At 39.9% G+C, this 144179-nt stretch overlaps 2 protein-coding genes, 1 long non-coding RNA gene and 1 other non-coding gene across 12 annotated transcripts; 1 reads left to right on the top strand and 3 right to left on the bottom strand.

Moving 5' to 3' along the window:
- Window positions 1-3706: 3706 nt before the first annotated feature.
- On the bottom strand, window positions 3707-3813 carry LOC112204532 (U6 spliceosomal RNA). Its single transcript, XR_002938164.1, has one exon. It is a non-coding gene; the product is annotated as a U6 spliceosomal RNA (small nuclear RNA).
- Window positions 3814-47378: 43565 nt separating this feature from the next.
- Window positions 47379-49905, bottom strand: LOC134807663 (uncharacterized). The gene is made up of 2 exons (XR_010148684.1): window positions 49816-49905; window positions 47379-47569 (listed from the first exon to the last, which is right to left on the bottom strand). It is a non-coding gene; the product is annotated as an uncharacterized LOC134807663 (long non-coding RNA).
- Window positions 49906-55305: 5400 nt separating this feature from the next.
- OSTF1 (osteoclast stimulating factor 1) lies at window positions 55306-113813 on the bottom strand. 4 transcript variants are annotated; one of them, XM_009456741.5, is made up of 10 exons: window positions 113632-113808; window positions 84835-84881; window positions 74767-74817; window positions 71890-71953; window positions 70708-70761; window positions 69125-69232; window positions 68046-68095; window positions 64826-64904; window positions 61524-61622; window positions 55306-55835 (listed from the first exon to the last, which is right to left on the bottom strand). In XM_009456741.5, exons 1-10 carry the CDS (start codon window positions 113672-113674, stop codon window positions 55777-55779), a joined length of 654 nt encoding a protein of 217 aa, XP_009455016.1. In that variant the 5' UTR covers window positions 113675-113808; the 3' UTR covers window positions 55306-55776. The 4 variants fall into 4 exon arrangements, with proteins under 4 accessions (XP_009455016.1, XP_520078.2, XP_009455017.1 ...); XM_520078.8 differs by having other exon boundaries at window positions 113641-113805; XM_009456742.5 differs by lacking the exon at window positions 61524-61622 and having other exon boundaries at window positions 113632-113813.
- A 295-nt stretch (window positions 113814-114108) lies between these two features.
- NMRK1 (nicotinamide riboside kinase 1) lies at window positions 114109-141216 on the top strand. Of its 6 annotated transcripts, XM_063787779.1 has the most exons (11): window positions 114109-114359; window positions 114499-114716; window positions 115680-115774; window positions 119243-119306; window positions 124845-124935; window positions 125218-125266; window positions 132378-132525; window positions 132607-132678; window positions 133318-133424; window positions 135576-135659; window positions 140849-141216. In XM_063787779.1, exons 4-11 carry the CDS (start codon window positions 119278-119280, stop codon window positions 140866-140868), a joined length of 600 nt encoding a protein of 199 aa, XP_063643849.1. In that variant the 5' UTR covers window positions 114109-114359; window positions 114499-114716; window positions 115680-115774; window positions 119243-119277; the 3' UTR covers window positions 140869-141216. The 6 variants fall into 6 exon arrangements, with proteins under 6 accessions (XP_063643849.1, XP_009455014.1, XP_001145656.1 ...); XM_009456739.5 differs by lacking the exon at window positions 114499-114716 and having other exon boundaries at window positions 114154-114359; XM_001145656.7 differs by lacking the exons at window positions 114499-114716; window positions 115680-115774 and having other exon boundaries at window positions 114221-114359.
- The last annotated feature ends 2963 nt before the right edge of the window (window positions 141217-144179 follow it).

Genomic DNA, 144179 nt, shown 5'->3' with positions numbered 1-144179 from the left:
GAGGTATTTTTTTGTGCCAAAATCAGAGTCAAATAAAAACAAATTACTAAAACTCCAAAATTATCTTAGATTCCAAAAATACCCTTAACGGTAAACAGATGAAGACCTGTGAGCTCCTCTTGAACCAAGTTCCTAGAGTGCTTGGCATATATCTCAGCACACCAACTTAGCCTAAGTATCACAAGGATCTACTTCTGCCACTCTTTCCTGTTCTCAAGTAGTTGTTCATGAAAGGTGAGCACTGTGATTCATCTGAGTCTCTGTGTCCCTTTGTGCCACCACAGTATTTGTCATATGGTAGACAATATATGCTTGTGAAATCCTTGAACAAATGAGATAATGAATGAACAAGTGAATTAACAAATAAATAAGCCAACCTCCCCTGTATTAGCTTGCAAATGAGAGGATCTCTCTTTCTACATGATGTCCAGCTTCCTAAGTCTCTGATTTTAATGTTGAAAGAAGGCCAGAATGAAAAGGAAATCAGCCACTAATTGCTGCCTCCAAAAATTGACCCCCTCAAAAATTACAGAATGCTCTTCGCTACATGGCTTCATGGTTTGTAAGTCCTGGAATTGGCTACATTTCAAATCATGTCTGTAAAAATACATCTACTAAAAAGAAAGCTTGTTGTATGGCAGTTTATAAGAGTTTCCTGGTCCTCTAACACCAGAGTTACATAAAGTTTCCACAGCATACCCTATTTCCATTGCAAAAACCTTTAACCTTTAAGTTAATCCCTCCCCAAATTTGATGATGATGATTGATGAAAATGACAGCAAAAGCCTCCAACTGTTTATTTAGGCATCACTGCCCTCTGCTGGATAAAATTAGAAGTTTCCATGTAAGTGTACTTAGTTTTCCAGATTCTCTGGATATAAAAGGACTTTTAAGGTTATTCTTACCTAGTCAAACCCAGGGCTAAAACTAAGGATCAGTATTTGATTTTCTCCTTTTGCCTAAGGCTCCAATATGATTCAATACAACATTGTTACTGATCCTGTCTTTATCCAAAATTGTGATGTTTTGTTCATTGGGAACTTTTTTGCGTTAAATTTTATTTTTAATATCGCATTAAAATATTGTTTATCTTGATCACTGAATCTTTTGAGGCTCCCTTAAATTTTGTCCCTATAGCAAGTGCCTCACTTGCCTTACCCTAATCCCAGCACTGGTCAAACTGCCCTAAACTACTTTCTCCAGGAAGTTGACAGCCACATTTGAACACTTCAGGAACATCTTCCTTGACCTCTCTCACTAGGTCTAGGCTCCCTAAACTAGGGTCCTGCAGAACCATGTATCTGTCCTTGCATAATTGCTGAATAAATATCTGACTCCACTCTAGACTGAGCTCCATGAAAACAGGAGACTTGTCTGGAATTTTTTCTAAGCATAGGATTTTCAGTACCAGTAGTTAGAGAATAAATATAAGTTGAATGAAAGAATTACCAAATACCAGTGAAAGAAGGAAAATCTTCCTTCTATTAGAGCAAAGTAATAATAACAGCAAAAACAACTGCTATTTCCTGATCACTTACTGCATGGCGGACTTTGTGCTGAGTAACATATGGTCTCATTTAATCCACACAACAGTCTTGCATGGCATGGACCATTAATACCCACATTTCAGCAGAGGAAGAATCTAAGGCTTAGAGAAACGCAGAAACCAGAAGCATTTCTTTCTGTAGAAAGAAATGTAGAAACATTGGTTCTAGAACTTTCCCTTCATAACACTTTTACATATCACACAAAAATAATTCCATCAAACAAGACTATAAGAGACAATAACTAAAAAAAGAAAAAAGTAGGAATTCCAAATCCCACCCAAAAAGGATTATATGCCTGTTATGTGAAAGGCTCTAGACTAAGATCTTCAGGGAATGAAAAGGAAAAGCAGAGCAAATTTCTCTCTGGGATCATCAGTTTAGGAAAATATAGAATATTTTAAAAATTAACTATGCAAATACTAATGTAAAAATATAAGATCTAGTAGGGTCAATGTCATAAGAGAAGGAATAAATGTGAGAGAAAGATTATAATCTGGTTGGAGGGATCAAGAATCCCTTCATAGTAGGTGGCAGCATGTCAGCCAAGCTCTGAAGGAGAGAAGAAATATTAACAGGTAGAATTGAGGATAGGAGGAGGGAGAACAATTGAGAAAGAGGCAACAGTCCAAGGTAAACCACCTTTACAAAAATCGTAACAGCGGGAATGACGACAGTGAGAGAGATCTGGTCTAACCAACTCTATCTTGCCTTTAATGTCCTAACTGCCCATGGTCATGCCTGAGTGTGGGCCAAGATAATTTAGGGAGAAATTTAGTTTATAGCTTAATTGATAATAGCCCATCCCCAAAACTACCACCTCTGTAAAACTAACTAAAGGACACCAGGTTAGGAGGATGAGAGGGGCCTCAATTCATAGTTAAATGACTACCAGCCATTATTCTGGAAGACATAAGATTTGCAACTTCCCCAAGTACTCCTGTAAATAGCATCACTGTTGTAGAATCTGAGATTGGCCTTTTGAGATGTCTTTTCAGACTTTTGCATTTCTGATGATGAGATGGTCATACGGGGCCCAGCGACTCCTCTGTGGCCCCCACCCAGAAGCAGACTCAGTGCTGGAGGACGGTTTTCCACACCCCTGTGATTGCATTCCCAACCAATCAGCAGCACCCATACCCTAGCCCCTGCCCACCAAACTATGGTTGAAAAATCCTAGCCTCCAAATTTTCAGGGAGGCTGATTTTAATAATAATCAAACACCAGTCTGCCGTTTAGCGGGCTCTGCACGTATTAAACTCTTTCTTTATTGCAATTCCCCTGTCTTGATAAATCGGCTCTATCTTAGCAGTGGGCAAAAAGAACACACTGAATGGTTACACAAGCACAAGGAAAGAGGCAGGAGCATGTGTGTGTGTGTGTGTGTACAGGAATGTTGCAGTTTGTCTGCAACACAAGGCACACATAGAAAGTAAAGGGACATGGGGCAGGAATGCAGACTGGAACATAGCACCAAGGCACCCCCATGCCAGGCCAAGGGACCCTTACATAAGTATTTCCTACTAGAAAGAAAGAACATTCCTGAGCAGGGAAATGCTGTGAAGCTCAAACCCTCCTCCTCCACCAAAATCCATTGCCTCGGGCTGCTGGTAGTTCCCCTGGCTAATAAGGATACCTCATCCGAGCCATTTCCACTTCCAGGCTTTGTCACCTGCTGAGGCCAGAAAGGCAGTGAAAGGGTCTGGAAGCATTGGTGGCCTAGGGAGGGTGGCCCCTGGTGGCCACTCAGCTAACCAACATGGTGGCAGAGGCGGCAGCAGAGGCCCCAGTGCGCTACGTGGGTCTGGGTTGGAATAACAGAGTAAATGGTGGGCAGCAACTTAGCACTGGCATTATTGGTGAGGCTGGGACACAGGCTCTCCAAGTCCCGCTGTGGAGGAGGTGCTGGCATCTACATGCACACCGTTCCTAATAGTAAAATCCTTGGAAGACCTTGATGTAGTTCTGTGTTCAATCACGGCTCAGAAAGGAGCACTATTTAGTCAGTGAAAACCACAAAAACATTTTTTCTAAAATCAATAAACAAGTTGGAAATTATTAGAATAATTTGGTGAGTGATATGCACCAGAATTAGTTATATCACTTGTTTTGTGACATACAGTTTAGTTTAGAGAATAAGAAACCCATTTCTGATTTTCTTTTTTTTTTTTTAACACTTCACAAACTTGTGTGTCATCCTTGTACAGGGACTGTGCTAATGTTCTCTGTATCATTCCAGTTTTGGTATGTGTGCCACCAAAGCGAGCACTGTCATTTTCTTATTCACTTATTTATCTATGCAGCCATAGCAGTTGTTGGATGTTTTAAATACCTCTCAGGTTTGCAGTCATTCATTCACATAGAGACAGAAAGCTGTCATGACGGCCTGGCAGCAAATGAGGGGACATGAAGACGTCCCTCCTACACAGTGGCTGAGCTGATCTCCCTGCATCCAAGACCATTCCCACCCACCCTGCAGAGCTCTGTCCTATGACATCACCTGCTGACTCCCCTAAAATAGCACACTGACATAATGTAGATGTGGTTTACTTTTTCCTTCAGAGGTGGAGGACACTGTTACCAGAACAGAACAGGTTTATTGCCTGATTAACTGGCCTAAACGGTGGGTGAGATGTATTCATCCATTTCTAATTAGTGAAAGCTGGCTTTGTGCCAAGCTCTGTGCTAGACTCTGGGACACAGTAAGAAGAAATGAGTAAGCAAAGGAGCCTCTGGAGGAAGGACACCCGCTCAGCCTTAGAGGGTAGGAAAAGCTTCTGGGAGAAAGTGGTGTTGACAACGCTGGGACCTGAGAGATGAGGAAACATTAGCCAGGCTCTTCAGATGCTGGGGAGGAGACAGGGAAAAAGAAATGAGAGGAGGGAGGGAGAAGGAGCAGAACACAATTGCAGGAAAAAAACAGTAAGTTCTTAAAGACTTGCAAGAGAAAAAATATAGTTCCTTGGGGAAAGTGGATGCTTCTTAAGCCTGGAGCACTGAGCACAAGGTGGGTGCTATAGTTTGGATGTTTGTTTGTCCCCTCTAAGCCTTATGTTGAAATTTAATCCCCAGTGTGGCCATACTGGGAGGTGGGGCCTAATGGAAGATGTTTGGGTCATGGAGATGGATCCTGCATGAATACATTAATGCCCTCCATGGGGGGTGAGGGTGAGTGACTTCTCACTCTATTAATTCCCTCAAACATCGGTTGTTAAAAAGAGCTGGCACCTCCCACCTCTCTTGCTTGTCCCCTCTCTCAGCATGTGATATCTGCACACACTGACTCCCCTTCCCCTTACACCATAAGTGGAAGCAGCCTGTGGCCCTCACCCAATGCAGACGCCCAATCTTGAACTTTCCAGTCATTGGAATCATAAGCCAAATGATCCTTTTCTCTTTATCAACAGCCCAGCTTCAGGTATTCATTTACAGCAACACAAAACAGACTAAGACAGTGGGGAGCTGTCAGAGGTAAGACTGGGGTGACAAAGCAAGGCCCAGGTCACAGAGGTCTTCATAAGCCACATGAACAGGACTGGGCTTTATTGTGAGAGTAATGGGAGGTCGTTGAAAAGATTTAAGAGAAGGGTAATGTGATCAGATTTGCATTTGAGACAGGGTACCCTAGCTGCAGTGTAGGGACTAGGTGGGAGAGGGCTAGACTGGAAGCAGGGAAACAGTAAGGATTCTTGCTGTGGTAAATCAGGTGAAAGAAAGATGACGGTGTCAGAACTTAACTAATGACCACAGGGTTGACAGAAGTGGGCATTTCACACACTATTTATTACAAAGAATTAAAGACCTTGGTGACTGATGGATGGTTTTAAGAACTGAAACTTTGTGTCCCTCTCAACTCCCGACAAAATTTATATTTTGAAACCCTAACTTTTATGTGGCTATATTTGGAGCTAGGACCTCTAAAGAAGCAATTAAGGTTGAATGAGGCCATAGGTATGGGGCCCTGATCCAATAGGATGTGTCCTTCCTTATAAGAAGAGAAACCAGAGAACTTGCTCTCTCTCTCTCTCTCTCTGCCCGCCATGTAAGGACACATTAAAAAGGTGGCCATCTGTAAACCAGGAAAAAAGCCCTCAGCAAAAACTAAATTTACCAGCACATTCATCTTAGACTTTCCAGCTTCCAGAACTATGAGAAAATAAATTTCTGTTGTTTAAGTCACCTAGCCCATGATATTTTGTCATAGCAGCCAAATAGACTAATACAGATGAGGGTTCACAGAGAGAGAGGAGTCAAATGGGACCTCCAGGGTTCTAGCTTGGTTAAGATGCGACCTGGAATACCAGGCACTGATAGGTGTGCACAGGAGAAACAGGCTTGTGGGGAGGATGAGTTCCAATCTGGGCATGTAGGGTTTGAGGGACTATGGGACATCCAGGCAGAGATGCCCAGTAAGCAGTTGGATACATAAGTCTGGAGCTCAGAAGAAGCAGCTAGATCAGAGATGCAGATTTAACAATAAGCATATAGCTGATAATTAAAGCCTTGAAACAACAAGATATTCCTCAGGAAGCGAATGAGGATGAATAAAAAGAAAAAAAAAGACTGAGGACATACATCAAAAAATCACCAATGTTTAAGGAATGGAGAGGAAAAAGAAGAGCTTTTGGGGAAGTTTAAAACTGGAAGGGGAAAAATCCAAAAATGATGGTGGACAAACATAAATGGGGGTGTGGAAATATCAAGAGGGAGAGCATGAACAATACTGTTGGCTGTTTATGGGAAACTAAGTTAGGTCAAGGCAGAGAAGGGATGCATTGGTTCAGCAGTGCAGGGGATGCTGGCAACCTGGAAAAGAGGACCTTCAGTGGAGTGGCGAGGGCAGAGTCCAGGTGCAGAGTAAAGGGCAGAATTAGCAGAATAAACTCTGAGAGAAGTGGAAGTAAAACAATAGCAGAAATAAGGTCAAACCATATTTGCAAATATTTTTACTCTTGAGCTGTAATTTTTTTTTTTTTTTTTCTTTGAGACGGAGTTTCCCTCTGTCACCCAGGCTGGAGTGCAGTGGCGCGATCTCGGCTCACTGCAAGCTCCACCTCCCAGGTTCACACCATTCTCCTGCCTCAGCCTCCCGAGTAGCTGGGACTACAGGCGCCCACCAACACACCCGGCTAGTTTTTTGTATTTTTAGTAGAGACAGGGTTTCACAGTGTTAGCCAGGATGGTCTCGATCTCCTGACCTCATGATCCACCCGCCTCGGCCTCCCAAAGTGCTGGGATTACAGGCGTGAGCCACCACACCCGGCCGAGCTATAATTTTTTGATAGATGTAAACAGGAAGATGGAATTCGTTACTAGAAGCCATAAAGAGATACTTTATTTGTGTAATGCTATTTCTTAAATTAGACTATATGGCAGGTTAGAAATGAAGTCACATTTCAACATTATGTGGAACTAGATTGGTATATTTTGTTCAGATTAGATTTTAATGGAAACGAAGCTTTGTGAACTTTTAAGCTTTCAAAATGGTTTCTTTTGTTTATTTGTAAAGTGGCTTGAGAGCAACTATAAATACATTTTGACATCAGGCAAATTCCAGGAAAGTTATCTCTGTGTATGTAATATTGGTTGTCATTACGGTGATTTGGAGAAAATAATACTCTCTACATTATTATAACCAAATGATCCATATTGACCCAAAGCCTTACTGAACTATTGTTGAGATAGAAATATCTGGACTGTAGTAAGAGTCTTGGAAGTGCTAATTCTCACCCTCTCCCTCTACCTCCCACTTTTTCTCTGCCTCTGTAATCATCCAAATGCAAAAAGCCCTAAATCAACACTTGGCAAAATCCTCCTAACATTATTTTGAGACGTTTCTGTTTACTTGTGAGTTTTAATTCCTCTGCAAGGAGTTCTTCCCTGCTCTCAAATCCCGAAATGTACCAGAGGATTCTATCACTCTCCTCCTCCCTCCAAATCCCAGAACTTGGCCCATCGAAGACCCATAACCTTACTTTCCCTCTGATTCTCTTCTGCTCCTCCCAAGTCCAGGCAGACATTATCCAGTATTTATGTGGGAGAACTGGCTCTAACTGTTCATGTGGTTTTCCAAACTTTGTGTTTGCCTGGTCTTAACTTCAAAAATACAAAAGTTAAAAATTACTTTTCTTTTACCTGCAATCTGCTCTGTGTCAGCCCATCTCTATGGCATAAAGATAAATTTCATACTACATCAGACTGACGAAGAGATACAAAACCTATAGGGAGGGAATTTTAGTTAATATCTCAAAATATTATCTTGCCACTTAAGCAAATAAAAGAGAGAGATAGAAAGGAGGAGGAAGGAAAGAAAGAGGAAGGAAGGAAGGGAGGGAGGGAGGAAAGTCATCAGATTTAATTTAAAAATTAGATTACCCCTATCATCTAACAACACAATCACTGGGAACAATTTTGGTATATATCTTTTCAATTTATTATCTATATATCCATCTATATATTTCTACTATGTCTATCTTTTGCTACCTGTAGGTTGCAATCTGCTTTATTGAATTTAATAATTCACTTCTCTCATGCTTGACAGCATTACTCAATTCTGAAAAGCCTTTCTAAATATAAAAAAAGTAAATATACATTTTTTCTTTAATTTTTAATGAAAAAATTTATGACACTTTTTTATCTTAACCTACCTTACCCAAACAATTTTCACATTGCTAACTAAGCAATAAAAACAAGTTTATACAAACAGCAGACAACAGTATCCCAAAGTATCTGAATATGGTTTGTATATTGACTAAAATATAATAAAGATCTATTGTACTCACAAAATGAGGACAAATAGTCTTCGTAGTGGATGTTGGTTGACAGTTGTGAGAAAGTCATTCTTTTGGAAGATGAATTTTCTATACACCATTTTCTTTACCAATTTTTCACATTTTCAGGGATTCATGATTATATTTGGCACTCAAATTAGAAATAATTGGACTTAGAAATAAAGTTAGATCACTGAAAGCTATCTATAGGGTAAAATAAAGGCTAAGTCTTTGTGTTAGTCTGTTTTCATACTGCTATAAAGAACTGCTCAAGACTGGGTAATTTATAAAGGAAAGAGGTTTAATTGACTCACAGTTCAGCAGGGCTGGGGAGGCCTCCGGAAACTTACAATCATGGTGGAAGGCACCTCTTCACAGGGCAGCAGGAGGGAGAATGAGTGCAAGCAGGGGAAATGCCAGACGCTTATAAAACCATCAGATGTCATGAGAACTTACTCACTATCACGAGAACAGCATGGGGAAACCGCCCCCATGATTTAATGACTTCCCACTGGGTCTCTTCCACAACATGTGGGGATTATGGGAACTAAAATTCAAGATGAGATTTGGGTGAGGACACAGCCAAACCATATCAGTTTTATAATTCTTAGCAATGTATGGAAAGAGCACACAGAGACACTGTCTTTACCCCACTGGATTGGTGAACCTACACAAAGCAAAGTATTTAGAATCACCTAATATGGTGCCCAATTCTACTTGTTTCACATTATATTATTTGACTAGAAACTACTGTGTTGAGAAAATTGGTTTGGTTAACATGGTTATCCTAAAATCATTTGGTTAACATGGTTATCCTAAAAGCATAATGTTTAAACAATCTGGTTTGGTTAACATGGTTATCCTAAAACTATAATGTTTCATATCGCATATTTACTTAGTATTGCTTGGGTGAAAAATAGTTAAATTTTTTTAAACATTGTCTGAAAAGTTGTATAACTGTGAAATAGCCAATATGGCCAAAAATTGTTGAATGAACAGTCATTATATGAAGTAAATCTATCTATGGAAACATCATTTTATGCCAGTAAATATGATTCTACAGCAATATTTTAAATGGCTGCATAAATTCCATTATGTAAATGTACCGAAATGTATTTAAACAATTCACAATTATTAGAAATTTAGTGATTTTTTTCCAGATTTCATTGTTGTAAACAATACTATGCATGATCCTTCTTGTGGTGAAGTCTCCTAAGAGGCTTTTCATATTAAAGTATTAGCCCTTTTATCCAAAGCTAGACCCCAATTCTTCTGATTCCCAAGTTAGTATTTTTCTCTCTATGCCAAATTGAGGAGACAGGGATCACACTAAATTTGCTGTACATAGATTGACACAACCACAGAAACAAACAAGCAAAGATTCCCATGAACACACACATATTAAAAGTAATGGCAAAACTGCAATTACTTTTGTACCAACCTAATAGAAGTTTATGTTGATCGTTTGATTCAGAAGAATGCAATTCTCACTACAGAGTAATTGACCAACGGTTTATTAAATAATATGCTTTTCAGAGGAATATAACCAAGAAAAAAATTTACTTCTTGTCCAAATTTGTCTTCATAGTTTAGTTTGGAAATCCCTTCTGAAAGACTCAATGCTTTAGGCTAGAGTCTCTTTAAGAGTTTTTCAACTTTCCTTGTTAACCAAGTAAGGGAAAACTGTGTTATGCTAGAAAAAAAAAAAAATGGCCTGGTTCTAATTCTTTTGCCTTTACCTTTGTTCCTTCATTGACTTGTAAAGGTAATTAATATGGAAAAACTCTGGTGATCCATATGGCCAGTGTTTTCCACTAATTAAGGTGTTAGTTCACATACACACACAGACACATACATGTGTTACCTGGGCAACTATACACAGAAGCAGAAATTAATTAACATGGTGACAAATATAATTAAAGCAAGAACCTATGGCCTTAAAATGGTATTATCTGGTATCACCAAAAGAGTAAGACTGAATGTGTTTTCATTTACAGAGAAGTAAATGGCTTCAAATTCCTATTTCCAATTCAGTTATGACATTTTCCTGATGAAGCATACGTCCTGGCCAGAGTACTGTGTTATAAACAAGCAAATTTCCTGTAAATGTTACAAATCTATTTCAAATCTAACAGGTTCTCTTATTTCTCCAATAGCTCAGGTTAAAAATATATATATATACAGCACATTAATATAATTTATCCATCTTGTTCAGGAAGAATAGAGAATTGGTAAGGTTAATTGATTTCCCATTTACTATTTCTGGTGTTGGTTTCCATGAAAAAAAAAGATGTGTTTGGATGTCAGCAAATCAATAACTATTTCATTTTCCTTCATTCTTTTTATGAGGAGGCAGCCTAGGGCAGTGAAAGCCTCCCCAGACATAGGAGACATGGAAATGCCTAAGAGGTGCTACTGCTGCTGGAACAGACACCTGGAATTGGTAGTTGCCATAACCCACAATCCTCACAACAATCACCAGCAATTTCTGGCAATTCAACAATTTCCACTGTTATGGAAGCCAGAATCAGAAAGCTTACCCTTTCCTCCCACTTCTGAACTCTCATAAATGCCACTTACTGACAGAACCTAAAAGGCAGCCTCTTGGCAAAGGATCCTGGGAAATGTAGTTTGTAGACTCCCAGAACTAGCAGTACAGAAGCAAGTAAGGAAGAGTAAGTGCTCAGCTTAGAGACAGCAGATAAATAATTGGCACACCTCTAAAACTAAAAACAGAAGCAGAAAAGCAAAACAGAATTACGGAATTCAGAGGAAACACTGACAGTACAGAGAACGGTAACCAAAAAAAACTTTTTAAGAAATGATTAAGAACAGAAAAAACAAGAAAAGGTAGGACATCCATAAAAACAGAATGAGACACTGTTAAATAAAAAGGCATCTTAAAACAAGAGAGAGCAAATGGAAACAAAAACTGTGATAATTAAAATTAAAAATAAAAGTTCAAAAGAAGACTTGAAAGGCAAGGTAAAAAAAAATCCCATAAAATTTAAATACACAGGAGTAGAAAAAAATGACAAAATTAGAGGATCTACTAAGATCTGAATAATAAGAACTTCAGAAAAAGAAAATGGAAAATAGATGAAAGGAACATATAAAAGACATAATAAAAGAAAAATTGCTAGAACTGAAGAAAATAAATCTATAGTTTGAAAAGCCCCACCCAAGTACCCAAAAATGACCAAGGCATGTCACCAGAAAATTTCAGCACACCAGGGATAAAAAGAAAATCCTAAAAGTTTAAATAGAAGAAAAAAGAGACCATGTATAAAGATTCAGGAATAAAAAGTCATCAGACTTCTTTTTTTTTTTTTTTTTGAGATGGAGTTTCCGCTCTTGTTGCCCAGGCTGGAGTACAATGGCACAATCTCAGCTCACCGCAACCTCCACCTCCTGGGTCCAAGCGATTCTCCTGCCCCAGTCTCCCAAGTATCTGGGATTACAGGCATGTACTACCACTCCTGGCTAATTTTGCATTTTTAGTAGAGACAGGAGTTTCTCCATGTTGGTCAGGCTGGTCTCAAACTCCCGACCTCAGGTGATCCACCCGCCTCGGCCTCTCAAAGTGCTGGGATTACAGGTGTGAGCCACCACACCCAACCAAAGTCATCAGACTTTTAAAGAGCAAAAATAAAGGAGAAAGGAATAGAAAGTATCATCAAAATTTTGAAGAAAACTTATTTCTAACATACAATTCTGTCCCATCTATATTATCAAACAAAAGGTAAAATAAAAATAAAAACATTTTTAGAATACAGGTTACCCCAAAATTGTCTCCCAAGCATTGTTTCCCAAAAAGTTATTGTAAGGTAAATTCCACCACAAGAAGGAAGTAAACCAAGAAGTCATGAGTTTCAAAAGAAGGAATGAAACACAGAAGAGGTGAGGGGAATTTGGATGAGAATTGGTTCCTCAATGGCAGCTATGCAAAAGCCTAGAGATCAGCCAATCCAGACTGGATTAGTAGGATAAAAGGCTCTGGAACAGAGTTGTTTCCATGGGGAAGAGTAAAGGGGAGGACTGATAGATCAAGTATGGCTATACAAAAAGGACATGTACAATTCTGTCAGAGTACTTGGGAAAGAGTTGACAGGTACATGGAAAACCAAATATATTGGTGGTGGGGGGAGGATCCTAGCAACTACTAACTCCAGCAAAAACAAAAAGTTATAAAAGAAATGTATTACATTTTATGATAATGCTGTGAACAATACGTACATAATTAAAAGAACGTAAATGGGGAATACTGATTTCACCAAAAATGTATAATGTAGTAGATGTTTGCATGGGGTCAGAGAAAGCACTGGTGATGTGGGAGTATATAAGAGATAAAATCTCAACTATGCTAGTAGAAAATCAATAGAATATATTGAAAACTAAAACATTAAGGAATGTCATTTAACCATGACGATCCATTTTACACATCATGAAACTATTGCTTTTAAATTGTCAGCAAGTTTTCACAGGTCATACTCAGAAATGGACAGTGCTAGGATTCCAGTCCTAGCCTGTCATGCAAAACCTGTGCCTTCGACTCCTTTATGTGCTGATTCTGCTTCATTGGCAGTGTCATCTTTTATGTCTTTTATGTTTAAGCTCTAAGTCCCACTCTCTAACATGTGCATTTCTAACACCATAGAATCCCACATGACATCATGTTAGGGATATTACTCAGAACCTATTGCAGAGGAGAATCATACCAAATCACTTGTCATATAATGTGCTAACCACAAATGGTAGCACATCCTTTGACCAGCATCCTCAGAATAAACTATAATACCAAGATCCTCTTACAATTTTAAAAGGAAATCATCTAAAAATGGGTTGTTCTCATTCATGACCTCTCAAAAATAAAGATTCTTAATAATCATTAAAATTCTTAATGATTTTTAGTAATCATAACTCTTTATGAATGATTTCATACCATTTCTTTTGGTGTCTCACAGAAATGCCCATTTTCATATTGAAAGCTACTTTGGAGAACTTTTTAAGTACATGTCAAGTCTAAAGTTGTAGTTTTTGCCAGATATAAATTGGAACAACCTGAGGAGTTTTTTCAAATACTGATCCCTAGACACCAGCACAGACCAATTAAAAATCAGAATCTCTAGATGTTTTAAAAGCATTCCAGGTTATTCTAATATAAAGTGTTGAAAACCATAGGTTCACAATGTCAGAGTCGTTTGAACCTGTCCAACTCCATTTTGAATAGGGGCTGGGTAAAATGAGGCTGAGATCTACTGGGCTGCACTCCCAGGAGGTTAAGGCATTCTTAGTTACAGGATAAGGCAGGTGGTTGGCATAGATACAGGTCATAAAGACCTTGCTAATAAAACAGGTTGCAGTAAAGGAGCCGGATAAAACCCACCATAACCAAGATGATGACAAGAGTGACCTCTGGTAGTCCTCGCTGCTACACTCCCACCAGCGCCATGACAGTTTAAAAATGCCATGGCAACAACAGGTTACCCTGTGTGGTCCAAAAAGGGGAGGCATGAATAATCCACCCCTTGTTTAGCATATCATCAAGAAATAACCATAAAGTGGGCAACCACCAGCCTTCGGGGCTGCTGTGTCTATGGAGTAAGCATTCTTTTTATCTCTACTTTCTTAATAAACTTGCTTTCACTTTACGGACTCACCTTGAATTATTTCTTGCGCAAAATCCAAGAACCCTCTCTTGGGGTCTGGATCAGAACCCCCTCTCCGGTAACAACAATAGTGATTCTCAAAATGTGGTTCCCAAATCAGCAGCACTAGCATCACCCGGGAACTTGTCAGAAATGCAGATTGAGCTCTGGCGACCAGAAGTCTGAAGTCAAGGTGTTGGCGTGGCGTGACCTCACTCCCTCCCAAGGCTCCCCGGTTCCTTGCCTCTTCCAGTTTCTGGTGTCTGTTGGCATTCACTGTGGCTGCATCCCTCCAATCTCTGCCTCCGTCTTCACATGGCTCTCTCATCTGTGTGTCTGTGTCTTCCCTTCTTCTGTCCCTTACAAAGACACTTGTCATTGGATGTAGGGTCCACTTGGTAATCCAGAATGATCTCATCTTAAGATTCTTAACTTAATTACACCTGCAAAGACACCCTTACCCTCACATTCATAGGTTCTGGGGACATATTTTTTGGGGGACACCATTCAACCCACTACAACACTCAAGTTTGAGAAGCAGTGGTAGAGGCAGAATGAATGAGGAAATTCCACATGGAAAGGTGCTCCCTTCAATTTCACACAAATCCTCCCCCCTCTTTTCATTTTCTCCTCTTGTTCACTTCTTTCTCTTCCTTTTATTCACTTGATTGTTATGTGTTTCTATTTCTTTTCCACTATTTATTTTTTTTCCTCATATTCCTTGAGAAAAAATTTTTCCATTACTTTTTGACTCTTATAGCCCCGTTCAGGCTGCAAACTGCATTTCCGTTTTAGAAGAAAATTCAGAATAGTGAAACAAGGCTTCCTTTTTTGGGTGAAATATCAAAAATCATATTTCACATAAAATGTGATCAAATCTGATTTTAGAATACTACAGATAAATGCTGTAGATGGTTTAGTAATTCTGTTTTTCCCATTGCAACCAGTGTCCTCTAGTGGTCAATGTTAGAATTGATAGTAAAAAATAAACATTTTCATCTCTTTTCTTGCTTACTGATTAAATAATATATGTTGAGAAAGCAATGTGTGTCAGATACTGTAGATGTCTATATAAGACACCTAGACAAGTAAAATTAAGATGCCATCCTTCAAAAGCTCGACTTTTTCCTGTATTATTTCAGAGATGCTGGAATATTTGATTGGAATATTTATTTCATTAAAATCTATGAAAACCATTTCAAGTTCATTAGTGTAACTATGCAGACGTTCTAGCAAGCAATTTTTTTTGTCCAGAGGGATTATTCCAAGAAACTTTATAATGTATGAAAAATGAATGAAACATACAACATAACTCAGGTCAGAAACACTTGGTGTGATGATTTAATAAATTGTACATGCCAATATAAAAATTTTAACTCTTTGAAATCCCTTTATCTCTCATGCTAATCCTTATATCTCTTTTATGTTTTGAAGAATAGCAAATTGGTTCAAGAGTGCACTAATCAAGCACACACATTTTACTCTCTTTCCTCCCCAAATCCCATGGAAATAAAAATAAATAAATAAAATAAACATGAGAATAAATCTGTAAAGAATTGAATCATGGGAAACTGGCATCACCACACCAAAAGAAAGTGCAATTTTGACTAAATGTACGGGGTAAGTGTATAGCAGAGTCATGTCAGGCATGAGAATTCCTGATCTGAGTAGGGTTTTCCAAGAGTTGTATTGGTCTTCACAAGACAAGGAGGTACTTAGGGGCGAAGAGGCCATAGCAGGAAGGGAAGCTGGGGGAGTGTTCATGTGGAGAGCCCAGCTTCTGAGATGCTTTCCTCTTAAACCCCAATAAAAGAATCTTCCAGTTAGAAATCTAGTCTTTCCCCTCCTACATTATAATTCCCTCTTTTAAACTTTTCCTATCCTTCAGTAGATAAATTCTTATTGTTATGGGCTAAGTTGTATCCCCAAAAATGCATGTGTTGAAGTCCTAACCCCCAGTACCTCGGAATATGACTGTATTTGGAGGTAGGGTCTTTAAAAAGGTAAGTAAGGTAAACTGAGGTCATATGGGAAGGCCCTAATCCAATATAACTGTTTCATAATAAGAAAAGGAGGCCGGGCGTGGTGGCTCACGCCTGTAATCCCAGCACTTTGGGAGGCCGAGGCAGGCGGATCACGAGGTCAGGAGATCGAGACCATCCTGGCTAACACGGTGAAACCCCGTCTCTACTAAAACTACAAAACATTAGCCGGGCGTGGTAGCGGGCGCCTGTAGTTCCAGCTACTCGGGAGGCTGAGGCAGGAGAATGGCGTGAACCCGGGAGGCGGAGCTTGCAGTGAGCCGAGATCGCGCCACTGCATTCCAGCCTGGGCGACAGAGCGAGACTCCGTCTCAAAAAAAAAAAAAAAAAAAAAAAAAGGAGACTAGGAAGCCGGCAACACACAGACTGAGGGACAAGCACGACAGGGCACAGCAAGAAGGCCGCCACCTGCAGGTCAAGGAAAGAAGCTTCACTGTAAAACAACTCTCCTGACACCTTGATCTTGGACTTCCAACCTCCAGAACTGTCAGAAAATAAATTTCTGTTGTTTAAGCCACCCACTCTGTGGTAATTTGTTATGGCAGCAAACTAATACACATATTCACCTGCAGAGCCTGGTGGAATAATCTTAAGAGAGGTTGCACAGGACAATTCATAAAAAGTGAATGAAAGGGAGTCCCAATACCTCGTTATCACACTGGCACCCCTCAAGAGGGATCCTTATTATTTCAAGTCTATGAGCTGTAGCACAATGCAGTCTGCAGAAAGACGAGGAAATTTTAGAAAGAGCAGTAAAACCAAGATGTTCAGAAGCATCCCTGAGTGGACAACTGGAGACACAGATGACTGAACTATCTGCTTCCACTGCTCCTGCATGATGATTTTACTTAGTACATGGATGAGTATTCATTTTAACCATTACATATTTTTCTGGGTGTAATACATACAATTATTATATCAATTGCATTATTTTACAGACATTGCTGCTGAAAATAAGGCTAGTAAAAATCAAGAATTGATTTAAAGCTGAAGAGGAAAAGTGAAAAATTCCATAAAGAAAAAAAATTTATGTACAAGGCAATAATGATCATACATCTACAACCTAAGATGCTAGGAAACAAAAGAGTATATATACAGAGTTCTAAGAGGAAAGGATTTAGAACCTGAAATCCCATATCCAGACAAATTATCACTCACATAAAAGGACAAAATAAGGATATTTGTAGATGTCACACAAAACTTTTAGATATAACTACTGATCTGGTTTGGACCTGTGTCCCCACCAAAGCTCATGTTGAATCGTAATCCCCATTGTTGGAGGTGGGGCCTGGTAGGAGGTGATTGGATCATGGTGGCAGATTTCTCATGAATGAGTTCATACCATCCCCTTGGTACTGTCCTCATGATAGTGAGTGAGTTCTCATGAGACTGGTGGTTTAAAACTGTGTGGCACCTCCCTGCTCTCTGTCTCAGTCCTGCTTTTGCCGTGTGATGTGCCTGCTCCCCCTTTGCCTTCTGCATGATTGTGAGCTTCCTGACACCTCCCCAGAAGCAGACGCAGCTATGCTTCCTGCACAGCCTGCAGGACCATGAGCCAAATTAAAACTTGCTTTTTTATAAATTACCCAGTCTCAGGTATTTCTTTATAGCAATGAAAGAACCGACTAATACAAATACTGAATGAGGAACTTCAGTAAGAAGGAAATTGAATCTCATAAGTTAAATTGTATGTAAGAAACATTGGTAAGCACATTGATAATATGTGATAAAATAAATACTGAGGCCTGGTGCCAGTGACTCACACCTGTAATCCCAGCACTTTGGGAGGCCGAGGCAGATGGATCACTTGGGTCAGGAGTTCGAGACTAGTCTGGCCAGCATGGTGAAACCCCACCTCTACTAAAAATACAAAAATTAGATGTGTGTGGTGGCTGGCGCCTGTAATTCCAGCTACTCGGGAGGCTGAGGCATGAGAATCGCTTGAGCCTGGGAGGCAGAGGTTGCAGTGAGCTGAGATTGTGCCACTGCACTCCAGCCTGGGCAACAGAACGAGACCCTGTCTCAAAATAAATAAATACATACATACATACACACACACACACACACATACTGAGTGTTGAGTAAGGTAGAGAATAGAGAATTCCCTTCTCTTGGCATGAGTAGAGAGGAGGGCTTGGTTTGGGAAGCCCTATGTTATAGGACTGGGATCCCCCATCTTGCATTCCCTTTTTAGGGTGCTGATAGGCAGGAAAAAACACTTTGGGCTTAGCCCCAGATAGTCTAAACACAAGAGGTAGCTCTTTATGGGTAAATGCCAATTGTCCACACTTGGTGTCCATAGTGAGCACTGGTGATCTCAAGCACAGTCTCCCCTCTCCCCACCGGGTCCCCACTGGGGTAAGAAGAGCCCTTGTGATATGGTTTGGCTCTGTGTCCCCACCCAAATCTCATCTTGAATTGTATCTCCTACAATTCCCACGAGGTTTGGGAGGGACCCGGTGCGAGATAACTGAATCAAGGGGGCAGTTTCCTTCATACTGTCCTCATGGTAGTGAATAAGTCTCACAAGATCTGATGGTTTTACCAGGGATTTCCGCTTTTGTATCTTCCTCATTCTCTCTTTGCCTGCTGCCATCCTGTCTTCCTCATTCTCTTTGCCTGCTGCCATCCATGTAAGAGGAGACTGGATCCTCTTTGCTGTCCGCCATGATTGTGAGGCTTCCCCAGCCATGTGAAATTGCCAGTCCAATTAAAACTCTTTCTTTTGTAAATTGCCCAGTCTCTGGTATGTCTTTATCAGCAGCGCGAAAACGGACTAATGCATCTTGGTTTCAGCTTGCTCACTGCTCAGCAATCAAGAAGATCCCTGGGCCAGTCATTTGAAATACCATTTTATCTTCAAAATAGGTATATAAAAATGATTAACTTGAGAATATAGAAACAGAGGAAGTAAAATACTAGACAATAAATAACAATAACATATAATAAAGGAGGAAAACAGAGATAAACAATCCAAAGATTATTTGGAAGGGAGTTAAAGATATAGGCAAACTTAGATTCCATTAAAGCAACTAAGTATGCATAAATTTAAGAGTGAATGTAAGAACAAGTGAAATAGAATATATAACTTCCAAACTATTAGAGTCGAAAAATGAAAAAGAATTTGATCAATCCAATCAAATTTTAAAGAGAAAAAAAATGCAAAGAACATGTAGCATATAAAATGCACAAAATGAGATGGTAGAAATAACTTCAAATAGATCAGTAACCTAAAGTGATTAGAATAAACTCACCAATTAAGAGACAAATATTCTAAAAAAGAATTTTTCTAAGAAAAGGTTTAGAAAAATAAAATACACATATATGCTCTCTTTAAGAGATTCACATGAAACCCAACAGCACAGAAAATTTGTAGGAAAATATGGCAAATGTTATACTAACCAAAAGAAAGCTAATGTAACCATGTTAATATTAATAGCAGACAGAATAGACTTTAGGATTTAAAAAAAATCCTTTTAGGGATAAAGAGAGTCATTATATAATAATGAAAACGAATTCACCACAATGATATAATAATTTTTAGCTTATACATACTTAACAGCATCACCTAAAAAGATATAAAGCAAAAATTCAGAGAATTACAAAATGAATATGATAAATTCACAGTCACAATAGGAAATATCAACATAGGTCTATGAGTAATTGACAGTTTGAGCAGAGCCAAACTATTAATCTTTATATAGTAATTATACAGAGAAAAACCTGTAATGAACAATTAGTAAGCACACATCGTTTTCAAACACGTACAGTATGTTTACCAAAATTTACCATATACTAGGTAATTCTCAGCAAACACTAAGAATTAATGTCATGCATACCAGACTCTCTGGCTACTATAGAAAAATGTAGAATTCAATAAGCAAAAATACGATTGTATTAGGTTTCTATTGCTGCTATAACAAATTGCCACTAATTTAGTGGCTTAAAACAACACCCATTTATTATTTCATAGTTCTGTAAGTCAGATATCTGGGTGCAGCATGAATCAGCTGGTTCATGAATCAGCATGAATCATCTGGTTCACAGGGTTATAATCAAGGTGTTCAGCTGGGCTGTGTTCCTTTCCAGAGGCCCTGGGGGTGTTTCCAAACTCAGATTGTTGGTCTAATTCAGTTCCTTGCAGGTATAGGACCCAAGTCCCGGCTTCCTTACTGGCTGTCAGCCCCAGCCAGTCTTTGCTCTCCTAGAAGCTGACTGTACTCCCTCTCATGCTTTCCATGTGCCCCACCTCCTGCAATCCAGCAGCAGTGATGAGTCCTTCTCATACTTCCAATCTGTCTGGCTTCTGCCACATTTCTCTGTTTCCAGCCAGAGAAAATTATCTGCATTTAAGGATATATTTAGGTAGGTTTTCTCCACCCAGATAATACAGGATAATTTCCCTATTTTAAGATCCATCATCTTCATATCTGCAACTCACTTTTGCCATGTAGAGTAACATATTGGCCCGAGTGCACTGGTGTTTACAGCTAATTGATCACAACCAGTTATAAATTTATTTGTTTCTTCTCCACTCCCACTGCTTCACTTGACTAGCCTTAAAAAATAATTTAAGAAATTAAAAATAATAATATGTAAAGTAACAGATTTACAGGTTCCTGGGATTAGAGTGTGGACATATTTTGGTAGTGGGGGAGGGTCTGCCTATCACTATAGTCCAATAAATAAACAATATATTTGGAATTATTTTAAATCTATACTTAATAGGTCAAAAGAAAAAAATCATGAAAATTTTAAAATATTTAGAGCTTAATAATGATGAAAAGCCAAAATGTGAAGGAATGAGCTAAACCCAATTTTGCTTAGAAGAAAAGCCATAACCTAAAATGTTCACATGCAAAGAGAAGAAAAAATATTAATGAATAAATGTACTAATACAGAATTTTAATTAAAAACAACAGTCTAAACTCCGGAGCTGGGAAGGAAATAGTAAAAATAAGAGCCAGAGTCAATGAGTAAACAACAAACAAATTATAGAGAGGATCAAAGAAATCAAAGAGTCAATCTTTGAAAATACTACTAAAATAGACAAATTTCTGACAATATTGATCAACAAAGAGAGAGAAGGTAAGAATACAAAAGGAGAATAAACTGCTTTTTTTTTTCATTTTTTTTTTTTTTTTTTAGAGACGGAGTCTCACTCTGTGGCCCAGGCTAGAGTGCAATGGCACAATCTCGGCTCACTGCAACTTCCGCCTCCCGGGTTCAAGCAATTCTCCTGCCTCAGCCTCCCAAGTAGTTGGGACTACAGGCACACGCTGCCACGCCCGGCTAATTTTTTTTTTTTTTGTATTTTAGTAGAGATGAGGTTTCACTGTGCTGCCCAGGCTAAACTCCTGAGCTCAGGCAATCCGCCTGCCTCGGCCTCCCAAAGTGCTAGGATTACAGGCGTGAGCCACCGCGCCCGGCCATAAACTCCATTTAAAAAAAAAATTATGTGAATACTATAAACAATATTATGACAATAAATCAGCAAGATTGCTCTATATATGATCAATAAATGAAAATTAACATTCCAGTACAACAGCAATAAACAACTGGAAAAGGTCAATTAAAAGAATTTACAATAGCAACCATAAGACTCCTAGGAATAAATCTAACAACAACAAAAAAGATATGCAAGACATTAATAAAATCAAAATACTATAATGGAGGACATGAAATAATCCCTAAACAAAAAAAATCTCCATAAATGGAGAGATACACTGTATTCATGACAGGATAAAAAAGAAGGCCATTATTTTCAAATTCATGTACATTTTCAGAAACACAAAAGGAAAATAAAATTAGTACTTTTATTAATTTGGTATTAAGGAAATAGTCTAAACAAAATTAAGGATAAGCACAGACTGAGAGAAGATATTTGTAATATACACATATAATGAACAAAGGATTCTCTTCCCTAGTATATAAAGAACTCCTAAAATTTAATAAGCAGAAAACAAATAACCCAGTAGAAAAATGAGCAAAAGAGATAAATAGGCAATTAACAAAAGAGGAAAACTAAATAATTTAACCTTGATAATAATCAGAAAAAAAATCCAAATTAGAACAATAATAAATATTATTTTATATCCATCAAGATGACTAAATCTAATAATGTCAAGTTTTGGAGGTTATGTAAGGAAAGGGCAGCTCATATATTACTAGGAGTATAAATTGCTATAACTACAAACCCTAGTGAAGTAGAGACTACACATACTTTTCTATCTAATAATTCCGTTTTCAGGCCCCAACCCTAGAAAAATACTTGCCCAAGGAGACAGGTATAAGGATGGTCTTTTTGTGATGAATTTCTCAGGTGTTCTTTGTGCTTCTTGTATTTGGCTGTCTAGATTTGTCACAAGGCTGAGGAAGTTTTCCTTGATTATTCTCCCGATATGTTTTCCAGCCCCCCTCTTGCTTCTGCTCTGCCATGTGAGATGGCTCCACCTTCTGCCATGAGTAAAAGCTCCTTGAGGCCTCCCCAGAATCCAAGCAGATGCTGTTCCATACTTCCTGTGCAGTCTGCAGAACCATAAGCTAATTAAACCTTTTTCTTTATAAATTACCCCACCTCGAGTATTTTATAGCAGTGCAAGAACGGCCTAATACACTGATCATCTGATAAAGTCAGTACTGTTATTGTCGTCATTATTCTTATTTTATCACTGAGAACTTTGAAGCACAGAGTGTTTTAAAATTTTACACAAGATTGGTAGAACTAGTGTGGGAGCGCTGGAGCTTGAAACCAAGAAGTTTGTATTAATGAGCCCACGACCCTTACGATTATATCATTTTTTCTTTCTTCGCAAGAAAAAAGTAGATTGAGAGTGCATTTACAATCTGTATGAGAGAGACTATGTGTGGGTAGTGATGATTTACCTTAAATCTTTAGATCTGAAGGACAAGTGGACATTCACAAGCAAAGAAAGGGACTGTTCCAAGCAGAGTGAACTCGTAGGAATTACCTTTGGAAGCAGGAAGCACAGCATGCAGAATGGGATAAAATAAGGTCAGGTAGCTGGGGCAGGGATAGCCAGAGGGAGAGCCATGTGAAAAGGACTGGAGGGGAAGGATGAAGGATGAAACATGCAGGGCTTTTAAAAATGTTTTGTTATTACCCTGGAAAACAAATGAGAATTCATCCATGGGGATGAGATTCAAGCATACAGAGCTGGTTGGATGGCCAGAAAATGGATACAGGGACGTGGAGTGATCAGTTGGAAGGCAGAGGAGAGATGACCTAGTGTGGTCCAGGCTGCTAAGGAGGGGTGGACAGGTTCCAGTGAGGTGGTCAATAGAATAAATAATGGGTTGAAAGTGAGGGGTTAAGGTGAGGGAGAAATTAAGGATTATTCTAGATTTCTGACCTACATAAAAGGACAGACAGTATTGTCACTAAGATAGAAAATGCTGAGTAAGTCTGTAGGATATGATGAGGTTTCTCTTCAGATAACCCTATCAATCTTTTATTCTTTAATTCATAGTACCCCCCTGCCTTTTTCCCTTTTTCTCTTTTTTTTTCCTTTTTGCCTTTGTTAGATACCCAGGCACGCCACAGTACCAGGCATTACCAATACCAGCTCACATTCCTTTCCTTATTCGGAAAGAGGACTAACTTTCTAGCTCATTACAGACACCCCTTCCCCTTTCTTCTCTGCTTTCTTTTACATGCCCACCTTATCTAAAAAAATCAAATGTTTAGCCAACCGGGATTCATTTAGATTGTACGACCCAACCCCAGCCAATGGGGAAAGGGTACAAGGGCAGGACTTGTGTAAGGAATAAAGGCTCTCGTGCCCCTTTGTTCAGGTGTGCTCTCATGGCGACTGGCCAAGGAGGCACCCCTCTGCGCAGAAGTAAAATTGCTTTGCTAAGACTGCTTTGTTCGAGTGTTCAATTTCCTTAGGATTTTGAATGTTATTCCTAACAAGTCTGAGTGTGGGAATGAGGGAAGACCCTGGGCTGGGTCTTGCACACATTGGGTTTAGAATGCCTTGGGAATGTTCAAGTGGAAAAGCCTGGGAGGCAGTGGGAGACATAGCTCTGGAGTCAAAAGGACAGAATGGTCCGGGATGGAAAGATAAATTTGGGAGTCATCTAGTGGTATCTAAATCCATAAACAAGCATGCTCTCTCCTAGGGAAAAGGAACCTGAGAAGAACAAGAGTCAAAGGTACAATTAGAGCTAGCCCGAGGGGGACAGGAACCGCCCGTGGTGTGTTGCACTGGTGAACCTTGGCTAGCACATGCGTCACACTGGGAAAAACATCCAAGATGATCTGTTCATAGAGGCAGCTCAGGAAATCTGTCTCTATCACGACCCTGATATGTTGTTCACAATCCTCCAGCTGCAGAAGGCTTCACCAATGTGAAGTAGAGATCCACGAAGTAAGTCTACCCCTTCAGTATCCTCAAACCCAGGCCCATATGCCTGCCCATATGCCCACCCAATTAGCCCCATGTGTTCTTGTACTGGCTGAATTGTGCCTCCTTCCCACCCCCAAATTCGCAAGTTGAAGTCCTAACCCCAAGTACCTCAGAATGTGACTGTATTTGGAGATAAGACCTTGTGGAGATGATTACATTAAAATGAGGTCATTATCATGAGCCCTAATCCAACCTGATTGGTGGTCTTAAAAGAAAAAAAAAAAAATTGGAACACACACGAAGACACCAGGAATGCACAAGCACAGAGGAAGGACCATATGAGGACGCCATGAGAGGGCAACTATCGCAAGCCCAGGAGAGAGCCCTCAGGAGCAGCCAACCCCCGACAGACCGTGAACTTCCAGCCTCCGGAACTGTGAGGACATAGATTCCTGTTGTTTAAGCCACCCAGTCTATGATATTTTGCCATGGCAGCCCTAGCAAATGAGCACATTCTTCAAGGCATAATGTCTCATTTTTAATTTTCTGTCATCTAAGGTAGGCTTTTCTTTTTTCTGCTATAAAGGATTAACCGGCTGAGCGTGGTGGCTCATGCCTGTAATCCCAGCGCTTTGGGAAGCCGAGGCGGGCAGATCACCTGCGGTCAGAAGTTCAAGATCAGCCTGGCAAACATGGTGAAAACCCTATCTCTACTAAAAATACAAAAATTAGCCAGGCATAGTGGCAGGCACCTGTAATCCCAGCTACTCGGGAGGCTGAGCCAGAAACGCTTGAACTCAGGAAGCAGAGGTTGCAGTGAGCAGACAGTGCACCACTGCACTCCAGCCTGGGTGACAGAGCGAGACTCTGTCTCAAAAAAAAAAAAAAATTATCCATCCCTGGTTGTCTAATGGTTAGGAAAAAAAATTTAATAAAAGCTAATAAAAGCTTACCCACCAAGGATCACCAAGACACACCTGGGGTCAAAAAGAGGTTACGTTTACTTGCTTCCTGCAGCAAGAAGAGCACACACCACGAGAACTGTGGCACATCTCAAACTAGGGTAATTAGGGGAGGATACTTACAGGGTTTGGGGAACTGGGGTTTGTCATAGCATGGATTTAGGGCAGAAGATGATGGGGAGGGTCTGAGCAGTGATGAGTCAGAATCTGTCAACTTGATAAGTTTTTGGAACAATCAGTGGTCTTATCTTTAAAAGACACAAGTCCTTGTGCAGTTACGATAAAATCAAATCTGTGGTCTTATTTTGAACATAGGGCCCTGGATGAGCTGATGTTAAAAGGGTCTTAGCTTGGATAGTTTGTCCTGCATGTCCTGGTTTGGTACAGTTTGTCTGTTTTGCAAGTTATAGAACAGTTTTGCAAGTTGTGATTTCTGTTTATTTCTCTCCACTCAGACCTCTTTGTGCTTACCTCAGGGATCTCAGACATGACTTAAAGAGCTGACATGGATAAGTGAGCACTGGATTGGTGAAGCATGACTATGCTTTCTTTCTGGGTGACTCCAAACTTTCTTATCTGTTTACAAACCACCATGATCCTAAGTTGTGAAAGAAGCATCTTGGCATCTGAAAAACTAAAGATTCAATATGCTCAATTAAAACAAATTTACTTTCTCATTTAACTGACATCCAAACAGTAGAATTACATTAACAATTTAGCTCAAAAGTTCAAATTGGGGCTCTAGAGTCAGACAGACCTTCATTCAATTCACATCTTCTTATAGGATTTTAGGCAAATTTCTTAACACCTTTTGGACAGTTTCATCACCAGTAAAATGCCATATATAATACTGCCTTTCTAATAGGGTTATTGTGAGAATTAAATAAGTTAATGCATGTCATCTACTTACTTGTTACTACATTACAAATAGCCCTAAAACTTAGTGGCTTAAAACAGCAATTTTATTTTGCTTATGGTTTTGTGGGTCAGGGATCTGGTAAGGGTTTGGCTGAGCATTCATTTCTGCTCCATAAAGCACCAACTAAGTTGATTTCTTTGAGGCTGGGGATCCACTTCCAAGAACGCTGACTCCCATGACCAGCCAATTGATGCTGGCTGTCAGTTGGGAGATCACCCAGGCCTGGCAGTCAGAGCCCTTGGCTCCTCTCCAGTGTACCTTCCCACAGGGCTGCTAAAGTTCCCCGAAAGTCTGGCAACTGAGTTCCAAGAGACCTCAGTAGAAGCTGGAAGTCTTCTTTTAACAAAGCCTTCAGTCCCAGAGTGTCACTTCCACTGCATTCTACTAGTGATGCGTGTCGCAAAAGCCAGGGAGGAGAATTAAACTCTACCTGTAATTGGGCAGCGGGGTAAAAAATGTGTGGCCATCTTAAATCCACCACTTATGTAAGTGTTTTACGTAGTAACTAACCACTGTACTCTGTGAGCTACTACAATCATTGGAGATATTACTGAATAGAACATAGAATAAAAGATAAAGCTTTTGTTTCCTAAAATTAGCATAGGAGCATAAAGTAGGTATATATTTTGATATCCTGATAGAACTTTTGTCATCTTTATTAACTCTATATTTCTTCAAGGAATGTTTTCCCTGGTTTCTTCAATAATTATAACCACCATAAGTGCTAATGATAGCTTTTCAGAGGTATATGAATTCTAGTTTTGCTATTCTAGCTTTGTTGAAACATTTTTTAAATAATAACTTGTCTCTCTATTGCTCAAGAAGTCCGTTATGAAGCATTCCCAATACCAGTTGTCGCTAGCAACAGCTATCAGGCAAAGGGTGGGAAAGAGCTTTCTCAAATATTAAGTTAAACCCTTTCTTCTCTTCCCAGCCCCTACCCAGCACTCTCTACTTCCATAGGATAAAGTTAAATGACTGGTGATCCAAGTACCTGAGAGAGGAGGCGTGTCCAGCCTTGAGAGATGAGGTGTAACCTACCAGATTATCTTCTGGTCACAGTTTTTGAAATGAAGGACAGAAGATGTAGGCTGACTTTCAAAATTGTCTTCCAATATCTAAAGGGCTGTCATCTAGAAAAGGCAGATTTAATTCCAAAGTAACAAAAAAAAATCTTGGAGGAGTGTATGAAAGTCTTGGTACAATAAAACTAAACATTCTTTTTCTCTTAGAGCTGATTAAAAATGGAATGAGGTGCCTCAGGAAGTAGCATTTTTCCATTCCCTGGAGGGGTAGGTAGCAGCAGGGTCTGGATAACTATTTTGTGGAGATGTTACAGAAGGATTCCCACAACTATCGGTCAGGGACAGGTTGTTTACATGATGTCCAAGTGTCCTTTGGACGGTATATAATTTACAGTCCAAATAAAATTCACTTCTTGTTTTCATGCCTTCGTTTACAATCTATGTATGTAAAATCCTTTAGTATGTGATATATTAACCATTCCTTCCCAGGTAGGGAATGGCTTTGAGGTTCAAGAGACCCATGCGGCAGAATTTTGGAGATTAATAATAACTCTTACCAGCAATTGTAATATGTGCAGCTGTAGAGTAATTACTGAAGAATGGCTTACAGATCCTGCAGACTTGTGTTAAGGCAAAAAGTCCAACATGCCATACAAAAGGAGATATACAGGAAATGGATATAATAAGGTGTGGCATCTATTGGTTTGGGGGCATAGGAAAGTCAGTGCACAAAGTACAGTGTTGGAAAGCAGAAGGAAAGTAAGCCTGGTAGGAACCTTGAGCGTAGTAGCATTTATTCACCATGATTAGGTAAGAGATCACTGGGATTATTGGGATAAAATATTGGGATAGTTATGGGCATGGTTGTACTATTAGGCTGGAGAAGGGCTTCAGTCACTAAGGAAGAGGCTGTCACAAAACTAAAGACTACTATCTCCACATAGATCATTCTCACAGGGAAAGTGTTTCATCTTTACCAGAAGAATAATTAGAAAATTATGAGCTCACCAATGACCTTGATATTGCCAAATACAGTTACCATCCTCTGGGCTAATCTTATTATTTCTTTCAGCAACTTTTCACACAAGTTTTCATTCCCGTCTTTTTTTTTTTTTTTTTTTTTTAAGATGGAGTCTCACTCTGTCGCCCAGGCTGGAGTGCAGTGGTGCGATCTCAGTTCACTGCAACCTCCGTCTCCCAGGTGTAAGTGATTCTCCTGCCTCAGCTTCCCAAGTAGCTGGAAATATAGGCCTGAGCCACCATGCCTGGCTAATTTTTGTATTTTTAGTAGAGATGGGGTTTTGCCGTGTTGGCCAGACTTGTCTTGAACTCCTGACTTCAGGTGATCCACCCACCTTAGCCTCCCAAAGTGCTGGGATTACAGGTATGAGCCACTGTACCCAGCCACATTCCTCTTTCTTTCTTTAAACATTTTCCTCTCTTGGTTTCAGTGGTTCTACACTGTTCCCGCTCCCTCCTCTTTGTCAGTTTACTCCACCCACATTCCCATTGCTGGCCCTTCTTGACATCTGTTGTAAAGACTGGGAGTCCTCAAGCCCCATAATAACTATTCTCTTCTCATATCATTAAACACCATCTATGCCACCCATACACTGATCACCCCTGCCAATGTCTATCTTGAGGCCAGACCACACCTAACAGCTCAACGTATATATAGGTTATATACCTAACTGCCTACTTGACATCTCTACTTGTGTATTTCACACCCTTAAACTCAAGATGTAGAAAATACATTGTTTGATTTTGCCCTTTGCCCACACCATTCCTCATACCCCCTCCCCTCCAAATCTGTTACTCTCTAACTCTTCCCTATACCAGTAAATGGTGCATCACCATAGACTCAGTTGTTTAGTCAGACACCCAAGAATTTTCCTTGACTTCTACTTCTCCCTCACTCTACCATATCCAATCTATATTAACAAGTTCTGTGAGTCCATGAACAAAATATATCTAGAATCCATCCACTACCCATTTTTTCATAGCCACAACCCTAGTACCAGCTACAGCAGACCTTGTAATGGTCTTCCTAACAGCTCTCCCCATACCTGCCTTGAAGACCTTCAATCTACTCTCCATCCAGCAAATGCCATAGCTCTTTCAAAAAGTAATTTGTTTATCTAACATGTGTTTCCATTTCTCCCCACCCCAGTCCCAAATGGCTCAAAAAGAAAAAGGCTTACAGAATTTTTACTGGACTGTAGGAACAGGTGAGGTATCAGTTCTTACAATTTCTAAGATGCAATCTTTCAGTTCTCGTTAATTCTTTTTTTTCTATTATTCTTTTCCTTTTCATGTGTCAATAAAATGCCTAGGAAATATATCCTCATCTGCCAAAGGAGTCCACTTTTTGACATGTGTGCTAGCCAAACTAGCCCCATAGTGGTCTTTTTAAAGGATAAATCAATTCAAGTGAATCTTAAAACTTAAAACTTTCTATGACTTCCCTTTGAACTTAAAAATAAAATCTAACTCTTTACTGGAACTTATAAGATCTCACAGCAATGCTTCTCAAACTATCTATGGTAAAGAACCAGCTTGTTTTTCTTTTTTTTTTTTTTCTTTTCAATTTTCAATTCCTCTCTGATGGATATTTTTATAAGATAAAATAAAAATGAATTACTAGAAAAAATGAAACCAGAAATAAGACATCAAAATATAAGTCCAATTTTTTCATTAGATTGAAGAGCTATCAAACCACTATATCAAATCATTTAAAAGGCTTTACAAGCTTATTTTCAATTTCTGTATTTATCCCATCATAAGCTAGTTCAAGGATTGACACTGACCTGGATTATTTGGCTCCAGCTTACCTCTCCAACTTTGTCCTAGAAAGTCTTTCCCTCCTTCACTCTGTTCCAGCCCTACTTTCTATATCTTAAACAAAGCAAGGTTTTTCTAGCTTCAAGGCATGTTCCTTCCCCTGGATCTGGAAGCTTCAATATCCCATATGCCTCACCTGGAGAGTTCCTTCTCATCCAGTCTGTCAACTGAAGAACCGTGAGTTTCATAAATTTGAAAAAGAGAGCTTTTTTTATACATATAAAGGTTTGCAGCCTGCAGGGTGGCCTTTCTAACAGTCTGGGAAAGTGTACCCCCAGCCAGAAGCCAGAAACACACTTCATGGGAAGGGCAAGGGGAACAAGAATTTATGATGAACAGGGTGGCCAAATATACATATTCAATAAGCTAGAGGAGGCCCGGATGCAGTGGCTCACGCCTCTAATCCCAACACTTTGGGAGGCCAAGGCGGGTGGATCACCTGAGGTCAGGAGTTTGAGATGACCAGCCTGGCCAACATGGTGAAACCCCATCTCTACTAAAAATATAAAAATTAGCCAGGCATGGTGGTGGGCACCTATAATCCCAGCTACTTGGGAGGCTGAGGCAGAAGAATCACTTGAACCCAGGAGACGGAGTTTGCAGTGAGCCAAGATTGCTCCACTGCGCTCCAGCCTGGGTGTCAGAGAAAGACTCTGTCTCAAAAATAAAAATAAAAATAAGCTAGAGGAGGAGTCATGAGTATTTATGAAAGGAGAAACAAGCACACGCACAGAACTTCGTGACTCTCTATGGAACCCAGGCACAAAAAATGGCAGTGTTAGCATGATCCAAGGGTGGAGTTTTCAGCCCTCTGATGTCAAAAGGTGAAGAGAGGACATGAAAATCCACACTACTCATCCTCTGTAGACTTGTCAGAACTACTCCGTGGTTGGTGGTCTCTTATCAGGAAGGAATGCTGGTCAGTTGTTGTGCTGAAACTGCAAAAAGGGGGAGCAGCCTCAGGAAGCTGGGTGACATCAGAGGTGAAATGTTTTGAAAGAACTGGTTTCTGTTTAGCCCTCAGGGAAGAAAGCCTGTTGGTGGTTAGTGAGGGGATGGGTATAATAAGACGTGTCCTATCTCCCATCCCATCATGACCAAGAACTCAGTTTTCAAGGTTACTCTGGCATCCTGTTGGCCAAGAGGGGGTCCATTTAGTCATCTGGGGGGCCTAGGATTTTATTTTCATTTATCAGGTTTCATTCTCATTCCCTTTTCTCAAATGACAATCTCAACTGAAGAAATCCTGTTATTCCCTAACACAGCCCCTGGTTCCTTTCTGCATACCACATATCATAATTCATATTCTTTACCTATTTATTGTTTATCTCCTAAACTAGACCTCAGTTAAACATAGAAAAAACATGTCAGCTTTATTCACCACCAATACCTGCCATACACTAGGCACTCCATACATATTTGTTGTATGATTGAATAAATGAATGAATTGAATGAATAAATAAATTAGCTTTTCTGATAGAGGACATTACTAGCCATGCTATCCATACATTTCATTCAGCATTTGAGCAAGGGCAACCTAGCCAAAATGAACAACAAAAGTATGCAATTATTCTATGACTTCATTCAACTGTTCATCTTGTTGACCTAAAGGATAAACTGAGGTAAAATTAATACAAGTAGAGAGTTTATTGGACCAAGTTTGAGGACTGCAACTGGGGAGAATAGTTTCAAGTTTCCCAGAATATATGCTGTAATTAGCAGCAGCTACAAGTATACAAGTGGGTGTTTGTTTGTTTGTTTGTTTGTTTGTTTTTGAGATGGAATCTCGCTCTGTCACCAGGCTGGAGTGCAGTGGCATGATCTCAGCTCACTACAACCTCCACCTCCTGGGTTCAAGCGATTCTCCTGCCTCAGCCTCCTGAGTAGCTGGGACTACAGGCACGAGCCACCACGCCCAGCTAATTTTTGTATTTTTAGTAGAGACAAGGTTTCACCGTGTTGGCCAGGATGGTCTCGATCTCTTGACCTTGTGATCCACTGGCCTCAGCCTCCCGAAGTGCTGGGATCACAGGCATGAGCCATCGCACCGGGCCACAAGTGGGCTGTTAAAGGAAAAATGAAGAGGCAGGTCCTAGGTTGTTTACCAAGTTTTTACATTAAAATAACATAAGCTAGATTGGCCATACATTTTTCTTTGTATCACAAATTCCAGGAACATGAAGATAATGGGTGAGTCAGCTAGTCAGGAAACTACGTGGAGAAAAAAAAAAAAAAAAGAACGAAATGCCTTTAAACAATTGCTCCTGGGCATGGGTAGGGGCTGGGGGATGACCTATGTCCCATATTCATGAATCTCCAGGCCTTATAAATGTTGCACACCTCACATAGCTCAGACTGCTCTGGGCTATTTCTTTTTTCTCAATTTAAATCAGGAATTTTCTAAAAAATAGTACTAAATCCAAAATTATTTAATGACACAACTATCTGCTATTAACTGACCTTCATGGGGTTTGTGTGCCAAAAAAAAAAAAAAAAAAAATTCATCTCTTCTATCCTTTTGAATAACTTCACAGATACTCTTTTACTCACTTAGTGTAAGCATGTGGCACTTATATTCCCTTCAGATAATACCATTACCCACAGGGGTAAACACTTTAAGGTTAAGATTAAAATAGCACTGTACTTTTTTTTCATCAAGGCAATTTTGCTTTCTGATGTTTTGTTTTGTCCTTTACTTGTAGACTGTGGTAGAATAATATGAATATGAAAGGCAATCAACTCAAAAACAAAAATCGTCTCCAAGCATATAAATATTCTTAAAACCTTTGTTGAGAAAAAGGCTTGACATGCAAGTGGCACCCTAGTTGACTACTCCGACAAAAACAGTATGTAATTTAATTTCCTTGCCATTACCCTGAAGAAACGTAATTAAATGTTATGCCTCCAGAGAATATTTTTCAAGATACAACAATCCACATTTGAAATATTAAATAAGGAATTAAGCAATCCTCAATTTAGAGAGTAGAGGTTGCAGGGGAAGTTGGGGGATAAATTTCAGGCGCCTCAAAGCCAAAGCTAAACAAGGGAGCTGAGCCAAGAGTTAGATTTCAGAATTTTCAAACAAATAACAAAAGAGTTGGAGAACTAGGAGCTGTCCCCTCTTCAGCACTTCCTTGAACGTCCACAGTTTCTTCTCCAAACCCAAAGGGTACAGGAAGAAGTCAGAAAAAGGAGAGGGGTTACTTTTTTTTTTTTTTTTTTTTTTTTTTTTTTTGAGACAATGTCCTGTTATGTTGCCAAGACTGGACTCAAAACTACTGGGCTCAAGTGATCCTTCTGCCTCAGCCTCCTGAGTAGCTGGGACTACAAGCACAAACCACCAAGTCCAGGAAGAGGGTTTGCTTTCAGATCCTTCCCCAGAGCCTAGTCTGAAGCTTCTGTTATCTAAGAAGTCAGCACCAAAAGAGCCATCTTTCCAAGGAAACACAAACCAACCTGTTGCTTTGTTAATGTTATTTATTGTTGTCTTCCCTTCTTTAGATATTCACTCCTTTAGGAAAGAAATCTTACCTCTATGATTCACCCTTGTAACTCAGCTAGGGCATGCCTTGAATACAAGAGGTCAATAAATATTGTTGAATGAATGAATGTATATGTGACTTAACACTAGAATGTACAGTAGATGATGAATACAGCACTGTTCAAGTTGAATATACATTGAATTCAATTTTATATAAAGTTTTACACTAAATGCTGAGAAAAACACAACTATGAAGATTAACCACAGCTCTTACTCTTTAGGCATAGATGGTCTAATTGAAAAGTCAAACTTGCACTACTTAGTGACATCAGCAAAATGGTGAAGTTGGCAGCTGCAAGTTCTCATTTCCCACAGAAACTCTAAAAAACAGGAATAAACTATCAGAACCAACTTTTTCAGAACTCTAGCAAACAAAAACTGAATGAAAAAAAGCACAACAAAATGTTAGGAAAGTTTGTGGTGATTTTATAGCAGATTTGGTCTTGAAGCAGGGGCTGCCTGCATTCTTAGTGTAGGACGCTTTTCTCTGATTCAAGAGGGAGTGGAGCAGAGCAGATATTATCCACAAATCATGTATGTCTGTTCTAACCTGTCTGGGGACTACCTGAAGGAGCGATGGAAAGCAAACTTCTCTTTTTCTACCTCAGAAATCAGGCCAAAAAAGCAATGCTCTCAAATACTACAAGCCCAACTAACAACTTTCAGGTGCCTGGGACAAAAGATTATAGTCAAAACATAAAATAAGTTGCCCAAGGCAAAGGCTGAGGAAAATTTCTTTAGGAAATCAGGACATTCAAAAGTAGTCATGTATACTGGGAATTTAGAAAGCCATGTACACACCCAGGACAAAACACATACAGAAGAAAGACCTAAGATGACCCTACACTTTCACCTTGAGTTGATCTGTAGACTCAGTGTGAGGGTGGCTAACTGTTGAAGGAAGGGCACACATGCACATATACAGAGGCAGTCTGGAAAGATTAGTAGAGGTGGTTTTCCCTTTCTCTCCCTTTGTTTTGTTTTGTTTTTAGCTCCTGGCACTCACGGAAATCTCAGTCAGAACACTAGCTGAATATAAGCTAAGGAACAAAGACTTCCATGACCTCACATGATAAAAAATATAGTCTTTGCAATAATAGTTTGGAAAAAATACTAAACAAACAGACTATTATAACCTTCAACAATAAAAAAAAATCAAAAGGCATACAGGAAACAGGAAATTGTAGCCCATTCAAAGGAACAAAATAAATTGAAAGAAACTACCTGTGGGAGCCCATACATCAGACTTACTTGACAAAAACTTTAAAACAACTGTCTTAAGTATGCTTACAGAGCAAAGGGAAAACAGATACAGAACAAAAGAAAATCAGGATAATAATATATGGGCAAAATGAAAATATCAATGAATAGGTAGAAATTATATAAAGGAACCAAACAGAATATTTGGACTGAAAAGTACAAGAACAAAAAATTTTAAAATTCACTAGAGAGGTTCAAAAGCAGATTTGAGTAGGCAGAAAAAAGAATGGCCAAATTTGAAAATAGGACAATTGAAAATACTGAGTCTGAGTAAAAGAAAAAAAAAGTGAACAGAGTCTAAGGGACCTGTGGGATACCATCAAGAAGACTAATATATACAACAGAAGAGTTTGAAAAGGAGGAGCTAGAGAAAGGGGCAAAATAATATTTGAACAATATTATTGTTCAAATAATGGCTGAAACTTCCCAAATTTGATGAAACACATGCATCTACAAATCCAACAAGCTTAACCAACTCCAAGTAAGATAAGCTCTGAGATCCACACCAAGACACATCATGATCAAACGGTCAAAAGACAAAGAGATAATCTTAAAAGCAGCAAGAGAGAAGCAGCACATCATGTAAAAGGGAGACTCAAAATTAGCAGCTGATTTCAAAAACTATCAGAAACTGTTTGGGCTAGAAGACAGTGGGATAACATATGTGAAGTGATGAGGTAAATAACTGTCAACTAAGAGTTCTATAACCAACAAATAATTTTTCAAAAATGATGGATAAAAATAACACATTCTTAGATAAACAAGTGATGAGGAAGCTTGCTACCACTAGACCTGTCTTACAAAAATATTTAAAGAAGCCCTTCATATTGAAACAAAAGAACACTAAACAGTAACTCAAAGCCATATACAAGAAAAATAAAGACCTCTGGTAAAGGTAAATACATGAGCAAATATTAAAGCGATTATTATTGTATTTTTTGTTTATAACTCTACTTATTTCCTACAGAATTTAAAAGAAAAATGCATTAAAATATAATAAATCTATGCTTCTAGACACATCAAGGTATAATTTGTGATAACATCATTATGTGTCTAGAAGCATAAGGAGAGGGATGACAGAGCTGTATAGGAATCAAGTGTTGTGTGCTATTAGAGTTAAGTTGATATCCAATCTAATTAGATTGTTATAAATTTAGTTATTTGTTTTGTTTTTTTAATTTTAGGATGTTAAATGTAGTTCCTGTAATAACCACAAAAAAATCTTAAATATATATACAAAAGGAACTAAGAAGGGAATCAAAATAATCTGCTAAAAAAAATCAATTAATCACAAAAGAAGGCAGTAATGGCAAAAATGAAAGACAAAAAAGGCATAAGATGTACAGAAGACAAACTGACAAAAGTAAGTCCTTTCTTACCAGCAATTATTTTAAATATAAATAGGCTAAACTTTCCAATCAAAAGGCAGAGATAGGCAGAACAGAAGAGAAAACATGATCCAATTACATCCTGTTACAAGAATATCCAAAGATTGAAATTAAAAGGATGGAAAAAAATATTCTATGTAAATAGTAACCAAAAGAAAGCTGGGGTACCAATACTAAAATTAGACAAAATAGACTTTAAATCAAAATTGATTAAAAGACACAAAGAAGGGCATTATATGAAAAGGAGTTTATCAAGAAGATATAACAGTTATAAACATATATACAACAGACAACAGAAATATTGACAGAATTAAAGGGAGAAATAGGCAGTTCAACAATAATAGTTGGAGACTTCAATACATTTTCAATAATGGATAGAGCATCTAGACGGAAAATCAATAAGGAGAAAGAGAACTTGAACAACAACATAAACAAACAAGATATAACAGACTTATATACAACACTTCATCCAACAACAGCAGAATATACATTATTCTCAAGTGCACAAGGAACATACTCCAGGATAGAGCATATGTTATGCCACAAAACAAATTTCTATAAATTTTAAAAGATGGAGATTATATAGTGTATCTTTTTCAATCGCAATGATGAGATGAGATAAAGCTAGAAATAAATAATAAAAGAAAAACATTTTTAAATGCGCAAATATATTCAGTATGGATCTAAGGGGAAAAAATTCACAAATATATGGAAATTAAATTACATATTCTTAAATAACCAAAGGATCAAAGAAGAAATCACAAGGGAATTTTAAAAATACTGAGAGACAAATGAAAATGAAAGACAGTATACACAAACTTATGGGATGCAGCAAAGGCAGTGCTCAGAGGAATATTTATAGCTATAACCAACTACATTTAAAAAAATAGTTCGAATCAATAACTTAATTTTATACCTTTATGAACTAGAAGCAGAAGAACAAACTAAGCCCAAAGTTACTAGAAAGAAGGAAATAATAAAGATTAGAGTGGAGAAAAATAAAATAGAAACTAGAAGGTAATAGAGAATCAACAAAATCAAAAGTTGGTTTTTTGAAAAGATCAGCAAAATTGACAAAATTTTAGCTAGACCTGACAAAGGAAAAAGAGAGAAGACACAAATAACTATTAAATAAGATCTGAAAAACAAATGGAAACAATACTACTATCTTAACAGAAATAAAAGGGATAATATTATGAATAATTATATAGTAATTGGATAGCCTGCAAGAAATGAACAAATTCCACACAAATTACCTAAACTGACTCAAGATGAATTAGAAAATCTTAACAGATCTGTAACAAGAAAGATCAGATTAGTAATTGAAAACCTCCTAATAAAGAAAATTTCAGGACCAAATTGCATCACTGGTGAAGTACCAAACTTGATGATTTACCAAATATTTTAAAAAGAATTAACACCAATTCTTCTGACATTTTTCTAAAAAACAGAAGAGAGAGGAATACTACCTAACTTATTATGAGATCACCATTATCTTATCTGATATCTGTTGAGGTGATCAGACCCAACACCAGGCCGTGGGGGCTACAAAATCTGGCAGAGTCAAAGGAATGAGAAAAGACAAGTTAAGAGTGCATAAGGTGGTTCCAGGGGGCCAATGCTGGTATGGAGGCTGCGAAGGCCCCGAGCTCTGGGAGCCCACACTGTTTATTGGTGATTAAACAAAGCAGGTGGTGAGGATGTGCAGACGTGGGGGTAGAAAGGTAGCAGTGACGCATATAGACACATATAGAACATGCTCTGCTGCTTCAGGTAACGGAGAACATGTTTACGAGCCTGGGAGAGCAACCAACAAGTCTGTGCACTTTCCAGAGGCTATGAGGGGTTTTATGCCCTGGGCTTAGATTTTGTGGTGCAGCAGGGTAGCCTTCCACCCTTTGGCACAGAGCTTGGTGTTCCAAAGGCCACCAGGGGTTTTAGACCCTGGACCCTGGACATCTTCCAAGACTCTTTTATATTATGACAGACAAGCCAGTCCTGCCTTAGCTCTTCTACCGACAACATCAAAGCCAAATAAAGCCATCACAAGAAAAGAAACTATCTTTTGGAAAAATGGAAAAACACCTCATGTTCATGAATAGAAAGGCTTAAAATTATCAAAATATCAATACAACTAAGCAAACTACAAATTAATGTAATTCCTATAAAAATTTCAACAGCCTTTTTGGGAAAAATGGAAAAGCCAATCCTCAAATTCATATGAAATTTTAATGAACCCCAAATAGCCAAAATAATATTAAAATGAACAAAGTCAAGGACTTGCATGTTCCAATTTCAAAACTCACTACAAAGCTACAGTGATTAAAACAGTATGGTACTGGCATAAGGGTAGAATACAGATCAGTGGAATAGTATTGAGAGTTCAGAAATAAACCCATATATGTATGGCAAATTAGTTTTTGACAATGATATAAAGTCCACTCAACAATGAAAGAACAGGCTTTTCAACAAATGGCCTGTAACAACTATATTTCTACAGCTAAAAGAATGAAGTTGGACCCCCAAATTATACCATATACAAAAGTTAACTTAAAATGGAACAACCTAGATATAAGGACTAAAACCACAAAACTTTCAGAAGAAAACACGGGAGTAAATCTTGACCTTGGATTTAATAATGGAGTCTTAGATATGACACCAAAAACACAAGCCACAAAAGAAAAAACAGGTATATTGGACTTCATCAATATAAAATTTTTGCACATAAGGAGCATTATCAAGAAAGTGAAAAGAAAACCCACAGAATGGGAGAAAATATTTGCAAGTCATATATCTGATAAGGTTATATCCAAAATAATGTTAAAACTCCTAAAACTCAACAAAAACAACCCAATTTAAATGGGCAAAATATTTGAATAGCTATTTCTCCAAAGACATATGGAAATGGCCAAGGAGTACCAAAAAGATATTCACTACCTTTAGTCATTAGAGAAATGCAAATTAAAACAGTGTAATAGTGTTTCACATCTACTAGGATGTCTATAATTAAAAGCGGAAAATAAACGTTGGCAAGAATGTGGAGAAACTGGAACCCTCCTACATTGCTGATAGGAATATAAAATGGTGCAGCTGCTGTGGGGAACAATTTGGTGGTTCCTTTAAAAAGCTAAACAGAGGCCGGGCGCGGTGGCTCACGCCTGTAATCCCAGCACTTTGGGGGGCCGAGGCGGGCGGATCATGAGGTCAGGAGAGCGAGACCATCCTGGCTAACATGGTGAAACCCCGTCTCTACTAAAAATACAAAAAAATTAGCCGGGCGTGGTGGCAGGCCCCTGTAGTCCCAGCTACTCTGGAGGCTGAGCCAGAAGAATGGCGTGAACCCGGGAGGAGGGGCTTGCAGTGAGCCGAGATCGCGCCACTGCACTCCAGCCTGGGTGACAGAGCGAGACTCTATCTCAAAAAAAAAAAAAAAAAAAAAAAGCTAAACGGAGAATTACCATATGGCCCAGGAATTCCACTCGTAGGTATATACTGAACAGAATTTAAAACAGGGACTTGACCAGGTACTTGTACAGCAACATTCATTGCAGCATTAGTCACAATCATGCTGTCAAAAGGTGGAAACATGTGTCCACCAACAGATGAAAAGGGAAACAAAATGTGGAATGCACATATAATAAAATATCATTCTGTAATCCCAGCACTTTGGGAGGCCGAGGAGGGTGGATCGCCTGAGGTCAGGAGTTCAAGACCACCCTGGCCAACATGGTGAAACTCCATCTCTACTAAACATACAAAAAATTAGCCGGGTGTGGTGGTGGGCACCTGTAATCCCAGCTGCTCGGGAGGCTGAGGCAGGAGAACCACCTGAACCGGGGAGACGGAGGAGGTTGCAGTGAGCCAAGATCGTGCCACTGCACCCCAGCCTGGGTGACAGAGTGATACTCCATCTCAAAAAAAAAAGAAAAAAAAAGAAAAGAAAAAGCATATCATTCATCCATAAAGAGAAATAAAGTTTTGATACATGCTATAACGTGGATGCACCTTGAAAATATTATGCTAAGTGAAATAAGCCAGATGTTAAAAGGACAAATATTATATAATTTTAATTAGATAAAATATCTTGAATAGGAAAATTCATAGAGACAGAAATAGACTAGAGGTTGCCATGGGGCTGGAAGAAGAGGGGAATCAGAAGTTATTGCTTAATGGTGACAGAGTTTCTGTTTGGGTAATGAGAAAGTTTTGCAGATAGATAGTGGTAATGGTTGCACAACATTGTTAATGTAATTAATGCCCCTTTTTAAATGTTTTATATATTTTACCATAGTAAAATAAATTACACTAACAAAAGAATATGAACAGATATCTGCCTTAAGAATATTTGGTTTTTAATAGAGAACTATATTTATTTAAGTAACATTTCTTAAAGGCCCTCTGTGGTCCAGACTCTGTGAATGCTCTGGTGCACAAGACAAGATTTCAGAGCTTGAAGAATTTACAGTCCAGTAGAAAAGGCAGACCAGTCAACATCAACCCTGATAAATCCAGGGAAAAATGTAAACCTGGGAAGTTAGGCAGCACACAACAGGAGCACTTAATTTAAAACAGATTGGGTAAGGCTGTAAGATGAAAAAGGGTCAAAGCATTCCAAGAAAGAACAGCAAGTTGGCAAAAGCTGTCAATGAGACAAACATCGGGCATTAGGGGGAAACTGTTAGTGGTTGAACAAGGTTGGAGCAGAATTGGGGAGGGAGAGGCCATTATTGAGGGGATAGTGAGGGATGAGGTTAAAGATACAAGCAAAAACCTGACTAAGCTACACTGAGGAGTCCTTATCCCAGTCTACAGAGATGCCATTACAGGATTTTATGCAAGATGGTAATACCATTAAGGGCAGCTCTATAAAGAATGGATTTAAGAGTGGTAAGACTAAATAAAGGGAGTCAGGCATTTCCATGAGCTTGAGAGAAAAATCTTTAGAAGATAGAGGACCTATCAATAATGCCCTAAAATCACAAAATGCTTGATAAGTCCTGCGTTGGTAATGCTTTGGGTAAACAGGCATTCTCATACAGTGTTGATGTAGGGCAATTACCCTATCATCTTAATGTGACAATATTTATGGAAATATATGTGCATGCTTAGCAATTTTTCAGGAATTCATCCTAGAGATAGACATGCTCTTGTATAAAATGAAACACATATGATGTAATTTATCACTGCACTGTTTGTAAACCTAAACTATTGAAAATAGTGTAAATATCCATCAGTTGTAGCCCAATCAAATAAATTATGGTACAGCCATATACTGGAATACCATTTGACAATTAAAAATAAACGATAAAGCTCTTATATAAAGACAGAGAATAACTGCCAAGATTTTTTTTTTTTTAAACAGGGTCTCATTCTGTTACCCAGGCCGGAGTGCAGTGGCACAATAACGGCTCATTGCAGCCATCAACTCCTGGGCTCAAGTGATCCTCCCACCTCAGCCACCTGAGTAGCTGGGGACTACAGACATGGGCCACCATGCCCAGCTAATTTTTTGTATTTTCAGTAGAGATGGGATTTTGCCATGTTGTCCAGGCTGGTCTCTAACTCCTGAGCTCAAGTGATCCTCACCTTAACCTCCCACAGTGCTGGGATTACAGGCCTGAGCCACTGAGTGAGGACTAAATTTTTAAGCAATAACAAAAACAAAATAATCTCACCCCATCCTCCCAAAAAAGTGTAACATATGATACTATTTATATTAAAAAGAAGGGAGAGATCTTAACTTTTTTAAAAAAATGCTATTGCCAAGATAAAATTTTAAACAATAACAATAAAAAATAAACAAAGACCGAGCACGGTGGCTCAAGCCTGTAATCCCAGCACTCTGGCAGGCCAAGGCAGTAGGATGGCTTGAGCCCAGGAATTCAAGACCAGCCTGAGCAACTGCGGAAATCCTGTCTCTACAGAAAATACAAAAATTAGTCAGGTGCGGGGTGCACATCTATAGTACCAGCTGCTCAAGAGGCTGGGAGAATCGTTTCAGCCTGGGAGGTCTAGGTTGCAGTGAGCCGAGATTGTGCCACTGCTCTCCAGCCTGGGTGACAGATCAAGACCTTGTTTCAAATAACAAAAAAGCAAGAATTGAATGTGTTACTTTTTGTGTAAAAACGAAAGAAAGAAATTCTGTACTAAAGAAGAAAAATGCAGCTGGGCACGGTGGCTCACGCCTGTAATCCCAGCACTTTGGGAGGCTGAGGCGGGTGGATCACCTGAGGTCAGGAGTTCAAGACCAGCCTGGCCAAAATGGTGAAACACCATCTCTACTAAAAATACAAAAATTAACCAAGCGTGGTGGCAGATGCCTGTAATCCCGGCTACTTGGGAGGCTGAGACAGGAGAATTGCTTGAACCCAGAAGGCGGAGGTTGCAATGAGCCGACATCACGCCGCTACACTCCAGCCTGGGCGACAGAGTGAGACTCCCTCTCAAAAGAAGAAGAAAAATGTTAAAAGGACATTATTAAGACAATTAGGGAAGCAACATTATAACAATGTTAAATTCCCTGAGTGTCTTGAATGTGTTGTAATTATGTAGGAAAATGTCCTACTTTTCTATAAGCGGATTATTTGTTTTATCATTCATTCTATAATTTTGACAATGATTAACGTAAAGCCCATTGGCCTATAGTTTCTGAAATCCAACTAAATATTTCCTTCTTTTAAAAATAAGCACGTTTGTTACCACCAAATACGAGCCTTTCGGAGAGATAATGAGGCCCTTTGTGGAAATTAATCCCAGCAATATTCATTGCTCAACACTCAGTTCTAAATTTCCTCCTGACCATCAGTCTGATGCCTTGGTTAGAGTTCTGTGACTTTTTCATTTTCTCTGTGCTTTAGGAACATACATAAGAATTGTAAAGGTGGACACCAGACTGGAAAAAAAAAAAGAAGTTCTATAGAGCCATTGAAAATCTTTGAGTTCAAGGTTAGACATTTAGTGTCATCATTCCTTCACTGTCATCAAGTATATTCCTTAATTAGAAAGCCTGGATCACTATACCTAATTTATTGCCTTCAAAGTAATTTGAAACAGAAAAAAACATTAAAATTCTATTTTAAATTATCTAATGCAAGTCAAACTGGAGTATAAAAGAGGATTGAGACACAATATTTTACTTACCAATTCAGAGAATTGTGTGCCTGGAAGACACACCTGTTCATAACTCACTCAATCACAAAAAATGAAAATAAAATAAATCCGGAACTAGAAAAATTTTTAGAAATCATCTACTCTTACTCCCGCATTTCAAAGATAAGCAAGTTGAAGCTCAGAGAAGAAGGGATTGAGCGTTTATTGAACGAATATTATGTGATAGGCATTTTTTTTTCTTTTTTTTTCTTTTTTTTTTTTTGAGACGGAGTCTCCTCTGTGCCCCAGGCTGGAGTGCAGTGGCGTGATCTCGGCTCACTGCAACCTCTGCCTCCTGGGTTCAAGCCATTCTCCTGCCTCAGCCTCCCAAGTAGCTGAGATTACAGGCACCCCTGCCATCATGTCCAGCTAATTTTTATATTTTTATAGAGATGGGATTTCACTATGTTGGCTAGGCTGGTCTTGAACTCCTGACCTTAGGTGATCTGCTAGCCTCGGCTTCCCAAACTGCTGGGATTACAGGCGTGAGCCACTGCGCCCGGCCATGACAACCATTTTACACATGTTCTCTTGAAACTGTAACTGTCCTACTTGGCGGCCAATAGTAATCTCAATTTTAGAGATGAGAAAACAGAGGTTCAAGAGGTTAAAAAAACTTGCCTGATGCTTTTTAGTTAGTCTGTAGTTAATTCCACATCCAAAACTCAGTTCTCCCTAAAAGTGGATGCATTTTTCTAGAAGGGGAAGTCAAAATACTTTGCACTACTTTGAATGTTCTGAGAGTGTCTTGCTGTATTTGAAATTTTTGAGAATTTCTTGCTGTATTTGAAATTTGTGAGAATGTCTACAATGACAACATCTTTAAAAACTATATTTAAAGTGTTTTGTATTTCTGAATCACGGGGAGGAATTCTGCCAATGATATAAACAGACATTTTGGACCTCTTGGAAGCATTTTAAAAATAGTCAATTAATTCTATATAAATAACAAAATAAACAAATCTTTGGGCAGGTTCATGCATTTCTTTGGTTTGTAGTGTCAAGCCTCTGAGTTTGGGAAGTAATTGTTTGATTTCGGAATCCAAATAACATTGATGATACCTTACCCACATCCACAACTAGCCAGAAGTAACCCCATCATTTTTGAAATCTGAAAAAAACATTGTTTGTATGTCTATTTTAGAACTATTCATTATATATAATCTTTGTGTATCTATATAATATATATAAATATTATGTATATGTCCATTTCTCTATGTGCCTCCAATGAGGCTTATCACAAATTTTGCTTATGTATAGCAGTCCATAAGACCACATGGTTGAAATTATACTGATCATTTATTCACCTGTTCATTCAAAAAGCACTTGCTTAAACCTATACACAAATATTTATAGCTCTTATAATTGCCAAAAGCTGGAAACAACCCAAATGTCCAGCAACAAACTGTGTTATATCCATATAATGGACTATTACTCAACAATAAAAAAGGAAGCCACAATTGATACACACAACGAACTTTGATAATCTCAAAGTCCTTATGGCTGAATAAAAGGAGCCAGCCTCAAAAGACTACATACTGTATGATTCAATTTATATGACATCCTAGGAAAAAACAAAACTACAGTAATGAAGAATAGATCAGTGATTGGCAAGGGGGAGGAGAAGAGGAGGGTGTGACTCTAGAGTGATAGCACAGGAAGTTATTTAGAGTGTTCTGTATCCTGATTGTGGTGGTGGTTACCCAAATCTATATACATGTTAAAATTTATACACTTAAACATAGAAAGAAAAAGAAGTCAATACTACTATCCATTTCTTTTTAATGTTTAAGGACTTACTGTATGCTAGGCACTGTGCTATCTTGAGGCAAGAGCAATGACAGACCCTATCCTCAAAGAGTGCAATGAGTTAAGGCATGAATATAAACACAAAGTAACTACAACACAAAAATATTTGTTACCTGATAACTAAAAAATAAAAACAGCAAACGTTATAAGAAATTAAAGGAAAAAGAGATCATTTCTAGCTTAACTACACAGAAAATGCTTCAGAGTAGAGGTTGCATTGGATCTCACTTTCAAGAGCCAGAAAAGGCAAATGATCATTCCATGTGAAAATTTAGAAAGATTATCTTGTCAATAGTGTGCAGAAAGGTGTCTCAGTCTGTTTTCTGTTGCTTACAACAGAATACCTGAACCTGGGTAATTTACAAAGAAAAGGAATTTGTTTTTTAAAGTTATGGAATTTGGCCGGGCGCAGTGACTCACGTCTGTAACCCCAGCATTTTGGGAAGCTGAGGCAGGTGGATCACTTGAGGTCAGGAGTTCAAGACCAGCCTGGCCAATATGGTAAAACCCTGTCTCTACTAAAAATACAAAAATTAGCTGGGCGTGGTGGCACATGCTTGTAATCCCAGGTACTCAGGAGGCTGAGACAGGAGAATCGCTTGAACCCAGAGGCAGAGGTTGCAGTCAGCCAAGATCATGCCACTGCACTCCAGCCTGGGTGACAGAGCGAGACTCCATCTCAAAAATAAAATAAAATAATAAAGTACAAAAATAAAATAAATTGAAAAAAATAAAATAGGGCTGGGCACAGTGGCTCTCACCTATAATCCCAGCACTTTGGGAGGCCAAGGTGGGTAGATTACCTGAGGTCAGGAGTTCAAGACTAGCCTAGCCAACATGGAGAAACCCTGTCTCTACTAAAAACACAAAAATTTAGCTGGGCGTGGTGGCATGCACCTGTAATCCCAGCTACTTGGGAGGCTGAGGCAGGAGAATTGCCTGAGCCCGGGAGGCAGAGGTTGCAGTGAGCCGAGATCACGCCATTGCACTGCAGCCTGGGCAAGAAGAGCAAAACTTCGTCTCAAAAATAAATAAAATAAAATAGTTATGGACCTAAGAAGTCTAGCTTCAAGGGGCCTCATTTGGAGAAAGCCTTCTTGCTGGTGGGAACTCTCTGCAGAGAACTGAGGTGCCATGGGGCATCACATGTAAGGGGGCTGAGCATGCTGGCTCAGGTCTTTCTCTTCTTATGAAGCCACCAGTATGACTCCCATGATAATTCATTGACCTATTAATGGATTAATGTATTCATGAAGGCAGAGCCCTCAAGACCCAATCACTTCTTAAACATCCCATCTTTCAAGACTGTCACATTGGGGATTAAGTTTCAACACGAATTTTGTAGGGGACAAACATTCAAATCATAGCAGAAGGGATGCAACAAAAAGAGCCTAGAGGTAGAAAGCATGCTTAAACAGAAGACAAGGAATGTGGAAAGAGCCTGAGCTAGGGTGCTGGCCATGTAACCTGGCATAGCCTTCCAGGCAGCTGGATACACACTTGGGCCCCCCTCCCACCTCAGGTTGTACCGCCTTTCCCGACAGAATCGATGTACACCTTACATGTATTTGATTGATGTCTGTTTGTAACTTCTGTCTCCCTAAAATATATAAAATCAAGCTATAACCCATCCACCCTGGGCACATGTTCTCAGGACTTAAGACTGTGTCTCAGGACTTGGTCACTCATATTTGGCTCAGAATAAATACCTTCAAATATTTTACAGAGTTTGACTCTTTTTCATGAGCAATCTGCTAAGAGGGAGAATAGCAGAGGCTACACCTGGGCCTTTTGTTCCACAGCAAGAGGTTTGAATCTTTATTCAAACTTAAAAGTATTTTAAGTTCTAGAAATTGTTCTAGATTCTTTTAGAGATTAGAGATTGTCCTAGAGTTGTATAATAATGTGAATAGTTAACAGTTGAACTTTACTCTTAAAAAATGGTTAATATAAATTTGACATTGTGTTCATTTCCAGAATTAAAAATTAAATATAAAAAAATTAGACAGTAATGATGATTATACAACTCTGTGAATACACTGCAAACCACTGAATTGTATATGTTAAATGGATAAAATATATGGTATGCAAATTACATCTCAATAAAGTGGCTTTAAAATTTTTTTAAAGTATGGGAAACTGCATGACATAATTTTTTAAATATCAAATAATAAACAATCCCTTGACCGGGCATGGTGGCTCACACCGGTAATCCCAGCACTTTGGGAGGCGGAGATTGGCAGATCTCTTGAGCTCAGAAGTTCGAGACCAGCCTGGCCAACATGGTGAAACCCCATATCTGTAAAACAAACAAACAAAAATATACAAAATTAGCTGGGTGTGGTGGTGTGCACCCATAGTCCGAGCTACTCAGGAGGCTGAGGCAGGAGAATCGCTTGAACCCAGGAGGCAGAGGTTGCAGTGAGCCGAGATCATGCCACTGCACTCCAGCCTGGGCAACAGAGCGAGACTCTGTCTCAATCAATCAATCAATCAATCAATCAACAATCCCTCAAATCACAATTTAAAACTCCTTATTGAGGTGGAAATAAGGAAAGAATTTTCATAGATTTTATAAAATAAAGAATAAGAAAATAATACATGATAAGAATTTCTTAAGTATTGGCTTCTTTCATAATAAAGAAATTATGTTGAAAAAGAAATGAAAATGACATATACAGAATAAAGTAAGTTTATCACATAGCTTGTAGTAACAAGGAAAATGAAACAGTACTGGATGTACATTGTTACAGTTTTAGTATTAAACCACAATCAACATGCAACAGAGGAGACCCACAAAGGAATGTGAATGCAATGAGACTTTTATTGTGTATCATTATGAATTATGTAAAACTATTATCAACAGCACAATAAAAAATGCATGCAAGCCATTAAAATAAGCAAAGCATATCAATAAAGATTGAGGACATGAAATGGCCTTGTGTTCTCATTCAGTTGAAGTAATTACAAATTTTACTGGGCTCTTGGTTAAAAAGGAAACATAGTCGCCACAAGTATTTACTGAAACGTTACCTATTTGCCTATTTATGATGAGTTCATTCTTAAGATTCCTCAGTGGGTCTAAAAGACAATGCTGCTACTAAACAAAGCCGTTCAATACATTTATTCTTATTCTCCAACTTTAAAAGGAAGCATCTTAAACATGAAAGTGCTATTCACTGCTGATAGATGAAATAAAGAAAAAGCAGAGTGAACATTGATATTCTGTAATAGGACAGACTCCATGGGATTGAGTGATCTTGTTATTGTAGTAACTAAGAGACCATAAAAATCAGGACACAAGACATTCAACTCCTGTTTATCTAGGAGAGGTAATAGGGGACGGCCAAAAAACATGGGATTATAAACTCTATAATGGCATTTTGGTTGGCATTTCAATTTCTTCTCATATTTGCCATATTAAATCAGAAGATAAAAGGTTTTTTTTTTTTTTTGTCTTTTGGTTTTTTTTTTTGAGACGGAGTTTCGCTCTTGTTGCCCAGGCTGGATTGCAACAGCGCGATCATGGCTCGCCGCAACCTCCGCCTCCTGGGTTCAAGCGATTCTCCTGCCTTGGCCTCCCGAGTAGCTGGGATTACAGGCATATGTCACCATGCCCAGCTAATTTTGTATTTTTAGTAGAGACGGGGTTTCTCCATGTTGGTCAGGCTGGTCTCCAACTCCCGACCTCAGGTGATCCGCCCGCCTCGGCCTCCCAAAGTCCTAGGATTACAGGCATGAGCCACCGTGCCCGGCCTCAGAAGATAAAAGTTAAAAAAAAAAAATAGTTGATTTAATCAGGCCCTTTCCATTCCCCTGCGTGTGGCTAAAATGGAATTAAAGAAAAGGAAGGAGGAGAGTGCTGAATATAGAGTACCTGGAAAATTCACTCAAGGAAAACATGCCCACAGTGGGAAAATGGTCTCACGCAGTAACACAATCTAGAAGGAAATACCCATGGCAACCATCTCAGACCCCTCGCTTCCAATTCCTCACTTGCTGGTCAGCTCTTGTATTGACTTACGTTTCTCATAGCAAGTCACTTCCAGGCCTCAGGTTCCAGCTATTAAAAAGGGGATGGGTGTAAGGCACTGGACTGGACATCTAAGGACTGTTTAAAGGCAATATGGAAGAACAATTCTCATATGAGCAGTTATAGTTTTCCTGCTGAGATTTCCTAGCAAGGAATAATTGCTTAGTAGTTAGAAGTAGCAGTAGCAGTTTCAGTTTCAACACCAGAGGAAAATAAATACATTAATAAATAGTAGTGGTAGTGGTAATAATTAATGAATTCACATAGCAGTATACAAGACACTATTGCTAACTAAAAATGAGAAATGGGGAGAGAGCTGATAAGGCATGATTTCCCATTTTCAAGAACAGAAGAAAGGCATTCACAAACTTCATACAGTATCTATATATGGTGGCTAAAACATAAACAGTCTGTGAAATGCAATGGCTCATAGAAGAGCAAGACTCCCAGCATTGCCCAGAGCAGGTTCTAAAGATCCAGTGAATACCTCCACCACACCAGACCATACTCACATACTCAGCTGTGCCCTCGAGTGCTCTTTCATCCTGAGACCAACGACCTGAGCCCCAGATCTGAGATTAAGCACAGGGGTTTGTCACGCGTTCTGATGCAGATGAGGCGTACCACACCCTGGAAAGTTGACACAACCACCACAGAGGGTTAAGCTGTGATCCGAGGCTCAAAAATCAGGTCCTGGTCGAAGACCTCTAAGAAACCGATGCAGCAATGCTAACTTGCTTCACACAAGGAGGAGCTGATATCACCTGATCCTAATTTTGGGCATATCATGTGGACCAAGGGACCTGGTCAATGTCACAGGCTCAGGATGACAGAGGACTGCATGCCAGCTTTCCCTGAACCCTGCTGTCAGGGTGGCATGCCCTCTCTGAGAGCTTTCAGGGCCATGAATCTCTCCAAAGCCATTTCTAGTTTCAGTCAATGACCAGCTTTGTGTGACTCTTCAAGCCAACCTGTGTCCAAACAGGCATCACATCCACATCTCATACTCACTGTTGGCATGAAGCATTTTCTTGTGGCCTCAGGAATTCCCCTTCTGAAATGGGTAATAACAAAATATGCAATTTAGTTCTTTTTTGTTCACCTTGTTCCAAGTTAATATGATTGTATGATACTTTAAAGTGTCTTCAATTCTCTTTTTCTCATTGATGCTGTGAGACTAAATTCTTGAAGTTTAGACTTTATAGGGGAACCTATGAAGGTGAAAAGTCTATTCATTTGAATAATAGTATTGTCTGAATTTTGAAGTCATGTAAGAGCAGGATAGTAACACCAAACACCTTTCTGATTTCAAATCATCATGTATCAAACATCAGACCCACGGTCTATCAAGCCCATCAAACCACTTGAAAGCAACAGGATAAAATTGAAACAGTGGCAGAGACAATCTCCCTACTTCATCTTTGAATTACTGTAATACCAGTAATAACCAGGTCTTTTCCAGTTACATATCTCTTCCCTGTAACTCAAATAAAGTACATTTATATTGAAAAACTCGGCCAGGCACAGTGGCTCACGCCTGTAATCCCAGCACTTTGGGAGGCCGAGGCGGGTGGATAACTTGAGGTCAGGAGTTCGAGACCAGCCTGACTAACATGGTGAAACCCTGTCTCTGCTAAAAATACAAAAATTAGCCAGGCGTGATGGTGCACGCCTGTAGTCCTGGCTACTCGGGAGGCTGAGGCAGGAGAATTGCTTGAACCCGGGAGGCGGAAGTTGCAGTGAGCTGAGATCACATCACTGCAGTCCAGCCTGGCAACAGAACAAGACTCCATCTCAAAAAAAAAAAAAAAAGAAAAGAAAAGAAAAAGAAAAAGAAAAACTCTACTACCACATATGAAGAAACCTAAATGACTGGAAGGCAACATCATTGTCCTCCACTCATTTTTAAAGTATTTTAGGAAATTCTGCTCTTCAATATTGGTGGTGAAACTGAAAAACGTGTTGACACACTCCTTTATATAACACACATATCTGGTTTTAATGCAGACTTCCCTGTTCATGGTTATACCCAACATTAACTGAGCAACTGCTCAGTAGTAGAGTTTTTCAGGAACTAAGTCATTTGCATATATGATTTTATTTAATCCTTCTAACTCTAGGCAGTAGATACTACCACTTCCTCCATTGCACAGCTAGGGAATCTGGGTGTTTAGGTAACCTGTCGCAGGTCACTCAGCAGAATCAGGCTTGAATCCAGACAGTGTGATTCCAAAGCCCATACCCCTCACCACTTCTCGAAGCATTCTACTAATTTCTGTCAGAACTATGGGTCATTTAGAAAAGGTAACCATTTTTCCTTTGAGGCTCAGCCTCTTCACTCCTTGTCTATTCCTTCCACTTTCCTTCCTGCTTCCTGTCAGGCTGTCTAATGTATACCTTTGGATTTCCTCAGTGTTCTTTTCCAGCCACCGCGAGGAACCTGGCCTCCCTGTGGCTCCCAGTTGCCCACAGGGCTGAGCCTGCTGGGAAACCCAAGCTGCTGGCCACTGGCGACAGACACAGCAGCACTGCCTGGGAAGTGTGAAGTTACTTACCTCCATGTACACATCGAGCTCCCAGACTCAGGTAAGACCACATCCCCTGACCCTTCCAAGGGATGCATTTATTTTCATGGTTACACAGAAGTGAGGAGCTCTTAGACTCTCTGAGAGAACTGCTGAACTTAACAATGTAAACTCAAAGCAAAATGAATAGGTGCTGATCTAAGCTTTCCTTCTCTTATACTTACTCATACTCTAATGTGTACAGAGTAGGAAATTTTGGAAACTTGGGAGTAAAACCTGCTTCATTAAATATTTCTTTAGGGTTACTGGGAACTAAAAGTTTGGTGAAAATTTCTCTGGAAGCGCTTAGGGTCATTTTAAATAAATTATGAATTGATTAGCAGATATGCTGAATTTGTTAGATGCCTATATCCAGGGCTTCCGTTGGAAAGAAGCTGTCCTGTTTCTGCAGATTTTTCTGAGAGAATGTGAATGATGACATCTGACTGTTGCAGCAGGCAATAGCGCGTGGGTTCCCCAGACCCGTGTGTCCACCTTCAAGCAGTGTGACCTTGAACCAGTTCCTTCACTTCTTCAAACCTCAGCATCTCTGTAAAAAGTTGGGGCATTAACATTCCTCGCCTAAGGTTACTGCAAAGATCAAATGACATCATGTCTGTGAAAATGTCTCGCACAGGCACTGGCAGAGTAGACATTTCATAAATGGTAGTTTTATTTAATTTCATGTCATTTTAAGGGAGAGGCAGATGTAAAAGCTTGTTATTGAGAAATAAGGAAACAGAAGCCACAAATTTGTGGTCTGCAATTTTTCCTTCACATGAGAAAACTGTTCACCAAAGCTACATTTGCAAACAGGAATACCAGAATCTTTTACAATATTTCTCCCACTAAAACCTCAACTTTTAGTAATTGGACACTTCAAAGTTTGGCTATACAATCTTTTCCTGCTATATACATATTTACAGTATAAAAATCAAGACAAAAAATACACAGTCTGAGTCAACAGAGAAGGCAGATAATCAGATGTAAATGTTAGGTTCCACAGCCTATCAGAAAAGAAATCATCATTTACAAAGATGATAAATATAGTGCTCACAATAAGAAAATTAGCAAATCAGAAACTCTACACAATAAAAAACATTTATGAAGAAGGCTTATGTGGAAAAATTACATTTCCATCTTTAAAATTATCTGCAAATTACCTAAAATTTCATTTTCAGCATTATTTCCCTTTTTTTTTTTTTTTTTTTTTTTTTGAGATGGAGTCTGTCTCCATTGCCCAGGCTGGAGTGCAATGGCGCAATCTTCGTTCACTGCAACCTCCGCCTCCCGGGTTCAAGCGATTCTCCTGCCTTAGCCTCCCAAGTAGTTGGGATTACAGGCACCCGCCACCATGCCCAGCTAGTTTTTTTTTTTTTTTTTTTTCCTAGTAGAGACAGGGTTTCACCATGTTGGCCAGGCTGGTCTCAAACTCCTGACCTCAGGTGATCCTCCCGCCTCGGCCTCCCAAAGTGCTGGGATTACAGGCACGAGCTACCGCGCCCGGCCTATTTCCAGTTTTTTTTTTTTAAGATTAATAAAATGGAGTCGCCATTGCTTTGTTCAACATTTCCCTTTGAGTAATAACATAATTAATCTACTGAAAAGAGGAGCCATGGGGGCTCATAAAGAAATGCTGTAATACATGTCAGCCCAACAACAACAAAATGTGCAACAGAACAGCCCAGAAAGAAAACTGAAATGGGAACCTCTGATAAGAATTTTTCTTTGCATGAGGCTCCTCGGCCTACAACTAAACAAGTATCGCACTGCCCAAGTAGCTGGAAGGCATTTCCTATTTAAAGGGTGCAATCACTAGAAAGGAGTTCACAGTGACGGTCAGCAAGCTCAGATTACAGCAAAACCTCTGAAGTTATTTCCAAAACATAATCAGAGCTCTCCTCTGCACAGTCACAGCAGTGGCAAATTCCTAGAACTGATTTTTGTTGCTGAGTTCAGCACTAAACAATCTCTGAGAAAGCTCAGATTAGCCAGGCTGAATAAACAAGAAACAAACCAAAAAAATTTCCAGTGGAGTTTCAGCCACAACTAAATGAGTTGTCCTGTTTCACCAAAAATTCATGCACATAGCTAAGCACTCTCTTCATCTTCAAAAAAAAACTATAGTTGTCCAACTTTCTAAAATTCTCTTAAGTTTGATAATGTTAAAAACAATGATAGTGAGACCTCCACTATTCTTTCCCTCAGATATACAAATAATATATCTAAAGCAAGTACATGGTATTTTGATAAAAATTGTCTATAGCCACACAAGCTGTATTATTTCTGCCCATGTTTTAAAAATTAAGAGTCTTTAGTTGAAATCCATCCTAATTACCCCAGCCCAAAGTATAGAAGAACAAAAAGTTACAGGGTTTTCTAAAAGCTTTTTGTTAAGAAACAAGCCCCATTTTAAAGAAAAATCTTAAAGGATCTATGGGAATAGATACAATTTCAGGAAGAATTTCATATCTTCAAGCTTATGTTTAAGAAGAAATACAACTGGTTAAATCAAATTTAATAACGTATTTATTTTAAGAATAAAATGCCCTCTTTTGTTGGTGCCAGAATTTGTGTTCATACTTTGTTGTCACTAGTGATACAGATTCCCTTCTACTAAAATTTAGTTGAGGGTGTTTGAAAGACCTCAAATCGGCTTCTCTGGGTATCGTTTCTCAAGGCTCCCACAGAGAGAAAAACCAAACAGTCACAGAATAAACTCTTATAGAGGCAGTTATTCATTTCCTGAGCTAACCCACTTCCTTCTTCATACATTTCCTTCTCTTCATCAACGTTGTTCTTGAAATTAGCATTGAAATCATCTTGCAAAATATACTTTTGGACCTAGGGCCGGGATTCTAGGCAAATTCCAATGGCCATGTCATTTTTATATCATCACTGTAGTGATACAAAATTAGAACGCCAAATGAACTGTCATGTCAGTAGTACAGAAGGCTCCCTGCAATTCTAATTGTGTTTCAGCAAAAGAATCTGAATCATTATGAACTAGATCCATACTGTGAGAAAACAGATGTTATTAAAAAAACTGAATGCAAAAAATTTCATGGTTCCTGACTACTCCATATGGAAAAGTATGGCATCTATCATAAGGAAATAAATTTTTTTAACCTTTCAAATCTTAGCGAAACTGTAATGAGTTGTTGGGTTTCTCCACTCTAAATACAACCTTGGAGATAAAAACTGGAAGTCTCACAATTATTAAATTTACCTATTTTATTAGACATGCACCTTCTCAATGATTATTGTCCTGACTTTGATCAAAGCTAACACAAGAAGTTGAACTAAAATGTGCCTCTCATTATTCTTCTGTGCTAATAAATATAAAATAGAATTTAAAAAATAAAATCAGTTCTTACCTAAATATAAAAAGCTTTACTTAACGACAATGAGTGATACCACAGAAACGGACAAAAGAAATAAAGTCTCTCAAAATGTTTATTTTTGTCAGAATAGCTGACAATTTTCTGTTAAGTATTTTGGTTTATTATTATAATAAGCATTTTCCCCCCTTGAAAAATCCATTCAAAATATCTCAACCATTGAGGTAAAGCACTTTAACTAAAAAAAAAAAAAAAAAAAAAAAAAAATCCTAATTTGTTTTTACAGAAAAAAAAAATCTTAAAATTCCTTTTGCTTGATAAATAGAAATAATCTCTTCTTGTTCTACTTTGGTGAACACAAATGTATTTTATACAGCCAAGAATCCAGTCACTTACTGGCAAACCAAAGGTGGGAACAATTCATTTACACGTTCTACTCAAACACAGTGCAACACTGCCGTGTTCATATATACTTTTCTTTATAGCTACCAACACTTTTCTGGCAAAGACAAAGTTTTGGAATGGCAAAAGCAACAGAAGTTTTAGATCTCAAAGCTCCAGAAAGGAATTAATCTGAGTCTTCATCATCGAGATAGTCCTCGGCATTGCTTAATGTTCGAACTGCATCTGAAAGAAAGAGGAGGGAAAAAAGCAAAATAGGGAAATTATAAACTGCTCAGATTTTATATTTTCATTTTCAAAGCTCTTAAATTAGAATAGAATCTTCCATCTGACCCAGGGATTGTACTTTCCCTGGGGATCTTTCTCTGCTTTTGCTTTTCAGCCTAACCATTAAGTTTCTGTTGCCACAGAGGCTGCAGAAGAGTTTTGGTCCTAGGTGCCATGCATCCATTTCCAACAGAAAGGCCTAGCCACAGGCACCATGACCAACATGACACACCACCAGCAGCACTCCACTCTGACAACTGAGCTTCCAACCTCCTCTCCCAGTGACAGCCTGAGGTCTTGCCTAAAGGCAAAGTCACTAGGTAGGATGTTAACTACCAAAGGGGAAAAAGGAAAAGAAAGAATGAAAACAAAGAAGCTTCCATTTCAATGTAGAAAACACCGACAATAAAGCAAAAGGCTGAAATGGGGGGGGGAAAGTTTTAAAATAGAAAGAGCTAGACCCCATCAAATGTTCAAGCAACCTTGAACAGGACTCGAAAGGAAGACATCTGATCTTTCACAGTCACCCCTTCAATTGTCTAGTCAAATTCCTATAGCAACAGATTAGCCCAAGTATAATTTTAGTGGGAAAAACAGAATGCAAACACAGGCACATTGCTGAAGTTCAATAAATATATGTCACAGCACCCAGATCTTCATGATCTCTAAGTATCACATCTCTGAAGCTTATTATACATATGACCGGTTCCAAGTATGGGGCAGGAAGTGTAAGGGATGGACCTAGAACCCTAGTCATGTCATAAAGCAAGCATCCTATAAAAGACAGCATCATGTGAAAGGGTCTGAGATTCAACTTAAAGAGGCCTCCACTAGCCAAAGATGGGCTATTGATAAAGCTACTAATTGGAATGGATTAAAGCACATCAAATATTTCAAGGCACACCAAAAAGAACTCATTTGTCACCCTTTGGAGGATGACAGAGACCAGCTTATTATTTTAAAACCTCTTAAATAAAGGTCAAAAATCAAGCATTTATCCTGCCCTTGCTACGTTAACTATTCCTCTGCGTAACAAAACAATTGATGAGGGAAAACTTTTCCTAATAGAATGTTCCAGCTAATAACTCAAAAAGAAGTGATTTAATTAGAATATCATCATTTTGTGCCGTTTAGTGAAGTAACAGATCTAGGCAATGACCATCAATGGATGTCACATCACAGGAAGAGTGACAACCAGGTATCATGTGCCCCTGATAAAAGAACACAATATTCTATATGATTTATTATTCCTTCTACTACCAAGAAAGATACATGATTAGGTAGGTAGGTAGGTAGGTAGGTAGGTAGGTAGGTAGGTAGGTAGGTGAAGAGATAGATAGATTGAACCTAAATTGGATCAAACCTCTGGCTAGCTAGCTAGATTAGATACATAGCTAGGTAGGTAGGTAAGTAGATGGATAGAACCTAAATTGGATCAAACCTCTAGATAGATAGATAGACAGATAGATAGGCAGGCAGATACATGATTGATTATTGATTGATTGATAGAATGAACCTAAATTGGATCAAACCTCTAAATCTAACACTAATTGACAAAAACATAAAGGACAGAGGAACATGACAAATAACACCATGGGAATGCAGTTAGCAATGTCCACAATGGGAAATTCAAGTGAGTTGACCCAGTTTCTTTAATAAATAAATTGCAAGGTTAAAAAGGGGGAAGAGGAGAGGGAAAGGAACTATTGCTTAAAAAATAAATAAAGAGACATATCTACCAATCACAAACTGACCTTATGTGTATCCTGACTTAAATAAACCATAAGTAAATAAATAAGTAGAAACAAAGATGTATGAGAAAATGGAAGTTTGGACAAGGACAAGATATTTGATGATATTAAGGAATATTAAGGAATTATTTTTTAGGTATGCTAATGCTCTTTTTTTAAAAAAAAGTTTTCATGTTTACATGTTTTGGAAAATGATTATTGAGAAAAAGAAAAGAAGGGATGATCAGTACAAGGGAGGTGGAAGCCAATTTATCTTGCAAGAGAGAGAAGGAAAGATAAAGCAGAACAGAGGCCAAGTCTCTTTTCTGGATCTCATTCTGTCACCCAGGCTGCAGTGCAGTGGTACAATCATGGCTCACTGCAGCCTCGACTTTCTGGACTCAAGTGATCCTCCCACCTCAGCCTCCCAAGTAGCTAAGACTACAGGCATGCATCACCACACTCAGCTAGTTTTTAATTTTTTTTGTAGAGGCGTCATCTCACTATGTTGTCCAGGCTAGTCTTGAACTCCTGGATGCAAGCAATCCTCCCTGCCTCCCAAAGTGCTGGGATTACAGGTGTGAGCCGCCACACCTGGCCATGTTTCAGTGACTTCACACCAGCCTTCAAGCTACTGGAAGTCTCCAGGTTGACTCTATTCTTCTCCACTCTCCTCAAGAGGAGTTCACAAGAAGTGGGAGGAATATATTTTGTTCTCCCCCAACACACACCCAGGAACTTCAGGACTTCATGTCAACTTGGTAAAATGTAGCTTTCTAAGCTAAAGCCTGAGAGACAAATAGGAAAACTCTGTCCCCTTCTACTTTGCTATCCTAAGTTTTGCCCATATTCTGTGTCCTTGGATGGTTACTTCTGCTCTTTATTTTATTCTTACTTCTATTAAAAAGAGAGGATGATTTGCCACAGTGCAGACTCTGACTGAGTGGTCATGAAAAGACAGGCACAAGTCAGCAAATAAATTCCTTCTCCTTCTTTCCTTTCATGAACTGTTCTGAGGCAGTTTTCTCAGGAAACCTCCCACATGGTCAGGTGTTGTGTGATGAGCTGTATCTCTTCTCAGCCCACCTCTGGGCATAGCGCACATAGGAATGTATCTTCCTGCAGCACTGCCATCCTTCCCTAGCTCACGTTCATTTTACCTCAATCCCATCACCCTGGCTTTACATATCTCAAATCAAGAACCAGCACTTAAAACCAACCAACAAACATACAAACAATAAATAAATGATGGAGAAATAAACACAGGCATATGGATGACTCTCACAGACATAATGTAAATGAAAGAGGTAAGTCACAAAAAGTACATACTGTTTGATTCCATTTACATAAAGTTCACGAACGGGCAGAACTAATCTATGGTGAGAGAAACAGAAGACACTGACGGAGGCATGTGGCGTGTGGGAACTGTTCTCTAGCTTCATCTGGGTTGTGGTGAACAGGTGTAAAAAAAATTAATCAAGCTGTATGCTTAAGATTTATGTACTTACTTAATGTAAATTATACACAAATTTTTTAAAGTTGGAAAAAAATTTTAAAGGGCTCAACTCTTGAGTATAACCCCCAGCCCTATATCCTAGTTATCTTCCATAGTAACTGCAAAATGTGAATTTTTGTACCTATTAAAAAATCCACATTGTGCTTCTAAAAGTAGACAACAACTACTTTGGGAGGCCAAGGCAGGCAGATCGCTTGAGGTCAGGAGTTCGAGACTAGCCTGGACAAAAAAGGTGAAACCCCATCTCTGATAAAAATACAAAAATTAGCCGGGCATGGTGGCTCATGCCTGTAATCCCAGCTACTCAGGAGGCTGAGGCAGGAGAATCACTTGAGCCCGGGAGGCGGAGGTTGCAGTGAACTGAGATTGTGTCACTTCACTCCAGCCTGGGCAACAGAGTGAGACTCTGTCTCAAAAAAAAAAAAAAGTGGATAACAATATCAGAATATACCTTTTCCAACTTAGAGTTCATGCTGACAATTAACTCTATGGCCAAATAGTCCAAACCTATTCCAATGAGGATCATAATACAAATTAAAGCTTTTTTTTTTAAACTGTATAATTGGGGAAATGAAGCAAGAAAAAACATTTTAAACGTAACACGAAAATTGAAATATAAAAACTCATTTCTTGGCTCTGTCTGCCAGGCCCTAAGATTACCTCATTAATGAATCTATTACCTAATCAGTTCAAATTCAGGAAGGCAGACTAAACACACTTGGGGTACACAGAGAAAAGAGTACCTGCCTCCCAGCCCTGTTCTACGAAGGCTGCAGAAAGGCTCATTACCTGCCTCCCTCAACTCAAACCACTCCTGAGTAAGGCTTCTGGGTAAGCTCTCTGGGGTCTAAGAAAGTTTGGTATATGCCTTGTCTATCAAAATGGAGCTCATAGCATGCATTAGACTCTGATACCTTCAGGTCATAAGAAGCCTTATTCTTCGGTCAGGACAGGCTAAGGGTAGCCACACAACAGGAAGTCAGTGGCAGAGAAAGGAAGTTAGGCCAGAGTCCTACTTCCTGACCCAATCAAGGCAGCAAGGAGTAGGAGGTTAAACTCAAGCAGAAGTATGTCTCTCACACTATTGCAAATATGGCTTCTCAATCATAATGTAGCTGGGGAGCACCCATCTCCATCTATCCATGAGGAATTACTTTAAAGAAAGGCTTGCACTCCCAGTGAACTCTCATGGATTAATTAAGGAATACCAACTGATTAGCAGTTACACTGTATTCAAACTGAAGTTAAAAAAAGAAAAGAAATCTGGAACAAAGTCATATCTAGAATAAAGAACAAAAGGAGGCCGGGCACAGCGGCTCTCGCCTGTAATCCCAGTGCTTTGGGAGGCTGAGGCAGGAGGATGGCTTGAGTCCATGAGTTCGAGACCAACCTGGACAACATGGCAAGACCCCTATCTCTACATTAAAAAAAAAAAAATTAGCTGGGCATGATGACACATGCCTGTAGTCCCATTTTCTCAGGAAGATGAGATGGGAGGATCACTTGAGCCTAGGAGTCTGAGGCTGCAGTGAGCTATGATTGCACACCTGCACTCCAGGCTGGGCAACAGAGTAAGACTCCATCTAAAAAAATAATAATAATGTACACTTAAACTCTATTTTAAAAAACCACCCACAGTACTATGAATAAAGTCCAGAAGATTTAGCAAAGTCTAGAATAATTTTGATTACAGTTTATTGATATCCTCATTTAAAACAGAAATAAAATATAATCACAGAGTGATTAAATGTTATTTAAAAAAATATTTAGTGATAATCACTCATAAATACATATTGAAATGAGGGAATGAAGACGATCGCTCTCTGAAAAGGACTGTAATGGAAAGCAGGGTGATTAGAACTTGATTGCAAGGAATAAAAGAAACACACAATAAAGGTAAAAGATTATGTTTCTTGTCTAATTTCTGTTTAATTGAGGGTGTCCTATTTCGGGGGTTCTGATTAAGATCAAGGATATAGAAACAAACTTCAGAATCATCTAAAGAGTTTATCTTTTTTTTTTTTTTTTTTTTTGAGATATGGTCTTGCTCTCACCCAGGCTGGAATGCAGTGGTGCGATCACAGCTCACTGCAGCCTCAACCGCCCAGGGCTCAAGTGATCCCCCAGCTCAGCCTCCTGAGTAGCTGGGACTACAGGCCCACACCACAATGTCTGACTAATTTTTGGTACTTTTTGTAGAGACAGGGGTCTCACTTTGTTGCTCAGGCTGGTCTCCAACTCCTGGGCTCAAGTGAACCTCCTGCCTTGGCCTCCCAAAGTGCTGGGATTACAGGTATAAGCCACTGCACTCGGCTGAGTTTATCTCTTTTGCGCAATTCTAAGTTAATAAATCTTAGTTATGGGAGCACCAGAGGAGAAAGAAGAATTTAAAACAAATACCTGTTCCCTGTTTCTTTTTCAGGAGAGATGCACAGGCAGCATTGGTAGCCATGTCGAAGGCCAGCTTCTTCTCAATGTTTCTTAAGTCTGTTCTAGCACCTTCCCAACACAAGAAAAGTCAATTAAGTGTCTTTGAAGACTATATAGTAGTAGCCAATCCTCTCTCCCCACAGCTAACAACTTTTGGCAAAATAAACTAGTGAACAACTCTGGCCCAGAAGTAAACGTTCTCAAAACAATAAACTTTCTCATGCAGTATAATTTGGCATCTTTAATCAGGAAGCTTGTTGCTGCACCTGTGATAACAATTAATTCCAAACCTTTTGAGTCCCTATAGAATTGCATGTGAACTTTTCAGTGAGGAGTTTATGGTCCCTGTGGGGCTTGACTTCAATGAGCCCTTTGCTTCCTCTTTTGCTCAAGAGGGTCTTTAGAAAAGACCAAGTGGATAGTGCTTGAGGGGATTAATATTTTATATCTGTAAGTATGCTCTCATGCAAATTAACAGAATAGCAACACGTAAAACCAAGAGGCAATTCATTATTCCCATAAGCCATCTTCTACCCACTTTTCCTTTGCCTTTATTGTGTTCAAAATTACATCAGAATTCATGAATACATTTGCATTGTTAAGGATTCAAAAATACAAATGTATGCTGAACAAAAGCACAAGTCCCATTTCATTCCTTCATCTTCTACCTACTCCTAAGGTAACCATTCTTAACAAGTGGGTGTGAGTTCTTATCTCCCTTATTTGCATCAATGCATTCATACACATATTGATATAGACACAAAATCGTACTACACGTATTGGTCTATGATTTCATGTTTTTAAAACTTTAATGTCTAATGGTACTGTTTTCTTAGCAAATACACATATTTGTAACTCAACCATTTAAGTATTCCATTTTGTGGTGCTCCAAAATTTAATTACTCCTGTATTGACGGGCACTTAGGCTACTCCTAATTTTCATTATCACAAATACTCCAGTGAACATCCTTGAACAACATCTTTGTTCACATGTATTTCTGAAGAACGGTTTACTAAAAATGGTATTGGAAAGTCAGGCTAAGTCCATTTTAAATTCTGACAGCTACCGTCAGATTGCTTTTCATACTTGTCTCTAATGATCCTCTGAATTTCTGTGGTATCAGTTGTAATATCTCCTTTTTCATCTCTGATTTTAAGATTGCTTTCCAAGAAGGCTTTAGGCCAAGCACGGTGGCTCACGCCTGTAATCCTAGCACTTTAGGAGGCCAAGGTGGGCAGATCATTTGAGGTCAGGAGTTCAAGACCAGCCTGACCAACATGGCCCATCTCTACTAAAAATACAGAAATTAGCCAAGTGTGGTGGCGCATGCCTGTAATCCCAGCTACTTGGGAGACTGAGGCATGAGAATCACTTGAATCCAGGAGGCGGAGACTGCAATGAGCCAAGATTGCGCCACTGCACTCCAACCTGGGCAATAGAGCTAGACAGTCTCAAAGAAAACCAAAAAAAACAAAAAAGAAGGCTTTGTCAGTTCATACTTTCTGCCACAGTGTAGGAAAGTATCATTTTTTTTTTTTGCAACCACTTCCCCTTCAATAAACAAAAATAGGCCAGCACAGTAGCTCATCCGCCTGTAATCCCAGCACTTTGGGAGGCTGAGGCAGGCGGATCGCTTGTGTTCAGGAGTTTAAGACCAGACTGGGTAACATGGCGAAACTCCATCTCTACAAAAATTAGCCATGTGTGGTGGTGCACGTTTGTAATTTCAGCTATTCAGGAGGCTGAGGTGGGAGAATCACTTGAGCCCTGGAGGCGGAGGTTGCAATGAGCCGAGATCATGCCACTGCATTCCAGCCTGGGCAATAGAGACCCAGTTTCAAAAAGAGAGAAAGAAAGAAAGAAAGAAGTGTCCCCAGATTTAAAGGCACAGAAATATTGCATCAAGAAAAAAAATAGTATGTTTAATTAGTAATATAATGATCTTGTGTCACAATCTTTCTCCTAAGCAGATCATTCTATTCACAATAGGGTTATATAAAACCTCATTCTCTCAGTGTGCTACAGATCAAAAACTCCTGAGGGTTAACAGTTCTGTGACTAATCATATACTATATTATACTTTAGAGCTCATAGACATGATTTCTATCAGAACAGGAAATATTCAGAGACAGTGATGATAAAGAAGAAACACAACTATTTCCTGGGTCCCTTTAGATGAGCACTAATAGGAATATAATGTGATCCACATATATAATTTTTAATTTTTTAATAGCCACATTTGCAAAATGTGAAATTTATTTTAATTATATATTTTATTTAACCCAGCATATCTGAAATATTATCATTTCAACACATAACCAACATGAAAATTACTGTGATGTTTTACTTTTTGTTTCACTAAGTCTTTGAAATCTGGTATGCATTTTACACTTACAGCACATCTCAATTCAGACAGTCCCATTTAAAGGGCTCAGTTGTGCACATGGCTAGTGGCTGCCATATTAGGCATCAAAGTCATCAGTATACCCTTTACAGGGCACTAGAGTGATCCTCATAATGTCTGGCCTTTTAGACCTGCAGCTTACATCACCAGCATACTTAAAATCTAAACCATTTCCTATCATATATCCCACAATATTGCTCTGAGGATCCCTAATGAGGGTAATTCCATGACAAGTGTCTTGGGGACTCAAGCATCCTACATGATAGGCTTCTGGACTAGAGTATGGTATAGGTGATCTGCCTGGCCTTCTCTAAGAGTAAACTAATATTTGTGGGACAAAAGGGATAGTCAGTTTATAAATTCACTGTTTCCTCTGACTTATAAAAACAGGGGATCAAGATATCCTCTCTCGTTCACTTTACATCTAGCACCTGCTCAGCTCAAAGCAGGACATTGCAGCCGCATCATTCTTGCTTATCTGTCAAGACTTCCCTGTGAGAACAGGGGTCTCAGCAACTTTACCTATACAGCTTTCTCAGACAGGATCTCCCCAACACACGTATACACATACATTCTTTGTTTCTAAGGCTCTATAATCCTGCAGAAACGTACAATACAGTTCTTACTAAAAGTAATATATGTAATGTTAAAGCTTGCCACGGTTTTAGTTTATATTAAAAACTAACACAAACCAACCCCCAATAATTTTATTTTATCCTCACTACTCCATGATACACAGACAGAGCAAAGGTTAAACCCTATTTTGAAATAAGACTATTATTCTTCCTACCATTTCAAATGGCATAAGTTGATATAGACTATTTTTCAGGGCAAGCAAAGACCAGATAAACTCAGCACAAACTTTACCTTTTGCCAGAAGCAACTGGACGATATCTGCATAACCCTTCCAGGCAGCAGCATGCAAAGCTGTATCTCCCAACTTGTTCTATAGTGATAAAAAGAGAAAGTACCATTTTTAAGATAGAGGGTGGATTGAAAGTACATGTTAATTTAGGTTTAACCCAGTTAAACCTAAAAGTTAAACCTAAAATGGGAACAAAGTTATAGAACCACATAAAATTCCAAAGAGAAAAGGAAAGGAGACTCAAGAGATGGGAAAGGAGTCATTTTTGGGAGATGGAATAGGATGGAGGAGTACAAGCTGACTTGGTGGAGCACGAGCTGAAAAGCACATGCCTGCAGAGGGAGATCTAGGAGGAAGGAAGCAGATTTGAACATGCAGAAGCCTGGCAAAAATTAGGAATTGGAGATTCCTGGAGGTGCTAGGGCAGGCATGAGGCATGGGTGGGAAAACAGAGATATTGGTTTAAAGTACTCATAAAAAGTAGAATCTCAAAACCTCTTCCCCTTCTCTTGCTGCCAGATGACCCAATAATGATGACAGATTTACTTGTTGAGAAATTAACCTGATAGTTTCCAAGTTCATGAACACTAGGTACAAGAGAAGTAGCAAAAGGCCAGAAACTCAAACCTGAGGGTTAGGTAAAAAACCTACAGACTGAACAGTAAGACCCCTCTCTCAGGTACCTTCACGTACCCCACTGCCCAGTGTGCACATACCCCCAGGCAGGAGACTGGAGGGCACTTCTCTGGTGAAGCAGTGCAGCCCCATGTGCAGGGAAGGGAAGGAGTGTCACTTTCATTAGCATTTGGGTGTCACCTAGCAAAACAGCCAGGACCTCACCACATCACCCTGTGGAGAAGCCCAACCGCCAGCAGGCCTCACCAAGCACACACAGCTTCCAATCACACTTAAAAATGAATGGATAAGGGCCAGGCATGGTGGCTCACACCTGTAATCTCAGCACTTTGGGAGACCGAGGAGGGTGGATCACTTGAAGTCAGGAGTTCGAGACCAGCCTGGCCAACACGGTGAAACCCCGTCTCTACTAAAAACACAAAAATAAGCCAGGCCGGTGGCACGGGCCTGTAGTCCCAGCTACTTGGGAGGCTGAGGCAGGAGAATAGCTTGAACCCGGGAGGCAGAGGTTGCAGTGAGCTGAGATTGCGCCACTACGCCCCATCCTGGACAACAGAGCGAGACTCCATCTCAAATTAAAAAAATAATAATGAATGGATAATGACACCAAGTGTTCGTGGAAAGCCTACAATATTTTAGGAAAGACCAAAACAAACAAAATAAATGGATCTCAAAGGGAAAAAACACAGTACAGTGAAGAGCCAAAAAATATAGTTTGAAAAGTTATAAATATTATATCAGCAAGATATAAGATCATATTGTGTCATGAAACAAGAAAAAGATACTACGTAAAAGTAACCATCAGAGTAAAATAAGGGCTTATAACAGAATTCTAAGAACGGCCCCCAAGGTTCCTGGCCCTGGTACAGGCCCCCTCCTCTTGACTGCGAGTGAAAGCAGTGAATGTAACAGGCTATCACTCCCGTAATTAGGTTTCTAGTCAGCGGATGTTGAATTCATCAAAAGGGACATTATCCCAGGTGGGCCTGACCTAACCAGGTGGGCCCTTAAAAAATAAAAACGATGAAACAGCAGAGAGACAATCTCCTTCTGGCCTTGAGGAAGAAAGCAAACAGCCATACTGTGAGCTGTCTACAGAGAGGGGTGGCCTCTAAAAGCTGAGGGCCTCAGTAATACTACAAGAAGAAAATCAATTCTTCCTACAACCTAAATGCACTTGGAAGAAGACCCCAAGCTCCAGATGAGAATCCAGCTCCAGCCAATACCTTGATTTCCACCTGGGAGACCCTAAGCAGAGAACGCAGCTATGCCATGCCCAGAATTCTGACGTACAGAAAGTATAAGCTGCTAAGCCTGTGGTCGTTTGCTAGGCAGCAATAGAAAACTAATACAGAACTCTGGGGAATTAAAAAGATAACCAAAATAAAACAAAGGTGAGAATATCTCTGGGAAAAATTAAGAAAACTGAAGGTTCAATCCAAGAAGTCCAACATCCTACTAATGGGCATTCCAGAACCAAAAGAATAAAGAAGGGTCAGATAAAAATTCTAAAAGAAATAATACAAGATAATTTTCCAGGCTGAAAGAGTTCATCATAATCATTGGGAAGAGATGAACACTAGCACATCATCATAAAATTTGAAAACACCAACAATAAAGTAAATACTCTTAGCAAGAGAAAAAGCAGATCACACATAAAAGAATGGGAATCAAAATGGCACCAAATCTCTCAAAAGCAACCCTGGAAACAAGAATGCTACAGAGCCATGCCTTCAAAATTCTGAGGGAAACTGTTTTTGACCTAGAATTCTGATCAGCCATATAATCAATCCCAAGCTTCTCTTTCTCAGGAAACTACTTGAAGATGTTCTCTGACAAAAGAAAGACAAGGGATCCAGAAAAATGAAGATGCAACATGGCAGAGAACGGAAGGGGTTCCCTGGAGGACAGCAAAGGGCCACAGGGACCAAGCTGCTCAGACTGGAGAATGATGGAGAGCTTCAGGAAGTATGAATCCAGGGAGAAAAAAGAAAGCTGTTGATTATTTTACACATTTTGGAAGAGTATTATATATCAAGACTGTATAAAACAGTAGAGAAGTCACAGTGAGATAACAAAAAATGAGTTTTAAAAAGTAAGTATAGAAACAAAAAAAGGTTATATAAGCAGTGAACACTATTTAGACACCCATAATAAAGTAAATATTATATAGTAATATAACCAAAAACTGTGATGAAGTACACTGAGGAGCAGAGGAGAACAGGCTTGGTGCTGGGGTGCTGAAAGATGAGAGCTGGGGCAGCTGACAAGCTTAACCCTTCACATACCCAACAGGAGGCCAAAGTACACATGAAGACAATGCATGGTGAGATAGCTCCGTCAGCCTATTCCTCAGTAACACAAAGGTAAGTACACGAAGAAAAAGCTAAAAGCTGAAAGTGACATATAAGGAGGAGTGGGTTTGGCACTTGGGGCTGTGGATAATTTGAATTTTAGTACAATTATAATTTTTAAATTATGTGCTTGTGGGATTTTGACTACAGTACTTCACATGCCCATGAGTTGCTCTGTACTAAAGACAACAAGCAGGTATGTGTTAAATAATTTTCAAATAAGCAGTCTTACCTGCTGGTTCAGTTCAATATTTGGTTGAGTAAATAGCATTTCTACTATATCTGAAATTCAAAGAGAAAAGATACTTTTTAAGAACGAAAATTAGAAGCCTGACAAATCTAGGTACAATAATTTTATAAAAGAGAGATTCTTCAGAAGAACCTTCAAGAAAATGTTAACACATTTTGTAAAATTTATAAAATAGAAACACTTAAGAATCTAAAAAGTGGAATTATTTAGGAAAATATACTTTTTCTAATAGTTTTGGCTTTTGCATTTTCATATGACACTTAGAGGAATATTTTTACATTCACTATAATACTTTTCATTCATATAACTAACATGTTTATTAGCTGAAATAAGATAGGCTTCTTTTTAGTAGACAGTTACAAATTTTCCTATAATACTTTTCATTCATATAACTAACATGTTTATTAGCTGAAATAAGATAGGCTTCTTTTTAGTAGACAGTTACAAATTTTCCTTTGGCACTGCTATTTAATTTGTTGAGATCTTCATTTCTTATTGTTGTTGAGTTTATTTCTTTTGTTATAGAGAGAGGTAGAAAAGCGGTGGGTGATAAATTTTTGTCCAGGAAGAAATACATCTAAAAATTCAATTTGTCATTATTATTGATTATAACAGAAAAAGTATCAATGGAATCACTAACTTTGGCAAATGTTGGCTTTCTCTTGAATCTAATAGTTTGCATTAAACTTAAAATGCAAATCATAAAAGCAGACCTTGTGAAAAGCTAAGCTAGAGGAGCAAATTCTGATCTTTCCTTCTGTAAGATTAGACAGTGGTTTTGTTTTTATATTACTGCTGTTTTCCAGTAACCTTTCTAAGCCTGAGAGAGGAAAGGAAGTGTCCAGTCTTTCAAGCGAGAGGGACCCATGCAGTGAGGCTGACTGACCACATTCTACCCACCATTCTACAGAGCTTCCAGGAACAAGGCTTTTGGCCGGTATTCTAAAGGATTCAAAAAGAATAGCCAATGCTTTTCCTTTCTCATTTTTTGTAAATCTGGCTCCCGTAGGTGAAACATATTTTCAGCAGCATAGAAACATATAACAAACAAAATGTAATACCTTTGTGGCCCCCGTGGCAAGCCCAGTATAAGGCAGTGCTTCCAGCTTTGTCTAAGCCATTAACACCCACTCTGTTGTCCAAACACTCTCTCAACCAGCTCAAGTTGCCTGAAAGAATTTTACATTTACAAAAACACAAGAAAAAAAGCTTTCACTTTTTATTTTGCTTTAAAATCAATTTCATTCTGCATAAATTTCCATTTTCAATGGATTAATCAGCAAGTATTAAATTAAGACCTCCCCATTAATGCATTTATTATGGTACATTTTGACTTCCAGCTTATTAATGGAAAGTATTAACATCAATGTTTCTAATGATAGGTTAATGGGAATAGTTGCCTAAATGGGTATACTTAAGGTATTTCTATTCTGTTAAAAAATATATAGGGGTGTGTGTGTGTGTGTGTGTGTGTGTGTGTGTGTGTGTGTGTGTACGTGTATATATTATTTTTTTCTTTGTGAAATTCTGGAAATTGAGGAAAAAACAATCAAACCTAAGAACAAGCAGATACTATTCATATTCATATATACAATGCATCTTCAGTTCCTATAAGAAAGGCTAAATAAATAACCTACTCAAAGCTGCTGCTCTTATATGCTAAACTATAACTATTAATTTAAAATCCTCAGGCTAATGTCCCAAGTATCTAATTCACAAAGAATTTTTTAAATGTCAGTTTAGTCCTTTTACTTTTTCACAATCCTAACCAATAATTTCCTTGTGTACATTCAGATTTCCAAAAAATCTAAAAATGGAATGAAATGGAGCTCATTGAGGCTTTACAAAAACTCCCCATTATCTACAGCAGGGTTTCTCAGCAGCAGCCCCATTGGCATTTGGGGTTGGATTTATTGTGGGGGTGCTCCTGTGTGCTGTAGGATGTGTGGCAACAACCCCTGCCTCTCCCCAAAAGATGCCAGTAACATCCCTCCAGTCATGACAGTCAACATGTCTCCAGATATTGCCAAATACCCTCAGGGTTTGTGAAAGAGGAATCACCCCTAGCTGAGGACTACTGATCTACAGAATAAAGCCTAAGACAAGGCTGATCGTTGTTTGGTCAAGGATCTTCCCCAGGTTCATCCCTGTTGGTCATGCCCTCCCTGGCCAAACGCTCACCACACCAACGCTCTCCTAAATGCTGTACCCACCAGACCCTTCCATTCTCTTGCCCTCCAGTTACTCACCTGGGCCTCTACAGCCTGTCAAACACATTTCAATTGCTGTATTTATCATACCATATTTTAATGATCTGTTACATCTCTCTCTCCCCTGCCAGACGTTGTGCTTTGGAAGTCACAGACCATGTCTTTCGACTTGCATCTCCCCACAACAGTGTTTCTTGACTGACATTTTAAAAATAAAATCACACTTCTCTAGGGTAATAGATGTTGGGATAGACTGTCTCTGGGGAAGGCAGGGATTTAACTGAGAAGGTGCAAAGGGAACTTTCTAGGATGGCAGAAATGTTCTAGATCTTGATCTGGGTGTTGGTTACGTGGGTGTATGCATTTGTCAAAACTAATTGAAATCTGTGCATTTTACTGTACTGTATACCTCAGTCAGAAAGAATCACACCTACCTCTTTTTGCTGCTTCATGCAATGGATTGTCAATGGATTCTGCCTGCTCAGCCACTAGATTGAAAATAAAAAGTGTTAACTCAATGTTGAATTGCCACACAAATGATTTACTAAAGCCACTCATTCACCACAGTCCCCCAGCTTCAGGAGTACCAGGGCATTCAACACAGTTTCCTTTACTTAATGTGGATAAAAAGTAACAGAAAATCAAATGGATAGTTCTTGCATTAAATGAAGCTGAATTATGTGTTAAGGGAAACCAAGCCAAGCAATAAGGCAATAACATAGTAATTAACTGGAAGTATAAACAAAAACAAACAAACCTGCATACCTGAGTTAAATGCACACTTGATATTACTCAAGTATTTAATAAACAAAGGCACAAAAATGCAAAAGAAAGCATTTGATGTTCATTTTTACATTTTGTAGATCACTCTGCTTTAAAGATACCTGAAAATAATTTTGGTTCTCTTGTGTGTATTTATGTAGGATCGGATGAGGGGAGTATTTTGCTTCCTGTATTCAGAAAGAACAATCAGCATAGCTACCTGCCTCTTAAAGAAGGCGTGTTCGCTGCTGTCCTAGAATCAGTAGGAAGTGTTATTAGGAAATGGAAGAAAGAGGATTAAAACTCAGGAGCCTTGTTTATCAATTCTGTGCTCTTTTGACTTGATTCTGCTGACAACTAAACAAGTGTTTTATCTGTTTGTCCCACTTCCAGCTTGAAGCAGCTTCATGGCAGGAGCTGTGTCTCTCATCTCTCAAAGTCTCCAAACTGCCATGATAAGCATTTAATGAACATCACTGCCCTGAACATGAATGAACAAGGCCAGGTTACTCCATCACAAAAGAAAGGGCTAGTCTAAGAAACTATCTGCAAGATTGAGTTTATCAGCATTAAAAAAAATTGTTTTAAGGGTTGAAGAAAGTAAAACCATAAGCGTTTCCTTGGAAACCTTGGGTTAAGAATGCTAAAATGCATTCTCTTAGGCCATAGAGTCAGGCTCAAGCACATCTGGTGTTCATGGCCAGTTTATTAACAGGAGGCTCATGGAATGGAAAATGTCCTAGACTGACAATGACTCCATTGCTTTCTCAGCCACAGTAGCAAGCAGAAAAGCCTCAAGAACCAAAAAATTCCAAGTGAACGAAGCTAAAGTAAAACCACTCAGCAACACTTACCATAGTTGCTTGGAATTAGTCCAGTCCTGCCTTTGGAGGTGCCTTTCCACCAATTGGTATCGCTCTGGTAAAAGAAGAGTTAAATTAAGTGGTATGAAATCCAGACTGCATTCATTCACTTTTCAAATTATCTGGCTCCTAGGGAGTACCTGTTCTACAAAATGTCCATCAACCCTACCCACACTATCAAACTTCCTCACGCCCTAGCTGTGGGTGTCCGTCTCCCTTACCACTCAGTTACAAATAAACAAGCACCTGCCTGCAACAAATGGAATACGTTTCATGACAGAGTCTCAACAACCAAACAAATAAGAGATGATACGAAACAGAAGAAAACAAATTACGCTAGTTTAGACTAGCTATATGATTTTGTGTCCACAGTTTCATTTCTCTTAGCTTCGAGATAATTTTTTTATGGGGGAGGAAGTTCTAAAGATCTCTTTATCTTATCTTCATTTTGGGGGTAACTTTTTATTATAGAAAAATTTAAACTTACAAAAAAGTAGAAAGAACAATGTAATGACCATATATATACCCATTTCCCAACTGCACAAATCATTTATTAATGACCAATATTGTTTCATATATGCCCCCATGACGTCCCTCCCCTCCTGGATTATTTTAAAATAAATTCTAGACATCATATTATTTCATTTGTAAATATTTCAGTATGTATTTCTGAAAGACACATACTTTTTGAAAGGCAATTATAATGCCATTATCACAGCTTAAAAGTTTTTTCCAATAATAATTCCTTAATATCATCAAATATCTAGGTCGATACTCAAATTTCCCAACTGCCCCATAATTTAGGATTCAAATAAGGGCTATACAATATGATTGATTTGTCTTTAAGTATCTTTTAATCTATAGGTTGTCTCTCCATTCTTTTTTATCTCTTACAATGTATTTGTTGAAGAATCCAGTTGGTTTGTTCTGTAGTTTCAACCTCTATGGATTTTGCCTGTTGTATCCCTGTGTTATCATTAAGCATGTTCCTCTGTTCCCTGTATTGCCTATAAATTGGTCATCAGTTCTAGAGGTTTAATTAGATTCAGCTTCAATTTTTTTTGGCAAGGCTATTTCCTAAGCAGTATTGATTTCTTCCATTAGGAAATGCAAACTATCTAGTCAGCTTCTTTTTGTAATGTTAGTAGCCCTTGATGATCATTGTCTAGATCCACTATTTCCTAGAGGCTGCAAGATGGTGACATTCTAATTCTATCATTCCTTCTTCATTGAAATAACCTGAATACCTCTTTAAACAAAAACTTCCTCATCAACTCTCAGATTGCCCAGATAAGAAATTCATAAAGAAAACACAGAATAAATGGTGATTCTTTCCCTTAACAGTTGTCAGAATAAAAACCTGATTTCCTAGCATTCTCTCATGCTGACCAATGAGATTTGTTCAGAAGTAACATTAGAAACTCATAAATTTAAATGTATTTAATGTGTTTCAATTCTTGGAAGTTGTTGCCCTAATTGATGCTCAAATTGTCCTATCTTTGGCCAGTGGGAGTCTCTTCAAGTTCGTTCCCAAGTCCTTTCAGTGTGACCCTACTGTCTTTAGGAGCTTCCATGTTTTCTAATAAGAGGATGTTCTGGGTTTATCTTGTACCTCTGCTGCCCCTGACTTGGTACCAGCCATTTCTCAAAGAAGCCTGTTCGTTTCAATGGAAAATAACATATTATTATTGGGTTGGTCATTTTTCCTAGGCCCTTTCAAAGAACACAGCAGGGAATATTTTTGTTTTATTTTAGATAAAATACAATGTGATCCTTGCAATTCACATGAAGGAATACAGAGTTTTTCTTAAACTGTCATTAATCTTACATCTGTGTATCCTTTTTGCCATGCTGAAAATCCGTTAGCAACATCACCAACCTAATGACTCATTTGCTCTAAACCACAATACACATGCAACAATCTCAGAATTAGCAATACCTACATTTCCCTAACAAGGACATGATTTAAAACAATTTACCCTTTTTTGGCCAGTTCTTTTTGTCCATATATATATATATGGACAAAATACATATATATATATATATATGGACAAAATACATATATATATATATATATGGACAAAATACATATATATATATATGGACAAAATACATATATATATATATATATGTCTTTCATATATATCCATATTCTACTATGGATGTTCAGTCAAACTGCTGAGTTTTAAACTTGGAATATTTCCTCTCTGTGTGGTTAGGCCAATTACCAGGGTACAATTAAGTTCATTTGATTCATTCTGCTTTTAATTTTTAGGGATTGCTTTTTACTTCAATTTTTAACCATGTCAAGGTTTACATCAGTTCAAAGTCAAATCCACAAAACAAGGTATAATTTTCTAAAAAGTCTATCTTCCATCTATGTTCATCTATTTCTCTCCTTCCACCTAGAGAAAGGATCTTTACTCTTCATAGAATAAAACTAAATTTTACTTTGCAACTCATCTTTCAACTTCTTATCTGAAATTGAGAAAAACAAGTGTCTGCATGTATGTGTGTGTACACATACACTCTCACCCTTTCCTAGAAAACTGAGGATATACTATCTACATTTTCTGACTTTGCTTTTTTTTCACTTAAATTACTTCATAATAGCATATAGAGATATTCCCCATTTCTTTCTACAGCTGCATAATATTCTGTTTGTGGATAGACCAAAGCTTATTCAACTCTTTTCCTATTGATGGAAATAAGGGCTATTTTCAATCTTATGCTACTATCAATTGTGCTAAAATGAACAGACTTGTACATATGTATTTCTATGTACATATACATTTAAATAACTTACAAAGTTATAGCTACATAAAACAGTCTTTATATGTGGTATTACAAGATGTTATCTGGACTTACCATGTCAGTAATGTAGATAATATCGCCTTCCTCAAAGTATAATTCATCTGGCTAGAAGAAAAAAAAAAGTTTGACTCCATGTGATTTTTCATGAATTAGAATATAGTAATTATATAGATTCAAAATTCTATCATATTCTAATAAACAATGTGGTTTTATACACTTAAATCAGCACATAAGCCATATAATAAGACACTACTGAAAAATTAACACATGAATAGACGGCTAGATTTTTTTCCCATGATGAACTTCAAAGAATAACATATATAAAGATTCTCCACACACATCTTGCATTCTTCTACAACCAAAGCAAGACATTTGTATATCAAAACAGAGTATTAATAAAACTTCTTCCTTGTAGAAATTCTAAAAGGTGGTACACATTTTTTCACAAAAATATAAATGTCTAGAATTAGAGTCATGAAAAACAGCCAGAAGCTTGATTTTCTCTTAAACAAGGCCTCAATCCTTGAACACTTTAAGATCAACATCTGCTACCTGCTCATTTTGAGAAAATCATTATCCTAGCTCTTCATGTTCAGGGAGAATGAACATTTTCTGTATGAGAAAAGTTAATATGTAATTCAACCATTAATAAGGCTAAAGAGCTAAAAGATATGAAGCAGTAACTCAGCCAGTCCAGAAACCCCAAGCAGCTCTAAGGAGTTGGCTAATTACACAGACCATATGTGCTCTGGCCTGTACCAACCAAATGTTCTAAAAACTTTGAGGCCAGGTGCAGTGGCTCATGCCTGTAATCCCAGCACTTTGGGAGGCCAAGGCAGGTGGTTCACAAGGCCAGCAGTTCAAGACCAGCCTGGCCAAGATGGTGAAACCCCGTCTCTACTAAAAATACAAAAATTAGCTGGGCATGGTGGGGGATGCCTGTAATCACAGCTACTCAGGAGGCTGAGGCAGAGAATTTCTTGAACCCGGGAGGCAGAGGTTGCGGTGACCTGAGATCACGCCACTGCACTCCAGCCTGGGTGACAGAGCGAGACTCTGTCTCAAAAAACAAAAGAAAACAAAACAAACAAACAAACAAAAACAACCAAAAAACCTTTCTGAATAAAGATACACATTTTAAACATCTTTTGACTATCAGTAGATAACACTTACCATGACTTTATAAGTAAGTAGGGTAATGCCTACTGAGAGCAAATTTCAGGTGTTAGGAAATGTTTACATCATCATGGTGAATGAAAAATGTAGGACACAAATTTCACATGTGATAAGAACACAACTATGCATTAAATAGACACAAAAATTTCCAAATTCTGTCATGAGCATGTGTTGCTTTCATATTTCAGGTGGGAAAAATACTTTTAAAAGAAAGGCTTTGATATTTCTGATTACAATTACTATTCCATATAAATCAAAATTATGCTAGTGAAACAAATTACTTCATCCAGCCAGGCGTGGTAGCTCACGCCTGCAATTCCTGCACTTTGGGAGGCTGAGGCGGGCAGATCACTTGAGGACAGGCGTTCGAGACCAGCCTAGCCAACATGGTGAAACCCCATCTCTACTAAAAACACACACAAAAAATGTGCCAGGCGTGGTGGTGCACACTTATAATCCCAGCTACTCGGGAGGCTGAGACATAAGAATCACTTGAAACTGGGAAGCAGAGGTTGCAGTGAGCCAAGATTACGCCACGGCACTCCAGCCTGAGTGACAGAGCAAGACTCTGTCTCAAAAAATTTTTTTTAAAAATAAAATTAAAAATAAAATATTTCATCCATTCATTTTTCCATTTGTTTACCTCCTCTCAGTATCAGACTAGAGCAGTAAATATGATTCTGCACTAGCAATTTATTTAGTTTTAAAGCTGGTCTACATTCTTATTATAACTATTTCTCCATGAATCTAAATGAAGGCTATCATCAGCAATAACATGCTTTAAGCAAACATAATACATGAAAATACTTAGATGCATTATGCATTCAAATATAAAAATTAGCAAATGATGATTATTGATGCCCCCAAATGGCTAAAGTCCTTTAAAAGGTAACTTTCTGAAATATATATTGCTTTTACACTTTGATTTGCACAGACTAGTCTTACACATAGCACAAATAGTTATATGTACTAGACCTTGTAATATACATTTTGATATTATTTGAAATAAGTTTTTACTTTTTTTGTTGCTTGAATTTGGGAAAAAAGAAATTAATGACCACTAATATTCTCTCAAACCTGCCTCGAAAATGTTCTGATGATCGATCAATGACCACTATTACTACCAATATGTGATAGATATAGAAAGTGATTAGGTAAACAAACTATTTCCTTTAGTATTTATTTGATGCAAACTGGATCACTCCCAGAGAGGCCAGAAAGATGACTCTCTCCGCACGCAGCATCCCAGCTGGACTCAGCAGCCACCTCTGCCCCAACCTCCCGCCCACATTAAGGTTGGCCTTTGCTGGCAATTTTAACACCGTCTGACTCTCTCACCTTTAGATGGTGCTAAGGCCTGGGAGGGGAGAATGAAGGAAGAAGAGTGTCAGGAAAATAGGATATGTGGGCTGCAACATTTTTCTGGAGGAAATTTTCATTTCCTGGAACTTGAAAGAGTTCAATGCCTTGAAGAAGTCTGTCCCATCTATGAGCCGTCCTGGGCTGTTCTTACTGAGTACATCTCCCAAAGTTAATCTCACTCAGTTATGTCTCACAATAAATCCTCCTCAATCAGTACTTTCAAGAAGTGAAGAAGTCATCTTTCTCTACAGTTTGACCCTCCTTCTAAAATCACAAAAGTCAAATCTCCCTAAATTTCCATATTTAATAAAATCACTCACCCTTTAAACAAACAAACAAAACACATTATGAAAAAGTACCAAACAAATAGCTTTTAAAAACAAAGAACACACACAAGCATGGTAATGAGTCTTTCTTATAAAAATAAGCAATAAAGTCAGGGGGAATAGGGAGTAACTGTTTAATGGGTACAGGGTTGATCTGTGGGATGATGAAAATGTTTTAGAACTAGACAGAGGTAATGAATTGTGAATGTACTAAACACCACCAAATGATTCACTTTAAAATGGTTAATTTGGAAATAAGCCAGGCACAGAAAAACAAACATCGCATGTTCTCACTTATTTGTGAGATCTAAAAATCAAAACAATTGAACTCATGGACAGAGAGCAGACGTATGGCTACCAGAGGCTGGGAAGGGTAATGGGCAAACCTGGGGGGAGATGGGGATGGTTAATGGGTACAAAAAAAATTTAGAAAGAAATAATAAGACCTATTATTTGATAGCACAACAGGATAGCTATAGTCGATAATAATGGTACATTTTTAAATAACTAAGAGTATAATTGGATTGTTTGTAACACAAAGGATAAACGCTTGAGGGGTTGGATACTTAATATCCCATGATGTGATTATTCCACATTGCATGCCTGTATCCAAACATCTCATGTGCCCCATGAATATATACACCTACTATGTACTCACAGGAATTAAAAATTTTAAAAATGGTTCATTTTATGTTATGTGAATTTTACCTCAATTTTTTAAAAAAAGTAATAAAGCCCAAAATAGTCAAAACTCTTAATGTCTTTCAAGTAATTCTCATCCTCTGTGGTTTGGGAAAGTGCATCATTTGAGAAAGACCACTAAGTGCCAGTCGCTTCGACACCTCTCAGTGCTATTTCGGTTTTTGAATTAATGGCTGCCGTTCAATAGTGGTGTCTGCCACAAGCCACCCATTAGGTCAGACTTGTTTTTCAACTGAGGCAATGAGAACAGGCAGTCCATTTCAGTCAGGCAAAAAGTGACCTCATTTTTTCATCCCGAGAAATTACAGTCGACAGTTTATTCTCTTTTAATCCATAGCTCCCAGACAGGGAATGCTACTACTCGTAAAATGTCTTCTTCTAAAGAAACTAGGGACACGTTTTCCTAATCTAGCTAAGTACCAAATTCTTCACAGTGTTGGTGGCAGTACATACAACACGGTAATTTCATTATTTTAACAACAGATTTCACCTGCAATATTCACATTTTCCATTAAGAAACCACTAGCAGGACACCTGATCTAAATTGTTCAATGAGCACCTACTTTTAAATTCCCAGCATCACAGTTAGGGAACAGAAATGGGAAAACAATAACATAATGAAGTATGCACTTCTCTGTTTCCAGCTTTTCTTTGTTTTTTGTTTTCTGTTTTTTTGTTTTTTTGAGACGGAGTCTCGCTGTCGCCCAGTTTGGAGTGCAGTGGCACGATCTCGGCTCTCTGCAGGCTCCGCCCCCCAGGGTTCATGCCATTCTCCTGCCTCAGCCTCCGGAGTAGCTGGGACTACAGGTGCCCGCCACCTCGCCCGGCTGATTTTTTGTATTTTTAGTAGAGACGGGGTTTCACCGTGTTAGCCAGGATGGTCTCGATCTCCTGACCTCGTGATCCACCCGCCTCGGCCTCCCAAAGTGCTGGGATTACAGGCGTGAGCCACTGCACCCTGCCTTTTCTTTGTTTTTTAACCACATTCCTCCTTTCCTCTCTCCTTGAAGAACAACAAGGTATCAGAATAGGTAGGCTGTTGTCCACTGGGATGTTACAGCAAAGAGTACACACTTGGTAACATATATTCCCATTCCATATATTCTTGGTAACATATAATTCCCAAGGCATTAATTTTGTTGGTTTATGCAAATATATTTTATGAAAAGTTTAGAAAAACTGATATACTTTTGAAATTTTTAAGATTTGTCAGTCTGAAGCCCCCAAAATTAATAAAAAGAGAAAACAAATTCTCCACAGATGTTTTTATTCAACACTTTATAGTATATATTATGTGCCACGTACTGGTCTGGGCATTCGGAAATATTAACTAATTTGTTCCTCACCAAGAACACTATGAAGTGGGTGCTATTCTTATCATCATGTTACAGATGAGAAACCTCTCCAAGGCCATAGAGCAGGTACATGGTAGAACCTGGACTTGAACTATAAGTCAGATTACGGAGTCCCTGCTCTTACCTACCACCTGTGCTTTCTCTCATACAAAAGGCATCACACACAGCCATTATTGGCCATCATGGTGTCATGACCAGATTAACAGCTGGCCACCTTGGAAAATATCTGTCTCTATCCACTCCCAACTGCCCTACCCCTATAGTACAGTATAACAAAACCAATGGCAGCATATTTTACTTGCAAAGTACACTTGACCTCATTTGGTCCTCACAACTCACTAGGCTTGGATGGGTCATGGATATAATCTCTATTTCACAACCAGGCTTAGAGAAGTTAAAAAATCTCTACAAATCAGAGTGAGTGGCAGGGCTGGGCTCCTATCTCAGCTCTTAAGATTCCCAGTCTCCTTCCTCTACACGTGGCTCTATTAACCTAGTGCAGCCCAGCAACCTTTACATGACAGAGCAGGGTCCTGCTGGTTTCCCTTTGGAAATCAATGCACCTCCTAACACAGGAAATTCTGTTCCCTCCTCATCAGTCTGTCTTGACACTCGTCAATTCAGTCCAGCCAGGTCTGTGGTTGACACTTTATTAAAAGGAGCTGGGTGAGAAAAAAGAACCAAATGGGGCTGGGTGGTGCCAAGACACCCTTGCCTTTAAGCAAGACAGATGAGAAATGGGTTGGCAGGAAGAACCAGGAGCTACCTAGCGTTCTTCCTGTTCAATGGATCCCCAAGACTGGGGTTGCGCATTGCTGTCCCCATCACCTGAGGGGGAACAGGAGCTTAAAACTGGACCCAGGCCTGCCTGGGGAGCTGCACATGCCAGCAATGTCCCTCAGAGCCCACCTCAGCCTTTCAATATTGCCTGGTCCCAGTGACTTTGAGGAGGCCAGGTCAGCTTAGGATATGCTGTGGTGTATCTATCCCTCCAGAGAAGATGGCTGCTGGTCAGAGGGGAGAGAGAAAGACCAAACAGCTTCCAACAGAAATTCTCATTCAGAAAAAGAAGATAAGACTAACCTAGTTCTGGAATGAGATTCAAAATTTAACAATGGGTATGGCATGGCACTTAACCAGTCAGGAAGGTCTGTGGGAGCTAGAGGCTACCTGCTATACCAGACGCTACCCCCTTCATACCTGAATTGAACGGAGCTGAACAGGGGAGAAATATAGAGGCAACAGGGCTTGAAGTGGTCATTACTGACTGTAGCCTATAATCCTTGGGACTAAAAATATTTAAAATACAACATTTTAAATATAGAATATTTTTTAAAGCCTAAAGAATTAAATGTATATTCTCCTGTATATTCAATAATAACTAAGATTTTTTTTAAAGCAGTGGAGAAACTCCATCTTAGAGTAGAATTGGAAGTAAATAAATCAATACACAACCCATCAAAAATATCTGTTAAATGTCTATTAATATAGCAACCACTATTCCTTCGATAGTAACAATTACTCCTTAATAGTAATAGCAGCTTTAGGCAATTAATCTCATTTAATTCTCACTAAAACCTGGTGGGACTATTATTATCCTCACTTTACAGATGAGAACACTGTGACAGAGAGGTTCAGTAATTTCCTCAAGGTCACACAACTGCTCAAGAAGTGGAGCTGGTCCTGAACCCTAGTGTGGGCTCTGAACCCAGTGCTACCCTGCTTCCTCAGACGTTGTGCCTGTGAGCAGGACTGAAATACCACGTGTGGAAGTTCAGAGGCAGGAGAGGCAGTCCACCTCCAGCTGGAGTGGTCAGAAAAGTCTTTACAGAAGAGGAAGTATTTAATGTGAGCTTGGAAGGGACAGGGCCATGGGTCTAGAAAGGGTTGAGAGATAGGTTCTACTGTGAGTCACATCTAGATGGGATAGTTCAAGAACAGGAAGGAGCAGAGCACAGCGGGGCTGGAATAGGGGCTGGACTATATAGGACGACATCTTTAGTCCAATAAAAGGTTGAAGCAGTTGGTGGAAGCAAAGCCACCTTTGAGGAATGCCAATCTAGCTCAGACGACAGATGGAATGGAGGAGCTAAGTCTGTAGGCAGTGAGGAAAGGCATAACCAGGTCATGAGGAAGCAAAGGGGAAGGAAGAGGTCGGTGAGAAAGGACAAAGGCGAAGACAACGAAGCATACGAAGAGAGGAGATAGAGTCAGGAGTCACCTCCAGTCTCAAAACGAAGTAAATGCAAGTCCCATTCTAGATTCGAGGAGGCAGCAGAGAATGGTCTATTCACTGAGTGGCCCAGGCTGGCACCTGACCACCCCTCACCTCCCTCACTTTTATCCCTCTCAGGGTCATGCAACCAACCAGGACACAACTGATAAGGACAAGCAGAGGCATAAAATGATAGCGCTCCCCGTGAGCAGGGCTTAAAGACAACAGCCCTGGGCCTCACACTTCCCTGTTATAGGCTCTTTGTGCCCTCTCCCTACCTCAAATTGTTACGTTAGAGTCCAAACCCCCAGTACAGACGCCCCTGACATACGATGATCCAACTTAACAATTTGTCAACTTTACGATGGGCTTATGGGGGTATTAAATGCATTTTTGACTTATGGATTTTTTTGTCTTACAATGAGTTTATTGGGTTCATCATAAGTTGAAGAGCATCCGTACTTCCATATATGACTGTATTTGGAGATAAGGACTTTAGAGTTAACTAAGTTAAAATGAGGTCTTTAGGGTGAGCCCTAATCCAATGACTCATATCTTTTTTTTTTTTTTATTAAGACGGAGTCTCACTCTGTCGCCAGGCTGGAGTGCAGTGGCGCAATCTCAGCTCACTGCAATCTCTGCCTCCTGGGTTCAAGTGATTCTCCTGCCTCGGTCTCCCGAGTAGCTGGGATTACAGGTGCACACCACCACACCCAGATAATTTTTGTATTTTTAGTAGAGATGGGTTTCACCATGTTGGCCAGGATGGCCTCGATCTTCTGACCTCGTGATCCACCCGCCTCAGCCTCCCAAAATGCTGGGATTACAGGCGTGAGCCACCGTGCCCAGCGACTCACATCTTTATAAGAAGAGGAAATGAAAACACAGACATTCAGAGGAAAGACCATAAGAAGACATGGAGAGAAGTCTGACATCTACAAGCCAAGGAGCAAGGCCTCAGAAGAAACCAATCCTGCCAACACCTTGATCTCAGTCTTCTAGCTCCTGGAATTGTGAGAAAATAAATTTCTTTTGGTTAAATCACCCAGTCTGTAGAACTTTGTTATGGCAGGCTCAGTAAACTAACTCTACCCATTCCCAATCCCTCACCAACACAGGAGAGTTGTCAGTGGAATCTCTTGGTGAGAAGAATAAAAACCCTACCTTTCTTGTTCCAGAAACATTTCATGGACAAAGTCTTGGGAATACTGTCTGAATATGCACACCCCCATGTTAGTCTATTAGTGGCTACCATTTTTTGGTGCTCACCATGTGGTAGGCCTTCAATATTCACCCCACTCCATGCTCACGGCATGGTTCCACTGCAGAATGGTATCCCCACTTTCACATGAGGAATCAATGGCAGCGAGGTAAGAAAATTCACGCAGTAAGTAAAAGACAGATTTGGGATTTGAAGGCAGGCCCTGGTCTGATGGCAGTAAACTGATGCTCAGTGTCACTTGTTCTGTGTGACCTTCTGAGTTGCCTCTAGCTTTGGGGACAGCAGGGTCTGGGGCAAATCCAGGTGAAGCAGGCAGCAAGCTGACTGCCCACAGAGAGAAAGCTCTGGTCCCTAGCATATATGAGAGAAAACTCAATGATAGCAGGTTTCCCCTTGATATGGTTTTGCTGTGTCCCCACCCAAATCTCACCTTGAATTGTAGGTCCCATAATCCCCATGTGTTGTGGGAGGGACCTGGTGGGAGATAATTGAATCATGGGAGCAGTTTCCCCCATATTGTTCTCGTGGTAGTGAGTAAGTCTCACAAGATGTGTTGATTTTATAAGGGGTTTCCCCTTTCACTTGGTTCTCATTCTCTCTTGTCTGCTGCCATATAAGACATGCCTTTCGCCTTCCGCCATGACTGTGAGTCCGATAATCCTCTCTTTCTCTATAAATTACCCAGTCTCAGGTATGTCTTTATCAGCAGAGTGAAAACAGACTCATATACCCCTTCTCCCCAAGAAACCTTCTTGGTTTCTTTCCTTTCCCTCCTAACTGTCTCGACTCCCTGCTTCACCATCTAGTCACTCCTGTATCAAAACCATCTAGTCACCTCCAATCTTACCCAGAGCAAAATCCAAATGAGATCCACAGGCCCTAAATGCTCTGCCCTTCCAGTCCACCCCAACTCTCGGAAGTAGTCTCCCACCACCCTCTCCCATGTTTGCAACTTTCCAAGCCATGCTGTCTTCCCTGCTTTTTCTATTCTAGCAACCACCAAGGATGCTGCTTGCACTTGTTGCTCCCTCACTTCCTTCAGGTCTCTCCCCAGATGCCACCTTCATAGAAAGGCCATCTCTGAACATGCTATTGAAGACAGCACTCTTTTCTCCATTAACTTCTTTGCCCCTAACCCTCCTTATTTTTCTCCAGAGTACTTAGCCCCTGACAGTCACATTCATTTGTCTGCTTACTCTCTGTCTCTCTCCACTGGATGCAAGCTCTACGAGACCATCCTTTTTGTTGTCCCTGCACTAGTCACAAGGCCTGGACCAGTGTCTGGCATATAACAGGCGCTTAATAAACCACAGATAAATGGACGGATACCGGAAACTACAGCAATGGAAAATGCACACTGCAGAGGAATAAAAAATTGTTCTGGAAGGTTAGCAGTAGGTATCATTATGCGCTATTTTGAGGTAGAGGGTCAAGAGGAGAATGAAGGAAGGTTAGTATGAAATTCAGAAGAAAGATGACTAAGACAGGGTCGCTGTGCTTTATATGCAAGTCACTTGTCAATTTGAAAGCAGGTGGTGTCACCATGTAGGGAGAAGCTTTACAAGACAGACATGACCTCAAGATGCAGAAGACATGCAAATCAGCCTGGGACTTAACTTGCACAGCTCTGGACCCAACATCCATTCCTGAGAATTACCTAGGCCTATCAAAGAAAAGGCAGACCATTCACACCAGAGGAAATGTCTAAATAAAATCATCTTAGGTTTTTCTGTCAATTTTAGAAGTTAAAAACTGAACACTTACAGTTCTGGGTTCAAACGTATACAGGGCTCTGAAGACTTTAACTTGCCCTAAAAAAGGAAGAAAAAACAACGACTGAATTTTTCATTCCTGAATTTGCTCTTAATAGCATTATCCATTATATCCTTCAGAATTCCCTAATTAAAAACCCATGTGATCAAGCAGAACAGAGGATACTAGAGGCTGGAAAGGGTAGAGAGAAAGGAAGGACAGGGAGAGATTTCCTAAAGGATACAAAATCACACCTAGATAGGAGGAATAAGTTCCAGTGTTCTATACCACCGTAAGATGGCCATAGCTAACAATTATTATATAGTTCAAACAGCTAGCAGGAAGATATTAAATTTCCCAATACAAAGAAATGATAAATGTTTAAGATGATGAAATGCTAATTATCCTGATCTGATCACTATACATTATATGTATCAAAACATCACTATGTAGCCCATGAATATGTACAATTATCTGTCAATCATAAAATAAATTTTAAAAACATATCATTATATATCAATGTGACTACATAGAAAAATATATAAGTAGCAGCAGCAACTACTGTCATTATAAAAACACTGACTGAAATATCTCTATCCAAGAAAAAAAAAGCCTGTGGGAGAATGGTATTTCAGAATTGAGTGTCTTTTCCACATACGAGATATTTTTTAATATTTCTTAAGTGAATGCAAGAACAGACACACACCTCTGAAAAATGACTTTGCTTCCTTCTAACAGCAAGGAGCTACATAATTATTTGTGCTTAGGTTCTGTCCTATACAGAGTCCTTCCAACCCTGAGATCTAAGTTTAAAAATATAAACATGACCATCTTAACATAAACAAATCCTTAATGTGATCATCTACACTGGTTTAATATTCTTAAATCAGTGGGTTGGAATTCTATATATTCCAAAAGAAAAGAAAATACCACGGAGGAAAAAAAAAAAAAAAAGGACCCATTGGAGAAACCTATGATTCCATTAAGTCCCAAAACAGAAAAGAGGCAACAAGGTCACATGCCTGAGAGTTGTCCTCCTTTCTGCCAAACAATACTTCCTCCTTTCTCTCTTCGTGGACTGCATTTCCATAACACTCCGGACTATAATCACTGATTTGCTACCTGTCTCATTTGAGGGCAGGAACTCTAACTTGGTCAATTTCCCAGCACCTAACTGGCACATAGTAGAACTTAATAAATGTTTGCTAAATGAGTATAATCATCCCTCAGTATCCAAGGGCACCGGTTCTAGAACCACGATGGATACCAAAATCCATGGATGTTCAAGACCTTTATATAAAATGGCATAGTATTTGCACATATATAATCCTCCCATATACTTGAAATCATCTTTAGATTACTTATTATACCTAATGCAATGTACATACTATGTAAATAGTTATATTGTAATTTTTATTTGTATTATTGTATTATTATAATAATAATTATTATTATTATTTGAAACAGATTCTCACTCTTTCGCTCAGGCTGGAGTGCAGTGGCACAATCTCGGCTCACTGGAACCTCCACCTCCTAGGTTCAAGAGATTCTCCTGCCTCAGCCTCCCGAGTGACTGGGACTATGGGCACCTGCCACCATACCCAGCTAATTTTTATATTTTTAGTAGAGATGGGGTTTCGCCATGTTGGCCAGGCTGGTCTCCAACTCCTGACTTCAAGCGATCTGCCTGCCTGAGACTCCCAAAGTGCTGGGATTACAGGCATGAGCCACCATGCCTGAACAATATTGTTATTTTTTAGTATTTTTCCTGAATATATTTGATTCACAGTTGGTTGAATCTGTAGATGTGGAACCAGTGGATACAGAAGGCCAGCTGTACATAAGTAAATTAACAAACCCAAACAGTATAGGAAAAAAGCCTATAGATAGCAAAAAAAACAAAAAACAAAAAAAAACAAAAAAAAAGGGGGGGTCCTCTTTTAATAAAATAAATAGATTTAGAACAGATATCAAAATAGAAGGACTATCTATTTGATAGCTATTTAAAAGCTTTGGGAGGCCAAGACAAGTGGATCACTTGAGGTCAGGAGTTCGAGACCAGTCTGGCCAACATGGTGAAACCCCATCTCCACTAAACATAAAAATTTGCCGGGTATGATGGCGTGCACCTGTAGTCCTCGCTACTCAGGAGGCTGAGGCAGGAGAATAGCCTGAACCCAGGAGTTGGAGGTTGCAGTGAGCTGAGATCGCGCCACTACTCTCCAGCCTGGGCAACAGAGCAAGACTCTGCCTCAAAATAATATAATAATAATAAATAAAAGCTCAGTTGCAGCACTAGAAGAATGTTATCTTCTAGTTCTAGAAGATGGTTATCTAGGACAAGAAAATAATGCAGAACAGTGGCCTCCAAGGTGGGATACGGGAAGACTACTTCAGAAATTATTTACATTTTTATCTTTCTTATTCTTTTCTATTCCTATTTGAACATGTTTTATGATATAACAGCATAGAATAATATACATACAACTTATAAATCTACATGCGTTTATATAGACTGAATACTCAAAAACCTTTTGTGGATCAACTGTAAGCATTAAGAAGACAAGTATTTTTGTTGTTTTATGAATGAGACACCCGAGTGCCTACCACAGTGCCTGGCACATACAAGGCACTCAATAATTAATTATTTATGGAATGAATGAAGCATGAAGAAAGGAATAGATGGAAGCATGAATTTTAAAAAGTCTGAGGCCAGGCATGGTGGCTCATGCCTGTAATCCCAGCACTTTGGGAGGCCAAGGCAGGTGGACTGCTTGAGGCCAGGAGTTCGAGCCCAGCCTGGCCAACATGGCAAAACCCCATCTCTACTAAAAATACAAAAATTAGCCAGGCTTGGTGGCACACACCTGTAGTCCCAGCTACTCAAGAGGTGGGAGTCATGAGAATCGCCTGAACCCGGGAGGTGGAGGTTGCAGTGAGCTGAGATTGCACCACTGCACTCCAGCCTGGGTGACAGAGAGAGACCCTGTCTCAAAAAAAAAAAAAAAATTAATATTAAATAAAAATTTAAAAGTCTGAAACCAGTAGTTTACAACAGTACTGTCTGACATAACTTCACACAATAATAGAAAAGTTCTGTATCTGTGCTAGTCACGTGTAGCTTCTGGGCATGAGAAGAATGGTTCATGTGACTGATAAATGGATTTTTAATATTATTTTAGTTAATTTCCCTCATGTTGCAGGTTTAGAACATCAGAAAATGGATTGACTTAATGTCCATTAAAAGGGGATTATGTAAATACACTCTGATTTGTCCACAAGACACAGTCATCTTAAAAAGAATGCTGCACATTATTCACAATAGCCAACATAGGAGATCAACCTAAGTGTCCATCAATGGCAGAATGAATTTTTAAAATGTGATACACACACACACACACACACACACACACACAATAGAATACTATTCAGTCTTAAAACAGAAAGAAATCCTGTCATTTGTGACAACATTAATGAACCTGAAGAACATTATGTTTTGTGAATTAGCCAGGCATGGAGAGACAAAAACTGCATGATTTCACTCACATATGTGGGATCTAAAAATGCTGAACTCATAGAAACAGACAGTAATATAGTGGTTGCCAGAGGCTGGCGGGTAGGGAAGACTTGGGGGAATGCTGGTTAAAGAACACAAATTTCTGTTAGACAGCAGGAACAAGTTCAAGAGATCCATTGTACATCACGGTAACTACAGTTAATAACAATGTATTATGTACTTGAAAATGCTGAGAGTAGATTTGAAGTGTTCTCACCACGAAAATATAATGTAAGGTAACACATGTTAATTAGCGTGATTTAGTCATTCCACAACGTATGCATATCAAAACATCATGTTGTACACCATAATGTATACAATTTTTACTTGTCCATTAACAAAAAGGGTTGCCCAGCCTGGACAACATAGAAAAACCCCATCTCTACAAGAAATACAAAAATTAGCCGGGCATGGTGACAAGCACTTGTAGTACCAGTTACTGGGGAGGCTGAGGTGGGAGGATGGCTTGAACCCAGAAGGCGGAGGTTGCAGTGAGCCAAGATTGCACCACTGCACTCCAGCTTGGGCGAGAGAGCAAGACTCTGTATCAAAAGAAAAAGAGACAGAAAAAAAAAAAAGAATGTTGCAGACAGAACCACAGACACTGACACAGAATATAATCTATACACAAAAAAGCAGGTTTAGAACAGTAGGCAAGTACCATCCTGTTTATGTCAACAAAACACACACAGCCATTGAATAAGAGCACCAATTGTGGGGGCATCATATTCTACTTGACATTTACTGTTTACATTCATTACGCCAAGTGTGTATTACCTTTATAATCAATGAAAACAGTAACAGTGTGATTTGGGATTGGGAGGGGGAATCATTCTTCTAAACATCTTAATATAGAAGAGCAGCTCAGATCCCTGTTACAAGAAAACACTCTTTTCACCATCAGAATTCCAGGGCCACATCTCTCCTGCTCTACTAGGAGGGGCTTAATAGGCACACACAAAAGTAGAAACTTTTTTGGGTCTGGAGTTTGTTTTTCACTCATATAGACTGAAGAAAGGAAACACCAAGCGGAAGGAGGAGCTGCCAGGAGAAATACAGTATTTTCTGCTGACTAGATTGTCTCTCTGAGAGCAGAGATTAGTTATCTTGATTACTTCGAACTTTCCAAAGAGAAGTTATACAAGGAAGCAGTCCACTTGTGACCAAAATCAATAATGATAGAACTTTCTAGTTCCTTTGAGGGAGGGCAGCGATGAGATGTGTTATGGCTAATTTTGGAAACAAGATCCCATGCGAACTAAATGGGTTTAGGTGAAATTCAACAAAAATTACAGAACCTGAAAACAAATATGTGGGGTGTGACTAAACCACTGATTTTTGTAATTGTATCTTTCATGATCATCTTACTTAAAATGTTCACAACTGAAAGTGGGAGATTTATTTGCATTTTGATTTATACTAAACAGTGAACAGCAGGCAACTCCTTAGGCTATTATGCAAATGAATATTCTATCTGTTGTAGAAAACACTTTTACATACACAACCTTATTTATTGCTTAATGTTGGGACATTAGCCTCTTGTCCCTTTTCATCCATACGTTATAAAAGTTCTGGGATTAATTTATTCCATCCTCAAAATTGAGTCAAATGGAAATGAAAGAAGGCAATAGAAATAGCCTCAGAATATGAAAGAAATGCATAAAGAAGAAACACAGATGACTTTTATGATTACTGTTTAACAACCCTGGATACTATTCTTCTCAAGAAAACAATAATAATAATACTGAATTCATTGATCATTTTACATCATATTTATTTCAATTTTGAGCAATGTTCTATAGGTCTATACATTTACAGAGTATCAAGGGGAAGAAATTAGAGTACTCTGTGTTTCTGTATTATCTTCCCTGCAAACATCCTTAAAAAAAAAAAAAAAAGCAGTAGGCTGAGCGCGGTGGCTCATGCCTGTAATCCCAGCCAGGCTGAGGTGGGCAGATCACAAGGTCAGGAGTTCCAGACCAGCCTGACTAACTTGGTGAAACCCTGCCTCTACTAAAGATACAAAAAATTAGCTGGGCGTGGTGGCACGCACCTGTAATCCCAGCTACTCAGGAGGCTGAGGCAGGAGAATCGCTTAAACCCAGGAGGCGGAGGTTGTAGTGAGCCGAGATCGCACCACTGTACTCCAACCTGGGGAACAGGGAGAAACTCCGCCTCAAAAAAAAAAAAAGCAGTAAACATCTTAATAGATCACCAAGAGGAAGTACTGATCAATTCCAAATTTACTTGTTCTTGTGTATGCAAGGAGGCTAAGTTAGATGCTTTCCTCGGGCTCCCTCAAGCTTGATCATTTTCTCATCAAAGTCTAGTGACATATAACAAAGAGGAAAAATGGAGCTCAGAAGACTATATAAATAATCTGAAATTACCCTGGAATTCAACTGAATTAAGGTTAAAATGAGGCCCAATCTTTTGTCTGAGGCTTTAGGTGAACCTTGCATGAACCAGCACGTATTAGCACTAAGGATCTAAGCAGGGCTGGTCTCTTCACGTAAGCAAGATCAGCACAGCAGCAGCAGCGGTGCACCTACTGGCTCACTTCACTGGCTCCTCACCTTGCCAGTCCCACCCTTCTCTGTTCTGTCCAACCCCACCCAGTCCCTGAAGAGAAGGGTGAGTCCATTAGTCATCAGCCAAACACTGTATTTTCCTCTGGAGTTGGGATGACCCTAGGCTTCCATAAATGAATCCCTGTTCATAGTGGTAGAGGCAGGGCAAAGACAGAGAGAAGGGTTCTGCAACAGGATATTCTACAGGCAAAGGGTAACTAGGTGAAATTTCTGCTCTAAGTTATGCAAACAGAGTATGTGTCAGCTCATTTTTGAGGCCCTGAAACAGCACTTAGAAGGGCCTGGGGCTTACAAATTTGAGCAAAGAATTTCTAATCTATTTTATTTCCTGTTGGTGAAAAACTGGAGAAGCCTCTAAAGAAAGCCACTCAGATATCATTAAAAAGGGATTGGGGCCGGGCACAGTGGCTCACACCTGTAATCCCAGCACTTTGGGAGGCCAAAGTGGAGGACTGCTTGAGCCCAAGAGTTCAAGACCAGCATGGGCAACACAATGAGAGCCCAGCTCTACAAAAAAAATTTAAAAATTAGCCAGGTGTGGTTGCGGTTGGTACACACCCATAGTCCCAGCTATTCAGGAGGCTGAAGTGGGAGGACTACTTGAATCCAGGAGGTCAAGGCTGCAGTGAGCCATGACTGCACCACTGCACTCCAGCCTGGATGACAGAGTGAAATCTTGTCTCAAAAAAAAAAAAAGAAAGAAACTGCTCACTATAAGAGACAGATACACAGATATACGATAAACAGCAAGAGGAATGACTATTTAAAATATCAGCCCCTGGCCATCTGTAACAGATAGACTATTTCACTTATGTCTTTTTAAGAATGTTAAGAAGTGTGAGACACTTAGATGGGCTTCACTTACAATGGCTATGATAACTACTACATACTCACTCTGATGGCTAAAGTGAAAAATACTGACAATAGGATAAATCAACTGTGGTGTATTCAGACAATGGGATATTATTCAGCACTAAAGAGAAATGAGCGATCAAGCCATGAAAAGACATGGAGGAAACTAAAATGCGTATTACTAAGTGAAAAGTCAACATGAAAAGGCTATGTACTATATGATTCCAACTATATGACATTCTGGAAAAGGCAAAACTATGGAAACAGTAAAAAGATCAGTGGTTGCCAAGGGTTGGGGGAGGTACAGTTGAAAAGGCAGTGTACAGTGGATGTTTAGGGCAGTGAAACAACTCTGTATGATACTCTAATGGTTTATTAGAGTATCACTGCCATTACGCATTTGTCCAAACCCATGGAAACCACATCAACAAGAGCAAACCCTAACGTAAACTATGGATTCTGGATGATGATGATGCATTGATGCATCAATGAAGATTCATCAATTCTAACAAATGTCTTTTTAAGAATGCTGTATCTGGTGAGGGATGTTGATAATGGAGGGGCTACACATGTGTGGCAGCAGGGGTATATGAGAAATCTCTGTACCTTCCACTCAATTTTGCTGTGAAACTAAAACTGCTCTAAAAAAAATAGTCCATTAATTTAAAAACAATACCAGCATTGCTAAGCATTATAGAACAAATAGAATTCCCAGATACTGCTAGTGGGAGCGTAAACTAGTACAGCCACTATAGAAAATTGTTTGATGGTAGCATTAATTCATTGTTACTAGTCTTAACATGCCTTGAGACCTTAAGTTGCATTTTTGGGAGTGGAACATAACTAGAAATCCCTTCCGGTCATCTTCCGTAGGACGAAAATATTGCATACAAAAATAACCCCTCCTCACTGTTTCACTAATCCCAGAACACAGTGAGTCACCTCAACACTTTTAAACTGAAGGTCATGACCTATTAGTAGATTGAGAAACTAATTTAGTTGACTTTAAGAAAATTAAATGGGTCAGAAAGACCAGTGTACACTATACATAATAGAAGAAATTACGGTTCTGTGAAATTTTGTCTTATTGGGCATGGACAGGTAGATGGATATTTAATTAATAAATTTACCAAATACACATTTTTTGGCCTAATGCCAAATGACCAAATGCTAAAATTAATATTTGCCAAAGCCAAATGTGGCTTTAACAGAATGAACTACTGGGATACAAGAATAAACCTGAAACCTGGCCGGGCATGGCGGCTCATGCCTGTAATCCCAGCACTTTGGGAGGTGGAGGCGGGCAGATCACTTGAGATCAGGAGTTGGAGAACAGCTGGCCGACACGGTGAAACCTCATCTCTACTAAAAATACAAAAACTAGCCGGGCGTGTTGGCGGGCACCTGTAATCCCAGCTAGTTGGGAGGCTGAGGCAGGAGAATCTCTTGAACACAGCAGGTGGAGGCTGCAGTGAGCCAAGATTGCACTCTAGCCTGGGCAAGAGAGTGAGACTCCACCCAAAAAAAAAAAAAAAAGAATAAACCTGAAATTTTATCCAAAAAAATAATTAAAATTACACTCTTACTAAAATTCCGGTAGACTCACTTTAAAAGTTTGATATAAAAGGGCAGAAATGGTAATTCCTTGGTACTGTTAACTACAGCCTGATGGGACTTCTGTAAAACTAAACAAATCCTCTCTCTAAAACAAGGTCTGTAGAAAAAGCAAGATGTTTTTGCGCTAGCTCTGCCAGAGTCACTGCTGCCGGAAGTGACGCTGCCATCACATTAGTAAGCTATCCTTCCTCCCTGATAGGAACCAACTGAGGTCAAGACTTAATCTCCTCATCACCTGGGCCTGAATATTGCTTAATGATGGTGATATAATGTCACTGAAAGTAGTCCCACAAAGAATACAATGGATTCCCTAAAATTACTAGCAATCACACTCTCTCAACATTAATTCTCAATCTATGCCTGTAATTTTTACTCTTTATATAATAATTTTCATACTTAAAATTCAGACTTATTATCATCATTAATTATTAAAATAATTTACTCCTCCAACAATGAATAATCATTTATACATTCAACTGAGAGAATTTCAATATATTAATATTGAAAATTTTCTTGGGGAAAAATTGAAGAAAATGATTTCAGTCCTGGGAATTAAAAAAAAAAAGTTACCCTGGTCATGCCACCTCCACAAAAGGCAAATCAGACCAATACTAAAAGCACACATTGTAACTGTTACATTTAGAGAACTTACTTGTTTCCAAAGCAAATTTTTTCTTTTTCTTTTTTCTTTTATTTATTTATTTATTTATTTGAGAGAAAGGGTCTCACTGTCACCCAGGTTGGAGTACAGTGGTGCAATCATAGCTCACTGCAGCTTCAACCTCTCAGGCTCAAGAGATCCTCCTGCCTCAGCCTCCTAAGTAGCTGGGATTACAGGTATGCACCACCACACCCAGCTAATTTTTTGTAGAGACGGGAGTCATGTTGCCCAGGCTGATCTCAAACTCGTGGCTTCAAGCAATCCTCCCACCTCGGCCTCCCAAAGTGTAGGGATTACAGGTATGAGCCACCAGGCCCAACCTTCAAAGTGAATATTAAGGTAACAGTAAATCCATATGTCATGCCTTGTTTGCATTACTGATGCTGCTAAAGTGATTAGGCATGAGTGTTACTGATGCACTCTATAATCCTTGCTCAAGCAGAAGTCTTGGTGTGCCAAATAAAGTTGGCATTCCACCATTTGGCCAGTTATCCAAAGCTTAATGGTAGATTTTGGAAGAAATTTGAGTCTAAAGCGAACTTCTGTGTTCCCCTCTGGTCATGTATGTGTGTATTTTTATGTTCTGGGTTATCAAGAAAAATACATATCTTACTGAAGTTCAAGGTCAAAAAATGTTTGGGAGCCATTGCTCCAGACTATCTGATAAAATTAGGAATTGTTACAGGACTCTATAAAGAATATTTTCCTACTTTGTGGATTTCAGCAAGTATATAAAAAACAATGTTCTCCCATTTCCCCCAAAAGCAGATAATTGCAAGCAATCTTAGAGCTCTCAAAATGAAAGAAGAGGAAGAGAATTACTTGATCAAGAGAGAATCATGGAAAATAATACTTTATACATATATCTTTCTCACATCTGTCTAAGAACATGCAGGGAGCATTAATCTTCTTAATTTATACCCTGTGGGTACTAAAAAATAGTGTCATCATCTCTGGCTACTCTCGGGGTAAGAAAAAGTATTAATTATTTCTACGAGGCATATTTGAATTATTCTATTAAATATGCATGATGAAACAGGATGTTTTCTGTTGAAAAACAAAACAGGGGGAGTCCGTGGGATGGTATCCAAGAGTTAAGGCCATCATTTTTTATTCTTGGGGTGACAGAAAACAGCTGTACTCTGTTGAGCCAACACAGGCTCCCCCTCAACCTCTGGCTTTGTGGATTCCAACACCCATAAATGAGGTGATTAGCTCAGAACAGGCCTCCTGGCCCAGATCTCTATTGGCGTCATTCCACAAAAGCCCACTGCTTTTCTTTTTCTTTTTCTTTTTCTTTTTTTTTTTTCCGAGACGGAGTCTTGCTCTGTCGCAATGCTGGTGTGCAGTGGCATAATCTGGGCTCACTGCAACCTCCGCCTCCCAGGTTCAAGTGATTCTCCTACCTCAGCCTCCCAAGTAGCTGGGATTACAGGCACGCAACACCACACCTAGCTAATTTTTGTATTTTTAGTAGAGACGGGGTTTCACCATGTTGGCCAGGATGGTCTTGATCTCTTGACCTTGTGATCCGCCCGCCCCGGCCTCCCAAAGTGCTGGGATTACAGGTGTGAGCCACCGCGCCCGGCACCCACTGCTTTTTTTTTTTTTCTTTTTTTTCGAGATGGAATTTCACTCTTGTTGCCCAAGCTGGAGTGCAATGGCACGACCTCAGCTCACTGCAACCTCCACCTTCCAGGTTCAAGCAATTCTCCTGCCTCAGCCTCCCAAGTAGCTGGGATTACAGGCCCCCACCACCATGTCCAGCTAATTTATGTATTTTTAGTAGAGATGGAGTTTCACCATGTTGGCCAGGCTGATCTTGAACTCCTGACTTCAGGTGATCCGCCTGCCTCAGCCTCTCAAAGTGCTGGGATTACAGGCATGAGCCACTGAGCCCAGCCTAAAAGCCCACTGCTCTTGAAAATAAAAAGAGAGGCTATAATCCTTGGAAAGAAAGTCATACTGTGAGTATAACAATGTCCAATAGTTTCCAATGTAATGAGTAAGTTTCTTCCTGCCTACTTATATTCTTGGATTAATTAAATCAAGTTCAATTAATTGTTTGCACATATACCTTTAAAGAAAAAACTAACAGCAACAACTCTGAACATGACATTTCCATCCCTCCTCTCTCTAACACCACCTCTTCCCCACCACTTCCCCTATCCAATCCAAAAAAGAAATAGAAAAAACCAAAGAATTTGAAAGATGTCTTGATTTCAGCTGCAGGAATAGCGGACTCTTTAAAAACAGTAGCCTGAGTGTTTTCTGACAAGAGGGTTCTGTTTATTAACAGTGTGCCTTTCTAATCCATTTTTTCTTTGCTTATACTTTTCAGTGCCTTTCAGCAAACTTGGTTTACTTTTACATCTTGATGGGCCATACCTACTAGTTAATTTTATTTAGTCTCCATCATATAACATAAAAATCCCAGAGAGCGGGGTTTGAAATTTCAACTGACAAGCTCTTTGCCAACTGTCTTCACTGGGTAAAAAATAGAGAAAGAAAGCAATGGTTCCTAAAAACCCTTCATCTCAGGACAAACTGCTTCCAATGTCAGTCTGAGGAGACCTTGGGAAAAATGGAAGAAAATGATCTCTGTCCTTGGAATTTAAAAAAAAAAGTTACCCTGATCATGCTACCTCTGCAAAAGGCAAGATCAGTCCAAAGGCTCGTCCATGAAGGCAATGCTTGTTTTTGTATGACCTTTAAGCTAAGAACGGTTTTACATGTTTAAACAGATGAGAGAAAAATGAAAAATAGTATTTCAAGATACATGAAAATGATCTGAAATTCAAATGCAGTGTCCATGAATAAAGATTTATTGGAGCACAGCATTCATTTGTTCTTTGTCTGTGGCTGCTTTCACATTATACCATGGCAGAGTTGAGTAGCTGCAAAAGAGCAACATGTGGCCTACGAAGCCTAAAATATTTACTATTTGGCCCTTTATAGATGATGTTTGCAGACCTCTACCTTGTAGTCCTCTTTTTGCAAGTAACAAGTCAGACAAACAGAGCACTGGGCCACAGCATGAAGATCTGCAGCTCCTAACCTGCTTCTCCCCAACCCCAAAACCAATCTGGGTCATGACTTCCTCCCATATGAAATGACTGGTTGGGCAAATGATTACACATATGCAAGATTAAAGACAAAAAATTCCCTAACATCAAAATCTTTAATCCAAAACTAAATTATCCTTCTAAACTCACATTTATGGGACACTTACCATGGGCCAGACACCATGCAAAGTACTAACTCACAGCAATTTATTTAATCCTCAAAACAATCTGGTGATGTAAATATTTTATTAACCCTATTTTATAGCTGGGGAAACTGAGGTTAGAGAGGGTAAGTAACTAGTCCAGGTCCACACAATTAGGGAGTGGCAGCAAAGAGCCTTAAACTCAGGCCCCTCTGGCTCCAGAATCCATGCTCTGAATACTGTTCTTTTAATTCTGGCACCCAGGGACTGAATGACACTGAACAAATACCATGTGTGAAATACTGAGCGCAGTTCCTGATGTGTTGTACGTGCCCATAAATGTTAGCTACTATTAATTACTATACCTTTTTACATTATTCTGGGACTTACTCCTTGTGTTTCTCCTTACTGGCAAGACAGCATTATCGAAATCCTCACCCTGTGTATTAGAAAATTTATCACACATGATATCCCAGCAAGAGATAGTCTAATGCTTTTTTTGTTTGTTTTTAATTTTAGCGACAGCGTCTCACTCTGTCACCCAGGCTGGAGTGTAGTGGCTCTATCACAGCTCTGTATAATCTCCAACTCCTGGGCTCAAGAGATCCTCCTGTCTCAGCTTCCCAAAGTGCTGGGATTACAGCCACCATGCCCGGCTAACTTTTCAAAAATTTTTTTGTAAAGACAGGGTCTTGCTGTTACCCAGGCTGGTCCTGAGCTCCTAGCTTCAAGCAATCCTCTTGCCTTGTCCTTCCAAAGCCCTGGGATTACAGGTGTGAGCCACTGCACCTGGCCATAATGCATTTTTTGTTTGAGACAGGGTCTCACTCAAGTCGCCCTGGCTGGAGTGCAATGCCACAATCACAGCTCACTGCAGCCTTGCCTTCCCAGGCTCAGGCAATCATCCCACCTCAGTCTCCCAAGCAGCTGAGACTACAAGCTTGTGCCACCACACTGGGGCTGGGCTACTTTTTTGTTTGTTTTGTATTTTTAGTAGAGACGGGATTTTACCATGTTGCACAGGTTGCCCTTGAACTCCTGAGTTCAAGCAATCTACCCACCTCGGCCTCCCAAAGTGTGGGATTACAGGCATGAGCCATAACGCCCAGCCCGTAATGCTTGTTTTAAGCAAACAAAGCTCACACCTGTAATCTCAGCATTTTGGGAGGCTGAGGCGGGAGGATTGCTTGAGCCCAAGAGTTTGAGACCAGCCTGGGCAACACAGCAAGACCTTGTCTACAAATAATTTTAAAAAATTAGCTGGGTATGGTGGTGTATGTCTGTGGGTCCCAGCTACTTGGGAGGCTGACGTGACAGAATCTCTTGAACCCAGGCAGTGGAAGCTGCAGTGAGTCAAGACTGTGCTACTGCACTCCAGCCTGGCACTCCGGCACTCCAGCACTCTAGCAACAGAGGGAATTACCATAATTAAAAATAAGAGTTTATCGTGTCCCTTAAAATTTAGCTTCTGGGGTATATACTTATCTTTTGTTGTTATGTAAAAAAGGCTGGTGGTAATATTATATATGCAATCAGCTATGTAAAACAAAAATCTGCATAGAAGAAAAACTGGAAAGAAACAACATCAAAATGCTAACTGTTATCTCTGAGTGGTAGAACTATGAGTCATACTTATTTTCTTCTTTATTTTCTAAATTGTCTACAATGAATAGGTATCCCATATACAATCAGGAAAATGTGTTCTCTTTTAATGCCCTTTTGAAGAATAACTTATAAGGTACCTGTATTTTATTTTATATATTTATTATTTATTTGTGACAGGGTCTTGCTCTGTTGCCCAGGCTATAGTACAGTGACACAGTCATAGCTTGCTGTAATCTTGAACTCCTAAACCTCCTGCCTCAAACTCCTGGGCAGCTGGGACCACAGGCACGTGCCACCACACCCAGCTAATTTTTCTATTTTTTGTAGAGATAGAGTATCATTATGTTGCATGGGCTGGTCTTAAACACCTGGTCTCAAGCAATCAGCCCACCAGGGCCTCCCAAAGTGCTGGGATTATAAGTGTGAGTTTATAATCTGGCCTACTTGTGTTTGATTTATCAGCAATGTATTTACTAATATGAGTCCTCCTTATCCGCTTTCTCTTCCTGACTTCATCATGAAAAAAAATTGCCATGCCTAGTACACCCACAAAACTGAGAACATAGGGACACTTAAATTAACACAGTGAGGAGGCTTTCATGATCAGCGCAGGCTATTGTGGGAGGTGACATCTACTTTAATTTTGGAGATAAAAGTAGTTATTCATTGTGATGCCACTGGAGTAGAAAAAATTTTAAAAAACAAACAGTAGTTACCCATGCAAAAGGGGGCAGGATCAGGCAACCCCAGAATAAAGAGCAGGGTCTGGGGTTCAGGAAGCGGGGTCTAAGAATGTCCAGTCAATCAACATGACTGAAGCCTGGGGTAAAAGATGGCAAGAGATTAAACTGGGGCATGAGCGGATGCTAAAGGTTTTCAAACTTTTTCGAGATCCGTAGGAAGAAATATATTTCATATCAGGACACACACACTCATAAAACATAAAAAAGGTCTTATAAAAATTTCTTATCCTTACTTTGAGTGATTCACTCTGATATTTTTTGTTTGTATTCTATTTTCTTTTCTTCAAGACGCTAGTCATGACTAATTTTACTGACTTTACTACCTACCAATTCACCACTCACAGAGTGAAAAAACACCAGGCCGGAGCATTTCACATATCAATGTGTGCATCCACTGTTTAGAGATGAAATTATAAAAATGCCCTCACTGGCTGGGTGTGGTAGATCACACTTGTAATCCCAGCACTTTGGGAGGCCAAGGTGGGAGGATCACTTGAGGCCAGGAGTTCAGGATCAGCCTGGGCAACACAGCAAGACCCCATCTCTACAAAAAACAAAAATAAACAAAAAATTAGTTGGGACAGTAATGTGCGCCTACAGTAATGTGCGCTACTTGGGAAGCTGAGGCAGGAGGACAGCTTGAGCCCAGGAGGCTGCAGTGAGCTATAATTGTGCCACTGCCCTTCCAGCCTAGGTGACAGAGCAAGAAGCCATCCCTAAAGAAAATAATAATTTAAAAAAATTTTTTAATGGCCTTACTCTTGGCTCTCTATGAAGACACATGCTAGCAAGACAACATGATGATATAAATATGCCCTTTATTTATAGTGCAACCTCTTTCAAACCTGATATAGAGACCAGGATATACACAACATCTAAGAAGACAAAATGGGAATCACTACAGACAGAACTGAGCTTAAGCTAAGAGCTCAATCAAAGCTGACCCAACAGATACACAGGGGCCAAGTTGGTAGCTGAGGGTATTTTACTATTTCTAGCTAATATTAGAACTCTGGTAAAATAATACAAACTTTGGACATAGGAGAAAGATTATAAAACACAAGAGGAAAAAATAAAGAGCAAAGGATTATCAACATCTTTGAAAACGGAGCCCCTCTTTGTTCAGAAAACAGGAGGATTCAAATGTTCTTATGTAGCACGTACAAGAGCCTCCACAAAAGTCCATATCTCAAATTCTAACAGACCCAAAAAGAGGAAAACGAGTTCAGAAAGGTCATCTATGAGAAACTAACAAGCTGTCCAAAGTATCTGTTTCTTCCAAGATCATCTACTCACTAAGACAACAGCCTTTAAACTGAAAATTGTTTCCCTAATTGCATCCTCTCTCAAGTCACAGCAGTGCTACTTCAAAAGGTTGGTGTTGTGTTCCTAAGAGCCACATTCCTATCATAAAAGTGGCTTGCCTGGTGACCTGGAAATGTCTGACCTGACGCCCTGACCTACCTGACCTGACACCCTGACTCCACTCCAGGGCTCCGCCTAGACAGCCCAGGTGGTGAGCCCTTTCTCCAGCTTGGCCCGGTCCTGAGAGTCGAGATTGTTTACGGGAAGGAGGGGCTAGGCATAAGTCAGGAGGATCTGGAAAGACCGAAGGAGTCCAAGTGACTCCCAGAAAGGCCAGGGGAGAATTTTAACCCTAAGAAATGTCAAGGTATTTTCCAAGCCAGCTCAAATTAGGGGTGGAGGAAGGGAAGCACAAGAGAATGGAGTCCTTTAGGATTTCCCCAGAGAACGGGAAGGCCAGGAAGTGAAAAGCTGTGGTTTCTGGGGCTGTAATTAAAATACGGTAAATTACAGGACCATTCTTGCCGAAATCCCCCTTTCTCCTGGAAGGTGGGGGAGAGTTGTGACAATACTTCCACGGTCAAATTCTTACCTTCAGCCACGCCAAGGCCCCGGGTCAGACCTACCCCTGAGGTTGCAGCTGCTCAGAGACTTTTTTTTTTTTTTTGAGACGAGTCTCACTGTGTTGCCCAGGCTGGACTACAGTGGCCTGATATCAGCTCACTGCAACCTCCGCCTCCCAGGTTCAAGAGATTCTCCTCCCTAAGCCTCCAGAGTAGCTGGGATTACAGATATGCGCCACCACAGCCCGGCTAATTTTTGTATTTTTAGTAGAGACAGGGTTTAGCCATGTTGGCCAGGCTGGTCTCAAACTCCTGACCTCAAGTGATCCATCTGCTTCAGCCTCCCAAACTGTTGGGATTACAGGCGTGAGCCACCGCGCCTGGCCTCAGAGACTTTTTTTTTTAAAAACTCTTTTTCACTGATGGATGCCCAGAAGATCATTTTATCTTTTTATGAACATGGGCACATGGACAAGGAGGGAGGAAATGGAGACAATGGAATCTTTTCTTAAACTTCTAGGAATGCCTTGGTCCCCTCCCAAGCCCTTGAGCCTGCAGAACTATTTACTGTTTAAGATGTGGATGGCGTGGCAATGAGAATAACCTCTGCTCACAGAGACAGAAGAAGGAAAAATCAGTGCTCTCTGGGGCAGTGGCTTGCCACCAATATGCAGTGGTCATTTAAATTGTAGGCTTTCAGAATAATCACTAGGAATTTGATATCCTTCTATACCCACTGTCTACATGCAGAAGTAACCTGCTATCTCTTGCTATCTGTCGTAACAAATTGTAGTTCTTTACCTTTGGTTTTAAGATACTTAGTGGAAAACTAACACTTGAGCACTATAATAATTTTCAACTATGAATAGAATGATTTTTGTTTGAATTCTAAAGCCATAGCAACAAAATTTATTCCCATAAGTATAATTCTATGTTCTTAAAATTGCCATTTTGGCCAGATATAGTGGGTCATGCTGGTAATCCCAACACTTTTTTTTTTTCTGAAACAGAGTCTCACACTACTGCCCAGGCTGGAGTGCAATGGCACTATCTCGGCTCACTGCAACCTCCGCCTTCCAGGTTCAGGCGATTCTCCTGCCTCGGCCACCCGAGTAGCTGGGTTTACAGGCGCTCATCACCACACCCGGCTAATTTTTTGTATTTTCAGTAGAGATGGGGTTTCACTATGTTGGCCAGACTGGTCTCGAACTCCTGACCTAAGGTGATCCACCTGCCTTGGCCTCCCAAAGTGCTGGGTTACAGGTGTGAGCCACCACACCCAGCCTAATTCCCAACACTTTGGGAGGCCCAAGTGGGAAGACTGTTTCAGCCCAGGAGGTCCCACTATGGAGACCCCATCAGACCAGCCTGGGCAACACTGTGGGACCCCATCTGTACAAAAAAAAATTTTTTAATAGTTGGGCTTGGCAGCACATGCCTGTAGTCTCAGGTACTCAGGAAGCTGAGGCAGGAGGGTCACTTGAGCCCAGGAGGTTGAGACTGCAGTGAGCCATGCACTCCAGCCTGGGTGACAGAACAAGACCTTTTCTTAATTTAAAAAAAAAAAAAAAAAAAAAGCCATTTATCAGAATCTCTTTAAATATATAAATGTTATTTTCTTTACCCCTGTAATCCCAGCATTTTGGGAGGCCGAGGTGGATGGATTACCTAAGATCAGGAGTTCGAGACCAGCCTGGCCAACATGATGAAACCCCATTTCTACTATAAATACAAAAAATTAGCTGGGCATGGTGGTGCATGCCTGCAATCCCAGCTACTCAGGAGGCTGAGGCAGGAGAATCACTTGAACCCAGGAGGCGGAGGTTGCAGTGAGCCAAGATCGTGCCATTGCACTCCAGCTTGGGCAACAAGAGCGAAACTCCATCTCTAAAATAAATAAGTAAATAAAAAAGAAAAAAAGAGGCTTTTGGTTTCTGCCAGTATAGCTGGCAGAGTGATGGGTAGGGAGAGAATCATTCTCTTAGCAGATTAGTCCTCCCTCTTCTAGAGATAAGCACTGAAAACCCTCCTCTCTGGAATCAAATACAATGATTTCTGTAAAGCAAGGTCTTAATTTAAATCTATGGCTTAAAACTATCACCTCCAAAAGAGATGGGAAAAAATAGCATGAGAGGAGACAAGAGGATCCTGAATGATATTTTGCACAGAGAATTTCTAAAATCTAGTAGAATACGTAGTATTTTCACATCTTGGGTCTACAGAGTTGATGTTATTAACTTATAACCAACTTTACATTTTCCAAACATAAAAAGTCTTCAGTATCTCGATGGCCATTCAAGAACAACCACATTTTGCAAGGGTCTCCTTGGAATCTGTGCATATAAAGCCCCAGACATATTCCTGCAGGGAGACCCCAGTGTTCTCTTTCTCTAGACAGCTACAAGAAAAGAAAAAAAAAAATTCTGCCCTATGTAGCGAGAGCCTAAGTGAATCAGATCAGGCCTAATTATTAGTACATTACGCCCCCTTCCTAACCCTCATCCTATCCTTTTCCACCTCTTTGTTGTTTCTCATGGAAATCTGGACTTATGAAAAGCCTTTGCTTGGTGTGTTTAATTCCTCCATATGTTTCTATCCACATGCTGCTGAGCACTGAGTAGCTGGGAGTTGGGAAGGGGATCATTGAAAATGGCCCAGGAGTCTAGGAGAAGGAGCACGAAATGAAATTAGTCAGAAATGTGAGAAATTATTTGAGAGGCCAGTATGAGGCCATGAAGAAGATTTCAAATCAGATTTAGCATGAGATGAAGAAACTAGCCTGGGCAACAAGGTAAAACTGTGTCTCTACAAAAAATACAAAAATTAGCCAGGCATGGTGATGCACACCTGCAGTCCTAACTCCTGGGAAGGCTAAGGTGGGAGGATCGCTTGAGCCCAGGAAGCAGAGGTTGCAGTAAGCCCAAGATCATCACACCACACTCAGCCTGGGCAACAGAGCCAGACCCTTGCCTCAAAGAGAAAAAAAAAAAAAAAAGAAACTGAGGCATAAAGTAGTCTAGTGACTTATAAAGGTCACCTAGCAAGTTAACTACAAAATTGGTGCTAATGGAGCTGTTGCTTTAAAAAAAAAAAAAAGAGGGGACGGCAGGAGGGCCAGAAGTTCATCCCACTCATAATGAAGCATGTCCAACCCCCACTAGACTTTTACGTTTGGAAAATGTAAAGTTGATTATAACAGTAATACCAACTCTGGAGACCTAAATATGTCTGGGGCTTTATATGCACAGATTCCAATGAGATCCTCAAAAAATGTGGTTGTTCATGAATGGCCATCAAGACACTGAAGACTTGATGTTTGGGAAAATGTAAAGTTGATTATAACTCAGTTTATCATGGTCTGAAGTAGCTTTTCAGGTTAAATCTGGCTGAGGGGAGGGGTCCATTCCATTGGTTGGGGAGCTTAGAGTTTTATTTTTCGTTTACACTTTAGAGCCCCAATATTTAGATACAGAATAGGTTTTCAAGAGTGCAAAGGCCTTAGGCAAGGACCAGAAGCCCTGTCAGATGGGAAGGGTTCCCTGAAAGCGGAAGCAGGCAGTCACCATAGCAGTGACTCCTACCTCACATTTCAGCTTCGGATAGGCCCAGGTTCTAGTGAGCAGTTGCTTGGATGACCTGAATGCAGAGAGATCAAAGAGAATGATTTATTCCCCCAAAGAAAAATGTGGTCGAAAACAATTTTAAGTTTGGTACACCATTCAGAATATTAACTTTGGCAGGAATGGTTTCTGTTGCAAAGTTTCATGGACACTTTCCTTGCCTGAAAAACCGGCAGGAATACCTTCAGATGAAGTCCTCCCAGGGCTAGCATCAGATAAATCTGAGCACTGACTCATCAAAACAATAAGCCCAAAAAAGCAATGAAATAATACATGCTAGCCAGAAAGTCTTGTGAACCTGGGTAGTCAACATTTCAGACATAAGCATAAGAGTTTGGTTTTCAAATAAGGAAGGATGAGACTCCGAGATCCTCCAAATCTTCTGGAGTCTGAGATACCTGCCAACTGTGTCTAAAACCTAGAGGGGCTTCTTTCAGCCAACCCCGTCTAACCCACACTCAGCGAGCTAAAGTTTGGAAGCATCTTCTCCCCAAATATGGATTTGGTCAGGAAGTTCCTCGAAGACACACAGACATTCCAAGATAACCTCCAGGTTGTAGTCATTTCTTTGTCTCATGGGAGTAAGTCCTGGCTGGGAAGCCGGGAATCCTAAAATAGAATCCATGAGTTTCTCAGAACCAAGCAAAATTCCTGGAGTGTAGGGATGCCAGGGAGACCCTTGTAAAGGGCCTGAGACAGTCCCTCTAGCATGAGTATAAACTGAGTTGGTTAGAGGGTCTCCCTTAATTTGAATTCAAATTGCCCTCAGGCTCCCTGGAAATTGGGAGCACCCAGCAGAAAAGATCCACATTAGATGCATTCTTCGGTCCCAAGAATATAAAACCAAAATAGCTTATCAAATTATAAGGGATGCTAAAGACTTTTAAATTCCATGCCAATCAAAATGCACAAATATAAAACCATCCCCCAACTCTAATCCCAAATGTAAGCTGAGAAATTTGCCTTGTGGCTTTCTAAAAATCCTACACATGCACAGACATAAAGTGGTAAATGACTGGAAGAATAAAAAGGAGGGGGCATGTCCGGGCGCGGTGGCTCACGCCTGTAATCCCAGCACTTTAGGAGGCCGAGGCGGGTGGATCACGGAGGTCAGGAGATCGAGACCATTCTGGCTAACATGGTGAAACCCTGACTCTACTAAAAATACCAAAAATTAGCCAGGCGTGGTGGCGGGCGCCTGTAAGTCCCAGCCACTCTGGAGGCTGAGGCAGGAGAATGGCGTGAACCCGGGAGGCGGAGGTTGCAGTGAGCCGAAATCGCGCCACTGCACTCCAGCCTGGGCGACAGAGCGAGACTCCATCTCAAAAAAAAAAAAAAAAAAGAGGGGGCCACAGCAGTCACACCAGTAACTTGTTTAATTGATTTGCAGTTGCTAAATCTCTTTAACTCCTTGCCCTAAACTAAACACCTACAGCAACTGTTAGCACTCTGAGAAACAGATAAGCAATCTGTGAAGAGGGCTGACGTGTGCATTTAAATTCTTGCTTTCTGTGTGGAGCAATACCATTTTTCACAAACTGTTACACTGGGTAAACGGCCTTCTCTTTATTCAGAGAAAATTATCTGGTTCACAGTTCTCCGTGCACATACCAAATTTCCTTGACTTCTCTGAAACAAGCTTAGCCCTGATTTAGTTAGACAAATGTGGACAGGAGGATGCATTATTTCCTTTCTGCCTGAATCAAATGACTTTTCCCCCTTTGCTGCCCAGCAAACTCTTACTCAGCATTGGGAACTCTGCTTAGATTACTCCTCTTCCGTGACATCTTCTCAACTGCCTCAAGCTCCTTGCCCCGTTCTTCCCAGCCCTCTGACCACACTTTGATAACATCTCCTATCACAAGCACTGAGATTTTTCTGTTTAAGACATGGTCGTACATTTTTGGTAGAGAAGTAAACTGGTACGACCTCTTTGAAAAGCGATTTGGAAATTTCTACGAAAACAGCAGTGCACTTACCCTCTGAAACAACAAATCCCACTGCCAGGACTTTATCCTGTGGATTTACATGTGTAAGCAACAACAATACTATTGGGAGACTATTTGTTATAACAAACGATTGAAAACAATCCAGAAGTACGTTAATTAGGGTCTGGTTAAATGAGCTCAGCAGAATACTACGTAGTTATTTAAAAGAACCAGGAAGTTCTCCTGGTTCTAATATTTGTGTTGTATTGTTTGTTTGTTTATTTGAGACAGGGTCTCGCTCTGTCACCCAGGCTGGAGTGCAGTGGCACGATCTTGGCCTCCCAGGCTCAAGTGATCCTCCCACCTCAGTCTCCTAAGTAGCAGGGACTACAAACACGCACCACCAAGCCCAGCCAATTTTTTTCATATTTGTTGTACAGAAAAGGTTTCACCATGTTGCCCAGGCTGGTCTCAAACTCCTAGGCTCAAGCAATCTGCCTGCCTGGGCCTCCCAAAGTGCCAGGATTACACGTGTGAACCACTGTGCCTGGCCTGTACATTTTTCTGAAACTCCTTTAATTTGATAGAGAATCTTGACACCTCACTCATATCAGCCCACTGAAAGGTGTCCCTGTATCATTTTTTTTTTTTTAATGTAGTCTTTCCCTGTCCATTAAGCAAGTGAGGACAACTTTGGCAATGGGTTCTGTTATGCCCTGAGGTATAAGGTGTGTATTAGAAAATCTCACTGCACTAGTCACGTAAGTCAAATTGTGGGAATGCTGAAACGCCAAGGGAGGGGACCCCAGTATTTCCAGAAGGGAGGAATGCTTATCAGAAGCACATAACCTCCAGCCTTTGCTACTTTGTAGTAAAGCTACAAGAAAAGCCCAATCACAGTCTCTGAGTCCACCCCCACCTTCTTTCAGGAAAAAAAAAAAAAAAAAAAAAAACCACCTTTTTTTTGTATCAAAGCGTTTTACATTATCTGTCATTCATAACGATTTAGTGGCTGTGCAGTTACAAAGAAATAAAAGACTGTTCCACTCTCAAAAAGTGCATAGTTTAATGCTCTAATACGGATCCATTGAAAGAGGGCAGTTACACAAACCAAATACCAATAATACAACTGCATAAGCTAATAAAATGACTGTCCAACAAAAGCAGGTCCAACCCAATAACATCTCTGGCAGGTTTCTCTGCTCATATGCATGGACTCAATTAAAGCTTCTGTTCCACTTCCAGGTCATACCAACCACTCACTAGCTTTGAGATCTTAGATAGTTTACTTGACCTCATTAAGTACTACTTCATCCATAAAACAGGGATATGAGGACCCACCCACCTGATAGGAAAGTCAGAATAATTAAAGGAGACAGAGCATACACAGTGCTGGGTGCAGTGCCTGACATATGGGGCCAAATATATGTTAACCATTCCCATTATCATCATCATTGTGAAATTTTCAAGATGTTTCTCAGGCTTTATTCTGCCAACGGGTATAAAAAGTATCAAGTTTATAAAAGAAGACTATTCACGTGCATATTTCACCTCACTTTTGATTAATTCCTTTGTTGGGGTAAAAAATACATAAAAATTAAGTTCATTTTAGATAAAAACCTTTTTTTCTCAAAAATGTTATTTAAGCAGCATGCGTGTGATGTCTTTTAAGTTTTATGATGTTTTTACTCTGAATAACAAAAAAACCTGAAACACTGACATTTGCTTCTTCAAAGTTCCATGAATTTATTTTCACAAGGCACATGAAATATTTATGCTTTACTTTCACCAGCAAAATCAATAAGCCATTTGGAAAAAATGGCCAAGGTCAGACACCAGGTTTCCAACTACAATAGAGAGTTACCAAACCTGCTTAGAATGAGATGATTCTACAGCCCAAATCTCATTCAGTATCCTTTGGCCCATTCTTATTCTCAGAATGAAATATTTTTAAAAAGATTTTACGAGAACAAAAGTTCTGTTTTCTACAAGCCAGACAGATTCACGCTCATTGAACTGCAAGGCTTCTGAGAGTGGCTGAAAACAACATAAATGCTATACGTGTAAAACTAAGAGGTTGTACTCATTCAGAAAAAGGAAAGGAGGGTCCCAGCCAGGTTTGGTGGTGAGCACCTATAATTCCAGATACTCTGGAAGCTCAGGAAGGAAGACTGCTTGAGCACAGGAGAGCAAGACCAGCCTGGTCAACATAGCAAAATCCCATCTCCAAAAAAAAAAAAAAAAAAAAAGAAAGAAAAGAGAGAGAGAGAAAGAAAGAGGGTATCATAAAGAATGAGCTGAAGACCACGAAATTGCAACACATCTTAGTAGAGTACCATGGTGGCACAGATAACAGTTAAGGGAGAAAGTTTCAATGACAGACCTTGTGTGGCCAAAAGTGATTCTATAGAAACAAAATCAGTAAGCAAGGAAAGGTCAAACTGCGACAGAATTGATTTTTCAAGCAGAATGCAGGCAATACCATATAGCCTTTTGGAAACATATGCCAACCAACAGCAAGACATTTCAAACGGAAGCTGAGATGCTGTTCTGAGGGTAATTGTTTTTATTTTCTTTTTTGAAATGAAATGGATGTGAAGAAGAAAGAAACCTGAAAGAATATTCAACCAAATGTAAATAGTGATTATCAGTAGATGACAGGGATGATTTCTATATTTTAGTTATATATTTATTGTTTACCTTTTTCTAAATTTTCTAAAAATAAAAAAATTATATTTTTACTTACAAGCTTTTTTAAAAAAAACAAAATGAATGAGATCAGCCATCCACTTGTAAATATGGGATACTCTAGGTAATATGTGTAGATACATACGTCTTCCCCATTAGACTCAGGACCCTCGTGAATGACACCATAGATTATTGTTCCTTGGAACCCCAGTGTCTAGCACAGGGCCTAAAATATGAGCTACATTTATTAAGAAACATTTGTTTAGCAAATGAATTCTGGATATGGCCAAAAACCCAAACAAGGTAACCCTGATCTATCCTCCAGATGGTACAAAAATGGCCAGGGTCTCCCACTAGCATCTGCCCGGGACTTCCCTGGGCAGCCTCCTTCCACAAACCGGCCCCCTGTTGGGGATGTGCTGATCAGCCGGAAAGATGCTATTAGCCTGCATTATAGCTTAATGTCCCTTGTTTTTAATATCTTCCAGCAAGTCCTTTGTCCTTACTCACCTAGCTCCTTTCCTTTTAGTATTGTCTACTGAATTGAGCCATGCTGTTTTGCCCAGATCTTGCTCTGAAAGAAGCTATAAGAAACATGGCTAGGATGTTCTGTCTTGTATTTCTGCTAGAGATATCCAGGCCACTCCAATACTTTAAGAGAACCCACAGGAAAATCTGTCTCAGATCTCAATGCCATTAAAATAACTACTTTTCAGAGCAAGTGACACATTTTAATTTTATGAGCACTATGAATCTTGAGATTTTTCTCTCTGCTTGCAGCTGAGAGCCAAATCTACAGTGACCTTACTACACATGCAGGTCTGTCTGTAAGCTAACTTTTCCTCTTGTTTCATCTTACTATTCTTCCCTTCCTCTAGATGACCATGCTTTATCTTTACTTTTTCCTCTCTCTCAGATCATGTGTATTTTTAGAAGTCCTTTTGGAATGAGGCAAGGTTTAAACAAACCAAAAAATTAAATACAACCCCAAAGCCCCCAATCCCATGCTGTCTTTGGAGATTTTTATCCATGCAGCTTGCCTGCAGGACAAGAAAGTAAAGCTCCACACCACTCTCCTTGCTGTCAACCAGGGGCTGACCTTTATGTGCATTTGTGACAAGAAAGTCTGTAGACCAGAGGCCCCTCCCTTTCGACTTCCTGACCACCAGCTCTAAAATACACATTTGATCGCCAGTGTGAATGGAGCACTATGACTTAAGGCAGAATAGCAAATGGTTAAGAGTGCAGACTTTGGCCAGGCACAGTGATCCCACACTTTGGGAAGCCGAGGAGGGTGGATCACAAGGTCAGGAGTTCAAGACCAGCCTGGATCCTGTCTCTACTAAAAATACAAAAAAAAAAATTAGCCGGGCATGGTGGCGGGCTGCCTGTAATCCCAGCTGCTCGGGAGGCTGAGGCAGAGAATTGCTTGATCCCGAGAGGCAGAGGTTGCAGTGAGCCGAGATTGCGCCACTGCACTCCAGCCTGGGCAACAGAGCGAGAGTCTGTCTCAAAAAAAAAAAAAAAAAAGAGTGCAGACTTCAAAGCCAGACTACCTGGGTTTTAATCCTGCCTGCTACATCCCCCACTCTAACTGTTGACTTTAGACAAGTTAAATAACATTTCTGCGCATCTTTATTTCCCCATCTGTGCAACAGGAACAATATAATGGTACTGATCTCAAAAGATTGTTGAGAGCAGCAAATAAAGTGACTATACCATTGCCTAACACACAGTAAATGTGGGACAGTACTACAATAGGACATTTCTGTTTTTGTTTTTTGTACTCTGTTGAGACGGGGTCTTGCTATGTTGCCCAGGCTAGTCTCAAACTCCTAGCCTCAAGCAGTCCTCCCACCTCAGCCTCATAAAGTGCTAGGATTACAGGCATGGCCCACTGCTCCTGGCCATCGCTTTTTTTTTTTTTTCTTCAACTAAGCTAGCCCACACAAAGTTTCAACTCTGATTGGCAGTAATGTTTCTCACTGTAAATTACTAAACTGGCAAACCCATTTCTATGGTAACTTTGTGTCTGGATCTCATTTGTAAATTAATGTTGATTCAAAATTCCCTTTATCCTGAATCAAGGACCAGATAAAACAAATTAAAATAAAATAAAATGCAAAGTTCCCTCTAAACACCTGTCATGTTTAACCATAAGCTTTCTGATGTGAAGGAGAAAGGAGGTTCCTGGGAATGTATCCACAATTAGTAACAGGATGACCCTTAAACCCCCAAGTGTGAATGAACCCACATGTATACATTACTGTGTACACACACACACACACACACCTGTCAATGTCCCTCCATTTGCAATATAGACAGCATTTAATACGCCTGAAGAGATTTTTAAAAAGGGCATTCTTTAACGTATTTCAACTGGCAGCAGGTGATCAGAAAAAAATAAGATAAATAAAATATTGTTTGGCTATCAAAGAACAACTCTGCACTGTTAGATACTTAAGGTCCTGATTTGCAACTGAATTTAGAAAGCTACCTCATACATATGCACTTAAAATGGAAATTTCTCATCAGATTCCACATCTAATGCAATGCAGAACCCAACTCTAGCTGTGCCCCATCTTTGCCCAGGGCAGAGCCAGTCTCAGCAACTTCCTTCACACTCAGCCCACCAAGATGTCAGTCCTCAGTGAAGCACTATTCCACATACGTACGTACATGATTATCAAATAAAGGGACTTCATACTCCAACTGCAGGAACGCAAAGAAACAAAACTAGATAAGTATGAAAGCTATAGGGTTTAGGAAAATCAAGGAAAAACGTAATCACTGAAACTCATCTCTTGCAACGAAAGTTACTTCAAAATTTGATGTAAATGGATTAAATTTCAGCATTTCGCTATACCGAAATTACACTATGGGAAGAAAAAACCCAAGAATACATCGGAGCCATTTATCTTCCATTTCCTGTATTTCCCTTAATTACCTACCCAAATGAATGCACGTAAGAGTTGTTAAAGTATTGAAATACGTCAGTCCTTTCTAATTACCTACCCAAATGAATGAGCGGAACAGTATGTTACAACTTTTAATTAAAATACGTCAGTTTCTTTTACAATTATCTTATTTCTGCATATCACAGAAAATATTCTAAGAACAGAGCAAAAATGAACAGGACAATCCGCCCAGAAAACTGCTTTGAGGAATTTAGTAATCTCAGCCCTCTCAGGTTTAGCACGCCAACGTCTTTGGGAGAGCAAAGGCAAAGGAGATGATAAAATGACACTTCCAAATAGCAACAGCTGAGATCACTGCCGCATCCTAGATTCTTTCCACCAGGAGCGCGAGTATAGGGTTTTTTTCTAAACGCTCTTCCCAAGATCCCGAGGTCAATTTCAAACGCTGCTCCACGCTTAAGGCCCGAGGGAGGCTCGCTCGCCCACCCCACCCTGCAGGCATTGCACTTCCCGTTCGCTCTGGCCCGTCAGGAACCCTAACTTGACAGTGACAAACACTGAGAAAAGAGGAAGTGGCTAAAGATCATTTCATGACATTTTTTAAAGGGAGATCAATGGCCCTGTCTTTCCGGAAAACTTCGATGGGACGTTGCCATCACACCCTCTGAAAGTTTCAGCGAATGACAACGTAGCAAAAGTGAGGACTACTCCCCTTTAAATATATATATATATATATATATATATATATATATATATAAATCCTCGAAATCCTCTTGCTATCAAAATCGATCCCTCCTCCGTAACAGCGAACGCAAAACTAAGAGCGCCCATCCCGGTGGGGCCGATCTCGGAAGCCAGGCTCGGGGCCGGGTGCGCGCCGGGTCCTCCCTGCCAAGCTGCAGAGGAGGCGCCGGCACCGCGGCGGTCGCAGGACCTGGCAAGCGCCTACCTTACCTCCCTCACCTGGTTTGACTGGTTTGGGTGGCGGCTTCGACATCTCGCTTCCTGGAGCTGCAAATCCTAAAGACCCCGCCGAAAAGCCCACCGCTTGCCCGCCACCTGGCACTCCGGGCACCCCAGTTCTTTTTGTCTGGCTTACAACCGTGCGCCTCCTAGGACTGGCGCCCACCCTTGGATGCGGGAAGAGCGGACGCAGGCAGAGTGGCTCCGCCGAGTGCCCCGCCCCGCCCCGCGGCCGCCGGAGCAGTCCAGAGCGCGCGCCGGGCCGACGAGGAAGTGGACCCCGCCTAGCCGAGCGCTAATTGGCTCCCGGGCTGGCAGCTTCGCCGCAGCAGGAGCGCGGGCGGCGCGCACGGCGGCGGAACCAGCCGGAGCCGAGCGAGGGCGAAGCGGGCGTGCGCCAGTGCCGCGGGCCGCGCGCGCTCCCGATAGGGAAGGGCCGGAGCTGGGCAGGGGCGCGCGGAAGAGGCCAAGCTAGCCGAAGCCCCGCCCCGCCCCGCCCCGCCCCGCCCCAACGGGGGCTGGAACCGGGCGCCGAGAGTAGAGAAAAGGGGCCTTTGGTGACCGCCCCTACCTGGCATCCCTCTAACCCAGGAGGAGCGTGGGGAAAGGGGCTGTGGGCCTCTCGGGGAGCGAGCTGCGGGTAGCGGCGCACTGGGTACAGGCGCGCGCTTTGCTGTCGCCTCTGCCGCTGTGTTTGGGAGGACTCGAACTGGCGCCAGGTGAGTGCGTACCTGCTCGCCCCTGCCGCGCCGCGCCGCCTTGCTGGGGCCTGGAGGTGTTTCCAGAGGGTTTCTGTGCTGGAGCCCGGGACTTGGTTGCGCCCTGAAAGCCTTGCCTGGACTCTTGCCACCCTCACAGAGCTGATAGGTGGCCTGCCGAGGAGGACGTGTACTCATGGTGGCGTCGTGCTCTAGCGCCCCGGAATAATCCTGAAAATGGGAACGCTGCCTCCAAGAGACCGCGCAGCCTGGAGAAGTCGCCAGGGACAGGGTCAGGACTTGATCCTCGCGGGTCGACATGGTCTCATTCCTCTAGCGTTGGGGTGATGACCTACTGCCCGCCTGCTGCCTGTTACTGTAAGGCCTGCTAAGAATTTTTTTTTTTTTTACTTTTTTTAATGACTGAAAAGAAATAAAAAGAAATATAATACTTTGTGACACGTGAAAATTACATGAAATTACGATTTCAGTGTCCGTAAAATTTACTGGAACACGGTCACGCTCATTTGCATCTGTGTTGTCTGTGGTCGCTTTCGCATTACCCAGCAGGGTTGAGTAGCAGCTGGCAAAGCCCAAAGCATTTCCTATCTGGCACTTCACAGAAAAAGTTTTCCTACCCCTGATCTATCGGATTGAATCTTCGGTGGGAGGAAAGAACTGGAGCACACAAGGAAGCCAATAGCATAAGTTCAAAATAACAGTCAATATTGTAAATTAATTGTATATTTGGGGAAAGAAAAAACTGTTTACTTAAGAACCTACATAAATGAAACCAATGGGGGAGGGGCATGAATTGCGTTTTCAAAACCCCCAGCCCTTCACGTCTGTAATCCCAGCACTTTGGGAGGGCAAGGCGGGTGGATCACGAGGTCAAGAGATAAAGACCATCTTGGCCAACATGGTGAAACCCGATCTCTACTAAAACTGCAAAAAATTAGCCGGGCGTGGTGGCAGACGCCTGTAGTCCCAGCTACTCGGGAGGCTGGGGCAGGAGAATCACTTGAACCCAGAAGGCGGAGGTTGCAGTAAGCCGAGATTGCGCCACTGCACTCCAGCCTGGCAACAAAGCGAGACTCTGTCTAAAAAAAAAAAAAAAAAAAAAAAAAAGCCCAGCCTTGAGGGATTTGTTTACCAAAAGGGAGCAAAGTTTAAACAATAGTAGGAAAAGACTGCCCTATCTCCTGGAAGAAGAGAATCAAAATAGCTGTTGGATAGAATACAGAGTAAGAAGTCCTGGAAACATTTTTCTCTTTTTAAAATATCAGACTGTCCTGTAGATACATTTGAAGAGCACATTTAGCTTTGTCAACTGTCTTTCAGATCATTTGCGTTAGAGAGTTGCGTTAGAGAGTTCGTACAATCTGCTGATTCTGCACATGCCGCTTCTGACCATTCTGCAGTTTAGAATCCAAAAGGCAAGTGTTTAGTAGTGAAATGAATTAAGCATAATAAACACACCTGAATTATTTTTAAAAACCCAACATTTTACTTAGGGTTAAAAAAAAGTGTAAAAAATAAAAATTAGTCATTTCAGGTTTGCTCTTGACTATCCTAGTTTGTTCTCCTGCTATGCAAAAGCTCTCCGCTGTTGAGGAAAGCTTTGCACGCACTGGGAAAATAAACTACACAGATATTCCATGAGATTGAAGGTGGTGTGGATTCTAGTGATAGACGTGCCCTGAAATGATGACTCTTTGGACACATCACATGATTTACAGTTTGTATGAAGCTTGCATTTACTTCATGAAGCCTGGCAACTCAATTGCGAGCTTTTTAAATTTGATTTTTTGTTTTGTTTTTGGTTTTATGGGAGGCAGTTTTTGGGTTGTTTTTTGGATGTTTGTTTTGGTTTTTTTCAAGATAGAGTCTCGCTGTGTCACCAAGGCTGCAATGCAGTGGCGCAGTCATGGCTCACTGCAGCCTTGGTGATTTTTAATAGTTTTTATAGGGGCAACAGGCAATGAAATGGTAGAACGTGATGTGGAGGTGGACAGTGCCAGGCCTGAACTTGGAGCTCCCCTAAAGCTGCCCTGTGCATCCACACTGTTTTTGAAATAAATGGCTTCAGGGATTGCTAGGCCCACCCCCCACCCCACCCTAGTCACTTAGCCCAGTTGCCTCTCTTGTCGCTGCATGTTCCAGTTACCCACCCTTCCCATCGCATTGTCACTTGCTCATAGCTGATAGGGTATGCCCAGCATTTACCCAAACACTGGCTTGGGCAGGCCCAGACTGCTAACTAATGTAGAACTGGGAGTTCCTGTTTTGGTTAAAAAAAAAAAAAAAAAAAAAAAAACTTACATTTGACTGTATCTGAGAGATTTTATAAGTAGGTTTTTTATGCCATCTTACTCCTGGTTCCTGAATGCAAGTGATCCCCTCAAGCTTATTTCCCATGCCACAACCATGCTCACTTGTTATTTACATGCCATGTAATTGGTGCAATGGTCACACGTGTAACCACAGATGTGGCAGTTAGGACGGGGACCAGTAGTCCTTTCCATTCTGTGTGCACAGCAAATAGATGCCCCATCAATAATACATCAGTAAGAATGACATCAATTATACATCAGAGCCTGACAATTAAGCTAGCACATACCTAACACCCTTTCTTTGCTGTTAGTAATAAAGTGCTTTTTAGCAGCTTGGAGTGATAGAGAGAAGTCAGCTCAACTGGTTTAGTTTAATATCTGGCTTTTCCACTTACTGTCTGTGTGACCTTAGGCAAATTGCTCTATTGTCTGAGCCAGTTTCCACTTATGCAAAATGAAGGGGTAGACCAAGTAATCTCTAAAGCTATACTTCTCCAAGTTTGAGAATTTATGCTTCAGCGAGCTATCCAAAATAATGGGGGCAAGGAATGACAAAGTTTTATGAATTTTTATTTTATTTGGTAAAGTGAGGATATCATTCTACTAACATCTTCTGACAACATAGTTTTGTAAGAGAAAGAACATTTATCACCACAAAAGTGAGATAAAGAGCAGCCTCTCCCTTCCCAAAAAAAGGCTAATTGGCAGCATTGCACCGACATACCAAAAAAATAAGAATAGGGTAAAATGAAATTCAAAAGCAGAAAAATTACAACATAAAAATGTATTTTACAATATTCATTGTATGCAGTCATTCTCACGATACATCTTGTAAATTTGGATGGAGATGTGTATTCAACAACATAACTCTGGATGAAACTTAAATATGCAACTTGTCTGCTATTTTATTTTATTTTTTAAGACAGGGTCTCACTCTGCCACCCAGGCTGGAGTGCAGCGGCTCAATCTCCACTCACTGCTACCCCCACCCTTAGGCTCAAGCAATCCTCCCACCTCAGCCTCCGAAGTAGCTGGGACTACAGGAGCATGCCACCATGCCTGGATAATCTTTTGTATTTTTGGTAGAGACAGCGTTTTGCCATGTTGCCCAGGCTGGTCTCAAACTCCTGAGCTCAAGCAATCCGCCTGCCTTGGCCTCCCAAAGTGCTGGGATTATAGGCATGAGCCACAGTGCCCTGCTGCTATTTTATCACAGTCATTATTGATTCTTGTCTCACATAGACTTGTTAATGGAAGTGGACCCCAGTCTTAAGCAATTGTACTCAATGTGGGATATTTAGATAAGCCAAGAAGTCAGACAACAATAGCCCTCTCCCCACCAGGCTTTTTTCTGCATAACCCCTCCCCAGGGAGAGTGTGGACACAGATCATAGAAACTGGAGCATTGCTGGGAGCCTCCAGCTTGGCAGGCAGCCGCTTGCCCCTGGCTACACGGCCTAGGTCCCTGGCAACCCCCCTGAGCAGATAGGAAGGAAGAACAGTGGCCGTCAGGGATGACCTTCAGGAGCCACTATTCTAAGATTCCCTCCAGCTGTGCTTCACCTTTTCACTTAGTGAGAAAAATGGCCCATTATAATAACCAAGGACTACTTTAGTGAACGTTAGGGAGGCATGTATGAAACTGCCCTCCATCCCCTAAACCAAAAGTCCACAAAACAGTGGCCGGTGGCTTAACTTGGCCCTCTGCCTGAACATTTGCAGTTTCATGTAGAAAGCACTACAGAAATCCAATTAAGGGAAATGATAGCCCAATAAAAGGGAATTTCATTCTTGTCATTAGTAGACCTGTTAAAAAAAATTATGATTATATGTTTAATTTCATCAAAAAAAATTGTGAAAATGTTTTTTCTCTTGTTATATAAGTCCATACATAACACCCTAGATTTTGCCTCTTGGCCCACATAGTGTCAAATATTTACTATCTGGCCTGTTTCCAAAAAAATGTACCTAGCCAGGCCCAAGACCTAGGCTTTTGGATGAAGAAATAGTGTCTTTAAACGGCATTAGCTTCATTTTGCCTCTGGCCGGCAGTAACTTTCTTCTTGTCTCATAAGGGCAGTATCTTTAAATGGCATTAGCTTCTTTTTGCCTCTGGTCAGCAGTGACTTTTTTCTTGTCTCATGAGGGGAGAAAGAGGCCAGCCCACAGGGGTCCCTCCCTCACTGATAATGAGTCATACCCAGGCGACTGAATCGTGCAGGTGGAAAGCAACCTGGCTAAGGAGAGGATGAAACTTCATATACCACGCTGTGGCCTAGCAATTCTTCCACGCCCAGAAAACAGACGTTCAAGGGGGAGTGCTCCGGCAGCTCACTTGACGTTGAACTGTTTGACAGGCCCTGAGCACGCCCCAGTGGTTGGCACTCAGTGGTAGCAGGGGAAGCCAGTGCGGCGGGAATGTGGATAATGCGGGGCTGGGCTGAAAGGTCACTGTCATCCTCCCCTCTCAGCTGGTGCTCCTAATTTAGGATTCTTTCTTTTATCTCCCTAGACATCGAAATGAAATGCATTTGATTTGTTTTTTTTTTTTTTTTTTTTTTTTACTTTTAGGAAATATTAGGAAGCTGTGATTTTCAAAGCTAATTATGAAAACATTTATCATCGGAATCAGTGGGTGAGTAATTTTGCTACGAACAGCTCTTTAAGATACTGAGGATGTCCAAATAGTGTTTCTGTGTGGATGGAGTGGGGGACGGAGAAGCAGTGAGGATTCCAGAGTCCTGGGGAAGAGCAGACCACTGTGGAATATCAGTGGAGCACTGGCTTCATAAATGCCAACAAGAGATGGAAGAGTTTTCTATAAACAGAGAAACAGAAGAGTCAGTCAACCACATTTACCCACTTTCCCATTTATTTTGTGGAGCTAACACCAGAGACAAGGTCTCATTGGGCACTGCTTTCATTCAGGATGATTTATCATTCCCCATATCATTCTCCTTCATCACAATGGAGGAGAAAACTTAGTTTCTTTCCAGCTGTGCCCAGCTTCAGACATTTGGTATACAGAACACCTTCACCTCCATTCCTTTCCCCCATGTTTTGGGTGGCCTTATGTCCCATGTTGCCCAAGCTAATCCTTGTGGCCCTGGATGCACCTCTCTTTCTCTCAAACATGTTCTAAATTATATGGTCATCCTACCTGTGGTACCATAGGCAGACATGCAAATAAAACATCAACATCAACTGAAAATGACATTATTTGTTTTGCTACCATATTATGTTCACCTTTACTCTAAGTATATTCACATTGTTTGTGACCCAATTAATAAAATATCTGAGACTACTTTGTTTGTAATTTTGGGGAAATCATTGTGTTATGGTATTACATTACCATAGTAAGTCATCAATCAGAAGTAAAATTGAGTGAACTAAATGTCAGAACTCTGCTTTGCCTCCCGTCTAACCAGAAGAAAAGTTCAGTTTTTCTCTGCAGTACTTCTGTTGTGTTTCTCTTCCTTCTCACCCTCACTGCCACCATCCTGATATAGGCTGTCATTCCCTAATCCCCATCTTTCCCTTCTAATCTTTCCTACACACCTCTATCAGTTTAATCTTCATACAGAACATTTTGATTATCTGCCTGATGAGTGATATTCAGTGGTTCCGAGTTACTGAGAATTAAATCTGAATATCATGGTGTATGAAGGCCATCTGTAAGTAATAAAGGAAATGTATTAGCCTCAGGGGTAGCAGGCTGCAGGAAAAATTTGATACAGGAGCTCAGTGGTATCACCAAAGGCAGTTTTTCTCTCTTTTATGTGTCTTTCATTTGGGTTCATCTTAGAATTGGCTTATCCTTTTGGTCACAAAGATCTACTAGGAGCCCTGTGACTTGTTTCTTCATAGCCTGTCACTGGGCAGAAGGGGAAATGCTTCTCTTCCCCTAGGTCATAGATCTCCCTTTGCTGGACAAGCCTGGTCCACATACACTCAGCCACCGTGGTAAAAGAGGTGGGATTACACTGATTGGTTTAGGTCAGTAGGTTCTGTTCTGGAATTGAGAGTGGGAGCAGTCCCAACCGGACCTAGAAAACAGACATGGAACCTGGAGAGGCAACTACAAAGTCCACTACAGGATCCAATCCAGCCTTCATCTGGCATCTCTGTAAATAAGATTTCCCTCTTCTCAATGTCCCAATACAGGGCCGTATACCTAGAAACCTACCTCCTGTCTTGTCCTGTGTACTAGGTACTATCCATAACTTCCTAAGAAAGCCTTCTTTCCACTGTCTTTTATTTAGCAAGTGCCATGATTTCTTCTTTTTTTCTTTTAAGAAACAGGGTCTCACTATGTTATCCAGGTTGGTCTTGAACTCCTGACCTCAAACAATCTTCCCATCTGGGCCTCCCAAAGTGCTGGGATTACAAGGATGAGCCACTGCTCCTGGCCAAGTGCCTCAGTTTCATTTTAGTGCTGCTGCATCTGTGAAGCCCATGCCGGATTCAGTTAAGGCGACTTTTGTTCCTGCCTTGCATCGTATGAACTTAGCCACTTGCTTCCCTAGGAAGTAATTGTCCAATAAGCCTCAATCGAATAATTACTTCATAGGGAAGTAATAACTTAGTAATTATTCAATTGCAAATAACAGGGGTTCTGAAGGAATTCAGGGGGCATCCATGAACCTCCTGGAAATTTAACACAAATGTAAAGACAGTCATTTTTCTGGGTGTGTTAAGTCCATTTGTCTTGCTATAAAGGAATGCCTGAAGCTTAGTAATTTATAAAGAAAAGGAGGTTTATTTGGCTCACTGTTCTGCAGCCTCTACAAGAAACATGGTGGTGATATGTGCTTCTGATGAGGGCCTCAGGAAGCTTACAGTCATTGTGGAAGATGAAGGGGATCCAGCACGTCACATGGCAGAAGAAGGAGCAAGGGAGAGTGAGAGGGAGGTCTCAGACTTTTTAAACAACCAGCTCTCACGTGAACCAACAGAGCAAGAACTCACTCATTACCATGGGGATGGCACCAAACCCTTCATGAGCGATCTGCCCTCATGAGCCAAACACCTGCCAGCAGGCCCCACCTCCAGCTTGGGGATCACATTTCTTTTTTGAGACAGAGTCTTGCTTGCCCAGGCTGCAGTGCAGTGGTGCAGTCTCGGCTCACTGCAGCCTCCGCCTCCTGGGTTCAAGTGATTCTCCTGCCTCAGCCTCCCAAGTTGCTGGGACTACAGGCATGCACCACCACGCCCAGCTAATTTTTGTATTTTTAATAGAGGTGGGGTTTCACCATGTTGACCAGGCTGGTCTTGAACTCCTGACCTCAGGTGATCCGCCCACCTTGGCCTCCCAAAGTACTGGGATTACAGGTGTGAGTCACCGTGCCTGGCCAGGGATCACATTTCAATATGAGATCTGGAGGGGACCAACATCCAAACTCAGTCACTGGGGAAAGAGATGATAACCTTCATTGGATTCTCTCAGAGTCCCACAACATAAAAAAGTTTAAATCCATCCTGGCATTAGACTTTCCCATCTCCATTACTTAACATGGACTAGTTTTATTAGTATACAACTTCTCAATCCTTAGTTTCCTCAACTGGAAAATTGGAATATTAACATCTACCTGTTGCAGAATGTATTCTCCACGTGTTTGAGTAATTACAGACAGCCTTTTAACTTCTCCCCAGCCCACTGTTATGTCCAAATACAATGAGCCCTCTTGTTACCTGGCACATAAAAAATAAATGGGCCAGGAGTTGTGCATTTATTTGGGTGTTGTGAGCAAAGAAGGGAGTGGCACCAAGTAGTCACCCTTTTTCCTTCCTCAGATCCTAGGACAGAATACATGCTGGGCACGCTTCTCCTCAGGTTGGGTAGCACACGCAAGCAAGGCTGTGAGTGTGCTACACGTGGTGGTTGTGGGCGTGCCATAGGAAAATGTTCCTATTCCTTTCCCACATGTTTTGGGTGGCCTTCCTATTCCTTTCCCCCATTCCTTTCCCCCATCCTATTCCCCCATTCCTATCCCTTTCCCCCATCCTATTCCCTTCCCCAAGGAAGGTTCCTATTCCTTTCCGCCATGTTTTGGGTGGCCTGAGCTGTCACCTGACCAGGATGTCTGCAGTCTGAGTGTGGATCTTAGGTGCAGGCTTGTTTAAATACTTTTTCTCCCCTCTCCTCTCCATATCTCAGACTGTCTTCTAGCCGATCTGTCTCCTCCAAGGCTTGTGCAAAAATGGGGTGTGTATTTCTCATTAGGTTTAGCTAAGTCAGTGAGAAAGGATCTAATTACTACTGTTGGTTTGACTGCGTGATCTTAACAGAGATAAGTCTAAAAAATGACAGATTTTTCTAGCCAGATTGTTCATATTGTAATAAAGTCACCCCTGTTCACTATCTCATTTAAACCAAAACTTAATACCTAAACTATGGACATTTGGTATGGTTTACAGACATTTTTGTTAAAGAAGGGGAAAAGTCATAATACGTTCTCGATACATAGGGTAGCACCCACTCACTTTTCATCGTTTTCAAAGAGATGGCCCATGTCCTACCCAATTGTCTATCGTAAGGTTACATGAGAAATCTTGTGAATCAGGTTCCTTCTACCTTGAGGTATAAGGTAGTAATTGAGTTATATACAAGCCATTTTGATGAATGGATATTAGTTCATTTTCCCTTTTCTAGATTATAAGTATTTGTGGATTGATCTCATCTGGGATTAAGCAAAGTTTCTTACAAATAGATGTGTAGTCAGGAAGTTTTTGTGCTGTGAACATTTTGGTGGTATGGTGAAATCTTGACCTCAGAGTAATAGTTTTAAGTGTACAAAATAAAATGCAGGAATACAAAAGAAATTGGTTATATTGAAATAAAGTTATAAAAATATTTTTAAAAACAAATTAGTGATATTGTGATATATACTCTTCTATGTTAATATATTAAATAACAATATCCAGAGGTGGGTCTAAACAATGCCATAAATCAGAAACAATAATGAACATCGATGATACTTCAAGATATCCACCCCAACTGCAACATAACATGAAAACATCTGTGATTTCTCTTGGTGAATGTCAGAGGTACTTATATCACTTATATTTATAATTAAAGGAGATGCTAAATTTCTGTCAGAATTCAATGAAAATAAAGGTATAATTTTTTTCTCATTCAAGTTCACAAATGCCCTGACTTATGTTCACAGACATGAGCCCCAGGTTAAAACACTCTTTCAATAAATGACTGAATCGAGAAGTGCCTCCCTCCCGTGTGATCTCCTCGATGCTGCAAAACTAGATCTAAAGAGGAGTAACTCAGTGCCCCTTCTCCTGGACTTCACAGTCCGGTCAGAAGAGACAAATAACTGGCCTGTTGTGATAAGCTACAACAGACCTCCCAGCTGGCCCCCAGGTGGAGAGAGATGGGGAAAAGGAGGCATCGCAGAGGAAATGTGATTTCATGGTAGGTGGACTTGTAATAAGCCACTCGTCTGTTTTTTCCACTGTGCCTTGAGGCAAAATCACAGTGACCATATGCAGTTTTATACACTTGCGCTAAAATGTGCTACTCATATTCTCTGTGTTGCGTATGAACCATGTGAATATTTTGACATAGGCAAAAAAAATTTTGCTTCCAACACAGTGTCTGTATTTTTAAGTGTTAGTGTTACTCAGTTCACTTACTTGGTAGTTACCTTTCTCCTTCATCTTTCCCAGCTTATTTCTTATTATTAAGTACATCAGATCTACCAGTGCCTGTGGTTTAAGGCACTATCTATGAAAGAAATCATTTTTTTCTTAAATAGTAAATATTGCTTTAGATACCCTCTTAAAAAGTTATTTTAAAGTGTTTAATTTGGGGCCAGGCCTGGTGGCTCACTCCCAAGCACTTTGGGAGGCCAAGGCGGGTGGATCACCTGAGGTCAGGAGTTTCAGACCAGCCTGTCTAACATGGCGAAACCCCATCTCTACTAAAAATACAAAAATTAGCCGGGCGTGGTGGTGGGCACCTGTAATCCCAGCTCCTCGGGAGGGTGAGGCAGGAGAATCACTTGAACCCATGAATCGGAGGTTGCAGTGAGCCACGATTGCACCACTGCACTCCAGCCTTGGTGACACAGCGAGACCCTGTCTCTCAAAAAAAAAAAAAAGTGTTTAATGATTTTTAATGCATTTTCCTTCTTGGTACTTTCTTTTTTCTTTGCTTCAGTGTGACAAACGGTGGGAAAACAACACTGGCTAAGAATTTGCAGAAACACCTGCCAAATTGCAGTGTCATATCTCAGGATGATTTCTTCAAGGTATCTATAAAACTTCTTAAATTATTTATTTAATACAAAAATGTTTAACCACCAAGTTAATTGAATTACATCCAAGAAGTCTTTGGCTAGAGATTTACGTTTTGTATTGAAATTAGGCTCAGTGCAATGGTGTTACTTATCCACTAGATGGCACTGTCTATCAGTGCTGATCTTTCTTTGATCATCCAAAGCATTTATTAAAGACTTCTCTCCTCTTTAGTCTATAATTGTATTATTTCTTTCCTACACACTGTTTTGATGGGTACTTTATTATTTTTCCAGCCAGAGTCTGAGATAGAGACAGATAAAAATGGATTTTTGCAGTATGATGGTAAGTAGATTTACTTGTCAAATATTATATGCTTATGTTCATTTTCTTTTTCAAACCCAAAGAACTTCACTATGTTGAAGTTGATGGTTCTGTGGAACAAAAATTTAAAAAAAGAACTTCGCTATATCTGTGAAGGCAGTCTTAAAATGTGTTTAAATATATTGTACTTTAAGCCTGCATTTGTAGGTTTCTGATTTATGTTGAACTATTTAAATAAGTTAAAACCTTTTTCCAGTTTTATATTTAAAACTGAAAACATTGGGGCCAGGCTTGGAGGCTCACACCTGTAATGCCAGCACTTTTGGAAGGCCGAGGCAGGCAGATCACTTGAGCTCAGGAGTTTCAGACCAGCCTGAGCAACATAGGGAGATTCCATCTCTACCCAAAAAAATACAAAAATTAGCCAGGTGTGGTGGTGCATGCCTGTAGTCACAGCTCCTTTGGAGGCTAAGATGGGAGGATCACTTTGCCCAGGAGACTGAGTCTGCAGTGAACCGAGATCGCACCACTGTACTCCACCCTGGGTGACAGAGTGAGACCCTGTCTCAAAAATACATATTTTTTAAAATGAAATAATAAAACTGAAAACACTGAAATGATAGATTTTTCTTCTTTTTAATTGAGGTAAAATATGCCTATATAATTTACTATCTTTACCAATCTTAAGTGTACAGTTCATTGGTAATAAATACTTTTTTTTTCTCCCTTCATTCCCCCAACCTGCCTCCCCTTCCGGGTCTCTGGTAACCACCAGTCTACTCTCTATCTTCATGAAATCCACTTGTTTTAGCTCCCACATATGCATGAGGACATGAGATATTTGTCTTTCTGTGCCTGACTTATTTCATTTAACATAATGGCCTCCAGTTCCATCCATGTTGCTGCAAATGACAGGACTTCATTCTTTTTAAGGCTGCATGATATTCCATTACATATACACACCATACTTTCTTTGTTCATTTATTCATCGATGGGTATTTAGGTTCATTTCATATTCTGGCTATTTGTGAATAGTGCTGCAATAAACATGGGAGTGCAGATATTTCTTGGATATATTGATTTCTTTTATTTTGGATATATACCTGGTAATAGAATTGCTGGATCATGTGGTAGTTCTATTTTTAATTTTTTGAGGAATCTCTGTACTTCTCCATAGTGGCTGTACTAATTTACATTCCTTCCAATAGTATATGATGGTTCCCCTTTCTCCACATGGAATCACAGGGTTTTCTTCTGAAGCAAGTTAGGCTTGCTGTCCCTCTTCCCATTCCTGTTCTGAAGATGTATAAGTAGCTACATTGGCCACCCTCAACCACCCATGAGAGAATTTTGCCTGGAGCAAACTATATTCTCTCATTCTTTCAGCTTTCCTTCTTGGTGGCCAAAGTACTAGGCCACTGTGGTTTGGTTTTGTTTTTTTCTCTGTTCAGAAAGGTTTGTGAATATATTTTAGATGGATTCTCCTCATTCCTTACTCCAAGCTCACAGTTTTGAAGCCAAAGGATTACAGCCTATCATAAAACATTTTCTGTAGAGAATATCATGCTAATAGGTAGTTTAATATTTGATCATCTTATTAACTTTTATAATTAAAAAGATGATCATTGAGTACTTACACAAACTAGTGACAGAGGGAGCTCTCTTTAAAAAGTCATAAAGTTCTCTATTTTTAACTGATAACCTTTTAGGAAAAGTGTTATCGATCAGTTCTTACAGACACATAATAGTTTTATGAGAGGCAAAATTCTTGACTCTCTGCTCTTGCATCTTGAGTTGCAGCCAGGATTATTTTTTTTTTCTTCTCTTCCTCTCGTCCAGAGGTTAGTGAGAAAAATCATTACAAAGTAAGGGTGAAAAACAAGGAAAAACAGTTTTCAACAATTGGAAAAGAATTACTATTTCTAATTTTTAATGAATTCTTACAAACTGATAAGAAAAACTAATATCCCAGTAGGAAAAGGGCCTAAGGATGTGAATAAGCTCTTCATAGAAGCAGTCAGTTATTGGATTAGTAAATGTACAATAAAAGTCAACCTTAAAGAACTGCAAATTACTTTTTTTCCCACTTACCAAGTAAACGAAGATGTTTAAAGCAATGATAATTATCCAGTGATAGCATGGGCTCAGTAAAACAAAGGCCCTAATATACTTTAGATGGAAGTATATAGATAAATTGGTACAGTCTTTCTGGAAAGGAGGTTGAGCATGTGTCCCAAACTTAGCATGTTCATGCCATGACTTCAAGCATCTCACATCAGGAATCTATCTTAAGGAAAAACTTGAACATTTTAGGTAAATGTACAAATTTAAGGTAAATCAAAGTACTAGTCAAGGCTTTCTGAGCACAAACAGGATAGTTTTAAAATGTGGAACTACCAAGTTTGTAGAGGAAATAATTCATTTTCAATGGAATATAGTTGATTAATATGAAAGAAGTCAAAACAAAAATTAAAAATCAAGGGATGGCCGGGTGTGGTGGCTCACACCTGTAAGCCCAGCTCTATGGGAGGCCAAGGTGGGTAGATTACTTGAGTCCAAGGGGTTCGAGACCAGCCTGAGCAACATGGCAAAACCCTGTCTCTACAAAGAATACAAAAATTAGCCAGGTGTGCTGGTGCGCACCTGTGGTCCCAGCTACCAAGGAGACTGAGGCGAGAGGCTCACTTGAGCCCGGGAGGCAAAGGCTATAGTGAGCCGAGATATGCCACTGCACTCCAGCTTAGGTGACAGAGTGAGACTGTCTCAAAAAAATCAATCAATCCATCAAAAGATGGTGGAAAAATAGAAAATAATAGTAAGATGATAGATTTAAGCCCAAATATACCAGTAGCCACATTAAGTGAAAGGAACTAAAATACTCCAAAAATTGTCAGACTGGTATTTTTTTTTTTAAGCCAACAATAAGCTCCTTAAAAGAGAAAGACTTAATGGCCAGGTGCGGTAACTCACGCCTATAGTCCCAGCTACTCAGGAAGCCGAAGCGGGAGAATCACTTGAACCTGGGAGGCTGAGGTTGCAGTGAGCCAAGGTTGTGCCACTGCACTCCAGTCTGGGCAACAGAGCAAGACTCTGTCTCAAAAAAGAAAAAAAAGAAAAAGGATATGTATAAGGACATAGAAATATAGGCCGTAAAAGGCTAGAAAAAGATCCATGATGGAAACACCTACTGAAAGAACTGTTATAACTCTAGCAACTATACTAATACCAAACGAAGTAAACTTTAAGGCTGAGTATTACTGAGAGAGAGAGAAATGAGTTACTTCGACAGGAAGATAAAACAACCTAAAATTTTTATCTACCTAATACCATAACATTAAAATGCATTAAGTAAACACTGACAGAGCTAAGAGGAGAGAAAGACACAAATCCACAATTGGTGTGGGAGTTTTTTGTTTGTTTGTTTATTTTTTATTGAGATGGAGTCTCACTCTGTCACCCAGGCTAGAGTGCAGTGGTGTGATCTTGGCTCACTGCAACCTCTGCTGCCCAGGTTCAAACAATTCTCATGCCTCAGCCTCCTGAGTAGCTGGGACTACAGCCACACACCACCACGCCTGACTAATTTTTTTTTTTTTAAAGTAGCTTTGGGGTTTCGCCATGTTGGCCAGGCTGGTCTCGAACTCCTGACCTCAGGTGATCTGCCCACCTCAGCCTCCCAAAGTGCTGGGATACAGGTGTGAGCCACGACGCCCAGCTGATGAGGGGGATTTTAACACAACTTCCTTTGTGTATTAGTTTGCTAGGGCAACGTAACAAAGTACCACAGAATGCCTTAAACAACAGAAAATTATTGTCTCACAATTCAAGAGGCCAGAAGTCTGAGATCCAGGTGTCAGCAGGGTGGGTTCCCTCTGAGGCTGTGAGGGAGACTCTTTTCAGTGCCCCTCTCCTGGCTTCTGGTGTTTGCTGAAATCTCCGGCAGCCTTGGCTTCGGCTGCATCACCCCAGTCCCTGACTACATCTCCACATGGTGCTCTCCCCGTGTGTGTCTGAATTTCCTCCTTCTGTAACCAGTCATATTGCATCAGGTGCCCACCCTACTCCAGTGTGACCTCACCTTAACCGATTGTATCTGTAATGACCATATTTCCAAATAAAATCACATTCTGGAGAACTGGGCATTAGGACTTTAACATAGGGGGACGCATTCAACTCGTAACAGCCACTAATGAGACTCGCAGACAAAAATTGCTAATGATATAACAGATTTGAACAATACAATTAACTAACTTGACCAAAAACTGACATGTACAGAACATGCACCTAATAACAGCAGAATACATATTTTTTTTTCTTGAGTACATGGAATATATTACCCCAAACAGTCCATATATGCAAGGGCATGGAGTAAGTCCTAATACATTTTATGGATTGAAGAAATATAAAGATACTCTATAATCACCATGAAGTAAATTAAAAATCAATAACCAAATGTTTGAAAAGTAAGCATTACCCTTTTTTCTGATTTTCAAAAACTTTTTCTAATGGAAAATTTCAAACATATGCAGAAGTCAGCAGAAAAGTATAATGAACTCTCTCATGAGTTCGCCATCCAGTTTTAATAATGATGAAATTTTGACCAATTATATTTCATCTATACCCTCACCCACTCTATTCACCTATATTGTTTTGAAGCAAATCCCAAACATCATTGTATTTTATCTGAAGCAAAACACTTACCTATTCCTTGGGTCAAAAGCTAAATCACAATGAAAATTAGAAAATATTTTTAACTGAATGATAACAAAAATATATCAAAAGTAGTAAGACTGCTGGTTCCAGCCAAGATGGATTAGTCCTATTGCTCACTGGTCCTCCTCCTGCAATGAAAAACCCTAGACATAATGCAACAAACAGACAAAGGAAGACTGAAAGGAAAAAAGAAAGCATGCTGGCTAAAGATTCCAGGACAGGAGGAATGACATGGCTATGGGATCCATGGGTTTTCTTTTTGCCTCCTACATATACAGGAGAAGTATATAACATGGAACCATCCATAGGCACAGGCTAAAAAAGGGACAAGGAAAAGGGTGGCCTACCAGAATAGAAAAACTTTTTGATAATATCCACCCTACCCTAGCCAGACACAAAAGGCAAAACTGTCCTCCCCTCATGGTGTTAGCTGGGTGCGGAGCTAGACTTCCAGAAGATCCATTCAGCATTAGCAAGGCAGGGTGAGTCACCCCTCCATGTCACCCATGGGGGTTGGATCAGTGGAACCAAACAGGAAGCTGCACTTTCGCCTCCACCTGGCAGTACTCAGGTGGAAAGAGGCAGTGTGCAGTGGAGCAGGTTGGCACTTCACCTTCCTTACTCAGGGGGTGTCAGCTCCTGTCAGCAGAACCCAGTGGAAAGCTGAACTTCTACCCACAACTAGCAGCAATGAAACTTAACCAGCACTCTCCTTGACGCCCTCTTCTCACAATGGACCAACTTCCCCCACAACACAGCATCAGCAGGGCCTAGCAGGAAGCAGAGCATCCACCCCCACCTGAACCTGCAAGCTATACCAGAACAGAGTGACTGCCTGCAAAAGAAGATTAAATAGGATCTACAGCCTCATAACACAGGATCTAAAATGTCCTGGACACAACTGAGAATCACTTATTATACCAAGAACCAGAAAAGTCTCAACTTGACTAAGAAAAACAAATCAACAGACACCAATACCATGATGACACAGATGTTGAAATTATCTGACAAAGAATTGAAAGCAGCATTATTAAAAGGCTGTAAACATAATATTGCAAACAGGCTTGAAACAAGTGAAAAACTAGACTGCCTCAGTAAAGAAATAGAAGATTTGAAAAAAGAACCAGATGGAAATTTTAGAGTGGAAAAAATACATTAATCAAAATTTGAAAAATCACTGGATTGGCTCATTAGCAGAGTAACTATGACAGAGAAAATAATTAGTGAACTTAAAGACAGAACAATACAAATTACTCAATCTGAACAACAGAGAATAGACTGAAATGAATAAAAATGTGGAACAATAATGAAAGATCTAATATTCATATCATTGGAGTCTCAGACAGGAGAAAGTGTGGGACTAAAAAAGTATTCAAAGAAGTAATGGTTTAAAAAAAAAAACTTCTCAAATTTGGTTTAAGACATAAAACTTCAAGAATCTGAGCAATCCCCAGATTAAATAAGTCTGATAAAAAAAAAAAATAGAGAAGGAACAGTTTACAAATACCAAAAGCAAAAAAGGTAATATCACTGTAGATCCTACAGACATTAAAGAGATAGAAGGATATTATGAACACTCTTACTATACAAATAAATTTGAAAAGTTAGGTGAAATTGACAATTTCCTAGAAAGACATCGCTTACCAAAACTAACACCAGAACAAAGAAAAAAATCTTAATAGTCCTATGTCTATTAAATAAATTAATCCATCATTTAAAAACCTTCCACTAAAAAACACTCTTAAGTGCTGTTGGCTCAATTCAGTAGTTCTGGAGTGGAGCTGAGAATTTGCATTTCTGACAAGTTCCCAGGTGATGCTAATACTACTGGTTTAAGTACCATACTTTTAAAAGCTATAGGCTACTTTTCTAAAATCACAATTAGCTCGAGAAGTATGTACATTTTTAGAGTGTGACAATGACATATTTGTGTTCTTTACAAATAGTCTGACTTTTAGTTATTTATCTAGAAGAGCTCTTTGGTATATTAAATATCTTAACTCTTTGCCAAAGACATTACAGATATTTCCCTCCATGTGTCATGTATCTTTCAAACTTATCTGTAGATATTTCATCTTCTAAAAATTTTAAAATTTTGTGTAGTCAGGAGAGAATCGAAGTTATAAGTAAAGCAAGGTTAGCCATGGGTTTCTGATTATCAGAGCTGGTAATAGGGATGTAGGAGTTCACTGTACTTTACTTTTTTGTATGTTTGAAATTTTCCATAATAAAAATGTTTCACTCTGGTTTGTCAGCATTAGAGTTTCCACATGTTATCTAAATTATTTATTAGGAGTTTTGAAGGGAAATAAAATGGTGGTGTATATATTTACAGAATCCTGGATATACTCATCACAAAAAGTCACATCACAAAATTTTTTGCTATATTGATTGCATATTTTTGTGTGTTTGTTTGAAGTGCTTGAAGCACTTAACATGGAAAAAATGATGTCAGCCATTTCCTGCTGGATGGAAAGTGCAAGACACTCTGTGGTATCAACAGACCAGGAAAGTGCTGAGGAAATTCCCATTTTAATCATCGAAGGTTTTCTTCTTTTTAATTATAAGTAAGCATCTCCACCCTAATATTGTCTCTGAGTGAATGGGGGGATAAAAACCCTTGTGAACTAAGTATGCTGTTATTTTAGGCCCCTTGACACTATATGGAATAGAAGCTATTTCCTGACTATTCCATATGAAGAATGTAAAAGGAGGAGGAGGTAAGTTTTGAAGCCATCTTTGTCAGTTGTAATTCAAAACAAAAAATGTAGAAGAAAAATGAGGACAGCAACATTATTGAGCAATGTGTATAGGTCATTTTTCAGAGACAGGAAGCCTTAACTCTTTTACAAGAGGAGCAAAACTCTTTTCCATAAATGGTCATCCGCATGGAGTAATGCAAATTACTTTCTAAGAAAAGGGCCTTATATCAAGCTTTTGGCTCATTTCTCCTAAATCCTCAAACAAAGCAAGCCCATGGTGATTATGATTTTAATGTAAGTGAGCCTGTTCTGCCACAGCTACAAAGAACACCAATTAGTTCAAAGCTTAATCTAACATAGTGGTCTCTCCATTGTTATTTACACAATTTGTCTCTTAGTTCTCTTATAAAGCACTAGAAGGAAAAAGGATAATTAAGAATGATAGTCAGTGGATTACAAAGTTAATTTTAATATCAAAGAACTAAATCCATGTTACTGTCGTTCTAACTGCCATTGAGTTAAAACATGTAGTACATGTAGTCCTAATCCTGTTTAGATTCAGCCTCTGAGTGATTTCCCCATTATCCTGACCATTCGTATTTTACTTTATCAATTGTGTGTTTCTGTCAACATAAAGTTTCCTACGTGTTTTGATAGTACAAGGGTCTATCAGCCTCCAGACTCTCCGGGATACTTTGATGGCCATGTGTGGCCCATGTATCTAAAGTACAGACAAGAAATGCAGGACATCACATGGGAAGTTGGTAAGTGCCTTTTCTCCTTCTGTTCAAGGCCTTTTACTTGTCATTTGCCTCAAAGTATAGAAAAGAAAGGACTCATAGAAAAGTATAAAGGGATGCTTAAGCAAGAACACTCTGGGCTTCTCCTTTTCCATAGCTGGTTCTCCTGGTTTCTGTTTCTCTCTGTGGCTCTTGTCAGCTTCTGGATGGTTATTCATTCAACCAGTATTGAATGAATGCCTTCCAGTGCTGCCCTGGAGATGGTGAGGGGAATGAGGCAGGCCCAGCCCCTGCTCTTATGCAGGTAACATTCTATCATGGAAACAGGTGCTAGAGATACCAGCGGCCCAAGCCTGTCCTTTCCAGCTGCTGTAAGTTCTGCGACACCAAGTTCTAGGGGACTGCCGAGATCCCGGTAGCCAGGAAAGGCTTCCTTGAGGAAGTCACATTTAACCAAACTTCAATGAGTTTAACTGAACAAAGGAGATGGGTTGGGGAGATAGAAGATTACCCCAGAAAGTGGGTGTGGCACACGAAAGGGCCAGGGGACAGGAAGGAATGAGAAACCCCTGAAAGAAAGCTGGTGTTGAGAAAGCTTTCTAGTAAAGAAAACCAGGGGAGTGGATTGATGCTAGTGATACAGGCAGGGTCCAGACCCTATAAGGCCAATAATCTAGGTAAGGACTTTGATCATTGTTCTCAGAGAAGTAGGAAGCTCTCTAGAGAGAAGTTTTAAACAAGGGCATGATTGATAAAAATTCTTGTTTTAGTTAAGACCCCTCTGGCTGTGTGGAGAATGGAGGAGGATAGATTTATAGGGTGTGATGTCAGACGCCCGCACTCAGTAGAACTGGGTGATAGAACAGCTATGGAGGGGGCGGGAAGATGACAGATGCTTCAGCAACTGACGGATGTTAGAAAAAAGTGAAGGCATTGCAGACCTGTAAGGGAGGAATGCATGTCTGTTTTGCACATAATGAGGTTGAGGTGCCTGGGAGACATATGTAGCAATTTGGAGGTAAGCATCCGGATCTGTGGGCTTGAGCTAAGAACAGATCACTGGAATAGGGCACTCAATGCAGGGAAGATGGCAGAAGGCTGTTGGATAAGGCAAAGGAGTTAGAACTGACGTATGCTTTTCACAATAAAGGGGACTTGTCTGTGTTGTGAGAAGCCTGTTGGCCTCCAGGATAGGCAGCTATGTCAGAGCCATGCGGAATGCACACAGAGTGTACCCCCAGGGCCAATGCTGAGATTCTGGCTGCACCACGTCCAACTTGGACCATTGGTTGCAAGAACATCCTCTTGCTTCCCTTCTCTCCCTTTTACCTAAAATGCAAATCTAATCAGGCTCCTGCCCTGCTGAATACCTTGAGTCATCTCCAGATCTTTGAGATACAATCCAAACAGCCAGACATCAAGGCCTCTAACGACTGAGGTACTGAGGTACACCCTTGCTCTAAAATCTCATCTCACGCTGTTCCTGGAGCTTCCCCATATTCTAGCCATTCCAAAGGGTGCATCAGTGCTCTTGCCTCTCCCTACTCATGCTGTTTTCTGACCAGAAGGCCCTTTCCTTCCTTTAACCTAGACAACTTCTACTTTTTCTCCAAAGCTGCTTATGCCAGTTTTATTTAAAATACGTCTTTTCTCTGATAGCAGAAAACACACACACACACACACAAACATACACACACACACAATACATATTTTCTGAGCCTGGTGAATTCTGAGTTCGTACATATGTTGCAGATCCCAGACCACTGCATTGTTTAAGAAGCTTCCCAGGTGATCCTGATGTATAAGTATGTTGAAGAATTACTCCTTAAGTGACCCTTTTGGGTGAACACCTTCAGTGCACCTAAAGTGCCGTATGCACAACACCACTTTCTTTCTTCTGTTTCTTTCCTCCTCTCTTCTTTCTCTTCTCTTTTAATTAAATAATTTTCACATAAGCCAGTGTGGATTTATCTGTAACAATCCAATATTTTTGACCTATTATACCTGGCTAGCATCTATTTCTTTCTTTAATCACTATTAATTTCCTTTTAAGTTATGGTCCTGGGTGCCTTGGTTAAACCTATTGGCATTTACAAGAGATGTTGGGTGCCAAAGTAAACATTGTATATTAATAAGCCTGTTAGCATTTGAACCGCTCTCTTTTCCCCTTCGTAGTGTACCTGGATGGAACAAAACCTGAACAGGACCTCTTTTTGCAAGTATATGAAGATCTAATACAAGAACTAGCAAAGCAAAAGTGTAAGTATTGTGCTAACAAAGTGGATGGTAGAGGAGAAACAGCCAGGAAAATCATTCATTACATATGAAAGAATGGAATACCAGAATGCTAACGTAGGAGTGATTGTGCTCATCCATTCTTTGCTTTGAGGATAATTCAAAATCAGAAATTCTGGGGGGTTTGGAGACTCAATTATTTTGTCTGTTTTTAGAGGTAAAACCATGTACCCTTTGTTACATCTCTTAATGCTATTTATGTGATTTACTTTAAAATTTTTAGTAGATGGCTGTACCAAATGGGACTGGAAGTATCCTTTGGGCACAGTATAATTTAAATGCTGATGATTTTTTTTAGTATGTCCAGAGCTCCCCTTTTCTTTTATTCCCTTAAAGACTTTCTGTAAAATTTCTACTTTCCAAATACCTCAAAGATAAACAAAAGATTTTAAAAAGTATTATGAAGTGTTTGCTTAAGGTTTTCATATTGGACGGCACTGTTTGCAAGTGACAGAGATCTGCCTAAATATGGCTACAGCAGAAAGACAGTACAGGGGTAATGGTGGCTTCAGGCTCAGCTGGATTAACTCATTTATGCCTAGTGTTCCATTGTTGGAACTCTAAGCTTGTAGGAGTTATTTATATCCTACTGCTCAAGGTCATCACCAAGGTCTGGTTTTTCACAAAAATAATTTGCAACCTCCAACATTAATGGGTTAAGGAACTCAAATAAGGTCCTCAGGACTCTGCTTCTATTCTACTTTCTATTTAGGGTTTATTTTGAAGTCAGGCTCTCCACTGACCTGATGTCTGTTGACAACAACATCCTCCTAGGTCCATCAGTCCCAGGGTAAAAAGATATCTTTTTCAAGATTTGACAACGAGTTGATAAATGTTGGAGCTGGGTATTGAGTACAAGGAGGTTCATATTTATTCTCACTTCTTTTGCATAAATTTGAAATTCTTTATCTTAAATAGTTTTCTAAAAAGCAATGTTCTGTTGTAGCCCAGATGATTGGTCCTGCTGGATCACATGACTTGCCAAACCAACCACTATGGCCAGGGAGATGGCATACTCTGATTGGCCAGGCCTACATCACATAACCCATCTTGTAATTGAATACCCCACCTAACACCTTCTGATTTTAAAAATTTCTCTGGCCAGTTGCAATGGCTCACGTTTGTAATCCCAGCACTTTGGGAGGCTAAATTGGGGGGCTTGCTTGGGGCCAGGAGTTCAAGACCAGCCTGAGCAACATAGTGAGAGGGACTCCATTTCTACAAAAATTAAAATTTTTTAAAAATTAGCTACCAGGCACAGTGGCTCACATCTGTAATCCCAGCACTTTGGGAGGCCGAGGCAGACAGATCATGAGGTCAGGAGATCCAGACCATCCTGGCCAACGTGGTGAAACCCCGTCTCTACGAAAATACAAAAAATTAGCCAGGTGTGGTGGCGCGCGCCTGCAGTCCCAGCTACCCGGGAGGCTGAGGCAGGGGAATCTCTTGAACTCCGGGGGCAGACATTGCAGTGAGCTAAGATTGCACGCCACTGCACTCCAGTCTGGTGACAGAGTGAGACTCTGTCTCAAAAAAATAAAAATAAAAAATTAGCTGGGCATAGTGGCACGTGCCTATAATCTCAGCTACTCAGGGTATTGAGGTGGGAGGATGGCTTTAGCCTAGGAAGTCAAGGCTGCAGTGAGCCATGAATGTGCCATTGCACTCCACCCTGGGAGACAGACAGCCCTATTTCTAAAAATTAAAAAATCAAAAATTTCCCAAAGAGAAAGCAGGGCAGGAGGTAGAAACCAGAAGAAGAAAGTCGAAAAAACATGCTTAAGGGACAAAACTGTAGATGTAGCTGTTGTTATATTTGAACTATTTGAATTAAAAGAACTTCCATGGCTAACACCAGCAAAATGCAATCATCAGCTGGCTCAGAGAAGACAGTATGACTCACTCCAGCAGTGAAGAATATTATATGTTTTTTTTGGTGAGAAGCAATTGCCCTAGTCCAAATGTTGTCCTTCCTCAGTAAGAATTAGATTTCCTACCTACATCCTCAATAAATTCCTCTTTGACTAGGAGACTGAGCCCAACTAGGCAGCTCATTGATCCTAAACATTGTTGATTTCAGGATCGGCCCATCATATAGGCATGAACCCATTTGAAGGAATTTCAGGACCATTTTAAATTTTCTTCTTGCAAGTAGAATTTAGAATCCTTGCCAGATATGCCCGCCCACTCCTGCCATCTGTTACTTTGATGAAAGTCAGGCCTTCCATAATGAATCTCAGAGCACCAACATGAGTGGATATAGAGGGTGTGGGGTGAAGGGAGGGGCTCAGCCTTCATAAATGATAGCACATGAGCCAGAGCCACTTCTCTGAGAGTTATTAGCTCCCCTTTCTGTCCCTAATGAGGCACTTCCAGGAGTGTTTCAGCTGTTGGACACCTATAGCTCTTTGTCTTCTCAGCAATGGCCAGTGCTTGGGTCCAGCTTTCCTTTATGACTAAGTGATACACTGGAGTTTGGCCTTATGATCTACCTACTGATAAAGATGAAAGTAGCCTTTGTCATGTAGCTCAGGTAAATTGCAACCAGCTCCATTCCAAATTCAGTCTTCACCATCTGTTCCAAAGCCCAAGAACAGCTGACATGTTTTGACAGGTGCTGCTAACTCACAAGAAAGTGCATTTCCCTGTGTTGTGACGCCCCTCCTTCCTTCCCTACATCCTAGAGGCAGGCAGGAAAGTATTTAGCTATGCCATTTGAGGCTTCTAGATATTAGATAAAGTTTAAAAAAAAAACTTAAAAGAGGGATAAAAACAGAAATACATCAGCTTTTCTTACCTCCAACATTTATGTTGGTTTTTCTCAGTTACATAAATAAGTTACTGTTTTATTTCTAGTAACCTATCACCTTTCCTATTTCTTCCATCCACAGTATCCTGGCAAAGCTTTCCTGAAGGTACCCTCAGCATAGCCTGGTTTAACCCTGAGTATGACACACACTGAGCTAGCTGGGGAGGCCTTTCAGTGTTTCTAGTGACTAATCTTAAGGGTTTTTTTTCTCACATCTCATAAACTTGTTTAGCTAATTTTTCAGTCTTAAGTACATAAAATCATAATTATGATAAGGTAATAATAATGAAGGGGAAACAAGAAAGACTGAATTTAATTGTTAATGAAACAATAAATTATCCAGCAGAGTAAGAGAATGGAGTTACACATTTAATTTAATCCTTATTTAAATCCAAAGTATGAGGCAAAATTTAATTATTTCCTTATTCTTACTAAAACAAAGTAGTCTAGCCACCAGGAACATTCAAACTCCCTTTAAAAACATTTATTTTCACCTCATTATAAAAACATATTATTTTTAAGGTTTTTTATTTTTTGTTTTATTTATTTTTATTTTTTATTTTTCTCATATGGAGTCTTTTTTTTTCTTTCTTTTTTTTTTTTTTTTGAGACGGAGTTTCGCTCTGTCGCCCAGGCTGGAGTGCAGTGGCACAATTTCGGCTCACTGCAAGCTCCGCCTCCTGGGTTCACACCATTCTCCTGCCTCAGCCTCCCGAGTAACTGAGACCACAGGTGCCAGCCATCACACCTGGCTAATTTTTTATATTTTTTTAGTAGAGACGGGGTTTCACCATGTTAGCCAGGGTGGTCTCAATCTCCTGACCTCCGCCCGCCTCGGCCTCCCAAAATGCTGGGATTACAGGTGTAAACCACTGTGCCCAGCCAATATGGAGTTGTTCTGTCGCCCAGGCTGGAGTGCAGTGGCACGATCTCAGCTCACTGCAACCTCCACCTTCTGGGTTCAGGTGATCTCCTACCTCAGCCTCCCGAGTAGTTGGGATTACAGGTACGCACTACCACGCCCTGCTAATTTTTGTATTTTTAGTCAAGACGGGGTTTTGCTATGTTGATCAGGCTGGTCTCAAACTCCTGACCTCAGGTAATCCGCCTGCCTTGGCCTCCCATAGTGCTGGGATTACAGGCATCAGCCACCATGCTCAGCCTTTTTAAATGTTTAATATAAAGCAAAAGGGAGGAAGTAATTACCTGTGTTCCCTCCAATCATTAGTGTTAACATTTTAATGAGTACACATCCAGTCTTTTTGCTGTTCACATCAATCTGTCTTTTACAAGACTTCAAGGACAGTGTAGTTAATCAGCCATGCTTATCTCTGTTTTTAAATTAGTATTTAATATTTATGCAGCTTTATAGATTTCATTATATAATGAAACTAAGTAGCTCTTCCAGTTAAAAAAAAAATCAAGGCTGAGTTCTGTTTTGTACACTGAAGAGAAATGTAAGACTTGACATTGACCCTTTAGTACAGAAGAAACATGTCACATGTCTAGTTCCAAATCAAAGGAATAAGAAGTTGCAAAATAAAATTTAATTATCAGATGTTTGTATTTTTCTCATTAAATATAAAATATAATCTCATTATAAAATTATAGTATAATTATCTGATACAGTAGTCCAAATTAACATAAGATCACTTAACCATTTCCCAATTGTTGGATATTTACTGTTGTTACAAGTGTTTCACATGGATATATCACATGCCATAAAAAATATCTACACCTACTCTTTGTTGGTTTTCTTCTTTTTGAATTATATCCCTGGAGTAAATTCCCAGAAGTGTCACTTATGTAGTCAAAGGATGTAATCATTTTTACATTTTACATATTTCAAAAATGAAATACTACCCAAAAAATGTGTGCTTTGCAACATCAGCTGTGTAATAAGAATGTGGTAGGTTTATCATTGAATTTCTATGCCAAATCAAGTATTCCACTGGGCTTCCTTCGTTTAAGAAAAGAGATTAAAGGTAGCAATACTTTCCCCACATCAAGGATAACACTCCAAAACAAGGATTATACTGCAGACAACTACCCTTTGTGGTTTTATTCTAGTCTTCAAACTATATCATTCTCTGAAGTCAAGGATTACTATACGAACTACAAGTGATATTGGATATCTATCTGATATTTTAAGGTATGCTTCAAATTTAATGCAGGGATTAAAAGAATGGGACTTGGACTCAATTTAGTTCTTTACAGGAAACCAGCATTTTTGGCTCCAGAATCCCTCTAATTTAAACATCCTTAGATTTACTTGTTGATGTAAAGATTTAATAAAATGAGAATTGGAATTCTCCGTTAATTTCTTTTTATGTTTATTCCCAAGGTTTGCAAGTGACAGCATAAAGACGGAACACAACAAATTCTTCCTGAAGTGAATTAGGAAACTCCAAGGAGTAATTTAAGAACCTTAACCAAGATACAATGTATACTGTGGTACAATGACAGCCATTGTTTCATATGTTTGATTTTTATTGCACATGGTTTTCCCAACATGTGGAACAATAAATATCCATGCCAATGGACAGGACTGTACCTTAGCAAGTTGCTCCCTCTCCAGGGAGCGCATAGATACAGCAGAGCTCACAGTGAGTCAGAAGGTCTCCACTTTCTGAACATAGCTCTATAACAATGATTGTCAAACTTTTCTAACTGGAGCTCAGAGTAAGAAATAAAGATTACATCACAATCCAATATCTGTGGAATTCATTGTGTATGTTTGTGTATTTGTGTGTAGGTGCGTGTGTGTGTGTGTGATACATACATACATCAAGTATCACAAGACATTGACCTTATATATTATGCACTGTGATGTTTTTCCGTCTTTAATTTTAAAAAACCTATTGATCACAACCACAATTTGGAAAATGTTGCTCCATACCATCCCATACCAACACTCACCACCTGCAAATAATGGCATTACTAGGAGCTGCAGTCACAATGAATAAATCAACAATTCGCTACAAGATCTAGGATTATTTGTGTATTTTGTTGAGTGTGTGTGTGTGTGTGTGTGTGTGTGTGTGTTTTGGCATGTATCTAATACCATTGTATCTCATTGTTGAGACTTTGTTACAAATAGGGTTTCTGGTTTCTTTCTCCCCCCTCGTGGTTCATTTTGTTTTTGTCAAACCAGTGGTCTAAAATCACAGAAATAAGCAATTACTTCAATCATGTGGAATCCAGGGGACCTATCTTTGGAAAGCACAGAAGGAGATCTGAATTGTGTGATCTCTTGAGGCTGCTTTCAATGCTGGAATTTAAATTATGTACTGAACAATCTTTTGCTTATTAATAAAAAGATTACACACAACCATCTCAATCTTTTTTTTATATATACTTTAAGTTCTAGGGTACATGTGCACCACGTGCAGGTTTGATACATAGTTATACATGTGCCATGTTGGTTTGCTGCACCCATCAACTCATCATTTGCATTAGGTATTTCTCCTAATGCTATCCCTCCCCCAGCCCCCCACCCCCGACAGACCCTGGTGTGTGATGTTCCCAGCCCTGTATCCAAGTGATCTCATTGTTCAATTCCCACCTATGAGTGAGAACATTCAATGTTTGGTTTTCTGTCTTTGTGATAGTTTGCTGAGAATGATGGTTTCCAGCTTCATCCATGTCCCTGTAAACGACATGAACTCATCCTTTTTTATGGCTGCATAGTATTCCATTGTGTATATGTGCCACATTTTCTTAATCCAGTCTATCATTGATGGACATTTGGGTTGGTTCCAAGTCTTTACTATTGTGAATAGTGCCGCAATAAGCATAAATGTGCACGTGTCTTTATAGTAGCATGATTTATAATCCTTTTGGTATATACCCAGTAATGGGATCACTGGGTCAAATGGTATTTCTAGTTCTAGATCCTTGAGGAATCACCACACTGTCTTCCACAATAGTTGAACTAGTTTACAGTCCCACCAACAGTGTAAAAGTGTTCCTATTTCTCCATATCCTATCCAGCATCTATTGTTTCCTGACTTTTTAATGATCACCATTCTAACTGGTGTGAGATGGTATCTCATTGTGGTTTTGATTTGCATTTCTCTGATGACCAGTGATAATGAGCATTTTTTCATGTGTCTGTTGGCTGCATAGAAGTCTTCTTTTGAGAAGTGTCTGTTCATATCCTTTGCCCACTTTTTGATGGGGTTGTTTGTTTTTCTCTTGTAAATTTGTTTGAGTTCTTTGTAGATTCTGGATATTAGCCCTTTGTCAGATGAGTAGATCGCAAAAATTTTCTCCCATTCTGTAGGTTGCCTGTTCACTCTGATGGTAGTTTCTTTTGCCATGCAGAAGCTCTTTAGTTTAATTAGATCCCATTTGTCTATTTTGGCTTTTGTTGCCATTGCTTTTGATGTTTTAGTCATGAAGTCCTTGCCCATGCCTATGTCCTGAATGGTATTGCCTAGGTTTTCTTCTAGGATTTTTGTGGTTTTAGGTCTAACATTTAAGTCTTTAATCCATCTTGAATTAATTTTTGTATAAGGTGTAAGGAAGAGGTCTAGTTTCAGCATTCTACATATGGCTAGCCACTTTTCCCAGCACCATTTATAAATGGGGAATCCTTTCCCCATTGCTTGTTTTTGTCAGGTTTGTCAAAGATCAGATGGTTGTAGATGTGTGGTGTTATTTCTGAGGCCTCTGTTTTGTTCCATTGGTCTATATATCTGTTTTGGTACCAGTACCATGCTGTTTTGGTTACTGTAGCTTTGTAGAATAGTTTGAAGTCAGGTGGCGTGCTGCCTCCAGCTTTTTTCCTTTTGCTTAGGATTGTCTTGGCAATGCGGGCTCTTTTTTGGTTCCATATGAACTTTAAAGTAGTTTTTTCCAATTCTGTGAAGAAAGTCATTGGTAGCTTAATGGGGATAGCATTGAATCTATAAATTATCTTGGGCAGTATGGCCATTTTCACTATATTGATTCTTCCTATCAATGAGCATGGAATATTCTTCCATTTGTTTGTGTCCTCTTTTATTTTGTTAAGCAGTGGTTTGTAGTTCTCCTTGAAGAGGTCCTTCACATCCCTTGTAAGTTGGATTCCTAGGTATTTTATTCTCTTTGTAGCAAGTGTGAATGGGAGTTCACACATGATTTGGCTCTGTGTTTGTCTGTTATTGGTGTATAGGAATGCTTGTGATTTTTGCACATTGATTTTATATCCTGAGACTTTGCTGAAGTTTCTTAACAGCTTAAGGAGATTTTGGGCTGAGACAATGGGGTTTTCTAAGTATACAATCATGTCATCTGCAAACAGGGACAATTTGACTTCCTCATTTTCTAATCGAATATCCTTTATTTCTTTCTCTTGCCTGATTGCCCTGGCCAGAACTTCCAACACTATGTTGAATAGGAGCGGTGAGAGAGGGCATCCTTGTCTTGTGCAGGTATTCAAAGGGAATGCTTCCAGTTTTTGCCCATTCAGTATGATATTGGCTGTGGGTTTGTCATAAATAGCTCTTATGTTGAGATACGTTCCATCAATACCTAGTTTATTGAGAGTTTTTAGCATGAAGGGCTGTTGAATTTTGTCGAAGGCCTTTTCTGCATCTATTGAGATAATCATGTGGTTTTTGTCATTGGTTGTGTTTATGTGATGGATTATGTTCATTGATTTGCATATGTTGAACCAGCCTTGCATCCCA

Source organism: Pan troglodytes, chromosome 11, assembly GCF_028858775.2.
Source record: "Pan troglodytes isolate AG18354 chromosome 11, NHGRI_mPanTro3-v2.0_pri, whole genome shotgun sequence".
Classification (NCBI taxonomy): Eukaryota; Metazoa; Chordata; class Mammalia; order Primates; family Hominidae; genus Pan; species Pan troglodytes.
The sequence above is the reverse complement of the archived record's forward strand: the minus strand, read 5'-3'. Positions and strand labels throughout refer to the sequence as shown.

Excerpts from the sequence above, each read along its gene's own strand:
- OSTF1 (XM_009456741.5), bottom strand. The coding sequence starts at position 113,674 with ATGTCGAAGCCGCCACCCAAACCAGTCAAACCAGGTGAGGGAG. Across the intron at positions 68,096-69,124 it reads TTGCCACGGGGGCCACAAAG|ATATAGTAGAAATGCTATTT; the intron begins GTATTACATTTT and ends TTTGAATTTCAG. Across the intron at positions 61,623-64,825 it reads CCAGTTGCTTCTGGCAAAAG|GTGCTAGAACAGACTTAAGA; the intron begins GTAAAGTTTGTG and ends TGTGTTGGGAAG.
- NMRK1 (XM_063787779.1), top strand. The coding sequence starts at position 119,278 with ATGAAAACATTTATCATCGGAATCAGTGG. Across the intron at positions 119,307-124,844 it reads TTTATCATCGGAATCAGTGG|TGTGACAAACGGTGGGAAAA; the intron begins GTGAGTAATTTT and ends TCTTTGCTTCAG. Across the intron at positions 124,936-125,217 it reads CTCAGGATGATTTCTTCAAG|CCAGAGTCTGAGATAGAGAC; the intron begins GTATCTATAAAA and ends TTATTTTTCCAG.